Here is a 144,179-nt window from a genome sequence, read left to right on the forward strand (position 1 = left end):
ACATGTTGGTTGGGTTTAGGAGTTCCTCAAAGTGTTCTTTCCACCGCCCGACAATGTCCCCCATCCGGGTCAACAGTTCCCCCCCCCTGCTGAGAACAGCCTGGGGTAGGCCCTGCTTTCCCTTCCTGAGCCGTCGGATGGTTTGCCAGAACCTCTTTGAGGCCAACCGAAAGTCCTTCTCCATGGCCTCCCCGAACTCCTCCCATGCCCGAGTTTTAGCACCCGCGACCACCGCAGCTGCAGTCCTTCTGGCCTGCCGGTACCTCTCAGCTGCTTCAGGAGACCCCTGGGCCAAACAGGCCCTGAAGGCCTCCTTCTTCAGCTTGACGGCTTCCCTCACCTCCGGTGTCCACCACCGGGTTCTCGGGTTGCCGCCACGACAGGCACCGATGACCTTCCGGCCACAGCTCCTAGCGGCCGCGTCCACAATAGAGGCTTTGAACATGGTCCATTCGGATTCCATGTTCCCAGCCTCCCTCGGGATGTGTGAGAAGTTCTTCCGGAGGTGGGAGTTAAAGACCTCCCGGACAGGGTCCTCCGCCAGACGTTCCCAGTTCACCCTCACTATACGTTTGGGCTTGCCGGGTCTTTCCAACCGGTTCCCCTGCCATCTGATCCAACTCACCACCAGGTGGTGATCAGTTGACAGCTCTGCTCCTCTCTTCACCCGAGTGTCCAAGACATACGGCCGCAGATCAGATGATACGATTACAAAGTCGATCATTGATCTCCGGCCTAAGGTGTTCTGGTACCAGGTACACTTATGAACCACCTTATGTTCGAACATGGTGTTCGTTATGGCCAAACCGTGGCTAGCACAGAAGTCCAATAACAAGACACCACTCGGGTTCAGATCGGGCAAGCCGTTCCTCCCAATCACCCCCCGCCAGGTTTCTCCGTCATTGCCCACGTGAGCGTTGAAGTCCCCCAGGAGAACTATGGAGTCGGCAGGCGGCGCCCTTTCCAGGACCCCTCCCACTGACTCCAAGAAGGCCGGATACTCTGAACTGCTGTTTGGTGCATAAGCACAAACCACAGTCAGAGCCTTGCTCCCCGCAACCCGTAGGCGCATGGAGGCGACCCTCTCGTTCTCCGGGGAGAACTCCAACACAGCGGCGCTCAGCCGGGGGTTCGTGAGTATCCCCACTCCCGCCCGGCGCCTCTCACCTTGGGCAACTGCGGAAAAGGACAAAGTCCAACCCCTCTCCAGGAGCTTGGTTCCAGAGCCAGTACTGTGTGTGGAGGTGAGTCCAACTATATCTAGCTGGTATCGCTCCACCTCCTGCACCAGCTCTGGCTCTTTCCCCGCTAGCGAGGTGACGTTCCACGTCCCTAGAGCTAGTCTATGCTGCCGGCGATCGGCTCGCCCAGGCCTCCGGCCTGACCTGCCGCCCGGTCTGCATTGCACCCGACCCCGATGCTTGTCCCTGCGGGTGGTGGGTCCACAGGGTGGCTGCTCCATGTTGTTTCTTCGGGCTGAGCCCGACCGGGCCCCATGGGCGAAGGCCCGGCCACCAGACGCTCGCCGACGAGCTCCCCTCCTGGGTCTGGCTCCGGGAGGGTGCCCCGGTTTCCCTGGTCCGGGCGAGGTGGCTGAAGTCCGTGGGTGTATATTTGTTTATTTGTGCTATTCTTAATGATTTTGTATTACAAACTTCTAAATATAATCATTTGTACTGAATTCTCTCTCTGAGCTTATTGTTTAGTCACTACTTGTTCGCAAAAATCAGCACAAAACATCAGTTTTTGTATAGGAAGTTTTTAGAAGTTTGTCTTGTGTTCATAAAATTGTTCATAGGCTCTTTACAGGTAGGGCGGAGCATATCTGAGGCCGCCTGGTACTGCTCCACTGCTTCTACCAACTCTATGGCCATTGTTAATTTCTGGTGGCTGATTACTTTTTTGGCCTCAATTTGTGCATTTGGGAACGGGGAGTTACCCCATTTTGGAAGGTCCAGTTACGGAAGCGTTGAGCCATGCTAAATTTAGTAAGCCCATGGCGGCTTAGTATCTCTCCATTTAACTGGTCATAGTCTTGATCAATACTGACCTCTACATCTTGATATGCTTTAAGTGACTCACCCGATAGAAAAGGAGCCAGGAGTCCAACCCACTGCGTCTTTGGCCACTCCTCCCGAGTGACTGTTGCTTCAAACGCATGAAGGTAAGCTTCCACATTGTTGGTCTCTCCCAGTTTTGGGATGAAGTCAGCTGCTTTGGGTTTTGACCTGGTTACCTGTTACTGTTGTCTTTCAGTTGGTTAGCCTTTATTTGCTGTTGCAACAAGGCTGCCCCGATTTCTTGCTGTGCCCTCTGGCTCTCCAACAGTATCTTCACCAGTTGCTCCATTGGTGTTGGGTGGTCGTTCGTGTGAAGTTCTGGAAAAAACGGAGTCAAAGCTTCAATATCCTCCCTTTCAACCATCAACACTTAATCCCCACTGCCTCTGCACCATCTGTAATGTCATGAGAAGTCAATATGGCAGGCTAGGGTGGGGCAAGGTAATTAATAAAAACAGGCAAAAATCAAAGGTTATCAGGGCTTTCAGTAGAAAGCTCTGCTATTCTCTTCACCCAGGTGTCCAAGACATTCGGTCAAAATTCTGATGATCCGACCCCAAAGTTGATCATTGATCTTTGGCCTTGGCTATTCTGGTACAAAGTGCACTTATGAATAGCCCTGTACCTGAACATGGTGTTTGTTGTGACCAATGACACACACATTAGTCCAACAACAAAGCACCATTTGGGATCAGATCAGGCAGGCCGCTGATCCTAACCACCCCCTTTCGGATTTCTACATCATAGGCTACTTGAGCAGTGAAATCCCCCCTAGCGAAGACAGACCAACAATGTCCAGAGCCTTCAGCATCTCAGGGCAAATCACTACCTCTCAATATATTGGCATCATAGACCTTCTAATCAGAACACTAACAGACACCTCCACAATAGAGATTTTGGACATGACCCACTCTGCTTCCATGTCCCTAGCCTCCACCGAGGTGCAAAAAGAAAATTCCGAAGGAGGAAGTTTAAGATATCGCAGACAGGGGCCACAGCTGGACGATCCCAGTTCACCCTCAATTAACAATTGGGTTTACAAAGTTTGTCCAGCTTTCTCCCCAGCGATCTGATCCATATCACTACTAGGTAGTGACTATCAGTAGACAGCTCTGCTATTCTCTTCACCCAGGTGTCCAAGACATTCGGCCAAAGTTCTGATGATCCGACCCCAAAGTTGATCATTGATCTTTGGCCTTGGCTATTCTGGTACAAAGTGCACTTATGAATAGCCCTGTACCTGAACATGGTGTTTGTCGTGACCAATGACAAGCACATTAGTCCAACAACAAAGCACCATTTGGGATCAGACCAGGCAGGCCGCTGATCCTAATCACCTCCTTTCGGATTTCTACATCATTGGCTACGAGAGAGGTGAAATTCGACCTCGAAGAACTACTAGCCAAGACAGACCAACAATGTCCAGAGCCTACAGCGCCTCAGTGCAAACCTCATCCACCTCTGGCGCCGTGCTGCTGAGCTTTTTGACTACCTCAACAACCTTGTCCACCCCTGGCAACGTGCCGCTGAGCTTTTTGACTACTTCAACAACCTCTTCCAGGGATAATGATGGTCTTCCCACCAGTCCTCAATTTTTGTCTCCTCAACGGAGGACGTAATGGTCAGGTTCAGGAGTTTCTCAAATTGCTTTTTAAACCGCCTTCAAACTCTGCCTCCTCCACGGAAGACGTGGACCGTTTCCAGCACCCTGGAATAAACTTCCCTGGGAGGATGAGCAGTGTGATACCTCAATCAGATTAAGCAGGCCATTTCTCCGAATCACCGTTTCAGAGTTCTTCCATCATAGGTCATGTAAGAATTGAATCCTCCCCCCTCGCAAAATATTCACAGCAGATTTTTTTCACAATGTACAAAAGGTATGTTGCATTGGCCGGGAATCGAACCCGGGCCTCCCGCGTGGCAGGCGAGAATTCTACCACTGAACCACCAATGCTCACATACACACACATACGTTCCCACGTTATTCGGTGTTCCACGGACCACAGAGGATACTCGACGTGAAAAATGATTACAGTCAAAAATTCTGAAAATGAACCACCAATGCTCACATACCTACCTTTCTGAATGGTCCACAAAGCACATAGGATAATTATTACAGATTACAGTCGAAAATTCTGCCACTGAACCACCAATTTTCACATACAAACGTTCCTACCTCTCTGAATGGTCCACAGGGCACAGAAGATAATGGAAAGGAAAAGATATTGCGCCCAACGTGGGGCTCGAACCCACGACCCTGAGATTAAGAGTCTCATGCTCTACCGACTGAGCTAGCCGGGCTTGAATTACAGTAAAAACATCTGTAATTTTATTAATAACGGTAGCAGCAGTAGTATAGTTGTAGTGATAGACATGGTACAGCAGGAGCAGTGGTAGCAGAAGTAATATTACTAGTATTAGCTGTGGCAGTAATCGTAATAGTAGCAGTTTTGTTGTCAGTGGCAAGAAAGGTAACAGTGGTAGCAGCACCAGCAATCAATGTAGAAATATGTTGTCTCTATAATGATGTGCAGACTGTAATCAAACACATTTAAGATATTTGAATGATATAGTGAAATACAATACAGTGGAAGTTCAAACAAACATTCAAGCATTAGCAGTTGCAGAATCAGCAGTTGCAGTAGCAGCACTAGTAGCAGTAGTAGTAACAGTAACAGTTTTGATAGCAGTGGCAAGAGTAGTAACAGTAGCAGCAGCAATCAATGTACATATGTTATTAATACACTGAGTGGTTAATATTATAAGGCAGTGCAACATATTAACATGAAATGTGTGAATAGGTTTTCATAAATAAGATCTGGTTAACTAACCAGGAAAACACGTGCACATGTGAGACTCAAACTCGCAAAAGTGATGCCCCGTGTGAGGCTCGAACTCACGACCTTCAGATTATGAGACTGACGCGCTGCCTACTGCGCCAACGAGGCTACATTTACAGTAAAACCGGAAGTCTTTAAATAGGAGCTGCAACTATAGTGTCGCATATTACAAACTATGGACACTGCTTGACAATGTATCAGAAGACATCCTCAAATAAATGCGAAACATATCACCCCAAATGTCCACATATAAAAAACTCAACATATTTTGTTTCTGTTGTAGTTCCTCTCGTTGTCCACAAGAGGGAGGCAAAGCTATTTTCGCAACCACTGTAGAGCCTGCAGTCCAATGCGCTTGCGTCAATTAACGGTGGACACAACACTCAAATAAATGCGAAACATATCACCCCAAATGTCCACATATAAAAAACTCAACATATTTTGTTTCTGTTGTAGTTCCTCTCGTTGTCCACAAGAGGGAGGCAAAGCTATTTTCGCAACCACTGTAGAGCCTGCAGTCCAATGCGCTTGCGTCAATTAACGGTGGACACAACACTCAAATAAATGCGAAACAAATCACCCTAAATGTCCACATATCAAAAACTCAACACAATTGGAAGCATTATTTCCAGCCACTACAGCACAGGCTTTGGTTACAAAGCTAAACTGAAGCTATTGGTTGTATAGTGTACAAGTACAAGTATAATGTAAAATAATATTAACTATGAATACTGTTTGATAATATATGGGGATATATCATCAGACATCCTTTTATAAATGCAAAACAAATCCCCACATTTCAAAAACACAATTTGAAGCATTTCTGTAATTCCTCTCGTTGTCCACACGATGGAGCCAAAGCTATTCTCGCTACCACTGTGGACTCTGCCGTCCACTGCGCTTGCGTCAATTACTGCTGTAATGTCCACAAAATGGATATCATTTCTGTCAACCCAAACATCTATGCCGACAACGGACACAACACCCGATGTGTGAGGTTAATTAATGCTGCTCAGATGGATGAAAATATAGCCAACGAAAAAAAGTAAATGCATCTTCACTTTCCATTCTCATAAATGCACTGACATGAAGTTCACGAGTATAACTTCATAGTTTAAATTCAAAACGGCACAATCTTTATAAAAAGTCAAAGTAAACCTACAAAGGGAGCGGTGACACGTGACTGCATATATTTTCACATTAGTTTGTGAAGCACGTGGCATCGCCATTAAAACACATGGAACAATAGGACCGATGTTAATATAAATATTTAGGTAGTTAATACTATATAATAATAAGTTACCTCACCAGTTAATTTCAGTCGCGGCACTCTACGTCACTCGTTAACCCGAGCCGCTAGCGCATAGCCAACGCCCAAAACGACCGCGTGCGTAAAGTTAGCTTTTAGCTTTTAGCCCAAAGCCAACGCTCAAAAGAATATATCTTGCACACGTTTACATGAACACTTTAACGATGTCACAAAAACAATACGGTCCATAAGAGTTGCGGTATCATTGTTAGTAACTCACCCACCGGCCGCAGAAAAACCTTCTGATTTAAACACCTTTTCGTCGAGTTTTCCTCCAAAAGTCCGGTCGACACGTGCAGCGTGAAATATGTCCGTCTGTTCCTCCCGGTCCGCTTTCTTCCCCAGAAGTTTTGCAGCTAATCCCGACAACGTCTACAACAAAGATAAACTCCTCGCTCGATATATCAGACTACACGGTAATAACGACGAAGTGACCGAGCAGTGCGTCTGGACATGTCCGTCGACCTCAACACCTTCAATTACGCCGCAGCCAATGGGAGAAGGCCAAACACGAGCCTCCCTCGCCTCAAGTGTGCACACGACACTGTGATGGAAAGTTACCTGGAGGTTTCAAAAACAGCTCCAGACACTTGACTGCACTGTCAAAAAACGTGTTGAGATGACGTCATATACGAGTTTCATAGCTGCGCATGTAATTTCGAATGGGATGTAATTACACTTTGTGCAAAACATTTGGCTCTCAGAATATTACGCATTGTTGCACAGTCCCAAAACAATGTAGTTCAGTTAACTTATTGTGCAAACAAAGTTAACTAAAACAGCTGACTTGGCCACTTTACATCAGTAAATGCCGAGTACAGTTAGTGAGTATTGATTGTTTACGCTCATGTGTGTGCATATAAACCAGAAATCAGACATGCAGCAACTGAGAGTCGTATTTAATAATTTAATTTCATCATGCAGAAACCAGATAGAAAATACTTTACAGCAATGACAGTAAATAATAATTTCATAATGCCAAAAAACAAACACTGAAGGCTCGCATGTTGTCATCGGTTTAGGCTGATGGTAGTTAGTGACAGAAACAGTCACAATAAAGATCACATGAAAAACCCAAACTCTGGATCTGTTAGAATAAAGACTAATGTTACACCCAGCAATTGATTTTAAAAAAACCTTGAATGAAGCGCACTGGAGCAGGTAATCAGTGCCGCCCCCGACAGAAATGGGGGTAGAAATGAATGAAAAGGGGTTTAGTGTGTTAGCTGGGGGTGGTGGTGGGGGGGTGGGGTAACATGCAGAACACCCCCCCCCCCACACACACACACACCCTTTTCAAATGGCACTAGTTCAAAAATAAAAGCTCACTCCTTCATGTTACAGATGATTAGCGACATCTTCCCACATTTAATACTGCTTTCATCACTTCAAGCAAAACATTACAGCAAACCTTTTGCAACGTTTAACCCGTTAGCTCACCTCCAAACATCTGTACGGCATTTGGTTACAAAACCCTTGTATTTAGGTACAATCTCGTTTAGTCGTCAGCGTCTGTAAGAAATAAAATGATCCAAACTGGCCTTTACTCATGCGTATGCAATATTATTTCTCACTATTTCACAGTTGTATCATCCTTCAAACACGGATGCAGAGTAATTAACATTATGAGTTTTGGTTTTATTGAGTTTCTTTGCTTTAACGCTTCGGGACAATCAAATTTCAAATAATCTCAAAACCCACTCAGGCCAATAAAGTCGGCAACAAAAAACATTTCAATCAGTTTGAATTGGAACCAGGAGAGCAATCAAGAATTTTAATTAGTATTTCAAAATCAGCTTAATGACAATACTGCTTTATACAAAAGACAAACCACAGCAAAGCCAAAACAACATAAAGCACTGTTTCACATATTTCTGTTTCAAGTCAAGTTCTGATTTAGTGATTGAATTCAAAGCCCTGATGGAGAAGAAGAAAAGGCTGCAGACTGTAAATGTACCAAAGCTTCCCTTTAAATGGGCCGCATGACACACAATGTAAGTGTAATATTAATGTACAGCCCCATCAGTTGTCAAGTAATTATACAGCAACAAGTCTCAAACAAACAGCTTATAATATGACACAGAAAAGGTGTTCTTATTAATATGTTAGCAACTACAAACTGCTTTGTGTTAGAGGACTGTATGATGACACGTTCAGTCAGAGGAACAGAAGAGGGAGCTGTTAACTAAAGAGTTTAAAAAGACAAATAGGTCCAACGTCACTTTAGTTCCATTCAGAGGAATGAGGGCGAGTTGTTCCCTTTTTCCACTCATCCATCCAGCTGTCGTCTTCTTCTTCTTCTTCTTCTTCTCTTAAGGAGGGTTCAATGGATAACTTGACACTATGGAAAAGAAACTAATCTCTTCCCACAACAGTTTGAGGAAAAACATGATTAACAAGGAGCATTTCTTTCCTGAAGCCATCGGTGACCACGAGGTGACGAATGCTAACGATGCTAACGCAGGGTTCTTAAAAGGTAGCGCACCTAAAATCAGTGTGGCGAAGAAAGTAAAAGACTGTCAAGGCATCCATTTAAGAAAGATATCAACACAAAGATGTTTCCCCGACATAGACAAGTTGAATTTGTTTCTCCTAATGACGGAGAACATATTATGTTTCTGTCCTTTCTCCCAGCTCATCAAGAGAGATCGTGTTTGTTTATTTCTATCGAGTAAGGCTCCTTAATTGAACTTCAGATGATGTGGGGAAACACTGCATGCTTCCATCTACTTCTTCTCCCTATTTTAAAATCATTTCCTTCATTGAAAATAGTCACTTCCTTCATTGTTCCCTCCTTCCACGCCACACAAAAACTCTTGTCGTCCTCTCTAACAAGACACAAGCTCCCTCCAGGTATGTTACGCGTTTCTTTTTCTTTTTCCTTGTCAAAAAAAGTCACCTTTTTTCTTCCATCTTTTCACAGGAGTACTTCCCAATGTGTCTGTCCTTCCTCTCCTCCCTGGAAGAATCCCTCCCCTCCTCCTCCTCTCAGAACAACACATCTTCGTTGGTAATGAGCGATTCCACCACGAGTCTCTGGTATCGGATGTCGTTGAGCGCCGTCATGGCGTCCAGCCCGGGGGCCCTCATCAGCGTCGGGCCGAAGACGATACCCAGGTTCTCGCTGGACATGAGGTTCTCCTTCTCGTACTCGGTCACTCTGGAATGAGAGAGGAAGGGAAATATGTGGAACAGAACGGAAAAGCTGGGAAATAAATCTGGATCGGGTGATTAAACCCCCGTCATTAAGCGAGGTCTTAAACGACTAAAAGCATGTGATTAAGTGAGAACCACGACTCGTGTGCTCGGACCTCTTGAGGTGAGCCATGAGGCATCGCAGCGTCTCGCAGTGAGCCGGCGGCAGCAGCTTTAAGGCCTCGTGGAGAGACTCCAGGCGTTTCTCTGCGTCTGCGATCTCTGCAACACACAAACACCAAAATATAATACGCACCATAATAGACACCTAAACTGCCTTTCCATTCATCCTTGCTTCTTATGTAATAAGGCACACGAAGCGTGAAGACCTACTTCCTGTTTCTATGAAGCGTGGGTAGGCGTCATACGTGATGAGCGGAATAGGCAGCTCTCTGAAGTAGAGCTTGAGGGCTCCGGTGATGATGTTGAGGTCCTCGTAAGCGTTTGAGGAAATGTCCGCCTTCTCTCCATCTGCGGACACGTCGTCCAAACGAATGATCCAAAAACAGCGAGTTAAGGTTGTGGTCAGCGGATGGAATATCTGACTTCAGAGCAGTAAGAGGAAGCCGGACACTCACCTCTGTCAAAGGCCAGCTTGACGTCTTCGATCAGCTCACTGAAGCCAGATATTCTGTACAAACCCTCCGACTGCAGACCTGGGACGGACAACGAGAGTTGAAGGGATGCCATCAAAAATAAACATCTAAAGACACCCGACAAGCCTTTCTCACTATTTTATTACATGTTCAAACTAAAGGATTATTCGATTAATGTAGGAAACAATAAGCTAAATAGTTACAAATGAAAATAACGTGCCAACAGAACAGCTTAGACTGAAGGAGACACAGAAATAGGAGTTAAACACAAGAGAGAGGACTGATGAGAGACTAACACAGACGGTGGGGGAGGAGAAGTAAATTGCTCTCGTGCTCCTGTCAAGTTCAATCACTTCAACTCAGGTGTCGTCATTGATTTCACGTATTAGTTTCACTCAGGTCTTGAATCGTAGTCAATAAAATCCTGGCGGCTCCTCTCAGATCCCACGAGGAGGAGGAGGAGGAGGAGGAGGAGGAGGAGGAGGAGGAGGAGGAGGAGGTGGAGGAGGAGGAGACTGTAGCACTGTTATTCTGCTCGTGCACATCTTAATACCACCGACACACACATCTTGCGTACACACGCCGGCCTCGCAGCAAACGACAGAATCCTCTCACCTCTGGCCTCGATCTCCTGTATGCACATGTCGACCACCATGGGCCTCTTGGTGTTGTGGGCTTTCACCAGCGTGGTCAGGTCGCAGCTGTACACCTTCTTGACGTGCCGCAGGTCCGGCTGGCAGTCGTTCGGCACCACTTTGGAGCACTGCTTATGGACGTTCAACCCGCAGTCTGCCAGAGAAAGACAGAACACGAGAAGGGAATCGGCTCTCTATCTTTACAGAAAGGACTGCCTCGTAAACGTCATGTTTCTTCGATTGTAATAACTGGAAAGTTGCATTGAAGCGTAGGCGTTGCAGAGGCACAGTTCGTCACACGGACGGTGTGTTCTTTGGCACCAAAAATAATCTTTTAACATTTAAAAGCCACGCTGCACAGCCGATGAGTCAACAGCAACGGTGACTAACTTTAAGCCTGCTGTCCCGTTTCTGAGTCACGGTTTAAGAGAGAGGAGGCGCAACACGTCGAACACAGTGGAGGAGGCCAAAAGGAGCAGATATTAAATCTTGTTTGGGGTGTGCGTGTGCGTGTGTGTGTGTGTGTGTGTGTTACCTGCACACTTGACTCCCTGAGCGATGAGACCCCACATGAAGTTGGCGCAGTACTCACACCAGTGAGGGCCTCTGAATGTATGAACCTGGTTAGAGAGACAGAGATAAAGCAAAATGATATTAGTTCAAATGTAAATGAATGTATTCAAGTGAAAACAGATATGTTCAGACAACATAATCAAATGTCAAAATGGAGGTTTATATTGAGAACATGGTGAAACAAATATTAATGCGACCCAGATTGGATCAAGTAATACCTGAATACCAGCAATAATCTGAGAATGTAATATTATAGACACATGGTAGAATCATGGAGACACAATAGGAGGGCTGAACGAGCGTTTCTAGAAAAATACAGTGAAAGCAGAGTTTTAATCTTCTTCTTTTTTGCATAAATTAGCTCTATATAATGAAATGCTAATAACCTCCATCACATCACAGTGCTGCCTCATGTGTGTGTGTGTGTTCATCATCCATATTTCCCTTGAGCTCAGGGCGTTGTGGCTCTGACCTTTGTGCTCCTCACCATTGGCTACTGGTAATGTGGACACCTGGGAATCTGAAGCGCTAAACAAAAGCTTCAAACCTGAAATGTAAATGCAGAACTCTGTGTGTGTGTGTGCGTGTGTGTGTGTGTGTGAGAGAGTGTATCCTAATGCGTTCTTTGCTCTCTGAGGTGAATTTGAATAAGACCCCATGAGCTGAATCAGCAATTCCGGCAGCATTCGACACACACACACACACACACACACACACACACACACACACACACACACACACACACACACACACACACACACACACACACTAACAGGACTGGGTGGAGGAGGAGAGGCTCACCTTGAAGTTGTGGACCTTCTCGTACTTGGGCGCCAAGTCGCTCTCCCTCAGGGTGGCCCGCCGCACCAGTGATGTGAGCTGCGAAAGGGCAAAAGATCTGATTGGTTGCCAGAAGGTGGAAGCAGGAGAGGTGGGCTTGGAGGGGGCCGGCGGCCGGCTGAAACGAGCCCCTGAGCCGGCGCTGGGGTCCGGCAGGGAGGGAATCGAACCGGCGCTGACATTCAAACCGAGCGCTGCGGTAAACAAAGAGCCCTTCTGACCCGTCTGCTTCTCGGCTCGCCTGCGCGACTGCTTTTTACCTCTTTTAGCGACATACGACTCTCTGCTCGGCATTGTGGGATTTGTAATTTTGGTGCAAATTTAACTGGAGGTTTAAATCAAACGCCGGCTCTGAGACTAAAATCCAGTTAAGAAATATAGTAAGAATCACACTGCCAAGGAATATGAAACCAAATAAAGACTATAAAAGATGAACAAAAATAATGACCAAAAACAGAAATAAGTAGAAAATCACACAGCGAGAGACTCAAATTATTTCCAAAGCTCCATCCGACAACAACATCCCAAACCGAGGAGCCAACACAAGACCAGCCAATCAGATTAGCTCTGCATACTGAAGCGGCTCCACGGTGCAATTCCAGTTCATAACAAAAAGAAAAACAAAAGGCCAGCCAGCTAATAAAAAAAAATCACCAAAATGAAATAGTGTGAAAGAAAGTTCTCTTAATATGATTCAACGAGTCTCCAAATGCGTTCCCAAAATCCTTCAAACAGGACCGATGCTGCAGAATGTGCATTCCCGTCTCTCAGTCTCCTGTAGGTGAGCGCTTCAGCCCACATGGCTCAGTGTGTGTGTGTGTGTGTGTGTGTGTGTGTGTTAATCCTCTTTCCCTCCACACACTCACCAGGCAGCACTAGTGGAGGAGGGAGGTGTTAAAGGCGGAGACAGAAAGGAGAGGAGGGGGGAGGGCCGAGCCGCGGCGCAGTAATGGATGAATTTAACAGGTCACACTGAGAGGAGGATAAGCCAATCAGAATGCAGAGATTGTTGTTGTTTGTCACCAATTTCTGCCACCAGAGAAAGAGACGGAGAGGGAGATCAAGAATTAGCTTATGAACACTCGTTCATACCTTCTTTTGTCATTCGACCTAGAGGCCCTGGTTCTACGTCATCTTAGATCTTACAAGTTACATTATGTCAGAACAGTTAAAGGCTACATGTTTACTTCGGAAGGGGACTTTGGAGGTTTCTCAGTAAGTGGCGCCTCTGGTGGATGTTTGGAGATCTTTGACATTTCTCTGGGCTGAGCACACGGTCAACAAACAAGCGGTGGGCCTGAATGAATCCTGCTACTGTTATCTACAAACGTCAAGCTCTGTGTTTGGATCTTCTGTTAGATGTTTTACATATCATGCCAGATACTACAAATCATATTTCGTGGCAAAGTAGTGACAATTATGCTATAATAAATTTTAAAAAAAAAGGATTAAGTTGAATTTTTAACACCAGTTTCCTTTGTCACCAGCAAGCACACATATTCAAATCACTAATCCTCATCTTCTATACACACCACAGTGAATATGTATGACTGGTCATGGATATTTAATGATGGGATGGCGGGTAGGAGGGTGGATAACAAAGAGCACCCCGATTTCAGACAGAAAGACAAAAAAAAAAAACAACAACGGGGAAAGGAAAGTGGAATAAAAGCTATTTATGCTGAGCAAGCTCAAATATGTATCAGAGGTCATTTAAGCTCCTAACATGCAACGTTTGTGCATCATTTCTGTATTCACATTTTGGTTACCGGCTCTTCCCTCTCACCAAAATACTACCTACTCAAAATTAAAATGTTAAAAGCCCCCCCCCCCCCCCCCCCCCCCCCCCACACACACACACAGGGACCATCAAAGCAGCATTTAATAAGCATTTAATAAGCTGTGTGAAATAAGCGTTTCTCCTGTTTGTCTTCCCTACAGAGAGCCACCTCCGGTCTCAATGTCACAGCCGTACTGCTTTGTCTGCAAATCCAACCAATTATGAAAGCACACACGTACACACACACACACACACACACACACACACACACACACAGACAGTGATGTATGAGGTGCAGTGTAGGTGGTCATGCACTGCAGGTCACAAAAGGCCTCCGGAGGTTCAGTACTGGTGTAGCAGATAAACACACTGCACACACACACACACTACTTTGGTTTTTTTTTTTTACAACTGGACTGCGTTGCTGCCTGGTTTTTTCATGCACCCACCTGCACAAACACACAGCTGCAGAGCTGAACATTTACATAAAAAGGTTGCCCGGCGATTAGCATCTGAGCTAGCATCTCCCGCGTTCACACGGTAAAGCTCACATCTCCAAACGTCTGCTTTCAAACTCTAAGAAAAGCTCCATCTGCTGAGACAAGATCCCCGTCTGTCCTCCGGGTTAAACAACAAATCACAGAAAACAATTATCCCACAGCTGAATGTAAACTAATGAGCCAACAACAAAGTCCATTCATAAATACTTTTGGTTTCTGCAGGCTAACTGCAGTTATGTAATTATACTGCAGAGCCTTTGGCTGGAGGCCATCTCTCCTCCTCCTCCTCCTACCTCCTCCTCCTCTTCTTCCCTTCACCATGTTCCTCAGCTCTAATCCTTCCATCTTAGCACCGTACATGCAGCAACATTCATCTGAACTCTGCAGAGTTTAACATGGATCTACTTTCCTAACCATATTTACGTAAGCTTTATCTATGAGGGTAAGATCTAGAGACTTCAACAGATTGATTGTTCCAGGTTATTTTGCTTACTGCCCACTCAAACTACTACGGACTGGTTCCTCTGCTGAACCGAAAACAGAAATTCTGAACATTTCGTGTTGAAGTCTTTTGGGTTCAGCGTCATTTAAACGTCTGTGTTCCGCACATTTTGAATTCTTAATGTCTCTACTGTAGAAGACTATAAAACGGGGAGTCATTAATCAACTACACAGCCAAAGACTTGATGAATCTGAGATTACTTTTAAGGCCGAATTTCAGACTGTACTAGAGGATGCTCTTGGCCTGAGTTCCTACACAGTTTCCATTTCCATATTTCTTGCAGAGAGTGATGAGTTTTGAAGATATTAATAGATTTTATGCTGTGATTAATGGTTTATTATCACGCAGCCTCTAACAGCTCTGCTGTATCCCCCCCTTAGCTGGAGATACGTCCTCAGAATGACAGCATTCATGCGTGCGTGTGTGTCCTCACCCTCTCCTCGGCGTTATGGTCGTCTTTGGCCGGAGCGGGTCCATCCGGGGCCTCGGGGCTTTGTGGCAGATGTTTCTTCAGGGTGGGCTCCTGGTTCAGGGTGGTGTAGCCGACGTGTTCGTAGATGGGGTTTATGGTCATCTTAGCGATGTACTCCGCCGCCTGATAGAAGAGACGGTTACAGTCGAAGGTCGATATGATTTCAGTATCAATTAGTTGTAGAGCGTGTTAGTGTGTGTGAGCAGAGTGCTGTTCAGAAGGACAGAGGATGAGGGACACGTGGAGACACACACACCTTCGTCTCGATGTAGAGTGTGATGAGGCCGTCTGTGACCAAGTCGTGGATGGACTCGAACCTCTTCTCTCCAACAAAGTGCTTCCCGTCGTGGTAGAGACGGAAGTTTCTCGTCTGGTTCCCAAACCTGGATGGAACGAAAGAGGATTAATTAAGGAGGTCAATTAGGCATCTGGGTTGTAACATTGATGCTTTAAATCTTAAGTACACTTATTTTTAATATCAGATTTGATCAAAATGACAACACTGGCTGGTTTTAGTTCACATTTTTAGTTAAAAATAGGCCAGTTGATGGACAGACTCGACTCATGTTTCCCCCCTTTATGCACAAAATACTGCAGCAGTTTACTGAGATAATACAGAGTCCAAAAATGGCACAAACTCTCTGACAGACAGCCACTGAACTGGGCCAACCCATTATCTGCTCCTCAGCGGATCACAGCGAAACCACCGCGAGATAAAACTGCACCGTTACATCATTAACCCAAAATCCAACCTTTCCATTTGTGCCGACCCAGAGCGGGGCGCTAGTTTATGAAAGGGGTATTTATGGAAGGTAATTATAACCACGGGGAGAACCGAGTGCAGGTGGAAGAATGACGCGGCTATGAATAGAGCAAACTGACCCAAAACCCAAATTCAAATCATGCCATGCGCCCATTTCAAAGTGTGACACCTACTCGGAGAACGCGACAGCTGACATTCAAGCCAAACTGACTGTTGATATGCCTCCAAGCTATCGAGGCACTTTAAAACTTCTACAAACATTAAACCGCACGACTGGAGTGCCTCTGAGCAAGACCCGCTCGCTCCCTGACACTTTGACCTCTCCTCTCGAGGAGCGGTGTGAGGAGCCATGTGAGTTTAGAGCTAAGGCCTCTGAGCAGCTTACAGCTTACACTGCTGCCGTGTAAACCCTCACACCGGACGCACGCTCAGATATGCTCGACGTTCGTGATCTGACTAAATCAGCTCGCGTTACCTCAGAGCCAGCGTGTACGTGCCCGGCTGCCTCTGGCTCTCTCGGATGAGGTAGCTGCCTTCGGCCTGACTCAGCAACTGGTCGGCCTCTTCTCGTGAGATCATCCCGTGGTACCTGGACGTGAAGAGAAGCAAATTAGAAGTCAGGATCTCCTCCACAAAACACGCTTTTACGTATGTGGCAATGGAGATGAATTGAGGGAATGTGCCTCATATCGTTTACTGATAAAGAGAAGGCCAACTCACTCTCTTCCATAGTATTTAGGTCGGTTGTCTCCCTGCAAGGAAAAGGAAAATATGTAGTCTGTAAAACACTAAAAAGGGAACGGTGAGAAGGTACAACTACGGCTAAAATGTTTACATGGCGCTATCACAATGTCATATTGCTCTGTAGGACAGCACAACATTCCTCACAACAACAACAATGTATATATAGTGTGTGAAATGCCACCACACACACACACACTGTGCTCTTCGTGAGTGTGTGGGCGCAGACAATATTGCACGAGTCGGATAAAAAGCAGAACATTGTGTTGTTCTCAAACTGCTGTGGAGCCAATAAATCAACAATGATCCAACAAGCAGCGCTGAATATTAATGTGGATGCTCTCTATGCATGTGTGTGTGTGTGTGTGTGTGTGTGAGTGAAAGACACAATACAATATAGAGGCACACGCACAATTTTGGCCTTGTACGTGCATAATAAAAACAACCTCCTCTTGTGAGAGGATTTGACATGAGGTGCACATAGACTGTATGTGTCCTTGTTTTTAGCTAGTGCTTTGGTAAAGCTGTATAATAATAATAATAATAATGTAATCAGAGGTCCTCCGGCTAAAGGACAGTCTCCTCTTCATTTAAGTCATTTAAGACCTGCCACATATTAAAAAGTACCAGTCTTAGATAAGTGCTTATTGGTGCATCATTAAATCACATATGGCTGAGCTCCCAGCAGCCCGGGGGGGGGGGGGGGGGGGGGGGGGTGGGGCTTTTAAGTGGGTCAGCACCGACTACCTGACCGGGCCAGGGCACCAAAGCCAACAGCTGTTCATTTAGCATCTACACACACACACACACACACACACACACACACACACACACACACACACACACACCACCATTCATCCAGCATGCCCTAAAAAGGACTGTCTTTTACAGATTAACACAAACACCAGACGCACAATGGGGGATTGGATTCCCCTAGAACCTTGCTGTCCACCCCCCCCCCCCCCCCCCCCCCCCCCCCACACACACACACATCTGGTGGCACACACATCCCCCCCGTGGTTGAGGTGCTGGTGCATGGTTTTAGGTGGGTGCCTTCGGCTAGGACGGAGCCTGTACTTATCATGAACTGAATATTACTAATAGCGCTCTCTCCTTTTCAGAAAAAGAGGAACAACAGGAGTGCAGAGCCGCTATGCTTTGGTTTCGAGTCACTGCTACAGAAGCAAGTCTTCTAGGACCTGACTGGGCCTGAATACCACGTTGGTTGTCCTTTAACAACACTAAAGGTGCTTTTACCAACATGAATAAAAAGACAATGGATTGGTGAACTACAGCGAAAACAATCAGCTCGGCTACAAGCCGAGTCAGCGGATAGTTGTCTCTGAGGAGACGAAACACACACACACACACACACACAAGGACACACTATGAAATGTTCAGCTTGCTTGAGGCTTAAACCACAGCATTATTGTTTCAGTTGGTAATTGAACGTGATGTTGGAGGATAGACAACATGCCTAAGTGAAGATACAAGCTAATGGCACAGCAAACTGAGCTCCTCGGGGTGCTTTGCTTTCATTTCAAATCAAACATCTGTGCAGGGATATACCCAGTTAACGTACTGCACCTGTGCTCAAACCTCCTGCTTCTCATTTAAAATGTTCATGTGTTAACTCCCCCCCCCCGCCCCCCAAAAAAAGTACAAGGGGTTGTTGCTATTGCATGCAAAGTGGCAGCACATCCACAATGGCCATTTTAAGCCTCCATCCTCTATAATCTGGTTCCAAGAAAAGTGATATTATTGAAGCGTATACCATGAAGTCTTACCACTAAATAATGCGTTTAAGCGAGACATGGCGGACTAATTAAACACTGGCTGGCTGGAGGAGGAAGCGTGTTCTCACCTCACAGGTGCAGGTGAGTCTGCGTGGGTGAGGCGCCTCCTGCTGGAGCTGGTACACTGTGGCAGGAAACACAGCACATCATCAGCAAAAGCACAAAGAAACACAAACACAAAAGCCAAACATTCGGAGGATAACACACAAGATGTTCCATCACTACTTACAGTAAGACTTCCACACCGGTGGCCTGTATTCATCGTGATCTGAGGACAGAAAAAGCACAAAGTCTGAAACAGCTACTCTTCATTTCTGTTGCTCCAGCGCCCCCAAGTGGACAGAACACGCTGCTGCGATAATTTGATCTGCCTGTTCTACGTCTCAATTTTGATATGAACCATCAACCAGATAAGATCATGACTCTGTCAATAGATTTAAGGAGCTCAATATAAAAAAAAGAAGCAAAAACAGACATTTTCCACTCAGTCAAACATACTCAAACGTTGGTTTCACGCATGAGAAGTGGTTGCTGGGTCAGAGCACAGGCATTTTGAAGCAATCCCAGGATTTCGTACAGCTTATAACTGACACTGATAAAGGAAATTTAGCAGCTTTTTTTTAATGCTATTGCGTAATAAACAAGCTAAATAAACAATTTGACGGCATGACATGTGAAGAGAAGGCTTTAAACTACTTTATTTAATCTAGTTTGTGTGCAACTACCTCGGGGTAAAAAACCTCACCGAGCATAAACTGTGACTAAGTGACTTTGTGAATAAATGTACTGTGTGAAGCATAAAAAGCTGTGAAAGATTCATTTAAATTGCAGAAAGGATGGCTTGTAAATGAGCTCTCACTGCGATGTTTATCCGTCCTATTGTCAGATGCCCTTTCAGGCCGACTAGAATGAATTGTAGATGGATATCAACGCTGCAGCAGTGCGTCCTCGCCGCTTGTTTAGCTGTTGTGGACCATAAACAACAGCAACAGTGTGGAGTGTGGCTGAACTCTGCAGTAGCTACTGAACATGCATTCAGTGACTTATGTCTCATATGTGAAGTGTAAATACTCACTCACAAACATATAAAATGTAACATTCGTGACAGGGTTTTTCCATTGTAAAAATATGTGTTTATTGCCTTAAAAACTTGATTTTGATGATGCGAGTGTGCATCTGTCGTTTGGCCAGCATCTTTTCATGTTCAGTCTTCCATGTTCTCTGCGTGGGTGAAACTAACGGCCTGTTTCCTGTCTCTGTGTTCACTCTGTGTTCACTCTGCAGGCCTTATCTATTCAACACTTGTCGTCCCGGTATCCTGTCTTCAAAATAACTCAGAATCCTCCCTGGGCAAGCGTCTCACCCTCTTTCTCAAGGCAACACAACCTCACAGTCAGACACGCCAAAGACTAAACATCTCGCCTGCTGACAACTCACAGTGTCTGCAAAATAGTGTTTTTACACGAGTGCTGCAAGGACTATTGTAATGCATTAGAGTATCCATTTGTACAGTATGAGACGACATTTAAATGACACATATTACACTTTTTCCAACAGCTGCAATGTCTTAACAACAGATTAAGATTTAACATGAAAGCTAACCAAAAAGCGTTAAATATAAAGCAATACTTTAGAACCATTTAACAGGAAATAAAGACTCCTTTTAGACCGTGCACCACGTAAAATACACTTTAAATACCTACTTTAGTAATTACTACTACTTGATTTCACTGCTACCCCTGTTAGAATGTTATATTATATGTTGGCTAATTCATTATTATTGCAGATGCATTACAGTGTAAGCAGCACTTTCATGTCGTAATAGGTCATAGTAAAGCTGATTTAACTATTCACTGCATCATATTTTCTAAAATGACCATATGGTTTGTTTGTTTGTAAAACCTTAGTCTGTAAAGCAACCAGTAAATATAATTATGACATAAATGTAGCAGAGGAAGAATCTATTTATTTGCCTCAGAAATTTTGTGGAAAATAAGTTTTAAGTTCCACATAATTGAAGAACTAATGTATACAAGTGCTTCAAAATGGTACTTTAGTACAGTACTTGAAAATATTGACTTATAGTGGGGTATCCCAATTTGACCTAAGGCTAAATACATTACAAACAAGGTACAAAAACACATAAATACATGCACAAATAGAAACATGTGAGGTGTGATGCTGCTTACCAAAGACATTTAGGGCCATCCTGATTCTGTGATTTGATTATTATGACGATCAATTAACCAGCAGATCCAAAATTTCCAGCAAAACGGACCCACTCAGTTTAAATCCTGAAAAAGAAAATATATAAAAAAAGAATGAGCTGAAAGTGAAAACAGCTGAGTAACGATGAACAATAAACGATGAGGTAACGTGGCTGAACCGATGATAAAACGGACCTAACGGATGTATTTTTACACTAACCCGCAAAGGCGAACACGTGCGCTGTAATACAATGACAGTGCACAGACGACGGTTTGCAATAATATGAATTTAAACACCGGCTTATTTACGAACCGTTAGCTAATAATACGGCGTACTCACATTCAAATCCATTCTGCATTGTGGTCGCCATTTTACTGGGTCACGTGAGCAGGCTCACCCTCTCTCAAGAAACGAACGTAGAGAACGTATAAAAAGGTAACGTCTTCTACGCTGTGGTCGTGGCCGGTTAGCTCAGTTGGTTAGAGCGTGGTGCTAATAACGCCAAGGTCGCGGGTTCGATCCCCGTACTGGCCACTTGAGCTTTTCCACAAGATTACCTGATAAGATAAATATTACAAATGAAGATTGAGAAAGTATTTTATATTTTCTGTTGCCTATAAAACATCACTTTCAAGATAAGGACTCTTTACAAGTAAAGGTCCTGCATTTATGTAGACTAAGTATTTCTTGAAAAATATTCTTTAAAATGAAAAGTGAAAACACTAAAATCAAATCAAATACAATATTTTCATATATTCATTTATTTGATTATTATTGCTGATGTGTTGCTGTGTAAGCAACATCAGTTAGTATAGCTGGATTATACAGTAAATCTACAACAATGCTTCATATTCTATAAAGTCATTGTTTTGCACGTAAAATCTTAATCTATTTAATAACTGGTGGTTGTCAAATAAATGTAGCAGAGTAAAAAGTAAAATGTTTCCCTCTGGAATGGAGTAGTGCAGAAGTGTAAAGCAGGACAAGCAAATACTAAAGTACCTCAAATTAGTACTTAAGTGGGTGACGACAGTACTTTAGTAATTGTATATAGTTGCATTCCCTGTGTACCTGAATGTAGCTGCTGTATGTAAAGAGGATGTTTTCAATAATAAAAAGGCCATGTGCACATACTAGGCCAAATTGAACAAAAAAAAACATGAAAAGTTTTTTTTGTGCCCTCTTATTTTCTTAAATTCATTGAGTCAGTCCATTTCTTGGATGTAAAAACAATGAAAGAACAGATGGCAAACCTTTTTTTCCAACAGAAATCATTTCCATTCCAAACCTTTTCAATACATGGTTTACTGACTTCATATTGTGCAAAATCCCCAAAGAAACCCTCTCTTACCAAAACAATATGTATTTCAAATGAACCTTTACACCAGTTTATTGTCCATTAAGAGAAAAGACAGTTTTTTGATAGTCTAACCAATAGACAGGAAAGAGGGGGAGAGAGAAGGGAGGACAGCAAAGGACTACGACTCGGATTCGAACACGGCCCGCTGTGACAAGGACCCAGTTTTTTGGGCGCCCACTCTATTCAAATTCATCATGCCTGATATATGTGAAAGTCTAGATGTATTTTGGTATTTTAAGTGCAGCACAAACCCCAAACCCTTCGCCTCCACGCTGCCATTCCCCCCAAACGACCGTGCGGCGGCGCTGTTTAGCTTCCCTGGTTGCACTTTCTCCCTTCCTGCCCGACTCTGTAGCGCCGGGGCGCTGGTGCTGGAGGCGGTGTGGAGCTCTTTATTGTTCCAGTAGAAAGCTCAGTGCGCCGGGTTTCCCACATTTGTTTCAATGGCTACCACACCGAAACCACGTCCCACCTGAGAGGGAGCGGTTCGGATTCACTGCTCAGAACTTAACGGCACCGTGCGGGGATTTACCGTCTGCGTCGGAAATAAAAGCTCCTGCTGACGGACGATCGGTGGATCCTGAAGAAAGAGGGGGTAAGGAAACCATGCTATCCGGATTACGGAGCGAGGTTACACGTAGCTGCTCTTGTACTCCTTGTATGGAGCACACTTGTGGTTAGATTTTGCCACATTTGTTGCAAAACAACCACTTTGTTTCCCGCTGTTCGGCTTCGTTAGGCAGCAGTGCGTGATGTTTGATGAGCCCGATATGTTAAGTATAAGCTCGCTTCGGTTGCAGCCTGTTCGTTTGTCTAATCGGCTGAGCTTTAGGAGGTCCAGCAGCTTCTTCTTCTTTTTTTTTTTTTTTTTTACTCTAAGCTTAATTATAGACAAGGATCTCCAATAAGTGCTTCAAACATGTACACGCATTGCCACATTCTTCTGATAGTATATATTTTGTGATTTATTTTGTATTTCTTTTAGCTGGCATGTACTTTGGGTGATGTTTTATATATATTATTTATATATTTATTTCTCTCCTCAGTCGCTCCCTGCTGACCTTTCTATTCACCGAACCTTGCAGCAGGCTTGTCATTGTCATCACACGTACATTAATATTGAGCACACATTAGCAGTCTCAGGCTGCTTTCGCTCACTGGCTTCTGTACTCTGGCCTAAAGGATTACTCTGCTAACCTACATCCTGGAGATTGCACTCTGTGCCAACTGTACTCTGAGGTGTGTGAGGTGTTTTTTTTTTATACATCAGGGTGTGTTTGTTTCATTTCACTTGACAAAGCTTCTGCAGAATCGTTCTGGAGAATGTCTGACTCTTTTCTTTTTTTTTTTTGCCTTCCCCCATTTGGAGAGAGGTCAGAGCACAGGGTCAGCGGGGAGGCGGCACCCGGGGTCAGCTTTGTCCTAATGTTGCTCTGCCTTATCACTACGCTGCCCTGTTGCCAATTCACTCTTACAATCAATGTCACACCCGTAACGCCAGGAGAATCGGTGTTACAATCCCTGTCTCACACACACGGCCACAACAGCTCTCCAGTAGAGCAACAATGGCTCCACGGGGGCAGCGGGTCACCTTGATAAAAACGCGGTATCGAGCGCGCGGCCTACTGAGCGCTGTGGCCTTGGTCTCCCCCTCACCTGTGCTTAGTCAGGTTGTAGTTTATGCTTCAGGGTGTTGTTTTTCAGTCGGCGGCTGTTTATACAATGGGATCGTCCTGTTGGAAAGATGGCAACAAGTACAACCAGGTATTGTTATTGTATTGCACGGAGCTCCACACTCAGAGCTGCATTTTCAGCTCTTCATATTATTGGTCGGACAAAACGGGACATTTTCTACATCTATTTCTATAAATGTATTCGTTAGCAGCAGCCCCACACAACATATAGGTATATATATGTAGGACTAATATACAAAATATTAAGTGAGAAGTGTTAAATCTTCAATAGAAACACTGCTACACATGTATTATATCCAACATGATCAACGCTGTAGTTTTATCTCATGTTGCTTTGAAAAATGCACTTCATCAAAGTGTTGATTGTCCGACCTGTTTCAGAGCTGGCACATGTTGCCTATTACGCAACCTCCATGAGAATATTCTGACCCACATTACGTAACGGGTCATTTTCACTTTTAACATGCCGTGTTCAGTTATCAAAAAAACGAAGAGTCGGCAGAATTAACAGCAGATTTGCGTGTTCTTGCCTGTGAAAGATAAACGCCTTCTCTGTGTTTTTATAGACACACACACACACACACACACACACACACACACACACTCTGCATCCGATTCCCAGAGCCTGGCTTCCCTCTCACTAACTCTTGGGAAACTTTCGGCTAACACCAGTTCAAAGGCTGCTTGAGGGGCCTCGGTCCCTCCGAGTGTTTAAAGCCCCGCTGCTGGAAGCTCCCACAGTGGCTTCCTTTGTGCCTGTGTGACCGGCTCGCTCTGTATTCCTCCCAACTAAACCTCATGTATAATCCCCAGCCCCGACTGAGGAGACGAGGAAAACTTCTGCTTCCACTCTTGAGCTGTGAAATTGATCCAAAATAGGAGATCAATGAACAGTTTGCAACCCTCAAGGTCTTGAATCGATCCAGTCAACTCTTATGGTTTTGTTCACCAGGGGAAACTCTTTTTGCTGTGTTTGGGTGCCGTTGCACGCCCCGAGGTGAGCTCTTTATTGACACTGTACTTTGCTTTAGTTGCTGTTTTGTGTTCCCTTTCGTTGAATTAACCCTGTTGAGCCCCACAGGCTCCTCGTTGATGAGTTGGTGCTGAGAGACCGAAGACCAACTGTATACGTCCTGATGTCTGTCAGGGTAATTGGCACCTGCTTGTTAGAGAATGATTGGGTCGAGCTATAAAGCCGGCTTGAATGGCGACACGGCGTTGAGTGAAGGGTTCCTTTGAGGCTAAACTTCTTCTTCTTGTGGAGCAGGACTCTCTCCGATACTGAACGGCTAGTAAACAACGAGCCGGGCAGAGCGTCGGTGGGGAAGTAGCACACAAGAACAAAGGAGTTTTCCCACAGGTGTAATGAGTAACTTGAACGTCGGGTCCCTTTTTTATTGTCGGGTCACTTCCTTGGCCGGTTTCCAGTTTCAGCTTTTGTCAGCGAGGTGAAGAGAGGCGCTCGTTTGTATTTCACAGGTGGAGGGATTAGTGGAAGATTGGGTTTTGAGTTCTGGAGAGATTCTGTTCCCACGTTTGGAATAAAAGGCTGGATGAGGCGTGAAGGAACAAAAGGGGTTTGCAAATACAGATTATTGCGTATGTTTTGTGTTCATTTTGCACACAGTAAATCTCTGTGGTAATGGATTCAGGTGGAAGGAGAAGTCCACTGAGGTCAGAGGTCAGCTACAGAGCAGCTCCCCTGGAGCTTGTAGGCATTTGCTGGCTGTGGGCCGTTTCCGGGGCCTCTTCCTCTGGACTACGACTATCGGGCCTGAAGAAGACTGAAGGCTCTGCTGTAGGGCTAAAACTCCCAATTATCAATTAATCTGCTGCTTACTTTCTTAATTAATCGATAAGATAATGGGCTATAAATGCACAATTCCAGTGACTATTTCCTAATGCCCCAAATTACGTCTTGAAGCTTGCTTTTTATTTGTCTAAAATCCAAAAAGATTATCGTAATAGTTGCAGATTATTGTCTTTATTTGATTAATTGAATAATCCCCAATTGCGGAGGGGCTTCAGCGTAGCGTCACGGTGCTTCCCGTCTTCGCCTCACAGAGAAACGTGGGCCGCGAACTATCCACCGGCTTTATCCTCCAGATTTGGGCGAAAGAAAGCTGTGTTTCTCAGGAACGTTTGGAGGAGGCGTTGACATTCCTGTGGACCTATAAATGTCGTGAACTCAAAGAAAGATCTAACCTGTTAATCATCAGGATGCCCAATAGGTCCCTAATGACATATTGATTTAAGGGTTTATTGACAAGTATTGATGTCCAAACTGAGGACAAATTCACCTCGGAGAAAGCAAAGAAAACAAGGGATGTGAGAGATTTCATGTACCATCCTTCATCCCTGCTTTGCCCCCCCGACTGTCTCCTCAAACATTCCTCAGCTGTGATGTCACCAACCGTCTGAGGGCATATTTATTGTCTGAGGTTGAGGTTCATCAAGTGTGGGATGGAGGTAGGGGGGGGGGGGGCACTGCAAAGTTTGTGTGTGAAAGAAGAGTGTGTGTGTGTGTGTGGGGGGGGTTTGAGCGTCTTTGTGTGCTCTCAGACCGTATCTCATCTGCCCTACTTGGGGAGCTTTGATTCATGTCTGAACTGGTCTCACAGAGAGCCCTGTGTTCGGTTAGGAGGAGATCCCACCTGCGTGTGCTGCAGCTGGGAGAAGTGTGTGTCTAGCAAGGTGTGAGGCATGTCTGCCTGCGTCTCTGTGCATCGGCCAAACTCTTAAGTTCAGCTGTATTCCTGTGTGGGGCTGTGGTTTATACGCTCATTTCATCACCCCGACTGAAAAAGAAGTCCCTACTGACTAAATGTCTGGTGGTTTTACATTGTGCAAGGCCAATTTAATCTCGACTGAATAAACGTGGCAAGATTTATTTTTTTTGCACATTTCTTGGACTGATTCAGCACAAAGTTTCCCTCCCACGTTTTCTACATGAGAACCTCTTACTCCCTTTTAAATAAGAGGTGAATGTTTCATTTCTTTCCACATTCAAGGAACTTTTCGAAGCAACTTTTTACCTTCATTTTCTCAGGTTCTGTTCATGGAGCATCATGTATTCTTTCGTCGGTCAAATACCCACAAAAGGAATTTGACAAATCCTATAAAAGCACAGGAATACCTTACATGGAACATGTCTTACCAGCTATTTAAGATGAGGGCCTTATGTAGAAGCTTGGATGTTGGAGGAACTGGCTGATTCTTTTGGCTCAAAACTGCCTGCTATGTATTTTAGGAGCCCAAAATCACAGAGTGAGCAGATTATTGGCTTTTCTGGCTTGAGGCACACAAAAAGACAGAAACTGCACCCCCAGATTTTGAGTGAAACTCTTCTTTCCTGTCTCCTCCAGACGTGAACAGAGGTGCCTGCAGCTCGAGAGCCCCTCACCGCAGCGTCTGCCGCCATGGTGGAACCAGCCGACAAGCCGTCTGCCGCCGGACAGAGGCTGGGCGCCCCGGACAGCTTTGGGGTGTCCACTCTGGAGCCGGGCCTGCGTCCTCCCTCCCAGCCTCCAGGGCGACTAGTGTCCATCAGGGTTCAGATGCTCGATGACACGCAGGAAGTCTTCCAGATATCGGTGAGTAATGTGTGAGGTTTTGTTATCTGTTTGTCAAACTCCCGCATCACACACACACACATTGAGCAAATCTCCAAAAAGAAGTGTAAGAAAACTCAAGAGAATGTGGCAAAGCTTCAGGGATATTCTTACCCTTGGTGGTTGCAAGAGGATGGCTCGATATGCTCCATTTACCTTGAGCCTTATCTTCCTGGAGGTACACAGGAAGTAGGAGTAGAAACCGGCTTCCTGTCTGAGCACACCACACCTACGGACCGCGAAGCTGCCTCGTAGCCAGAAACGGCTGCAGCCTTTGCTCTATTTCTGTCTTTTTCTCTCCCGCTGTATCCCAGCCTGGGCTTTTCGGAGCGCTGATTTGATGCCCACCAAGGCTGCTGATGCTAAAAATGTATGCTCTCATGTTATGTTTTATTATAGGAAGTCCTCTATCTGTAGCTTCCCATTCCCTCATTTAAGTGAGTCGGAGGCATGCGCTTGTCTACGGCGGCTCCCTGGCTCCCTAATGCTGTTTAGAGAAAGAGGTCCTCTGAGAGGCTGCCCAGGCAGCAGCTTTAATGACATCGGTGCTGCGGTGCTCCTGGTATGTCATCTCCGGGTGAGAGTCGTCTTGAGTTTCTGAATTAATGTCTGCCGCAGGCTGACGGAGAGTTTGGTTTTTGAGCCCTCCTCGGCGAACTGCATGCCGGTCAGAAAAACCCAGCCGCCGAATTATCAGCTTAGAATTTGGGGAGTTTTTTCGTGATGGTAATTAAGAAAGATTGAGTCACTGTCTCAGCCGGCTTGTAGAACATCCAGAGCTGCAAGTTCGGGGGCGTCGTAATTGGCTCTTGTGGAAATGCCAAGAATGCATGTGGTTGTTAGTGTGTCAGTGCCTCAGGATGTGTCTGTGGATGGTTTGACAGAGGGCTGGGATCTGGTGTCTGTGTGAGGGGTGTGTGTGTGTGTGTGTGTGTGTGTGTGTGTGTTTTTTATTTGGCATTTTTCAAAATCCTAAGTTGATGTCTTCTCAAATTGATGTAAGAGCACCGAGCTTGTTGTTCTCCACACACACACACACACACACATGAAGTGTCCTATCTCTGTGGAACGTCGTCAGACGTCACGCCTCAGGCCGCAGGAGAGCAGGACGCATCAGCTGACTGCAGCAGCATGACCACAACATACTAATACTGCACCCTGAGATGGTTTGGTTGCTGCTACAAGAGTGAACTGGACTGGGAATAATAATGAAGAGAGAGGAGTGGAGACGGATGGAGGGATACGGGGTTAGAAGGAAAATGAAGCTGAGGATTGAAAGCGACCAAATTAATGACGTATAATGTTTTCGCTGCTTAATGCGGTGAAATAAGGGAGGCATTGTCTCTTTGAGCTTGACTCACGTACTCTGTCTCTTTCCTGGTACAAAGCCTGCTATTGTGTTTGTGCGGCAGGTGTAGCCTAACGTGTGAATCCAGAGATAAGCCCGCAGCTCACCCTAAAGTAGGCACTCGATTGGGAGGTAAGAGTGGAAGGCTAGCTCATTAGCTGAGCCGGTTATCTCAAAACCTCAGCCAGGGGGCTGCAGCACAGGAGCAATGCATCTTAAAGAGCCTAAACACGGGGCTCTGTATCATCAACAGGCACATTTCTTTACACTAACACTGATGGCATGCCGTGGTGCTGCTGTACTGTTGACTTGCGCTTCACATGGTCGATGTTTGAATTTGAGTCTACTTTATTCAATTTTATTGAAGACTGTAGCAGCAAAGGGATGATGCACGTTTGATTTTAGGGCTCTGAAAAGCACAACATGGTGGTATCGGCTGAAAACGATTACAGATCAAAACATTCTGGTGCCACACGTGTCTTCAATAAAGTGTCTTGGATCCAGGTGGTTTGACATTGAGGGCTCAGATGTTCATCCTCACAATGTCTGCGTCCTTCTGATATTTCTGGTGTTTTTAAAATCAGCTGTATGTGTCCTCTGGCTTTCAGTCGGGAATGTGGACGGACTCTATCAGCCAGGTTCCCATGACGGGATCCATCAGATCAAAAGCAGATCCTGTTATCTGGACTCCTCTGTTATTTGAGGCACAGAGGCTGAATACCGTTTAAATCTATCGCAGCTTTTCCCTCTCATGGAGTGAAACAACCACAGCTTCTAGCGTGTAGCACGCCCTGAAGCGTTCGATACTAGATGGTTAATATTCTTTACTAGTTATTGTCATTGAGCGAACGTTGAGAAAATGTACATTGTTTGAGTACTCATAAGATAAATAAAACATGACACAACATTGGCACACACACACACACACACACACACACACACACACACACACACACACACACACACACACACACACACACACACACACACACACACACACACACACATACATACATTTGGGGGCTTTATTATTTATGTGCAATGGCAGCGTGGTAGAGGAGTGTGTGTGTGAGTGCAGAACATCTTCGCTCACTCTCACCTGGTGAATAATTGAAGTGTGTGTGTGTGTGTGTGTGTGTGTGTGTGTGTGTGTGTGTGTGTGTGTGTGTGTGTGTGTGTGTGTGTGTGTGTGTGTGTGTGTGTGTGTGTGTGTGTGTGTGTGTGTGTGTGTGCATGCTGTGTGAATAATGGAGGAAGCATGTTACTCATTTGCTTTCAGTTGGCTTCGTGTGTGTTGGTGTAGTTCAGTATCAGTGAAACCATTCACTGAGCCTTTTTTGTGGATTCTTCTCCTGCACATTTGAATGTGACCGCTTTGACTGTCGCCGTGCGCCGGCCACAGATCCACTCTGGAGTTCTTTTGAGATTTGATGTGACGATGGAGTTTTAATCTGCTTAAGCTGCCGTGTTTACCTGTGTGTCAGAGAGACATGTCGCACGTGAAGCGTCCTCCAGTGTATCGCGAGGCCGCAGCGTCCAGCGATTTGAGGGGAATTTTCCAGAGGAAACCATTTTGGTTTGTGTGGTGGAGAAGATAAATAAAACTCAGTGAAGAGGAACAAGTGACTGCACTTTACTGTAACTTGCACCTGTTTCTCAAAGGGAATAATGAACTCCTCTTTTTACACACTGTCTTTGTAACAAAACCCTAATATAAGGTATTCATCTGTGCCATAGAGCGCCGTAGTAAAGCACATTCATTAATGAACGGTGAACGTGGCCACTGAAGCGTGTTGTCAGTTAATACTGCTGCTGTAAATACTCACTAGAGGAACATGTATTCATCCGTGGGAGAAAATAGTCCACAACAAAAAAATGTACTTCTTTAATAAATGAATGGGTCAGGGGGTTAGTACCACAGACATGATACGTTCTCTAGTGGTCCTCTGTGATGGCAGCTGTAGTTCACTAAGTCTCACACTGAGGGAGCGGGGGGGTCCTATCTATCAATCAGTAGTGAGTGATTGCTTAACGTTCTCCTTGTCCAGCATGCTTACTTGACCTTAATCCCTGCAAGACCATCCAACACATCCAACCACACGACGACCGCTTTTCTCAGAGGACCTCGGAAGCTTTGACACCCGGCCGTCTGAGAGCAGGAGAGGCTGGACGGAGGTTCTGTGTGTGTGTGTGTGTGTGTGTGCATGCGTTTGGGAGATGTGCCCGTTCACATGCAATGAGATCACGGTGTGGTTTTTGTTGCATGATTGGATTGCTGCTTTATTATCTGCGTGGCTCTTGACCTCGCATGCATCTGTGACTAAAAGAGAGACGGGGACCGATACGGGACCACAGGGGGGAGGGTTATGAGGATTAGGATGATGGAGTCGCTTTATAGGCGACATCATTTGATGGACTAGCAGACCCCCGAGGCCTCGGATAAATGAGCTACAAGTCCCCGGCCACATTATGCACACACACACACACACGGTCCTTAGCGCCGATGTGGAGCGGTTGACATTTGAAATGGATGGGCCTTTGTGCTGCCGGCTACATTGGGAAATGAGACGGGATTGAGACGGGAAGATGGCGAGTCAATTGCACCTTTTTTTAAGAAGTGTTTTAAAAGACGAAACGAGCATCAACGTTAAAAAGAGACAACGGCAGGCTGTTTAAACATGACATTTCTGTTTATTTCTTTCATTTAATGTTCCTTTCTCTTGATCGGACTGTGTGTGTGTGTGTGTGTGTGTGTGTGTGTGTGTGTGTGTCATTGTAAGGGCAGAGTCTATCCATCATGTTGTCCAAATGCTTTAAGAAAGAGCTTTCTGCACATTTGTGGGTTAACTGTGTCTCATCCCTCCTCCACAGCAGAGGTATCACTGATATTATTGATCTGCTTCCACAGCTGAGACTTTGGTTATTTGGCTCCGAACGAGAGCAGCGGAAGTTATTTTCAAGCTCCGGTTCGAGCAACAAACTAGTTTTTTTGTGGGCTAGAATCAATCCTCAAATTGAATGTGGAGATGTTTGTGTGTCCTCTACTGCAGTCTTGTGCCCTGAAGCATGTTAAAACCTGCAGAGATCCAGTTGTTTTCACCTTTTTCTTTAGATTTGCATTTGCCCATGATATTTCCACTGGAGAGAGAAGAGAGAGACGGACCACTACAAGGCGATAAGAGATGAAACTTGAAGCTAAACTATAATGATTGTGTTTCTTTATGACTACCAGCGTTGGCAGGAGTCCCGGTAGATAAGTTGAAGTGGTTAGGGTGTGTGGGTAGAGCCAAGGTGATGTTTTAGGATAATAAAATGAAGTTATTTCAGGGTGAGGCTCAAACACTGGCTTTGTGATCTCTGAGAGTCACTTCTTTTCTTCTCTTCTCTCTCTCTCTCACTCTATCCGTCCATCCCATCTCCAAACCTTTTGCTTCTTCTCTACCAAATAATCCTCTCTCGCTCTGCTCTCTTTGAGCGCTCAGAGAACTAACAGTAGCTTTGGCAGGCCTCGTTCATCACCGTCCGCAGAGACCTGCCCCCCCCCCCCCCCCCCCCCCCCCCCCCCCCCCCCCCCCCCGCCTCATACTCAATCCAGTACCGTGTCATACTAAACCTAATATTGATGCTGTTTATGTGGGCTCACAAGGGCCACATTAAACCGCGTTGCATGGATATGTGAGTTTATAGGCCGGTGTGTGTGTGTGTGTGACCATGTATACAGTGAGTGCATGTGAGCGTGCTACGACCTGCCCTGCAAATCCACCGACTCTTAAGGCCAGTTAATTCCCCTCCAATTATAATAAATATTTGATGAGATTTGCTGATGTAATATCCTCCCCTTCATGGATGCCTCATTGATGGGAAAGAGGAATGAACATGACTGAATAATGTAGTGTGTTTTGAATCATTCAATGTATGATTCATGCAGCCATTAAATATAGATATTTTGCATATTTCTGACATTTTCTGGGTCCCTACGTGACGTCCCAGCCCCACGTTTGAGAGACATTCGGATGCACACGGAGGATCCGAGCTGTATTATGTAATGGTTGGCCTTCACCGTCTCATTCCTGTGGTCCGAGACCTCAGAGAGGGACTTCTGACTGTGGACTTTTCTCTCAGCTACTTCCAATCATTATTTTTCCATCTGTAGCTGACCCCAAAGTTTGACCTGGAAAGTTTCCCCATGAGGTATCGAAAAACATGTTGAAAGAGGTGATAATAGTGCATTTTCGGTGAGTCAACTCACCGCTCTCTTGGCGTCAGACATGGACATGTAGGTGCCGTACTACTGTTGCACTGTTCCAGCAGAAGCGTGCATTTTCCTTGTTACGGTGTGTGTGTGTGCGCACGTGGAGCCACGTGGAAACATTTAGACGTGCTGAGTTCAAAGACAGGGCCACAGACGGAGCTGCCTCCGAGCTACCGAGGAACGAGGCGGAGGCATTGGTACTTAGCGAGTGGAAGACCACCGCTGATGGAGAAACAATTACTGAGAGATTGTCCCTGAAAAGAGAGCAGGATGGGGGTGGGAAACAAATGAAGAGGGGCCCCGCTGAGGGATAGGAGACGTGCTGTTCCGCTCGCTGTGTCGGAGAAAGAGGGGAGACTGCAGCAGTGGGAGAGAAAGACATACAGCCACACATCCGTCTCCCACAGAAGCCCTTTTGCTGTACGCCGGCAGCCAGTGAGTGAGCAAACACTGTCCGCTCTGCTTGGCAGCAGATGGGATCCTTATTTTTCCTTTTTTTTGTTTTGTAATTGCAGTGAATGAGGTCCCCAGTGAGGAGGCTAGTCAAGCCAACAGTGGAAGAGCTGGGCCCCATTTGGGGTAATCGCCTCTGTTTCACTGTGCTACACACAAAAAAACAACAACACAGCACCAAATACGTGTTTTTTGTGGATTACATGTGGGTTTAGAGCAGTAGCTGTCGAGATCACTGATAGCTCTCACAGGTGGGATACTCATCATTTCCTTTACTTTGATTCCTAACATGCTTCCTTGTCATCAAAACCGTTAATCCGGTTTGGCGTGGCAATACCTCGAGGTTGACACCCTGGATGGTAGCCAGCAGTCACTTGGAGCTCCTATTTGAAGAAATGAACCTGGCGGAGTTTGGAAAGAGTAGCTGCACGTGGGGATACGCGTTGGACAAGTAGCTTAGCTTCAGGCAGCGCTCCTGTTTTTCCTAATCAGATAATTCCCAGCGCACTAAGAGGCTCTCTTAAAACTAAAAACTAGAACTTAATTTAATGGAGCGAGGCAGTGAGCTGGACAGGTCTGTATGTGTCGTTTTTTTTTGGCTCCTCTTTCCAGCTGTACGTGTGGCACTAAATCTGCACCTGATGATATATTATTATTATGTATTTCATATTTACGGTTTGCTTTTGGCTTGCATTGCAGTCCAACTGCAGTTTGGACGGCAGAGTACGATGGGCGATGGGAACCAGTCCTTTTTGATGAGGAAAGACACGCATAAGTGGGCATGCTAACAGTTTATAAAGCAGCTTAAGCCCCAAGTGTCAGCTTCAGTATCCTAAATGAGATTTCTCCCCCTTGATGCGTGTTAACCATGGCTCCTTATTAAACCTTTCCAAGGCCTCCCTCCATCTCTGTCACAAATCACCCCGAAGTCTCTGGTTGTTGTTGTTGAGTGTGTGTGCGTGTGTGCGTGTGTTGCGAGCATGCTGCACTGGCTTCTCTTTCAATAGGTGAAGTGTTTCTTCAGCTCCTTCCTCGCTCCCTCCTCGTCTGCGTTTTTGGATGTTTTCCAGAAGCCTCAGTGGAATTGAATGGCGTCTCCCCTGCTGTGTCCCCGAGCCTCCAGCCGTTTGTTTCTCTGAAACTAGCAGAGGAATGTAGCCGGCAATGTGATGTTTGGGAGGAAAAGAAGTTTAGTTTTTTTCCCCTCTTACTCTCATTAACCCTCTTTCTCTCCGACTCCATGCCTCTCTCTGTAAAGCCATTCGGTCTTGCTCAGGTCTCATCATTCCCATCATAAATCACTGCAGACCTTTGAGCGGACTGTCCCTTTACTGCCCTAAACGGGGATGATTTATGTGATCGTTGTTTTTTATCTTCCCCTCAAATGGATTGCGTGAGCTGTTGGGAACATTTCATTTGAAGTGGAGATGCTGCAGAGATTGTGAAATTGGTGTTTATGGTAATATGTTTGATTGACACGCTTTGATGTCGCTGAGATAGCCAGTTTTAATTACACTAAAGATATTTGTCTCTGGCGTTATTAAAGCGCTATTCCTTCCTTGTAAATCATCCGGGTATCTCCATAACCACACACACACACACGCATGTGTTTACCGCAGGCCTAGTTGATTATTCAATTGTGTTTCCACACCCTTTTCTTGGCTCGTAAATAATCCGTTTCTGCAACACGTGCACAAACAAAAACACATGCCTGAAGCGGCTGTGACTTCCTGTTAATGGCTGGTTCTCTGCTGAGAGGTTAAACGGGGTGAGGAACCCAAAGCTCTCAGGACGACACATCCACGACTTCTATTTGGGGAATGATCAGGCTCAAACTACAAATCCCATGATGCATTGGGGGGACAATAACAGCAAATATAATGCCGTTTTGGATTCAGTCATACTGTGGGCTACAACCTGAGCCTATATCTGTTCACCTAAAACCGTGATGATTCTCAGGCAAGTTCTGGAGTTATGAGTAGCGTCTTTTTTCTATGATCTCAAAGCCGATTTATGGAGGTATATTAATGAAGGACGTCAGATATAATAATAACCCTGGAAAGTGAAGGTCGCACTGAATCTAAAGATGTGTATACCATGTCTGTGTCTTCACATTATTGCCATAATTGCTGCTATTGGTAGTGTTTTAAAGTGTCACATCCCACCTCACGCAGTACCTCTGCCTCCCTTCTCTCTTGTTTGAAAACCTCTGCTCAAGTGTTCTCATTGTAAAGATAATCTCAGAATGTCCGGTGTGTATAACATGCATGCACCACAGGGGGTGGGCTTCCATCACTAATGTTAATAGATCTTTGGCACGTTGGCACTCAAAGCTGAACCAGTCGGAGGGGTTGTGTTCAGCGACAAGTGTGCTCCTACTGTAGAGTAAAATCATCCCGTGTCTCGATGGAGCTCCAGTGGCTTTTAGGAAACAAAGCAGCGCTGTTCCGAGATTTGCAGAACTCATTATAGCGCGAGGCGTAGTACAGACGCACCCACCACCATCCTACACCAGACACCAATTGCTTTTTTTAATGGTACAACATCGCGCATGAGTTCCCATCTGCCGCTCGGTTTAATTGTCTGCCTCAAGTGGGCTGTGAACACACACACACACACACTCACACACACTGTTGTCTTCATTGCAGCCTGTAGGCATCCTCATCTTCCCCCATCAGGGGTGCTGCCAGTTTGATTTCCCACAGTGCCTTGCTGTCGCTGCTGACAATGCTAGGAGGTATTTTGCCAACATGCTGTTTATTCAACAGTCCAGTTAGGCAGATGTGTGTGTCCATCTGTGTGTGTGTGTGTGTGAGGGAACCCATAGCATCTCCCTTCTGGTAGTGTGGAGGAGCTGGCTCTGACGTCTTGCCAGTGGGTTAAGCCGTTTAACCTAATCTGAGCGAGAGGATGTGATTGGTGGACAGTCGAGGAGGGAGGAAGCCTCTCCCAGCTGTCCTGCTGTTCACTGGTATGTTTGACTCTTTTTTTCCTTGAGGGGAAGTTGAACTATTCTTTCTCCTCATACCAATGGTGACTGTCGACCGCAAGTGTTTTGCATAAAAAGCACACTAAATGTTGGCCATAAAGACCTGTTCCTTTACTAAATACCTCAGAATTCACCCCGATGCCAACAGGCTTTAAGGAAAACTCCAACACAGTGGGGATGGTGATCACCAGCGGGGGGTCTTTGTGATTTGTCTTCTCCGCATCAAATAAAGCCGCACCATCAATTCTAAAGCTGAAGAACTAGCAGTCTGACAAGGACTTTAACACGACACTACTAAACCAGATTTTATAGACTACTTTGGTCCTTTTAGAAGATTGCCCATGCGTCTAGACTATTAAACGTTGCAGAGACTCATTATTTTCAGCCTTGGGGAACCACTCCTCAAGGAAACTGTCTTTGAAAAGGAGAAAATCGTACCATGCATACTAACGGATGAACTAGAAAGACACAATAAGAGCCTTTTGAAAAGGATTTCAACTTCCTAAGAATGGCATCTGTCGGTCGTACTGCATGTTGCTGTAACTCCAGCCGTGTCGTCTCTGTTGATTTTTCGGCCCGTCGACCTGCGGTTTAGCAGCAGGACGCGGCCTGCGCTCTGGTGAGAAAACCTTCAGAGATTCACGATGAGGTTGACCATGAGAATAAAGAGAAACTGTAGAGATTTACGGCTCAAATTACTGCTTAGTACGCACAGTCACAGCCAGACGCAGTGGAGTTAAGGTTCAGGTGATTCCCTGGCTCAGCAGGGTGTAACTATCTCTTTCATTTTGCAGTCTTCCCATGTCTCTCTCTTCTCTCTCCTCGTCTCTTTGTCACACAACCTTGACGTTATGAAAGCTATTTTGAAGCTAGAAAGTTACATTTTTGGGCCATTGCTGCTAAATTGCGAGTCAATAAAAGCAACCAGTAATGGTACAATTTGAAAGTAATATCTCAAAGCAATAACAGCGTATTCTTCTTTCATCTGCCTGACAAAGATCCCTGCTGGAATGCATAGCAGGGGACTGAAGCAAGAAACTGAACAGCCTTGAGGTGTTTTTTTTCTCCTCTTCCCCTGTGGAGAGTTCTTATCATCAGTCCCAGCCATCTGGTTTCTATCCATGTTGACATAAGTCTGGGAGCAGGACTTCAGAGAACTACCTTTCAAACATCCCCTCACTTCACGCCAGTTTGCCTCAAGTCACGTTCTTTTATTTCATGCACGCCTTGTTGTGAAAATCACAAATCTGCAGGGGCAGTAAGACAACGTGATTTTAATTTCCGGAAAGCTAGATAAGCCTGGACACGCAAGACATTTCCTTTTTTTAAAGTTTGTAAGTCTTGCAGTGGACCACGTCGACCAAATCTATCATAAGCCAAAGTACGAACGCTACGACTGCCATGTGTGCTCATCTTCTTGGGGGGGGGGGGCGATTTCATCGGTCATTTGCACCAGTGACGCCGCGGGGCTCTCTGTAAACCCCTCAGCACACCGCGGCAGATGGTGAGAATATTTGACTTGGCCGTAGTTTTTAGGGCAAGACTGGATCTGAAGAACGGGAGTGTGAAGGAAAATAGTGGAAGACAAACGCAACAATGAATCGGTAAAGTATGTCGACTTTTAAATGGGAAACGGATGCGTTTGGAGAGAATAGCAGATCCAGATTGTGCTTTAGGTTGAGGACACACAGACTGCTGGTGTGACTGTTTTACTAACTACTAACCTGCTTTGGAGAAAGCTAGATAGAGGCCTCTTACTGTAATTGATGCGTTTTCATTAGCTATTCATCTGTAACACAAAGGCCACAGAGAAACGGTGAGAATAGGAGCGAATAAAGACTAAATGGAGAAAGTGAAGTGAAATATATGAAGGTTTTCTTCGCTATAGGCCTCGAGGGGCTAAAGGCGACTGGGTAGGAGAATGGGGAGAACAATTACTTTGATATACAACATCCCAGTTTAGCCAGGCAGCAAGGAGAGAGGTCCTGGATTAGAAAGTAAGATGAGAGGGAGGGTGTGTGCTGAATCTGCTGGGTGTTTTTGCAGGCGGATGATTTCTTCAGGGTGGGTTTGGCAGAGAGACAGTCTGATGAGTCGACGGGCATGTTGACATCTTACTGGCAAGTGTCCCCCGATAGGCAAAGAGCCCCGGGTTAAGTGGAGTCTGGACACCAGACAAGGCAGCGAGTGAGTCCATCAGAAAGATCAAACCGACACGCTCACCATTGATTTGGGCTTCTTTTCCAACCTTGTTTATTGTCAGTAACACAATCCAGGAACACTGGCTGCGTGGGTGCTACCACAGTCAAGGTGCCAGCTGACTGTAATGGGTATTTTCATACTCGTTTGTGGCACACAGCCCCCCTAACATACATTTTGTTTCAGGGGCATCTCTATAATTTGAGTCTAGAAAAAGGGCCTGAGTCACTTTATGGAAGGTAAACAGAGAGAGGAAGTAGTCGCCGCAGCTGCAGAGAGCCTCTGTGACTCTCACTTGCCCCATCAGTCAAAATGTGTTGTGTGTTCCTCATTAGCTGTGTCACAAACGTGAACTGAAGTCGCTGAATTGAAGACGCTCTGAAAATATGCACCGCAAACAGACGTGCTGGTGTGTTTTCTCATGTCTGGATCTATTTTCCCAGCTTGGATGACGGCTGCCAGAATCCACCGATGGCCCGTTGGTTGTTAAGGCTCACTTCTAGACCTGCGAGCCCTCTAATTATCTTTAAAGACAAGAGCCATGTTGGTGTGAGGCCCAACAGGACAGCTGTGTGAAACCGGACCCTGCCTTTTTAAGGACACGGCCTTGGCCTTTGCAGGCGGCTTTTACAGTCCCGAGTTGCAGCAGGAAAATCTGACTTCAACAGCTTTTTCAGACTCTTTAATTGTGCGTCTGCATGCGAGCACACATGCCAGTGAATGTGTCACTGTGTGCTCCGGAGCAAGTGCTCAATATGTCTGGGTTTGCAGAGGGTCATTCCTCTTCGGCTATGAGACAAATATCAGGCTCCAGGATGTGATGGAAACGTGTTTGTGTGCTGAGAAAGGCTCGCTGATGAGTTACTGAATGGAGCGATTGTGACTCCAACTGAAAGGCCCTCAGTTCGACACGGCAGTTATTTTTAGACCGTAAAACTCTCAAACTATGAAATTCTCTCTCTCCTTATTTGTTCCCCAGTAAGTGCAACGCCGAGCCTATTCTTATTCTGCTGTTTTATTATGAACAAAACCTATATATATATATATATATATATATATATATATATATATATATATATATATATATATATATCGCGTTTGACCTCGGCCATGTGTCCATTTCCTCTGCTGAAGCTGTTGCCAAAATCATGAGACAGGCTGTTCCATTCAAAGTGCCACTTTAATTTGGTAAGCAGCATTGGCTCACTTTCATATTTCTGAAAGGTTTACAGCCTGAACAAACAAACAAACCCAAACGACCTATCGCAATCACGCACTGTCAGGGATTTAGTTTGAGACTTTGGATTGTATGCTAAGCAAGGAGAAGTGCTTTAGTGCAGCTCCAGTTTCATGAATAAAGATGGCTTCCCCCTAAAGTCAGGAGAGCGCATCTGAGCAGCTTTTTAAACATTTAGACGTTAATTGCGTGTGACATTTTAATACTTCATACTGTTCTTTCAATGTGAGATTCTAGAAACGTCATAAATAAAGCAGAGAGGAGCTCTGACTCGTCCAACATGACTTTCCCACAGAAGAGAGAAATGACATCCACCTCCGTGACCTTTTAGATCCGGAGCAGCGGTCACGTTTAAGAGCGGGCTCTTAGTCTGGATTAGGAACTGAGCGGTCTGGGCGGAAGCTTGCAGGTATTATCTCACATAACAGGAAGCTCTACCTGTAAGTGAAAGGTGACCGTTGTTTCACATCATCCCACTTCTCTCCTTAAATGTGGCTTGTGTTTTATAAAGTTTCATTTTCTCCACTGAAGCCTTCGTCTCTCATCACTCGGCTGACCAGATTCAGGGAACTTGGCCGGCTACCATGTTGTTTTTAGAGCTGAATCTGAGCACGCCTATTGGGTTGAAGACAGTTTGGGATCCAGCTTTCCTCACTTTCCAGCACTTCTGCTCTCACCTTTTCATTACAGCGCCTGAGGTTCCGTTGAGGTCTTTCTCCTGCCAGCTTGTTGTTATGACAGAAATACATGAATAACAGGGTTTAGCGTCAGGTCTGCTTCGGACTCCATGCTGTCAGGTTTTAGACACATGGTGTGTTCGTGACGCCTGTGTTATTCTAACTGGTATTGATATCTCAGGATTTCACCACCATTCCCCTCAATGACATTCCCCTCTGCATTCCACCGCCTTGCATTACTGGAACGTGATATGGGATAGCTCCCCGATGCGTGCACACACACCGGCCTTACTCTAGTTATCGGAGGAGGGTTTGCTGAATTTGAAGGAAATTGCTTTCGCCCGGAACAAACTGATGAAGTTCATCTTGTTTGACGTGACCTGCTGCACCCAGGTTTCCAAACGCTTTCCCTTTCTGGCTCTGGCTTCTCTGTCGCTAGTCTTCTTCTGTGCAGGATCCTGCTTTGTATACAAAAAAGTGCAAAGTTTAGTTTGTCCTAAATTCCGTCTCCTCCTCAGTCTCTAAAGTCTAAATCTCTTCCTCCTCTTGGGTCACATGACGAAGCCGACGTTGTTTTGCTGAAAACTAAACTCTGTGTTGTTGAAGTTCATACAGGAGTTTCCATTCAAGCTAATTTTAAAGTGTGCATAGTTAACTGAAAGTATGGTTTAATCCAAAAAAGAAGTTGTTTTTTACACAATAAATGCAGAGAATCAAGCTCTGGGATTCTCGTCCAACCTGTTCTCCCACTTCCTCTCCTCTCTCCTCTTAACCTCCTTTAAACCAAGATTACCACTCCATCTGGATGCAGTCCAAACTCCAGGGATCCCTGAGCTTTGCTCGTGACCGTGGCATCTGTCTCTCCGTCGTGACATGCACACCTGATTTCAGTCATTTTGTATCTCCGCTATCTGACAGCAGAATAACTTGACGTGTTGTGATCAGCTAGCAGTGTTGCTTCTCGAGGCCCGTGTAGCGTGTGTGTGTGTGTGTGTGTGTGTGTGTGTGTGTGTGTGTGTGTGTGGGTGTGTCTCTACAGAAAGGCTAACCACACAGAAACAGATGGACGGACACACACACACACACACACACACACACGGTAGCCAGATGGTGACAGACTTGGCTAACACCCCGGCCTTCACTGTTCTGATTCCTCTGCTCCTCATTCTTCTTCTCTGCCTCCTTTCCAGCGCATTTGAATTGTAATGTTTTCCGCATTTTAAATCACGTAGTCTGTCCTGCTATTTGTCTTCACAGTTTCCTCAAATACAAGGTTCTGTTTTCAGGACATTGAAAGAGGAAAGATGGGCCAATCTGTAGAAATGTAAAATTTGAATAAAGAGTATCTAATTCAATCTTGAATGTTTGCAGTCTTATAATACACCTTCTCTTGACTGGAGCCTCCTCAGACTGACTGCATGTATAATAGTACGCTGTAACTCTTCAGGGTGGTAACTCAAGCTGCCTCAGAGAAAATTATCCTGGGCTAATTTAGGGTTTAGTTCCACGTCTGTTTCTATTTTGGAAAATCCCAAATCTTGAAGAAGAGTTTTATTTGCTGCTTGTAATGAGCGAGTCCAGACAAAACCACGGTACATACACGCTAACGAATCACTGCTTTGCCAGCGTCAGGTGTAGCTGCATCATTAGACGGGGAACACTGAACACTCCCAGCTGAGCCTCAGCCTCCAGCTATTCATTAGACACAGACCTGAAGCCTGGACCTCACATCGAGGTCAAAGGTCAGGGGCTCGTGAAGAGGGGAGAGGCTTGTTAGGGAAAATGGTGTCCAGGGTTTGTTCCAGCGTCTCTCACCTTCCCCGCCAGCTTCTTTTTTAGAATAAGTCCTATTTGAAAGTGACACACGTGGAGACTTAAATCAGTTACAGATGACCTTTTGGAAAAGACTCCTGATCTCAATTCCATTATCACCGCTCCCCTGATGAGATGCTGTGTGACATTTTGGCATTTGCATTACTTTCCTTTCCTCTTCTCACCTCTCACCTCTCCCGTCCTCCAGTGTCCCCCTTTTATCTTTTTATTCTAATCCCACCTCCTCTGTGCCTCCTCTTGCAGCAACGTTCCCCCGGCAAAGTGCTGTTTGACCTGGTTTGTGTCCATCTCAATCTGGCAGAGGGAGACTATTTTGGACTGGAGTACCAGGACCATCGCAAGATGACGGTGAGAGACTGTTTTTGAGTTATTTTTGACATGTGGTACAAGATATTTTCTGAGCATAAAAGCACAATAAACATTTAATCCATTTTGAATCCTTTTAGTGCAGTATTTCGCTGCTAGAAAGCCTACTTTTACTATAAAATTCACACAATAAATAATTTCTGTGTTACATTTCCCTGCATCTACGACCTAAAGGGGAACTTTCAACAGAAGCTTTCTCGTGTTTGCCGTGTGGTTTAAAAACCACACGGCTCACGCAGATCTACATTTAGCATCCTTAATGTTTTTGCAGCATATTCAGGATGCTGGAAGCAAGGTTGCTCTCAAGTTAACTTTAACTCTAATCACACAGGCACGCATGGAGACTCCTGACACTTCCTGTTTTGCATATCTTCCTTTCATCTCCATCTATGTGGTTTTAACCTGGACTCATGGAGGAGCAGCTGGTTTTAATAATGTGCACACAGGAGTGTTTGCAGATGCTATCGTCTGCTGCTAGAGTCTGCAGTGGTGCGTGAAAAAGTTCCTGATAGAGGGAAAGTTAGCTGGAGGAGAACAGTCGGGCCTGTTTATTTCTCAATATGCACACACAAACACCCCAGTGTACTCAAACACTGGAGTCTCGCTGTGCATTTTAGTGCCTCAGGCACGAAAAACAGTCGCTCTGACGTGGATCGATGGAAGAAATGATGTAATGCTGAGGAAATATAGGGACAACATTGTCAGCACACAAACACAGGATTTACAGGCCCACATGCAAATACATGAAGCTAAAGATCAAGTAGATAACTCCAGCGTTTGTTATCTTGTGCACGTTAGCTAGTGTGAATTTTATAGACGTAATAAGTAACCCACATCCAAACATACTCCACCACATATCAAATGCCATTACAAGCAGCATTTCAACAGTTTGCAACAACAATAGACTGCTGGCTTTATATTATGTCGTATTTAGATGGAACAAGTCCTGTAGTCCCTATAATTACAACCAAATTATATAATCATTAAGAAATGCCTGAATTTGTTCTGTTGGGAGGATTTGACACGTTTATATCATAGTTATTTTTATACCATGGTTTTAGTATCAAAACTCATTGGCGTTTACAGTCACAGCTACTTATTTCTAGATGCTGTGGTTCGATGTATTGTGATTAAAGTCAAGTTCTGTCCTCCATAGGTGTGGCTGGACCTGCTGAAGCCGACACTGAAACAGATCAGACGTGAGTAAGATAAGCAAATGTCAATAATGATTTTTCACGATCATATCAGAATATGTAACCCGCTCCCTTCTGTCCTCTCCTTCAGGCCCTAAAAACACCATCCTTCGTTTTGTGGTGAAGTTCTTCCCTCCTGACCACACACAGCTCTTGGAGGAGCTGACTCGGTAGGTCTTCTGGAGCACAGAAACCACACCTACCTGAGGACGAACCTCTCAGATTTAAAGGAGGAGTTTCACAGCTGTGTCTGAACATAAAGCAGAGGCCTTGTTACACTATGTTTGCATCTTGTTTTGTACTTTCTATAGCCAGCCCCTTACCCTTTATAACGCGTCCATATTCACATGCCATGACATCAAACGAGGTCTTTTTCTTCCTTTGTGGGAACCAGGCTCAAGAACACATTTGTTGTTCCAAACCAGTTAAAAGGAGATGAATACTCTGACCACTTTTGATCCATAGCTTCAGAAAACCAGCTGTTTTACTGTAAAAAGTCAGCGTACGTTAGCGTACAAAGATTTGATTATATAGAACAAATGTTCCACATATTTCCTCCTTTTCAAGTTCTTGTTCAAAAGGAGTAACTTATCAGCCCCCATCTTGTCTGCCTCTCTGTTTTGTTTAGTCTGACAGAGTCCGTCTGCTCATTCTGTGCTCGTCTGAGCGCATTCAGGACTTCAGTACAAAACCATTTGACCGGACACATTTTCCCATGATGCTCTGGTTCGCTCTAAGCTCCCAGCTGGGTTTACTTGAGACCAGAGCCAAGCAGGAAGCAAGCACAGTGCCTCTTGAGATTTAATAGAGCTTTAATCAACCCCTCTTTTTAATACTATTCAGTCTTTCTTTAGCGATAGCTTTTCAGTGTGTTTACAGTCTGTAATTACCTCTCTATATAGATTAAAATTGCCTTCTGCAGGTTTCACCAAGTTAAATCTAACACTCCTTTTAGACCTTTTAATACCATTTAGAATGCCTAGAATTATTTATTTCTATATTGCTTCAATATATTGGTCAACCAAGACTGAAAGGTTGAGGATAATTACGTTCATTTCACAAGAGAACATCATCACCAGTACAGAATGCTTTACATATTCTCCATTGCCGTTGTTCGGCCTCTCCGCTGGCCGGTTTATTCCACTGATCTCATGACTCCAGCGTTAAACAGGAAGTGGGCACACAGCCTTTTTTTTCTTCCTTTGTTTGGCTCTCGCAGCATTTAGCTGTTGTCAGCGTTTCCTTTGATGGTTAATGTGGGCACAGACGGACCAGATATGTAAACCCGCAGATGGAAGAACGATTTCTTTGAAGACATATCAGGCTGATATTGATAAATGGCACTCTTGGCCAATCAGAGGTGTCAATCATTGTATTTTTTCTGCTGCGTTGTGTTTCGTTGCTTACACATCAAGTTAAACAGCACACTGTGAATTGACACGATGCATTTCACTCTAAATTGCAGCGGCGTTCTTCAAGAGTAAAATGACTCCAGACTCAAATAAAAAAGATATCAAAACTCGCCAAAGCCTCATTAACTTTATTAGAGAGATAATCAGGCTGTGATAAAAAGGTTGACTTGGATATCGCATAAAAGGCTGCCGTGGAGCATTAATCACACGCTCGTATACACACATGGATGCACACGTGCACCTCTTGCAGACAGTCCACTATGTGTCCTTGGACAGTAAGCAGAGAGCTGGAGAATCAAACAAACTCTGCGTTCAAAAAGTAAAGAATTTTGTCCTTTTTTACTGAAATACTCTATGTAACAAATCCATTAGAAAATATAAGGTCTTAGTACAAAATGATGGCAGATGGCGTGTGTGTTGTCTTTCAGCTGATTGTAGGTTTTGAGGTCAGCTGTCTTACTTCCCTACAGTCTTCTTTATATTGCTGTCTCTGCTGTTTCTTGATGGAAATGCAGCGTCATGGCCTGACAACGTGTGTGTGTGTGTGTGAATGAGGTCCAGATCATGTTTCAAGTAGCCGACTGTATAATGATTAACAGAAAGGGTCATAAACTCAATTAGGGATTGGTTTGAAGTTGTATAAATAGATATGTAAATGCCAGTAGTCTGATGGTAATGAAATTGCTTTGAACAGTTGAGTTTATAAAGTGTGCATTAACCTAATAACCTTCTTTTTACCTCCTTGCCTTCTGTCGTTCTCCCTCCGTCTGTGTTGTATCTTTTATTCTCTGTCTCTGTCTGCAGGTATCTGTTCGCCCTGCAGATCAAACGCGACCTGGCCTGCGGTCATCTCATCTGCAACGACACCAGCGCTGCTCTCATGGTCTCCCACATCATTCAGTGTAAGTGCAACACACGCATGTAACACTAAAAACCTTTATCACTGAAACGCCTGTGCCAGCAATTCATTTTTCCACTTCTGACAAAGGAATTTAGTGTCATTGTGGGAACCCAGTGTAACGAGAAAGCATGTGGAAGACCGACTATAAATCACCAAATACTCAAGCTCGTGACAGATATTCCCTTTGGGGGGATTTCAGCAGCAGGTATTCCTTTGTGTGTTGCCAGTTTATGTTTAAGATATTTGAATTTGATGAACACTTTGTTTTCCTCGCCCCCGCTGCTCTCTTGTCTTCACCGTTGTTGTTTATTCAGCACCATATGTGAAGGATGTAGAATTTATGGATTCAGTTCGGTCTGGCAGACAGCGGCTGGGCGGCTGCTCAGCATGCTAAAGAATATCACTCGGTTGCTGTGGTAACCGCCAGGGCTGGTGTGTGCGCGTGTGCGTGTGTGTGTGTGTGGCACCGTACACGGTGAGGGTTTATCGTCGCTGGTGTTGGGGCAGATGGAGGACGCACGCATCAGCACACTTCATGTGATCTCCTGTAGAATAGATTAGGACGGATAACAAACGAACAGGAGAAATAACAGTGTGTGTATTTTCTTTTCTTGTATTTGCTTAGATTGTCGATGTCTTTATCTTGGCAATTTCCTCTTCTCCTCAACACTCTTTATTAAATGTACTCGGCCCATTTCTCTCCTCGTTTTCACTCCAAATAAAAATCGAATCTCTTTCTTTCCTCCTCGTCCATCAGCTGAAATAGGAGATTTTGATGAGACCCAGAGCTGGCAGCATCTCCTCCACAATAAGTACCTGCCCGACCAGGACGCCATCAGAGACAAGATCACCGACTGCCACCGCAAGCATGTGTGAGTTATCACACGCGTGTCCACACATGCATTTACTGTATGTGCAGCCTCACACGGGCAGTTTATAGAAGATAAAAGGAGGGCAACTGGATCTCTATATAAAATATTCAAAGTTTACTGTGTAAAGTATGTAGAATGTCAGAAGATGCTGTAAATAATTTAGCTCAAGGAGACTCTTCTTTAAATCACTTGTTTTGTCTGCAAAAATTCCAAAAGTTAATTTTGCAATGATCTACTCCAACAAATACTTCCGAGAAGCTGGAATTAGCTTATATTTTGGCATTTTTTCATGATTTGATTATTGCTTCAGCTCTAAAAGAAATATACAATTATACTTTCTTGGGATTGCTTTTTATGTGTTACTTCTAAATATAAAAACCCCTCCAGACAAAATACACTGCTTTGATTATTCGCTTGTGTCTGAAATGGGTTTTACATGAAAAACTAAAATGAACTATTTAAAAAGTTGCTTCAGCAGCACTGTTTATCTATAATAGATTATCCTATCTTCAACAATTCCAAGTCGAGCTACAGTCTGACTTGGGATCAGTTTGTGTCCTGGGCTTTAAGGTGTCACCAAAACACACACACACACACACACATACTTTCACACACAGAGATGTTTATCTGTTTATTCAAATGTGGACTCACAAACACACCCATTACACAATTACACCCAGCCCAGTCTCTCTCCCTCCTGCAGAGATGTTTATCTGTTTAGCCACAGCACACACACACACACACACACACACACACACACACACACACACACACACACACACACACACACACACACACACACACACCCTTTTAATCCCTCCCCCGCAGAGGTGACTATCTACAAACATATCCCACATTGCGCTCTCTCTGTGCCCCCCACACATTCACCCAACACACCTTCTCATTTACATTACAGCCGTGCTTTGGAACGCTGTTTGCAAATATATGACAAATGCATTTCCTTGTTTTCTGGAGATGCAAATTCCCCTAAAACTGTTGCTTAACCACAGAAATGGAAACGAAACCACTGATGTGTTGATTACGGTCACGCTGTGGGCTACTGATCCCACCTCCCCCTCCCTCCCTCCCTCCCTCCCTCCCTCCCTCAGCCACCCTAGCCGACGCAGGAAGGAAGTGGCTAATTCAGCAGCTCATACAGGAAACAGGAAGCTATTTTCAGATTTGCGAGGAAACAAACTTCTCATGTGGCAGAGGGTCTTACCATCTGATCCTGTGGTGTTTGTTGTTTTTACACTCACAATAAATCTGCGATAGAAATCTGGTGAGGGTCATCAGTGGAGAAACGTTATCTGCAAGCAAAACAGAACAAGAAGAAACAAACTTCTTCCATGAGCCTGAGAAAGATGAGCTGCTGATTGATGGGTGTTGTGATTAATGGTTTGATCGATCACTCTCCTCCACAGCGGGCAGACTCCTGCAGAGTCGGACTACCAGCTGCTGGAAATCGCTCGGCGGTTGGAGATGTACGGTGTTCGTCTGCACCCGGCTAAGGACCGAGAGGGTACTAAACTCAGTCTGGCCGTGGCGCACATTGGCGTGCTGGTTTTTCAGGTGAATCCATGAATATCAAACCTAACATTCTCCCTCTAACCTGTAATTGCTTCGCTGAAGGGTGAGTTGTTCTCGAGTCGGGAACGAGGCTGCATAGGGAGGGGGAAGCTGTAAATTCCTTAAATGTTTTCTGGAAAATGGGCATGCATAATATTTTGTAGAGCTCTTTTTTTGTGGTGTGCTACCTTTTTATCACTACTGCTGTTTAAGTCGGGATGTGGAGAATAAATGATTGTACCTTTTTTAGAAGAAGTTCGTTCTCATCATCTCCTCATCATGTCTTCTTTATTCAGGGATACACAAAAATTAACGCCTTCAACTGGTCCAAGGTTCGCAAGCTCAGCTTCAAACGCAAAAGGTTCCTAATCAAGCTGAGAGCGGACCCCGCTGTAAGTCCATAACACACCTCCTTTATCCTTTCCTCTCTTATTTTCCCTGCTCGTCCTGCATCTTTTCTTCCCTCCATCCATACTCACGTCTGCATCTTCCAGCAGACTGCCCACCACGACACGCTGGAGTTTGCCATGGCCAGCAGGGATTGCTGTAAGGTCTTCTGGAAGATCTGTGTCGAGTATCACGCCTTCTTCAGGCTCTTCGAGGAGCCCAAGGCCAAACCCAAACCCATCCTCTTCACCAGAGGATCCTCATTCCGGTTCAGGTAAGGAGAGGACCAGAAAGGGACAGGATCATAACGCTACTACGTGCGCATTTGTGCTTACTTTGTGTTCATCACCTGCAGTGGTCGAACCCAGAAGCAGATCATCGACTATGTCAAAGACTCGGAGCTCAAGAAACTTCCATTTGAAAGGTGAAGCTCCCTCCTTTGTTTGGGTTACTCCCAACAACAGAAACAGCGATCGTACATCTGTTTTCCTGATTAGTTGCACGTGGTTTGACCTCATCTGCAACCTCCTCTCTTTTCAGGAAGCACAGTAAGATCCTGTCCAATAGCAGCATGTCGCCCGAGTCTTCGTCCTTCAGATCTCAAGTGCCAAAAGAGGTGATACACGCAACAGACACTGACCTTTATCCACCCATACTCTGTTTTTGGTCTTTACTAGTTAATATATCTTTAAATTGCCTTGTGACTTTACTTGTTGTACACATTTACAGACTCTTTGTGTCTTCTTTTTATTACTTCTCTCTATCGCTTTAATCTGGAGCTGCTCTGTGGCCAACAGTACAAAGCTGCTTTTGTCCCGAGCAGCTCTGGGGAGTGAGTGTGCTCTCTCTTTGCACTCCTTTTTCAAAGTCAGGAATTCAGTTTAATGCGCCCAAAGTTTAAAAAGCTCTTTTTTTTTTTGTCTTCCTCGACCCTTCTTCTTCGCAGAGTGCCATGTCTCTGCAGTTAGCAGACCTGCCAGACTCAACCAGACTGGGCCATCGAGCTGAATGTAACGGTTCAGAGGAGCCGCCGGCGGCCACATCAACCGCCAACGGCTTCCACGGTATAGTGGCAGCGCCCGGCTCAGACCCGATTCAGTCCCGACAGAACCACCACGGCACCGGATCAGCGCCGGACCCGCAGTTCCTCAACCCAGGTCCATCCTGCAGGGCAAACAAAGGCAGCAGCTCTTCCATTCCTTACATAGACTGCAGCGACATAGACAGTGAATGTGATGTGACAAAGAACAACAGGGGTCCCAGGGGCCACAGCGGTGCAAATGACAGCAATGCGGATGAGCCTTGTGTTTATAATAATAAGCAAGGGGGTAGCAGTCTCAATGGGGGGCAAGTTGGGAGTCTGTTTGGGGCTGTAAATGGGTTCTACCACACCAATCACCAGGGGCTGATGCAGCAGCATCAACAGCAGGGTATGATGGGGCTGCAGCAGCAGCAGCAGCAGCAGCAGCAGCAAGGTATGCTGGGTAACAGAAGCGCTGTAGATCCGGTGTCCAACAAGTTAAACGCGAGTCACGAGCTAACAGATGACGAGATTTTGCCCAACGGAGGTTCATTTCACGGCCGCCTCCCGCTCCACAGCACTCTGCTGGATGAAATCTTTCAGGGTCGAGAAAAGCAAGGTGGAACGGTAGTGCGACCGCTAGGAACCGGGACTCGTAGTCAGTGCGCCAGCCCGGTGATCAGCAGCTTCCACCACCGCACAAACTCTCTCAGTCACGCTGAGATGACAAACGGTCAGCCGCGCCCACCACGTTGGGATGACGGAGGGTATTATTTCAGTAAACATCCCGGAGGAGGCCCAGCGGAAACTCCCTCTGTCCCGCCGCCATCCCTCCCACTAAACCACTACGGTAGCTATTCACCGATCACCTCAAACCGCACACCGCCACAGTTCACCAAACCATACCACAACAACAACATGCGAAATCGCTCAGACACGGATCCATTCATTCTCAGCCAGCTGACGTCCACCCCGGTGCACCAACTCGACCCCCATCGCTCCGGGTTGCACGTCCAAGCCCCGTGTTCCGCCCCGATGGAGCGGCGAATGATTATAACCAATGGCAATCACGCGGGGAGCCTCCTGGTTCCAGGTCAGCCGCGGTCCAACACGGTGCAGCGGTTGTTCGGTCGTCAGGGGAAGCCCGGTAGCAACCCAACTCGTAACAACCACAACAATCTGAACCAGCCGGTCCAAATGATCGACGGGTCTACCAGCAGCGGCAGCGGCTCCGACACCAGCGACACAGAGTCGGACACTGGTAGTAGCGCGTACAGCCAGCCGTTAATGTACGGCAACCCCGCCGCTGTCAGCTCCGTGAATTCGGTGAACTTGAACGGCGTGACCTCGTCCCCGCTGCCTCGCAGCAAGTTCTCCTTTGGGAGTCTCCAACTGGAGGAGGGGCCAGGAGAGGAGGGGGAGGGGGAGGGGGAGGGGGAAGGGTGTTACCGCTTTAACGAGGAAGACACAGGAGGGCGGGTTTTCAGCTGTTGAAGGGTGGAGATATGCGAGTAGTTTGGCCTCACATTAGGCATTACAATGCATAATAAATATAATCCTGTTATGTAAGAATTACATGTATTTAGTGTACTACAGATACAGCTACATTAATAGAAGAAGTCCACCAGTTTATACTAGGTTAGCTTTGATACACCTTATAGAAACAAACACATTTTGTGTAAAGGTTTTAACATATTTTTGAAGTTTAGAAATTGACATATTTTGTGGGTTTTTAACTGAATAGAAGCACCTGCCCCACTTTTAGACAAATCCATAATGCGTCCATTGTTTCTAAAACCCCACAATCCTCATTTTTTGTATTCCTTTTGTATGCAAACTGCTGACTGTTGTCCAACTTTACACATAGTAAACATTTTGGCTGGCTATTCGTCAAAGGGAGAAAGAACCCTCAAAGCCTGGAGGCAAGTTAAAGAATCCGTTTACTGTAGGTAACCTTCCTTACAATGTGCCATAACTTAAAAACTAAATATTTAGTGTAGATGTATGTGCAGATGAGAAATACAGATTACGTAGACAAGTTAGGAAACCTAAAGGAATAGCTTCATATGTAGAAATGTAGTTTTTATGGGGAAGTTAATTCTGCAATTCTTCCTTGTTTTTCTTCATAAATCATTTAATAGCATTGATGTTATTCAAATCTATTCCATTTAGGATGAATTAGGATTGTTCTGATTGTAGCTCACCTTTTGTATATCGGTGTTGTGTGAGATATTAAGATATTGAAGCAAGAGATAATAGATTTGAAGGTGGCGTTGATTCTGAAAGCTGTTGACCAGGATCTGCTGCCTTTCTTGGTCATTACCCCGGATAGAGCTCTTGTTTGTTGTCATAATGTTTAGTGTCCTAATGTAGCATTTTCTCTAAATCACACTTTTATAATTATTTCACTGTTGTCTTGTGCAATAGGAGGGCTTTAAGATGATAGCTGGAGTCCATTATTGAAAGGATTTTAATGGAGGTTTAAAGATGTCGTACACAGTTTGTGATTGTTGAACTGAGAGATAATCCCTTTTGAATTGTACAGTGTATTTGAATGTTCTTGGTAGACAATGGATTGTAGAGTACTACTCCTGACTCGGTAGTTCATTGTGTTAATGTGTAGGCTGTGGGGAGGCTGTAGCTAGCGGGCCGGTCTGCCTTTCTCATTCGGTTTTTGGCCCGAGCTGATTTCTTCAGAGCACTTTTTCTTGCGCTGTAACTTGGACGTTTGTGGTCGAGACTTTAATGTCGTAATTCTCTTTCGTATTTAGGACAAGTAGAGGACCAAGTATTTGAATAGAATAGCATCATTTAGGGAGAGAATGAAGACTCTAACCTTTTTATATTTGTATTTTTGATAATAACTGAAGCTCCAAATTTCTACTGAAGACGCCCCCTGATGGCTGGTCATGGGCTTTTTTAAGCCTTTCTTTCAATAGTGAAACCCGCCAACCATCGACCTTAAACCTGTGCCCACTCACAGCTGTCTGCTTTGCTTGGCTCGGCTCGGCGCCTGGCGTGCACTGCAACCACACACACACACACACACACACAAAAGAGAATGTAGCTTTCACTCTCTTTGGATGCGGTTCCAATGCTGTTTATTGAAGGTGTACCGGCACTCCATCCCAGTCACTGTCATTTGCTGGCTGTCTGCTCACTGCAACGCATGCTTTTATATGTTTTTCTGTACCTACCTGCCACGTAGCAGACAAATGATACTGGTAATTAGCATGCTTACATTTTGGAACTAAAGATGCTGACGAATGTTTGACTGGCGATGCATTAAAACCCCATTTGAACTAGAATTAATATCCAAAAACTCGGATTTCTAACTTCTCTATGACGACGATAGCTCCTCCCTAAAACAAGCATCTCATCATGTGTAGTCGCCTTCTAAAGCCAAGCAACCTGTTCTCTCCTCAGAGCTTCTACTTCTCCCTGGAACAAATGTTCATGCTTCATTCTTTGTAAATGCATTGCTTTTTTTTTTTTTTTTTGGTAAAGCATGTTAGTGGGAACTGTTTTCTCACCGTTTCCTTTTCTTTACTCTGAATGCATGTTGACCAGGCGAGCGATGTCCCTGCTCTCTCTGTCATTCTGCCCTGTTGTTGCTCAGTGTGTCTGTCACGGGGCTCACAGTGGTTTCAAATGTTTGAGGAGCATTCGGTGCAGCATATAAATGTACCGACTCTAGAAATGTGTAGCTTTCCTGTTTCTTTCTTCACTTCTCGTGGGATATTTACAACTTTCATGCCTTTTTTTTTTTTTTGTTACAACCCCGCCATGATTAATTAACTGCACCCTGTCCTTTTCAGATATTGAGAAACCATTTGTGTTTTGGCCCCTCACTGTGCACAAGGACAAAACAGGGCCGACTCAACTCCAGTGTTAGGTTTTTTTGAGTGAGAGGGCGAAGGTAGACAGACACAAGGAAAGTTAAACTTAATGCAAACGTAAGTGCAAAAACAAAGATATCTTTGAAAGGGCATGTTGTCATGTGTGAAAGTCTGAGTATTGTCAGAAGATGGAGACACACACACACACACACACACACACACACACGAACACTGGAGTTGAGATGTCCTCACTTTCACTGTCACCAGATAGCACTTGCGGTCCCTTCCATTAAAGCTGTCTGTGACTTTAATGTACTGTACATACAGTAGCAGACTGATAGATTGTGATGTTGTACTCGTATTGTAATTTGTATGTTAATGGAGTTAATCAGAGCCAAATTCTCTAGATTTACTTTAAAAGGAAAAGTGAACTCGTCGGTGTACACGCTGTGATGATGTGATCGTGTTTGATGATATCCGGCTGCTTAAAGCAAATAGTTCAACATTTTTGGGAAATGCACTTGTTTGATTTCTCGCCAAGAGTTCGAAACCGAGCGAGCACATTTCCCTAAATGTCAAACGGTTTTCTTTAATTTATAGTATTGAAATGGTTTAAGGTGGCGTTTTAGCATCACATCTGTGCTTCTCTTTCTGTTTACATAACACACTTTTTACTCACTGACTGACTTCTTTTGACGGGATAAACCGGCTTTCTGGCTTTTCTGATTTTCCGACTTGACGCTTGGTGGCAGTTTTTGCAACATCTCTAAAACGCTGAACATGCAAAGGTGCAAAACTGCTGCCAATCTCACTGAAGAGCTGCCAAAAAAGGTCTTTATCTTTACAAAAGAAAGGCATTGAAATGATAATTCCTCCCTTGACGCACTGACTCACTGGTTCTTTGTCTCTCTTGTAACACTTTGAATTCCTGCACACCTGTTCTTTTTATTTTCATTACGAAAACACCCGCTGGATTCAATTTCTTGTGACTTCTTTGAGGTTCGACTCTTTTATTTCCTTACCCTTCATCTCTCTTTTTAACACTGTAACTGTGTGCACTAGTGTCAATAAAAAACTACGTTGTATGTTCGAAGAAAAGGGACTCCAGAATTTTCTGTAGAGTGAACCGATGTCAACCAGCTCCACCCCCCCCCCCCCAAACCCCCAAACCCCCAACCTGCCTGAGTCCTGACCCCGACCCGTGTGTTGTGCTGTGGTAGTTATCCCGTAGAGTAGAGGCTGTTTGGTTGTCGTGCATGTGCACACGTGATTCCACCCGTCTCTGTCTTGTGTTTCATGTTGTCTAGCTCGTTGTTTCACATGTTGTTGTTTTTTGTGTAGTTTCTTTTTTTGTCTGTATGGTGGCAAGTTCTTTTATAGCGCCCGTCACAGATCTGCACTCAGTGGTTGCCATGGTTTTACCCATGATCCAGTTTGGTGTGTAACAGTGGACTCTTTGGAAACTTTGCACCCGGGCAAGTATACAGTCACAACCTAGTCCCATGTAGTGAACCTCTGTAGTGACTCTAGCTGTAGTGAAAAGTAGCTTTAACTTCTTGTTTCTCTGTCCGGTTGATGAAGAGGTAGATTTCAACCACAATCGTACCAGACTGCTGTTAAAAACCTGGTGTGTTAGACGTCCTCACAACAGCAAGACTGTCACATGTCTATAGATCATATCTGTAGTGCATTGTAAGGTTAAATACTATTCATAGGTTGTTATAATGTGTTTTCCACCAGGGCTGAAATGATTCACTGATAAGTCGTTACCCTTATAATGCACTGATATGTTTAATCCACAGCTCCTTACTAACATCTACTGTACATTTGTCCTTTTTTTTAATCCTTTTTTTCCTGTTTTTTTAACCATATTTCAGCAAAGAATCCAATCAGAGGAATAGAGTAGAAGTAGCCTCCTTCAGAGTTGAGTGATCGTAGTGTTTTTGTCATGTGGCGACCTGCCTGAGCATGACAGCTGGGTCCTGACCCACAGTTCACGCTGAATTGTCTAACCTAGAAATGTATCACCGTAGACTTTGCTGACATTTACAGAAGTCATTTGGGGAATGTGTTGTTTCTTTAGCTTCTAATGTAGACGCCGATTCCTCCACTGAGAATGAAATAATGATAGTGTCGATATTACATGATTAGGAAGATGGCAGTGAATTTCATGTAAGCAGAGTACATGTAGAATTTATTTTAACTCCCTCCTGTATCCTCTCCCACCATCTTCTCCCTTATCTCACTCTTTGTTCTATTCCTGTCCCCTCGTCTTCCATTTTCCTATTTCCCTCTCCTCCCCCAGAAAGTCCCGGTTCGGAGGACTCTCCGGCGGGAAGTCCCCGCGTGGTCCCCAACGGCTCGGTAAATGGCAGCACAGGCGTCCTGGGTCAGAGTCCCGAGGGACACCATCTACCGCCTCTCACCAGCCCGCTGCTCACGGATGCTGGATGTGTCCGCAACGATGACGAAGACGAGGCCAGGAGGAAGGTAGATGTAAAGACAGGGAGAGAGGGTGGACGGAGGGTGGATTTGTAAAACATCTAAGAAGTGATATGGAATCTGTCGGCGGCATCGGTCAGTGAATGGGTCTTTCTGTTTGTGTCCAGAAGTTTCCCACAGACAAGGCTTACTTCATAGCCAAGGAACTGTTGACCACAGAGCGGACCTACCTCAAAGACCTGCAGGTCATCACAGAGGTAAAGATTTCTACACATGCTTCCTTTAGAGAGAGAGAGAGAGAGAGAGAGGGATCTTTAAAAAGCCACGAGATAGTCTGGCAACCCAGAGGGACAGTGACGGTTGGTCTCTTTAAAGCCTTGTTCCTGGAACAGTGAGTCAAACTGGTTACATTTTGAGCTCAAGTTGGCCTTTTAAAAGCTTATATGTTTGGGACAGTGAGTCAGAGCTGGTTTGTGCTGGAATCAGGATGTGCATTTGATGTTTTTTATAGCCCGAAGGTTGGGAACCAAAATCACAAGCTGCCGGTCTTATCTGTCATGTGACATTAATATTAATATCGGTTACTTTGGGTGTTTCGGCTCTCTGTTCCAGTGTTTTTAATTCCCATCCCAGAAGTGGGCTTTTACGTGCATTTAGTTTGGCCCACGGCTGAAGAGTGAGGTTCCACATCTGAGGCTTTATGGGCTTTTTTCTTGTCCAGGACGGATCACAGCGTCCCAGTGAGCGTATTTAACTTCCTTGTGTTTTCTAAATGACATTCTCTCTGTTTTCCACAAGAAGGCAACGCATGTGTTGTCATTCCCCTCCTACTTGTATGTTGTTTGTTCTTTAAGACGACGCAGACTATTAGCTCCGAGCTCTGTAGTTTACAAGTAAAGCCACTAAAGTCAACACGGAGGAAAAAGCCGCTCCGTCTGCATAAACACAGCGTCTGCGTCTTACATCCTGGGATGAAAGTGCAGCTTAATGTGGGTCAGATTTGGTCTTTTGCTGTTTATGTGATTCAACTTTTACTGTCTGCATGTTTTTACTGTCTCTACTAACAAACGAGGGGGAATTAGCAGCAGGACTAGAGAAAACACAGATTCAAGCACCTGCAGCATTACTATTATGAAGCTGACCTCTGACCTTGTTCAAATAAAGAAATCGTCTCTTTCACCCTCTCAGCTGTTTTTCTTCCCAACAGTAGTTTCCACCCCTCTTTGATGTGGGGAACCAGCGTGCGCTGGCTCTTTTTTAAATTTTTTTAAAGCTCTTAAATATTTTCTTTGGCTGGCTTGGGATCCCACACCCTCGTCTCCCTCCCTCCCTCCCTCCCTCCTCTCTTTTTCTCGCTGTCACCCTTCCTCTCTCCCACCGAGTCCTTCTGTGAAGCAGCTGGACGGACTCCTGTCTGCCCTAGCTGTCGCAATCGTTTTACTCTGAGGGGGAATATAACACCTCGGTGTCAGGGTCACGGTGTGTGTCTGTGTGTGTGTGTGTGTGTGTGAGCTAGCTGATGGTTTTTTTTCCTCGGTGCAAACAAACGTTATTGTGCTTTCAAGTCAAATTCTGACCCACCGACCTCCTATTCTGGGCTCTGCTGGGATCATACCTGTATGTGTGTTTCTGTGCATGTGTGTGCGGTTCCTCATATATGTCACTTGTAATCAAAATAAGTGTCTGCTTTTGGGTGGATTATAATTATTAGTGATTTTAATTACATTCACTTCATTTTGTTTCAAAGCATCATTTTATTATAAACATCTGGTGTGTAAAAGCAACTGCTGAATATTTTCACGATTTGATTATTCTGACATTTATTTTTTCAGTTTATTTATCATTGGGTCTATAGCTTTTGGTCCGAAATGGAAAATATGAACATCAGATAGTACTTATTTATCTAAATTTCGCAAGCTATGCATGTTTTTCAGTTTTTTTCCCCACATGCCCACGTTTGTAATCGGTGTTGTCTGTTGTAGTCCTTCCATGGAGCTGCGGGGAAAGATGAGGCCTTCCCAGACTCCGTAAAGAACCTGATCTCTGCCAGCTACGAGCCGGTCCACAACTTTCACCAGGGATTCCTCAAAGAGGTGGAGCAGCGGCTGGCACAGTGGTCAGTATCTGTTTCCCCTTCAGATAACCGAGAGGTTTGCTACAGAAAAACTAGCTGATTTTATGGGACTTTGCATGGGAACTAAATGTGCACATGCATCTCCTCCTGTGGGAATGGTGTCTGTTATTTCTGTAATGACATACTGGAGGACACACACACACACACACACACACACACACACACACACACACACACACACACACACACACACACACCCCCCCCAAGGACTTGCTGGTAAAATGAATGGGATTGTGGGAATTGAGTGAAGATTTTCCAGTCATGGTGGTACACGCTTAGCTGTATGCTGACATCTACTGGTGAATAAGTGTAACTGCATGTGAAAGAAGCTCGATGTGTTTTCTCTTCCTTAGGGAGGGTCGCTCTAATGCCCACATTAAAGGAGACTACCAGCGAATTGGTGACATCCTCCTGAAGAACATTCAGGGTCTGAGGGTAACTACGGCTCCCCTTTTGCAGCACAACTCTGTTTGGATTACACATGTAGAAATGATAGTTTGTCTCTCTATTTCTCGTCTTTTTTTTTTTTAAATCAATTATTTGTCTGTCTTTTGCATCTGCAGCAGTTGACGGTTCATCTTCAGAAGCATTCCGAGTGCCTGGTCGAACTGGAACGGGTCTGCAGGTTAGCTTTTTAATATCTGAAAGAAAAGTGTAAAGGCTTCGTTCTGAAATGCATCACTAACCTCATTATCCTCCCTGCTGCTCAGGTCCAGTCGCAAAGCGGAGGTTGTGTGCCGAGACTTTGAGCAGCAGAGAGTTTGCTACCTGCCCCTCAACATCTTCCTCCTCCGACCTCTCCACCGCCTGCTGCACTACAAACTCATCCTGGAGAGGCTCTGCAAGCACTACCCGCCCACCCACGAGGACTTCAGGGACTGTAGAGGTACTTATATCTGACTTTTATGTATTCACTTTTGCACATGTGAAACGACATTGTGTTATTTATGACCATCTTTTCATCCTTCCTTTAGCGGCGCTGGCGGACATCTCCGAGATGGTGCTGCAGCTCCAAGGCACCATGATGAAGATGGAGAACTTCCAGAAGCTTCTAGAGCTGAAGAAAGATCTGACGGGCATCGACAACCTCGCCATCCCCGGGAGGGTTAGACTCTTTACATTTATTTATTGATCCGACACCTGGGTGTTCTCAGTAGAAGTGACTGAAAGTCAATGTTTGAGGAGGAAATTATTCCGTGACCTGCAAATGTATGCGTCTTGGCTTCCCCTCTGTTGGCCCCATATTTATTATCGTATGTTTGTGTTCAGGAATTCATCCGGCTCGGTTGCCTCAGCAAGCTCTCAGGGAAGGGCCTTCAGCAGAGGATGTTCTTCCTGGTATGAAACTTCAGCTACTTTTCAAAGTGAGTCTAATATCGTCGACTGCAAAAAAAAAAAAAAAACCTCAACTTGTTCTTCTTTTCTTCCTCACTCTCCAGTTCAGCGATTCCTTGGTGTACACCAGTCGAGGAATGACCCCGTCCAACCAGTTTAAAGTTCACGGCCAGCTGCCGTTGTACGGCATGACGGTACGTAACCGTAATCCTTTGACAACGTGCTTTAAACGATTTCAGTCACTGCAGGATTAACTCGTACCGCATTAAAACCTGCAAAGTTGTCATTCTTTCAGAAAGTTGTGTTTCCTTCGGATGCTCGGGCTCAGCACATGTTGTGGTCATGGACTTTATTTACATGTGTCCACCATATTTAGGATTTCTGAGCTCTATCACTGAGGAGTGTGTGTTTTTGCAGATCAGAGAAAGTGAGGAGGAGTGGGGGGTCCCTCATTCATTCACCTTGTTTGGACAGCGCCAGTCTGTGGTGGTGGCAGCCAGGTATACACAAACACACACAGTAATATATATATATATTCTTTTTACATAACAGTGAATACTATGAAGGTGTAATATGACAAGCATCTGCTGTGAATGAAAGAAATGAAGGGTTAGCAAGTTCATATTTCCACAGACATGCAGATACATAAAGAGCCACTTTTACATCCTGTCTCTTTCTGTCTGCGTCCAGCTGTGCGTCAGAGATGGAGCGGTGGGTGGAGGACATCAGGATGGCCATCGACCTGGCGGAGCAGAGCAGCAGCCCGAGCACTGACCTGCTGTCCACCAGCCTCTCTGACAACAGTGAGTTTAGTATACGTGTACAGTCTATGTGAGGAATGTGTGTGAGACTCACCGTCCATTTTTATATTCTTTTATTGATAAACTCTCAATGTCCACTTGATTAGGTACATCTGCGCATTATAGGCGTCCTAAAAGTAGACTTCATGGCTTGTATTTAGTTGCATTAACTTGAACAGGTGTACCTAATAAAGTGGCCACCGAGTCTTGTTCGAATTGAATGTAAGATGTCTTTTCTTGATAATGAGGCCGTGTGTTCGGGGTTCAAGTTGATGATTTGTAACACCTGTACTAGTTAGTGTAAATGGTAACTGTGGTTTCCCCGAAACATTTATCTTTATCAGTTGACTCGATGCTGTCTGTGGACCAGCACCTCTCTAGAATAGATGTCCCAAATAACCACTTCCTGTCCAATCATCAGTTAATCATCAGTGTTGCAGGGCGGTATGAGACCCTGTGGGAACCACATCACAAAAAGCCCCGCCAGAGAGTTATTTCTGGAAATGTTTCCACATGGGATTTGTCACCCTTGATGGCTTTTCTTGCCAAATACTCCCAGCTGAAGTCAATGTGACAGCTGGGACCTGATATAATAATAATAAGGTCTTTCTTTAAGGGGACTGGATCATCTCTTTGTCTATAGTCCACATACACACCTCCTTCCCTGCCTCTCAGCACCTCATGAATACTCCCTCTGAATTGCTCCAGGTGGTCTTTCATCATATTTTTTTAATGTCACCTGATATAATGTAGGCCCAGGCACCAGCTGTTGCCTCCGTTTCTCGTCTTCTCTTTTCTCATTCTGTATCATAAGCGCCTGTCACGGTGTTCAATGAGGCCTCGACCTGGTGACCTTTCGCTTTGACGTCTCCATTGTCCCCCAGCCAAATCACCTGCTATGTACATTTTTAACTCAAACTGTTGAAGAGTATTGGCTTACACGTAACAACAAAGGCCTCGTTCCTCTTTTATTTTGTCCAGACTCTATTGAAGTTGCTTTGATCACTGTTTTTGCTCAGAAACCTGCAGCCATTTTCCAACCATTAATGTGGTACTACTATTTAATGATACTTAATTCATGATATTGTAGTTTTTACACACATTTTTAGACTGCTGTGAACTGCATCTGGCTTCAATCTTATAATTAAAGCCAGACTGTTGTTACAAAGTTACATCCAAGTCTCAGCAGCCCCCCCCAAAAAAAAGAAAAAAGCCAAACAGAGCGAAGTATTTCTGGATCAAGTGTCCAGTGGTAATATCCAGCAGCGGCTGCAACCAGTTAAGATCCAGAACATTAGCCAGTAACTAAACCTCAGGATGTGGCAGAGCTGCTTTCTTTGGCATTCATGTAGTCAGCACTTTGGCGTTAAGTTCTGTGGCAAAATCTGTGAAGATGAAAGGAATTTGATACCAAAAACAGAATGTAAAAAATATAGATTTCCTCATATTTGAATCATGTAAATACGAACCCTTGAAGTGTTTTATCGTCATGCCAATAATCTTTTATCTCTTTTCTTTAGCCTTTTTATTGTCATCATGAGGAAATGTCATATTTGCTCTACAGATAATTTGACTTGTGTACACGTCAGCATTTTAAGTGGTGGATAGTTTGCGTGTCATAAATTCTACCCAGTGAGATCAGAGTTTCTTTCTTCTAACCGGCACATTTGACCTCTCCATCGTTCCCCAGAGCTGTCGGAGGACGGGGGAGCCGAGCTGGAGTCGGAGGATGAGCTCTGCGGCTCGCGCTCGTCTCTGGAGCGCCAGGGTCACCGCAGCAACACCACCGTGCACGTCTGCTGGCATCGCAACACCAGCGTGTCCATGGTGGACTTTAGTGTCGCCGTGGAGGTACCCGCCCCGCGTCTCTTTAATCGTCTTCTCTCCACACATCACACACCTGGTTTTCCTCCCCAGTCTTGTGTTTTTGTCCACTGTGTTGTCTGTCCTGGTCCTCTTCTCCTCCTCCTCTTGTCTTACTTTTCCTTTCATGTCTTTGTTTCTGTTTTTTTTCTCTTCTACACCTCCTTTATCTCCTCCACCTTGCCTCTCTCCTATCTCCATCTTTCCATTTCCACTCTGTCCGTCCACGCTGACATTACTAGAAACCAGTAGTAGTCCGGCCAGTGAGTTGCCGAGGCCCCTCAGCAGCCTTCAGGGGCCCCGTCTCTCTCTCTCTCTCTCCCCCTCTCTCTCTCCCTCTCTCTCGCTCTCTCTGGTTTGCTGGCACACAGCCTGTCGTTATGTGACTCCTGCTGGAGTAGAGAGGTACTGCAAACGCCACGGCTGCCGAGAATTGAATGATTCTCCAAATATTTCACTGCAAGACACGATGAAACTTGTGATTAATAGAGAGAACTACATTTTACTGGACAAACAGAACCAAACTGATTTTCCTTTGTGTCTCCCCCCCCCCCCCCCCCCCCCCCCCCCCCTCCCCGTTTCTAACACTATTATGGAATCGGTGTCACTGGACAAGTGTTGACTCACTTTCTGTTCTCTTCTCCTTTCCAGAACCAGCTGTCGGGGAACCTGCTGAGGAAGTTTAAGAACAGTAACGGCTGGCAGAAACTCTGGGTGGTCTTCACCAACTTCAGCCTCTTCTTCTACAAGTCACACCAGGTGAGATGTGTATAGATTCAGTGAAAATATAAAAGTGGTCCGGTCGTAACATGTTGATGCCTAAAGAGGACTTCTGGCCCGTCTCTTCACAGGATGACTACCCGCTGGCCAGCCTTCCTCTGCTGGGCTACTCCGTCACCGTCCCGTCCGAGTCCGAGAACATCCACAAAGACTACGTCTTCAAACTCCACTTCAAATCCCACGTCTACTACTTCAGATCAGAGAGCGAGTACACCTTTGAAAGGTTGCTGTTATATTATACATTCACAGTAACCGTTTCAAAATTCAGAATTTTCTTTTTTTCCATTTTGATTTAGCTATGTCAGGAAAAGAAGGTTTGTGTTCGTGGCGTTTTTTGCATCTTAATGGCACAGCATTGTACCTATACTTTGGATACCCACCTGTTGATATAATACAAACCTATTTGTACCTGTATTTTAGCACTCAAAATATCCATATCCTGTTGTATGCACTTCAGCAATAAATATATGTGCCTCGTCTCCAGGTGGATGGAGGTGATCCGCAGTGCCACCTGCTCTGCCAGCCGCTCCCTGCCGAGCACCAGGAAAGACCTTTACTGACGAACCTGCACAGAGAGACACTCGCCTGGGTCGAGACCTGGACTTCACACCGCACAAACGCCAGAAAAGACTCTCATTATAGACACAGAATCACTTCGAATGCCCCTGAAGAGCTGATTCACTCACACACACATCCTCCCACACCGTCCCTCTTATTACACTTTCTGCACCACTAGTGTCTGTGATGGCAGTCGCCCACGATGTCATTCAAAATGTATTTGTTCCTCCAAACTGGCAACACAAAGTCCTTCTGCTTTTCCTTTCCTTTTTGTGTTGGTGCCATTAAGTGTTGTTCACAAACCGATTTACATATTCATCCCCAAACACGTATCATGTTTACAAAAAGGGAGGCTTTTATCTTCATGATAACCTGGACTCTCCAGAAGTATTTGGGACACTGAAGTATGGGTTTTATATGTCTGCCTGGTAAATATTCCTGTGTGACGACACTTTGTGATGAGAGTAAAACATGTATAAAAAAATGCTTGAATAAGACCTAAACCCGGATTTTAAACTGTGTGCATGTGAACGCACTCGTGGCGATCTCTAAATCTCATTAGATTAATTCAATGTGATGCCAGTTTGGTCACAATTAGGAAACATCCACCTCTTTCTTTTTGTAAGGTGACTTTTTGTACAGTACTTTGATACACTGTGAAATGCTTTTTTTTTTCATGTTTCCAGTAGGTTTTGCTTTGTTTAAAAGGACAAATAGCTTCAAAACTGCTTCCAACGCCAACAGAGATTTCACTGGTCCGTTTGCCAAATACCTTCTCTTCTGTACTCTTTTACTATTCTAAATAAAGATGAGAAAAGATTGCGTTCATAGGAAATTTGGTCTCTAGTTTTCAGAAGGGACAGAACCGCAGATGGGACGAGGACACACAGGAAAACCACGAGCAATATTTCAGGAGAAATCTGCAATACAAAAGAAAAGCAGTTCTTCAGTGATGCCCAATATCACGGGAACAGGGATGAACACAAAATGAATGCTAGATGATAAGGTAAGAGTTAAAGTCAAGCAGGGAACAGAAAGGTTAACACAGACGTGTTTTAGGTGAATGAATTTTAATTTCAAAGTGCCTTTTAGCCTGCTGAGCATTGCAAATATGTGCAACTGGAGGGTAAAACAAACAAGAGTTTAAACAATTTACAATGAGACAAATCAATTAAAAAGTTGCATATTGACGCAGTACTAACTTTTATTACTATAAATAAAAAAGCTGATCTATAAGCCAACATGTGAATGTTAATTTATGTGTTTTCTTTAAAAAAAATATGAAAACATTGTTTTTCTTCTGCGCTACTGTAATTCATCAAATAACTTTATATATTATTTCTAACAATTAAGTAGTAAAACTTGACACGTCCAAACTAGATACAGGAGTGTATTAAAGTGTGATTATTATTTCCCCCCCCCCCCCACTATATGGAGGCTGATTTGTAAGGAGGTAGAAGTGCAACACGTTTCTTCTCAGCATCCTCTCGTCTCAGTCCCGGTCCTGTCTGGCCACGTACCGGAGCCCATGATCCCCACACGAGTCGTAGCGCTCGTAGCGGGGCAGCGTGGGCCAGTCTGGCTGGTAGGTAGTCGTGCTGTACAGAAACGCCTCGGTGAAGCTGCCTGCCGCCGGCCTCTCCTCCCCCTCTGTCTCCCCCACCCACTCCTTCACCTCCAGTCTGACCCGAGCCCGCTGGTACAGGGTGGGAACCTCCTCGAAGTCATCCAGGAATTCGAGCATCTTGTCGTCCACTTTATAGATCTCTCCCTGGATTCGGTGGCCCTGGCCGGGGATGTTGAGGAGGAAGGGGATGTTGTACTTGCTGGCGATCACCAGCGGGTATTTCTCGGTGGTGCAGGCCGAGGCAAGGAACTCCGCCTTCCCATTGGCGCTCTCACGCATACGGTGGTAGTTGGGCTGCCCCTTCTTCAGGGTGCCGTAGACGAAGACGCGAGCCATGTGGATGCAGGAGGGCATGGACCTGTACAATACATCAAGGGCATCGTTCAGCAACCTGACACCATGTTTTTAAAAAAATCTGATTTAGATAAATCACCCTGTGGTTTTTAGTCAAAACGTCAGTCTGATTGCTGAATAAATACCTTCCACAGTTTTCTCAAACCTGAGGCACCACTCGAGAAAAAGCGATGTAAATATCTCCCCGTGGGCTCTGATCGGATTATAAAGGTGTTTGAGATGCAAACGTGTCTCTGCGACCTGAGGGTCTGCTTTTATTGAACCTCTTTGGACTTTGTTATTGCAAAGTACACCGGCTCAATAATGAATTCACTGTTAGAGATAATGTGTGAAACACACTGGAGTCTTAAGATCATTAAAGATGTGAAAGGTCATTCCACTACACAGTATGTAAACACCAGTACTCACATATTACCAAAATAAAAGAAACAACTCCACAGTGTACATATAGGACTCTGTTACAAGTCTTGCATTCAAAATGTTACATGCTAAATGTCCCATTTAAGAATAATATATAACTGGATTATAATTATCGATGAATTTATGTGTAATCATCACAATGCTGCAGCTGGTAAAGGTGGAGAGCTACCTGCCTCACTTATATGAATGTTACGTCGTCATTATTTTGTTAATTATATTTTGTAATATGAATCTGCAAAGTAACAACAGCTGCTGTCTGTCAAATCAACTGAGCGGAGTAAAAAGAATAAAGCAGCAAATAGTCAAGTTAAGCCTGCAATATGTGTACATGTTGCAGCCTGTGAAAGGGTCCATTGTTACGTATGCCAACAGACGTCCAACACCCGGAAATGACACGTTTAAAACGCGCACGTGAGCTGCTATACAATTATACTGTATAACTAACAGTAAAGGAGCAGAATCTCACCAGAGTGTGATGAAGATGATGGATCGTAGATGCATTAAACTAAAAGACTAGAAAGTTTCTCCCACCGGCTCAAGCTCATCAGAGTTAACAGCGCATGCGCAGTAACAACTCAGATTAGCTCGTGGAAAACAGCAGATGGCGCTAAAGTCACGAGAGAAAAAAAGACTGAATAAAACAAAGTACATTTACTCGACTATTTATTAAATGATGATGGTGGAAGTGGTGGTTATAATTGCTGTTGTTGCTTTACTGGTATTATCATATTATCATACAATATCATTTGTTTTATCTATATCTCTTACTCTTAACTATGTGCTCTTTTTGTCTCATTCAATTTAGTCATTTCTCTTTATGTCATCTTTTTGTAGAAAATGGATCTTGGGGCATTTTATCTGTTGAGGACTACATCACTACTATTAACTATTATAGAGAGATAATAGACAGATAGATAATACAGACGATACATTCTTCAAATTTCAATAATTGCCATTTGGTGGTAAATCCACCACTTGTCCACAGGAGCCGCTCTTTCAACAAACCCTCACGGCTTCCGTCGACGGTGATTTTGTCGATTACGGAGGATGACGTAAGCACGTCCGCAGCCTAGCAGCAGAAAAATACGGCGTAAACAAAGCAGACAGCTTCCAAGCTCAGCTAACGCTAATTACCGTTAGCTTGTGCTTCGTGAGTACAGTACTTACTGTAGCTGCATTCAGTTGTACATGAAACCTTGTTTTATTTTAATAGTGAGCGCCACGTTCATTCGTATGGTAACAGACTAACTATAATGTGCTGAGACTGAACTCAGACCAGTTAATAATGTACCGTTATCGCTAGCTACGTTAGCTTTAGCTTGGATAGCGGTGTGACGCTTCTGGAGCGATGACCACTTGATCGCAGTCATCTGGACTCGGACTGCGATGTTTAGCCTGATGGCGAATTGCTGCAACTGGCTGAAACGCTGGCGAGAACCCGCAAGGTAAGTTAGCTTTTCACTACGATCCCTAAATTACATGTTTTCTCTTTCCAGTCCTAATCATACAGCTCAAATCAGATTGGTTTAGTAGTTTCCATGAATGAGTTGTCATTTGATGTTGCGGTTCAGTTTGTAGTCACTATCATACGACTGATTTGGATCAAAGTTGCTCTGTATAATCCACTTTTTTTACACTGCATATTAAAACAGTTGCAACCACTGTCAGATCAGACTGATCTGAGTTCAGTGGATTTTTGACTAAAGAAAGAAAAGGGATGTAATGCTTTTCCATTATTTTAGCTGTCTGGTACCATCATTTCTTAGAGGAATCAGTCTACTTTACTTCAACTATTCCTCTTTGATTTGAAGTGATACAGTGTTGCTGCTCTGCTCTGTACCTCCTTATGAACTTGCCTCATTCCTGCAAACTTCCCTCTCAGGATTTCTTTGGCTGAATACAAAGCATGCAAAACATTCTGAGTGTGAAGCAGCCGGACCTCAAAAAAAGTAATTGCGAGTGCTTGACCCACGTGGTGCCGCATCTGATCCTTTGGACTTAGTCAGAAATCCTCACCTAATCCAACAGCCGGGTCTGTCCAGCGGGTCTCTTCCTCTCGGCCTGTTGCTGTGAGGGGTTATCAGCAGCGAGGACAGAGCAGAGGTTTACGAGGTTAGTGGACACGGGGCAGACGGTGTCCGGGTGAAGGCCAGTTCGCTGGAGAGGACAGTTAGATGGATAGTGCGGCTGATGTCTTTTCGGCGCAAGTGTCAAAGTTAAGTATTCAGCTCGGAGACGAGGGACTGGGGTGTGTTTATGTGTACAGTTTAGCTCTAGGTTCATCTCCTCTCAGGTCTTTGCTGCTGCTTTTCACTGTGTGTGTTTACAAATGCATGCATGCGTACCTGCTGGGGTGCTTGCAATGCAATACGTGCTGTGAAATGATTCGAGGTAAACAGATGACAGAAAAGTCATTCAGCCACTTCCACAATCTGCCAAATATTATTTGAATAACCATCAGTAGTACTAATGTTGCCCTGAGCCAGTATGCTGTATCGCTGTCTTGTTTTATTTGGGTTAGCTGCCCACGGGACTGTCGCTGACTCACTCGGTCTACTGTGCAGATCTCTGATTGTCATTCAGATGATTAATTGGCTTATATGTGCCCTCCGATGCACCGTGGGATCTTATGCCAGCTAATGTGGCTTCAGATGCTGCACATTTAGACGCGGGACATCAGACTCTTCTAACCTGGTCACAAGTCTGTGTTCATGTGCATTCATTTATTCCCCCTAACAGGAAGGTGACTCTGGTTATGGTTGGACTGGACAATGCAGGGAAGACGGCCACAGTTCGAGGTATCCAAGGAGGTGAGGGCTATTTATTAATGTTAATGTTTATTTAGCGTTTGGCACATTTTTGTTGTTTTCAAAATGTTATAAATAATATAAAAGTTGAGTTTGTAAACCATGTTCCCCATCTTGTTACGCCTTTGCAGATAATCCCCAGGATGTGGCTCCTACTGTGGGTTTCTCCAAAGTTGACCTGAAGCAGGGCAAGTTCGAGGTGACCATCTTTGACCTGGGTGGTGGGAAGAGGATCCGGGGCATCTGGAAGAACTACTACTCAGAGTCACACGGTGTGGTGTTTGTGGTGGACTCCAGCGATGTCCAGAGGATCCAGGAGACCCGGGAGACCATGGCGGAGGTCCTCCAGCACCCGCGTATCGCAGGGAAACCTGTGCTAGTGTGAGTGTTGTACCATCCAAAGCATTTACACAAAAAGCTTTATGATAATAGAGAAATTGACCGGCCTAAAAGTCCTGAGTCAATGGTTCAATTTGTTGCTGAAAATGTGCACTGCAGCTTAATTCAGTAATCAGGACACAAAGCACAGTCAGAGTTTAAAGTATTTCTCCAGGTATGCAGACAGTATTGTAATCAACAATCAGGGCAGAGTCATATTTCTATAAGACTTCCAGCCACAGATAGCTATGCAACAATGCAAAAGATTGATTTTGATAACTGTCCTGCAGCTACTTTATCCTCCTTTTCAAATATTGAGTTGGTTGTACTTGTCTAGTCACAGGCAGGGGGTTTACAACGTTTGTATGTATTTATCTTTTTCTTCCCAACATCAATCCCCAATATCTCTTTGTCCCTCTCTGCTTCCAGGCTCGCCAACAAACAAGACCAAGAGGGAGCGCTGGTTGAAGCAGACATCATTGAGAACCTGTCGCTAGAGAAGCTCGTTAACGAGAACAAGTGTCTGTGTCAGATCGTAAGTGTTTGTGCACCTGTTGTGGAACGGCAGCTGAATGACATCAAGGGCATTTGGTGTCACTGTGGTTTCTCCCATATAGAGACAAAGAGCCAGGCTGAGAACAGTTCATTCTCTAGCTTTAGAAAACATGTATTCATCCAAAGTATCTTGCAAAACAACACGTGCATCAAAATCAAGTTTGTATTTTTCTGAGAGATGCTAGTGAGGTCTTATCTCTGTGTATGCCCCCCCCCCCCCCCCCCCCCCCCAGGAGCCGTGTTCTGCCGTTCTAGGCTATGGCAAAAAGGTCGACAAGTCCATCAAGAAGGGCCTGAAGTGGCTCCTCAACAACATTGCCAAAGACTACGAGGCCATTACTGAGCGCGTGCAGAAGGACACCGCCGAGCAGCGCGCTCAGGAGGACCAGGACAAGAAGGAGAGGGCGGCGAGAGTGCGGCAGATACGAGAGGAGAGGTGAGGACGCAAGTGATGGAGGACAATGAAAAATATTCAGTGTCATCAAATTAAGAAATTGGATCGAGTTTAAGCAAATCTTTGTACCCACTGTCCTAACAGGAAGACTAGATGATGTGTTTAGTGGAATAGAGGAAAGTCAGTCAGATAAGGGAAGAAATGCACGCTGGTAAAGATAAAGGAGAGAAGATGGTCAGACTGGAACGGCAAATGAAACAAGACTTGTGCAAATCTCCCCATCTGCTCAATACATAAAAATGATTTCATCACGCCCTCTTGCTCTGAAGTAACAATAAAAGAAGACATAAGATATTCGACAAAGAGAAAACCCCACTGAATGGTCGACGTAACTCTAATTACATCTGACCTCGGATCAAAGTAAGGGCTGCATCATTATGCGGAAAAGTTAACTTCTCCTTCTGTCCACAGAGATCGGCAGGAGCGGGAAGAGGCGGAACGCGAGGGCAGGCAGATCCAGGAAGAGGAGCCCGATGATGAGAACATACCCAGCCCCTTCCAACCAATCAGCAACGTGGTCTCTGAGGTGTGTGACCTCTGTGTACAGATGTCTCAGGACGGTGAACTGCTGCTTTAGATTGTTAAAGACTTCTAGTTGGAGCTGAAGTTATAGTTTCTTCCAAAGAGCTCGGGGAAAAGATTGCTTTCATGTTCCTTTCCAGAACGACGATAAAGAGAAGGAGCGGAGGGGGCAAAGAGAGCCGCAGGAGGCCCGGACCGACAGCCAGAGGACGGATGCTGATCAGGAGGAAGAGGAGGACGAGGACGAGCCAGGCGACCCAAGACAAACGCCGGAAAACACCAGTTCAGGTGAGCGTGGGACCCCCTCAAACCTTTTTCATGGCTCATCATTTCTAAATTTTGTAATTATACAGCTTTACGGCTGGAAATAGCTGGAGAACACCGTTTCATGAATGTGCTTTCTGCCAAGATATTCATTTAGAAGTTGAGTAAAAAAGACCGAAGAGTTATCTCGTCAAATGAAGCACCTGTCTGATATCTTTCCTCTTTCTCTTCAGTGAGCTCGGAGTGCTGAATGTCTGATAGATGAACATAATCGCACATTAATGAGATAATAACACGAAAAGGCACTCTGAGAGCCCGCTTCCATCAGTGAAACTTCCATTTGAACATTTGGGTTCTTCATGCCTTTTTAAAAATAAAATGTCTCTGTACTTTCAGCCAAAACAGGCGAGCAAGACAAGAAGAAGACGACGAGGAAGCTGCAGCTGAAGAGGAAGCACCGGGTGGACCCGCTGAGGACGGAGGACGGGCCGGCGGAGAGCACCACCCCTCCCCCCCCTCCTGGTCAGTCTGCCCTATGAAGTGAAGTGAATCTCTGTGTGGTCTCACTCCTCAGCTGGATTAAACTGTTCACTGGTAACAGAGCGAATATTTCCTGCTGCTGCCGCTTCACATTCCGAATGTTCCACTCGTGAACCAGCTGGAGGAAATGCAGTGTAGTAATCTCAGTTTGCAGAACTTGCGATTCTCCAATAACACAAGCAGATATAAGCACACTTGGCACTATCTGGTGAGTAGATCAGCTTTACATGTTGCGGGAGGAATACAGCTACAGGCTGTTTAAACCTCAGTCCTGTCAGAAACATCAGCGGCGCACTAAAGGGCTCAACGATTTTCAACAAAGTATCTAATTGCGATTCCACATTTAGCCTTTTAGAAGGACGGTGTGTCTTTTGTTGCTGAACTGCTTGACTTTGACGTCTGATGCTTCTCTCCTATTCAGCTTTCTATCCAGCAAGTAGCCAGTGACGCTGTCTGGCTTTATTTCATGGTAGTGTTGTCATTGTGGCTAATCCCTCCAGTCTGTAGAGGATTCAGACGAAGCAGATTGTACTTCTGGTGTGAAGAGGAAGGCTGAGCATCACTTCCATTATTCTGTGTCCTGATCACTGTTTTTTCATTCTGTTTTTTCAGTGGGATGGGCCACGCCCAAAGTTTCTAGGCTGCCAAAACTAGAACCACTCGGGGGCTCGAGACATTCTGGTAAAGATGCCCGTGAAGTCCGGTCACTCCCCCCATCGTTAACCACTGTTTGATTTCATGCATTGCTTCCTTTCTGTCACTCTCTCACTAACCTGGTCTTTGTGCGGGTGAACTCATCGACTAACTGTCGCTGCACTGAATCAGCGTTTCCTCTATATGCAGTAATGTGTATATGCAGTAGTGCTCTAGCACAGTATTTTCTTTCGTGGCTTTAATTTAAATACAATATTTATTGTAAATAGTGGCACTACATTAGTTTTCCATGATTATTTCACAGCGTTGTGGTCAATGTGGCGTTGCAGATGAAACACTGATCTCTGTCTGGCTTAAGATGTGTGTCGACTGTTGATTAGTATCCCACACATCACTGTCTCTCTCTTCTCCTGCATCTCATCATGTTTGAATGGGTGTGGATCCATCATGGTGGCAGACATCTTTATCAACTCAAAGGCTTCTTTGTGTACCCCCCCCCCCCCCCCCCCCCCCCATGTCTAGTGTCCATGGCTGATCCTCTCTGTGCTGACCTTGCTATAGATAGAGCTCTCATTGACTGTGTTTTTATTTCAGGACTCGTGGATGTAGTTGACTAACGTAGCCGAACCTTTTTTCCGTCCCCCTCCACAGAACTTTTCAAGCCCCTCCCGCCTCTCGCGAACAGGCCGCGGCCTAACGGCGACGCTCATGACGTCATTTTTTAACTCCTCCAATCATGGCTCTCCCTCTTTTTTTTTTGCTTTCTGTCTCAAGCGAGCGGTGTGTAGACAAACCAAACACAACAGAGACACTGCGGACTCCTTGACGTGGCGAGCCGGCGAGCGCCGCAGCGTGACGGACAGGAAACACAGGAGCACCATGGGAAGTGGAGTCCGGCTCAGACGCCGTTGAATGGTTTTCACAAACTGACACGATTCAGTGTGAAGCGTGGAACCTGCCTGAACTCATTTGATGTCCGGTTCTGTCTCCACGCGACAAAAGCAACTTTATTTTGTATTTTAAATATCAGTGTTAGACGGAATAGTCCGACTGAAATGCTTTTAATTGACAAAGAATGTAAATATATCCGCTTTAACCTTTAACCTTATTATGTCTGTGACTGAATAATGGATTTGTATACACGCCGCCATTAAAGATGACCGTATTTTATTCATTTCTTTTTGCACCGTGGGTTTTGTAGTGATATCTTGGAGGTCTTAAGTGGCTTTTCACAGATGAGTGCTTTACATTTGATCTTCTCTAAGTCAAACATTTCCCTTTTCACAACACTGAAACGAGGTGCATCGCGGGAGCAAGTTGCTACACTACGCTGATGTTACACTACATCCTTGTTGTTCATTTGGTCATTTTTAGTAATGAATGTCTTGACATTTCACTTAAATACTGTACATTCTCTACAGCCAGGAAAAGATGTGTTGAATCTGTAAAAGAGGACATCTTCTGTCTCTTGCCAGCAGCCTCATAAAGGAGCTTGTCTTTTTATTTATTGTTAAAAATGTATATTTGTCTACAGGGCTACAGATTTTCTACGCATTCTGCTGTTTACACTGTGTGTCTGTTTTTAAAGTGATATTTCTCTGGAGGCTGCAATCAGCCTCAGACTTGCTGCCTCTCAGGTGGCCCTGAGGTGTGAGCCGGCGCTGCTGCTGCTGCTGCTCCAGCTTTTCTCTCCATGTCTTCTGCACCCATTTTCACTTTTGAAAAAGCTAAAATTACATATCAAAAAGCACAAACCACCAATGTGGAGAAAAACAACTTGGAACACAACATTGCCCCAGTTAAGTTTGCGCGTGTTGGAAGAGTTTGCGGTGGGAGGATCGCTACACCGACACCTGGAACCGCCGATAGTGGGTCAGAACACATGAGAGCAACTTCTTGAAATATCACTTCAGAACTCCAATATTGTTTTTCAAAACTATAGTACAGCACTCACTCTCTTGTTAATGCGCTAGATGTTTGAAAAAAAATATTTTTTCTACCCAGTTTGAATTTTATAACCGCACAATAAAAGATGTTTTAAGTATAATTCTTGACTGATGAGTGTTTCTGTGTTTATGGTGTTCCAGCTGCCGCACGAACAGCAGTTGGTTCGTCACGCTGCACACGTGTGTCTGTGTCACTACTGTGTGTTTATTAGCCTTTCTGGTACTTCAGTTACTTCTAACAAGAGGCCTGAGATCATAGTTCTCACTAACACTGTGTGATAAAGCTGGTATGGTGAGACAATAAGTGCATCAGTGAATCCATAAGCAGGCCTCAAACTATTATATTATCCAGATGTCTATCAAAAATTGGAAAAAACAAAAATGTATAAAATGATTTAAGAGGCGCAGGATGTTTCCACGAGACCACCTGTGTATTATCAACATGATATCAATATTTTATTCCTAAATACCGCCAATATCGGTAGATCGTGACTGTTTATCCTTGTTTTTCCATTAATTACACAGCTAATGACACAAATGAATCAAAGCAGGAGATGCAATTACTGAAGTATTTAATGAACTTGTGTGTTTGACAAATCAAGTTAGATTTGGGAGAGTGGTTTTGTATTAGAATCATATTTTTGCGCACTGAAAGACGTCTTTATGGGCCTAGAAAACACACCAGCCACGTCGTCTGACTCACGGTGTGCGAGCACAAGGAGCTGAATGAACTCATTACAGTAATAAAACACACAGGGCCCGGACACGCCATCTCTTTTGTTCCTGGTCACACGGGTGCAGCAGTGATTTGTCACTAATACAAATTAAACTGCCCTTGGGCAAAACATTTTTCAACGTGGGATCGTTCTGTATAATAAAACAAGCAAAGCGTCGTTGCTGGAATGAAAAAAAGTGTGACACCTGCTCCAAAATGATGCATAACGCAATATGCAATAGTGAAACAATTCTTAAAAGGATGGTAGGTGATTTAAATCCCTTATTGACAAAGTAATTACACATTTACAGAGGGCTGATGAGACGGGCTTCTGCATTACTTCTTTATCCGCAGACAGCATGGAGAGATGGATCTGTCTGGACCGTATTAGCACTAAAAAGAGGAGGGAGACGGTGATTTGTCATAGTTGTAGTGCAGGACAATTTGGAAACGAGCTTCAACAATCAGCTTCCCTCTCAAGATAGTTGCCTCGTTTAGACTTTATGAAACATCTGTCTGCAGCTTCCGCAGGCCGTGTCACTTGCAGCCAGAACACTGCAATAATGTGCTGTCTCATTACTGTTCTCCCTGTTGTCGATATGCAGGCGGGCTCCATTTAAGTGAGGGATGTCATGAACGCCGGAGCTGATACTCGCGCGCCGATGCCGAGTCCTGCAGGACGGGCAGCGGCAGATGCACCGGTGCCTTTAAGCAGCTGGTTCCAAACATCAATCCCCCGCTCATTATGCGCGCACTCTCCTTGATATCAATCTGTTACGTCCAGTCCATTCCAGGAGCGATTTTGTGATGAAGTGTTGTAATTTCCCCCCCCAAAAAACCTGCTAACCTGCTTGTCTGCATCTGTTTTATATGCTACCCAGAATGCCTTTCAGCAAACCCCTTAAAGTCTGTGGAGAACAAGTTTAAGTAAGGAGAGAGGAAGTTTTTACGTCAAGGAGAAGTGAGCGCCATTATGCGGCCGATACAATTGTTAAAATCACAAAAAAAATGCCTCAAGCAGCCAAAGCTGCAGGATTATAAAATGAGGCTGCGTTGCTTTTTAGTCTATTGAGGATTCTGTCAGTGGTGGAATTGGTATCTCTTCCTCTTCTACAATGGACGTCTCTTTGTATTGTTGTGCAAATGTAGGTGCAGAGTTTGATAGCATACAAATGTTCTGCTATCAAACTCCATTGTTGCTGCGTCGGAAGCATTTCAACTTGACATCAAGGTGGGCCACAGGAAACACCGAGGAGCTGTTGCTCTGTGCTTTTGACTTTTTAAAGGGACATTCTCTCTCTGCACACAAGGCAGCATATATGGATGGGGGGGCATATTTATTAATGAATGGAGATGAACAGAAAGTTGTTTCTATAGTATTTAATACATTGAAGGCTTAGCTCTGTGGCTAACTGGAGCTAAAGATGTTTCTCCTTAGAGGATACAGTATGTACATCTATTCTAACTTTAATCGTAGCACATTGTTACTGCAGTTTTATCATCATTTGTTGTGTTGAGCATTTTGACAACACATCAAAATGTGTCCGGCACCATTTTTGTCATTCTTCTGTTTATTCCAAATAAAACAGCCACTTTTGGGAAACATAAAACGCACCACTTCCTGTGCGCCAGAGCATTTTCCCATGCAGGAATGACCTACAGCAGCATTGAGTGTTTTAAAACAGCAAACATAAAAGCTTCCATGAGCAGGGAATAGGTTGAATCGTTATTGTGTTAAATCACTTGGCAACAGCGAGCAGCGATAGGGCCATGGGCTGAGATGAAGTGTTTTTGGGCAGTTGTGCTCGTTGCCAGTAGAGCTGCCTTTCTTTCATCTGAACATGTTGCACGTAGCATTTTTAATTTACCCTCTGATGCTTTATAAGATCAGGTAATACTTCTTGAACATGGTGGTACTGTACACATGGTGGCAGGAGAATGAAGTACTGCAGGTGAATTAATCACACTTCTTGTTTTACGTTGGCAACTCACTGCTAACATTTCCTTTGATTGAAATGCTGTTATCACATTAGTAGTCTGCTATACTTAACAAGTGTCATTACATTAGAAGCCAGGGAAAATCACAAGATGTGTGTAATTGAATACTTCAAACAAGCGATATTATGTGAAGATTTAATTATAATTGTGGATGTGTATTTACACAGGGAAGTGATAGAAATGATTTCCTTCCATCTGAGAGACTAAGCAAGCAAAAAACAAATCCCACGACTAGTAAAACCCACAATAACTTAATCCTACCAACAAGCATTAATTGTGTAGACCTAAATCATTACTGAAAACGCTTCTTTCACTGCAATGAACATGAACAACTGTTCTCACCGTCCTGCAGCTGGAAATACTCACTAGAGCACCACATGTGTATCAATCCGCAGCTTAAAAGTAGTCCCTGACAAATGCACTATTCACTCCTTTATGAGTGTTTGCTAAAAAAATAGAAAAGACAGATTTGTGTAGCAGAGCTTTTTTTGCTGGTTTCCTGCCCCCTTAATCATCTCATGACCCCTCAGATGTTATCCACCTCGACCAGTAAAATGCTGCTTATGCAATGATGCGTCAGTATTAACCATCTAATTATGTCATAGATTAATTCAGCGCTAGAACTAGAGACTGTCGACAGTAAGTTTTACTGGTAATATGTGCTTTGACTTTGAGGAAAAACTGTTTTGAATTCAAGGATGGGAGTGAAAATATCAGCAGCCTTTAAGCACATGCAGCTCTCTATATGCTCCCCGCTACACCTTGAATGAAGTAAAGCTCCTATATGTGAAGAGGCTTATAAGGGATGAGCAGAAAGGCATGCAGTGTCTCACCCAAGGACACGTGTGGGCTGATGGATACTGAGTGCATGCAAAGATCAAATATGTGGCCACTGAATCCCCTCAGTATGTGGATATTCCTCCCAATAATCAGTCAAATCTGGACCCAATCATCTCTCCGGCTTCTGTTCCTAAAATGTTCCCAAAGCTGATTTGATACTAGTTTCATATCGACATCATGCCATTTATCATACACCATGCTGGATGTCTTTAAATGCAGCAGCAATGCTCGCTGCATGCAGCTGGTCACTGCAGGAAGCTCCTAAAAGACAAATAATCCATATCTGAAGGATGTGTGTGTGTGTGTGTGTGTGTGTGTGTGTGTGTGTGTTATCTAGAATAATCAGATCTCTATTAACAAGTTTAAAAAAGTGCCGGCGGTGAGCTGTGTGTCAACAGAACTCAACCTGTCATGACACCCCGAGGGCTAAAGAGAGAGCTAATAATGAATGAATGAAGTTGTGTTCTGGCTCTCAGTGTGTGCATCTGTCTTTAAGATGAGATAGTAAAAGGTAATTGGGCGTGCTTGTGTGCTGGAGGGGGTTACGCAGCAGTAGGTTGAGCCCACAGGGAGCATGCAGAGAATCTCTGCTGCTCTGTGTCTCCTGAGTTTAACCCCGTGCAGCCGTGTCTTCCTGCCTGCAGAGGGCAATGCAGCTCTAGTAATCCCTGCTCCACATTCAACAACACAGAGTTTTGGGGGGTATTTGGGGGCTACGACAACTGAGTCTCCTCCATTCATCTGGACTGAATTTAAGGATGTTTCCAGTGTCTCAGCTAAGCCTGCTAGTAAATAAACAAAGGAAGAAAATGTAGCTCAGGAGACTCTAAATCTACTGTGTCCAGCCAGGAGCCGGAGGCTGGTTTTTAACTAAAGAACACGGAGCCTTCTTCCTTTAATGAACGCTGTGTAGTGTCTCATTATGTAAGTAAGCAGGGTAGAAAAGGAGGAAGTCAAAGCATCCGATGAGCAGACCTTGTCTGAGTCTACGGAGCAGCTGCTAAATGTTCACAACAGCTGGTTAAATGTACATTTAATGCCGTTACATACAGAGATGCAGCCAGAAAAGCACAGAACATTGTGAAAAATGTGGTGTCTTTACAGTACTCAAAGATTTTCAGTTCACTGTCATATGGACAGGAAAAGAATTAAGAACAGTTTTGTCTTTTTGACAAAGAAAATCCTTTGACATAGTCCACTTACTGAGTTTTCTGCAGCTTTCAGCCACATTTTGTCAGCTTCAGCAACTCATAGTTTGCTCAGTTGTTGTGGTTGGATGCTTTATTTGTTATCACATGACCAAAGTATGAAATGTTGTCAATGCAAGTGCTCATGGATGGTCTTCCCCAGGCTCAGAGCCACTCGCTTAAAGCCTCACATTGCAGCTGGTGACAGCTGTTCCTCTTTGGGACAGTTAGCAGAGGTCGCGCCGAGTTACTTTTCCTTGAACGTGATTTATCTGCAGATGAGGAACTCTCTTTGTTGACTCACATATCAGAGTGCTAATGCCTCGACCTTCTTTTATCGTTGACAGATCCTGCTAATTGAAATCCAATGTGACTCACCTTTATGTAGTGTTGCAATGCAGATTTAGTGACTTGAAAGTCCTTTTTATGTGGCGTTTCCATTTGACTGTGTAGAGACGTTATCAGCTTTACTGTTTGATTGCACATTGGTCTGCTTCTCTGTTGCTTCCTATCACTGTACATTCTATACCTTTGAGTTCATACAAAATAAGCAGTTTATATACATCATATTGGGCTCTTTATTAACAGAACAATTCATTAATAATTAAGATAATCATTATTTGCAGCCCCAAGGCACAAAATCCCAGTTACAGTGATATAACAATATTGTTTTCGAGCTGCAGTGCTGGTGTGTCCCCTATTGTATCCACTAAAAAGATTAGAACTGCTGGCTCATGAGATTTAGAAAGCATTTGCACCTATTGGTGAAGATGAATACAGTTCATGTAAATGAAGAAACCACCCTGCAGAGCACTTGAGCCAAAGCCCTCGCTATCTAGTGCCCTTATCTACAAATGCACTCTGCTGTGCTAATGGTGGACCTATTTCAGTGCCACATCAGATCACATTTCTGATCCAAATAGCCTCATGCATGCGAGTACTCATCTAAAAACAATGGGCTAATGTGCCACATGCACTCTGCTGTTAGTCAATCAACATCTTGGTATCAGCACACCTGATAGAGGCACAATGCACTGTTTGATTAAGGTCGGTGGAATAAAAAAGTGGAGGTTAGCACAGATGCAGGGAGGCAGTAAAAAGAGGGAGATTGGGGGGGGGGGGGGGGGGGGGGCAATGAGAGATGGGAGAGAGAATAAGAAAAGCAGATAAGGGATAATGAGGTGCTCGCAGGAAGATTGAGAGAGAAAAGAAGGGAAAAGCGCAAATAATGGGCGAGTTGAATTTGGGGAGGAGACAGGAGATAAAGGTGAAAAAGGAGCAGAGGAAGGTTGCGTTATATCTTGGCCAGGCTCAGCAAAACTGGGGCTAAAAGTGTGAGTGGGGATAGAGAGGAGCCACGCTGAGAGCGTAACAGGATTGTGAGGGAGCCTTTGAGTGACAAGGGCGGTGGGGGGGTGGGGGGGGGGGGGGCTCGAGGGAACACCAGGGCAATGAGGCAATATGGGAACAAGAGCACAGAGAATAGCTGTGTTTGCTTTTAGCAGTTGAAGAAGGCCTGAAATGCTAGTGTTCTGATAGAGTTGGACGATTAACCTACAGATGTAGCTCTCTTATTGTGGATTGTCAAAGAAGCATGCATTGCCTTGGGTTGGGTCAAAGAGTGCAGACTAATATCAGGCTAAATCTGAGTGGCAGGTGATTGACAAGTGCTCCTCTGTGCTAAAACGCCCAAAGAGTGCACCCGGGGGATTATGGCGCACAAGGAGCCCCTATTTATCAAACTGCTGAAAGTGAAAACTGGGAATTTAAAGTACAAATGCTTTACTTTCATTCCACCTCGCAGACCTGATTTAAGTTATTTAGCATATTTCTTTTGACTTGAGAGCAGATGTAATAAAAATCCTTGAGTCTTTTTCTGCTCTGAGTATACACGCAATTAATTATCACATGAGAGCTGCTCTTAAAGGTTACTCCAACACTTCAGTGAGTGAGCGTAAGTTGCTTGATAAATGTGTCTTATTCTTTCCTTTTAGCAAAGGACTTTTTAAGTAGGGTCATAAATGTGAGCGCAGCCTTTCAGAACTATCCACTGGAAACACTTTTGGACAACATTTGAGGTCCTAGATATGCCAAGGCATGCTTTATTTAGACAAACAAATACAATGAAAGTATTTTTAAAAAATGTTTAAGAGTCCAGACCAGAGCAGTTTGTCAATTCCTCTGGCTAGGAAGCAATGAGGAAGCTAAAGGCGGAGGGGCTCTGGGAAGCTTATAAAGCAGTCTGGGGGTTGAGAGCTGCAGGACCCCTTGACTTCTCCACCCGCCTCTTGATGCCAAAATGCACCATGAAGAGAGACCCCATGGTTTGAGTCATGCTTGTGGGTGGAAGACAACACGCATGACGTATGTCGAGATGCTTTTAATATGGACTCCAACCAGGTACGCCGCGGTTCACGGTCGGTACCTTCAACCCTCGACCACCAGGCCACTGTTTAATGTATTCTCATGCATCATCACACTACACGGTATTTGCCTCTTCGTATATAGATCATCTCCTGCCGTTTCATGTGGCAGATTTGAAACGTTATGTAGCCGGAAATTAAACAGTGAGTGAACAGTGGAAAGGGGTTTGTGCAGGTTTACTCTTACTCTTCACTGGATATCTGCATTCAATATCTAGAATCAACAGGTCATCAATGCCAGGCCGGTTTAATTAAAGCTTAGCTGCATCAATCAATATGTACTGGACTCATCCCGGGAGGAAATGAAGCATTGGCTAATATGTCACAGGGTGGTCAAATTGTGTACGTGTCTGACGGTCAAACAGTAGCTTTTGTGTGTTTCATGTGTTGACGAGTCAGCGTAATCGAATGTCTGAGGTGCAAATCGTGTGATGGGGATAAATGCTGAGCAAAGTAAAGGAGGTATATTCAGGTCTAAGGAAAGGCTGAGCGGAGCTCCCATCATTGGGCTAAAATTGACGGCACAAAACTAAAGAGTTTTTTGGGTATTCATTATTTTTCATTGAGTGTCTCTTGCTGTCAGAAAAAGAAAATCACAAACATGGATCTTCAGCCAAAATTCAAACAACAATTTACTCAGTGTTATCCTTATTTGGCTTCTCGCGTCGGTTCGCTTTGGTTGGTGTGTGTTTTTCCATTTAATGTGCAAGCATGCACATAACTTGGATTAATGTGAAGTGTGATTTTGACACACACCTACACACAAAAACATACGATTCTGCAGTGAAAGCCTGATCCGTGCTGAGTTGGGCCATAATTACTTGCTAGCAGACAGGCGAGGATAGGAAAGCCAAAGGAAATCATTAGGGAGCTGTCAGGTACCTAAAACACTCTGATGTCAGTCCTCCATGGGCGCAGCGAGGCAACGGCGTTGTTGTTTTTAAGTATTTCTTCTTTGCTGAAGAGCACACAGGAGAGACAAGAGGAGAGATGAGAGCGGGAGGAGGTAAAAACCGACAAAGACGATGCGAGATCTGGACCCTTGATGATGCAACAACGAGAGAGGACGCTTAAAGCACGCGGAGTCGTCACGAGTTGGTGTAAATGAATTGTTTGAAGAAATGACATAACCGCTCAGCCTGCAGCTGCTTCATTGGGCTTTTAGGTTGATTGTTATCTCTCTAGTCCTAACTGCGCTTATTCCTTTTACACCTCAACGAATGATTCTTTCTTCTGTTTAATTTAGTTGTGTCTTTTGATTACTTTTAAAACCCCTCATGGTTTGACTCTGTTATATATGTTTCTGATCTTTTCTGCAGCAGAACTCTTCAGAAGTGCTGCTAAATGTTTCACACATCATGCTTTTACTGGTTTAGATCCAACACTGTAAAATAAGGACGGTTAAGGTAGTGCCACAGTCATGAATATATATGTATTTATTTATTTATTTATCAAAATGAGGGTTGATGAGAGAGGTGAGACTGAACCAAATCAGTCAAATTGCAGACCTTAAAACCAAAAATAAAAAGAGCTAAAGATGCTAAAACTCTCTCTGGAGAAGAGGAAATGCAGAGATGGGTTATCTCGCTGTGGGTTTGTCAATGAGCGACCCCTTTTACAAAAGTTAACACAACAATATTGAGTAGAGCTTGAAATGACACTTATCGGCCCACAGAAAAACAAAAATATGTATATTCAATACGGGGTTACACATTTTCAGCACGGCCAGATACTCTCCTTTGGCAGTAAATTCAAGCTGAAATAGGAAATCATTATTTTGCATTCTGAATGCATGTGGGCGGTGGACACCTCTCTGATACTCAGAGCAGACGAAGGCAGAGAATTGATGTCAAATCAAAGCAACAGGACAAATCAAAACTAAAGGAAATCATGAGAGATGTAGTGTCTGGCATTGATAGGGGAGAGAAAAACGACTGTCTAGAAAAGTATTGAAGGTACTGAAGAGTGATTGCTCCCCGAGGAGGGAATCAGACACGGAGGGGACAGTGATTCTGCCCAAAGGAGATGTATGTTTTATAGAGTTGGACTGTACACTTCCAGTGACCCCGTCTGTGTGGCGTTTACCTGCCACTCAACGGCATCACACAGCTCAGGTTCAGGTGGTGCAGAAGCAATCACGTCATCATTGTTCCATGTATGACCCGACATGTTTAATCATCATCTGCAACGGTTATTTACACCACAAGTGTAGCAATTACAGCCCCTACATTTTTGGCTGTTCTAAAAGCTACTTCAGCAACAACTACAGGCCGCTCCCCAAAGTGCAAAATGTAGTCCAGATCTTCTTTGTAGCCACCTGCTCACATAATTCCTGTGGAGGAACTAGAAAGAGTAATGAACAGAGGAACGTAGCAAATTCCCCATTGGGGGGATTAATGCACATAACTCCATGTAAATTAACCAAGCTTCGTTAAAATTAATGACAGGCGGTAAGAAGACATAAAATCAGGAAGATCATAAATGTTTGAGTACAAAAAGCTTCCTGTAATGGAGAGTTGCAGGTAGACGCGTCTCGCAAACGGAGGGCCGCACTCATCTTGATCAACCAAGCACCTGCATTCTTACTGTGAAGATGTGAAATAAGCAAATCGAAAGTAATTACAGAGTGGACAGTGTGGGCGTAAGAAGATCTGTGCAAAAAGAAAACCCACGGTCAGAGAGTCACCCCGGAGTGTGATGGTCGTTCCACTTGTGTTGTTACAGGAAAGAGTTGGTGAGGAGAGCGCTCACAAGAGGCTGAAATCACCGCCCGAGAGGAAGCACAGCAGGTATGTGGTGGTTGTTGTTGTGTGTGGACTTCAGGAAGTGGAGGAACCTGGAGCTGCGTGGGTGGAGAGCTCATCCCTTTAAACGCCCTGCAGATCCAGGTTTTCTGACAGCAAGGTGCTCCGTGCAGTTTACACGAGCAGTTACTCATGAACTCAGTGCGTGAGCAGCTTCTGTTGAAGGTTGGGTGTCGGTATCCTCACCAGTTGACGAAATGAAAAAAACAAATCCATTGTTCTTGCATTTAAATTTAGATCTAGTTCGTCCTAGTATATGATAATGTGACGACCTCTCCCTTCCATTAGGGGTCTGTGTCTTTAAGGCTGTTCATCGTCAGCTAATGAGACACACCTGAGCCTGCTGGAAGTGCCAGATATAACGACTCCACACCTGAACGGGGAGCTGGCTGCTCCTCTTCTTCGGCTGGTACGGCAGCTTATTTCCTTTGTTAGTTTAGTTTGTGTTCTTTAAATAAATGTTTGTATTTGAACTAGCTTGTTGCTAACATTGGCATCATTTGTATATGTTATGTAACCTGTAACCCTATCGAAAAATGTAGTGAGAAATGACCTCGGGAGTAACACCGGGTTATAAGGCAGGCTAACATTTGCAGCTTACATTAGTGCAGTTTAGTCTCTTAGTGTTGCTCTCAGTACCAAACGCACCGCTTCATCAGCTCGACAGGCTTTATTATAACCGGACTATCACTGTTCAGGGTCAGGGTTTAGGGATTTTTATGATTGAAGGTCAGACGTGGTCATGTTTCTGGTGGCGCAGGGCTTATTGTGCGTGATTGCACAGGACACACTCTGTGACAGAAGCTGTTAAAAGTCTATTCTCTAATGGTAAACATAATGGCACATTCAGTCAATGTATCAAAGTGCGATATGGCTCGTATGCAAATGAGATCATAATGTTGATGAGCACTGCAAACACAAGCGGTGTGAAGTGGACTATGAGAGGACCTTTTGCTCTTTTGCATCACTTCACTTCAAGCGTGTTGTAGATTTTCTGCTTTTTTTGGAGCGGGGAGTGAATTGCTGACAGTAGAAACTCCTCTGCAATCTGTGCTCTTTGGTTGTTTGTGTCTGAGGTCCCTTCTGTTGTGCATCTCTGTGTGTGTGTGTGTGTGTGTGTGTGTGAGAGCATGCTTACAATAGATGTGTGGAAAATATCACCTTAAATCAGGCACAGTCCAAATCAGAGAGTTGCACATCCAACCTTTTATCAGCCACTGGACCTCGGGGACGACATTTGCTGTTATTTAGTTTGAGCAGAGACGAAGTCTTTTTATCTGCCGTTGTCATTTTAGAAGGTCATCTTTCTCCACAAAGACTAAGCTTATTAAATTCATCTTGCAGACACAAGCGGTTGCAGACGTGTGCAACAGGCCACAATTCCAATTGTCTGGCTGAAATAAGCAATCGAGATCTTGAGACAAAAAAGATGTATTCGGACTAAAAGAAAAATGACATTCACATCCTTGATGTGCCGAACTCTGAATGTTGGAAATGCGTGTTAGTTATTTTTATAAAGTCTTTTTCCAGTCTTTGTCCCTGGAGTTGCCCAGTTTTCTTATCGACGAGGTTTGGAGGATCTATCATGTTTTATAAAAGCACTTTCCCCTAATTGTAAGAAGTTGGACAGGTTTCAAAGTTTGCTTTGCTTTTGTTGCTGCTCGAACACAAACATAGAATTTCATCTTAATAAAAAATTAAGATGGAAACTAATGGAAATCCTTACTGCAGTCCACACTGTAGAACAAAGCCATTATACTGTATGCATACGCCCGGTATGAACTCTAACAAAGATAAATGGAAGGAAGACTTTTTATTTCATCAACTGGCTTTTAAAGGAAAAGTTGGGAAATACTGGTCTTGGCTTTCTTGCTGCGAGTTAGATGAGAACCACTCTGTCTGTCGGTAAATATGAAGAGACAACCAGCAGCCTCTAAAGCTCACTAATACACATGTATGTTATTTGTTCATGTGATATTTTTAATCCGTGAGATTTAGAGCTGCTGGAAGGTAGATAATGTTATCTTTGAGTAGAGCCAGGCTGGCTGTTTCCGTCAAGTTCCAGTTTTTATGCTAAGCTAACAGTCTCCTGGCTCTCGCTTCCTCTTTACCATAGAAACCTGAGAGTGGTATAAGTCTCCTCATCTAAGTCTCCACAAAAAGGCAATCAGCAAATCTGCCAAAATGTTTTTTTTTAACTATTCCTTTATCTGGACAGGTAAAAGTCTGTCTGGAAATATCTCCAAAATGTGGTATTTCATCTTTTTTTGACCACCTCCTCTGATGCGTCAACTCCTATAAATATCCAACGGTCACCAAGATGCTCCAACAAACAAGCACTCCACTTTGCTAGCTTGCCTGTAAATGTATACGCATTGATCAGAAACTCCCACTCATTACTTCCAAAGCAACACAGGGCCTTGTGCCTCAGTGTGCAGTCGCTCTGATTTATTTACTAGCTGCAGGCCCACCCATACTTTCCGCTCACAGGATGCCTTGTCATCCCCCTCATTTGAAATTAAACAGCTAGGAGCACAGCCTTGGCTCATTCGCTATCTCCCTTTTAACGTCCCCGCAGTCCATCATCTGCTCGCTTCTGGCCGCGCAGCTTTGAAGTTCATAAACTGTGAAGCAAAGGATGGCTGATCTGATGGTCATTGTAGCTGAGGCAGAGAGGACCCGGTCAATAAACCCAGAGAGTGAGATGCCTTTTGCAGAATCGCACGCAGACATTAAAGCTGGCACCGTCATATCATGCATCCAAGCACATCTTACCTTTTGCTCTCTTTCTGTCACTCTGTCTGAGTGTTTGGGTGTGGTGTGAGGGCTCTTCAAGGTGAGATGAACGCTGAAGAAAAACGCTTAGAATTTGAGCAATTATTGGGTTTTTGATTTATTTTTGAAAGCTGGACGATTGCTTCCCTCTGAGAGCGTATCAAGGTCTCGACTGATGAGCATTTGAAACGGATTTGATTTGGTTTTCTACTCCTGTTTTTTCACAATTACATGTGACATTGTTGACATTGAAGGTCAGATTTAGTCAATTTAGCTCAAAAGCACAGACGGGCAGAGCATCATGAATCTTTACAGCTATTTTTTTCACTAAGGGCTTTTATTTTGACATCACCCCTGAGACTGCCCCACTGCTAACACATGTAACATAACTATTGCACGAAGACGTCATGGGAGCTCAAGGAATCAGTATTCAGGACTTTGGCATGAGCTGTTATGGGGCTGCTATTCCGACATAATGAATGTGTTCGAGACCAGACTTCATGTAAAGAGAATGTGGGGAGAATGAAGTTCACTTGACCTCAATATATTCCTCTCAGCTCCTGAAAATTGCTTTTGCTTTGGTCCTTCTACTTGATATCTTTTTGCCAATCACAAAGATCCACCGAGTGCCCTCTGTGTCTGTGCACCGTCAGCGCTGCTGTCATAGCTAAGATTGTGCTTAACAGCATGATGCACATGTGCCAACTCAGCAGCTGTCACCGGAAAGTGAGGAAGACCAGAGAGTATAAAGAAATCTCTTCTTCCTTGACATTTTTCAAGTTGCAAGAATGTCAAAACATTGTGGAGTGGCAGAGTGGCCCAGTGGGCGAGCAGACTCTTGTTTCTAAACCAGTCTTGAGTTGCTGTTTTGGGAAAGTGTCCACTCTGCTGAAGTGTCCTTGAGCAAGACACTGACTACCCAGCGGCTGCAAGGATGCTAGGAGACTGCTAGCACACACAGATTAATGCAGATGACTGGTAAAGGGTGCTTGAAACGCCACACCGTATCAGTATCTATGGTGTGAAACGTGAATTTCACTATGTATTACATTTAATTCAAAAAGTTATTAAGATGTTAAAAAAGGTACTTTTTGGTAAACAGTACTGAAATTCAGGTATTTCATAAGTTCTTCTAATATGAGTCCTTTTTCAGTTTTGAGGAGTTTCTCTTCTATTAGAGATACATTATCGCTCTTAAAATGAGTTTCAGTTGATTACATGTTATTTGTTTCATTGACAGGTGATTCAGCCTTTCAAGCTCAACTGTGGTGGCTGCTCTTCCTCACCGTCCTCCTTCACCCAGAATCCATCTGGCTCCAGTAACACAAAGATGGCGGTAAGCAGTACACCGTCTGTATCTCTGTAGACGGAGCCTAAATAAGTGGAACTTTCTCCCTCTTTTGATTCTGTTTATCTTGTATTTTCTATGGTCTATAAAACTTTAGTGCATTATGCATATCAAAATGATCTGTTTTGCTCTCAATCAACCACCTCTTATGTGAAATATCTGGCCCTTTAGCTGCTAAATGAGCTGACAGACTGTAGAGTTGAGGGGATCTGCAGTGTTGGGTGATGATCATCTTTCACATAAGACACTCATTTCATCCATTGTTAACATAATAATAATTACAGCTGCTTTTAAGAGAAATCACAAATCCAGCAGTCACAACTGTTCCTGTGATTTCAATTCCAGTGGCGTGTTTCGTGGGCAGCAGAGAAGTGAGAATATCCTTGAACACTGACTCTGCTGTGCTGGTGGCTTTCCAGAGAATAGCTGAATTCATCTCTAAATAGTTAATAGCTATTCAGCTAAATCAGGCTTGTCAAAACAGCATTTACATAAAATACATGGTGGGAAAAAAGAGAACTTTATCATTCTCTTCCCTGTTTGGTAGCATAGTCACTGGCTGCATTAACAAAATAATCTTGTAAATAGTGAAAGCAGCAATAAAATACATGATATGCTGAATAGCTGCAGTCAATGTAATGCTGAATGATAAGAGCTTATTGAAATGTCACTTATGTGATTGTATAACAGCCACTATATTCACGATACACACTGCCCCTCTGGATACATCAATACAACAAGAGGAAGACCTTGAAATGCATGAATAGAAACGATTTGACCGCAGAGAATGGAAAATCCTCAAGTGCCCAAGTGTTGTACCTGAGTTTGAATCCCAGCACACTTGTGACACAAGTGTTGTTTACCAGCTGAGCCACAGCATCTGCTCCTTTTTCTAGGGCTGGCTGAAGCAGCAACCAACAACCCTTCCATGGATTGACCAAGTTGCAATGATCTGGTTTTAGACTTGCAGAGTGCCTACAAGGGTTGAACACAATGTTCCACAGGAAGAAACAGCAAAAGAGCGAGCCCAGATTAAGATCTTATGTCATTTCATGCCTTCTTGTGTCATTTAATTCCCGATATTACATCATGCTCACGATCATCATATTCTCCTCTTCCCTTCACTCCTCCTCCTCCTCCTCCTGCCTCATGTTGCCTAATCACAGAGTGACATCATCGTGCACCGACAGCGCATTTCCTCTGTAATTGGCTGCAGTGGGCAGGGTGCTCATGCTGCATGCTTGATAACCCAGAGGACTTGCAGCAGCGTTTCAAACGAGCTGTTCGGAAGTCGTGGGCGGATGTGACCCGATGAGCAGCTCGTCCTTCTCATGCAACACATAACGGAGGGGGGAAGGATTGTAAATGATGTCAAAGTTTATGAAAACTCACACTACACTGTTGGGTGAATCCACAGAAGGATTGCGTGGGAAATTCACCCAAATAATCTCTCGGTTCTCCTGTGCTATTTGCACATATTTAAATGAGGTAATATTCATATATTCCCAACTCACAACGATTAGCGCTATTAGCAGCTACAGTGAAATTATGAGTGTCTTCGGAGAGTTGGTGTTAACTGAAGCACAAAAGGAGTGTTTGCTCAAAACCATTTATTTTAGATGCCGTCAGGATGCAATGACATGCAATTAGCTTTGAGCTCCCCTACATGTCGTTTTTGTGCCTTGTGTGTAAATGTGCACAGCGTCTCTCTTGATGGGAAGACGCACAGGTTTAAATAAACCCCCAAACATTCTACAAATAAGAGGATGTAAGACAATTTATGCACAACTTACATTTTCTGCAAAAAAGCAACTTTGGCCTGAATCGACTCAGCATGTCGGGGACCAACGCGTCACCACAGGCTTCTGGCTCAAGCTCTCTTCCCCCCTCACTACTGGCGCATCGGCCTCAAGTGCATTTCTACTTATATACCTTGAGACGGGGCAGATCGCGGTTGCAGATGATGCACAATACGTGGTGCCATCGATCCATTCTTTGTGAATTCGCCGCTGTGGCTGAAAGCGTATTTTATTGCGACAACCGGCTATGGCCTTAAGAGGAAGCATGTCATTGTTGCTCTTTGAAAAGCAGACATGGAGGGGGAGGAGACTGTATTGACATATTATAATGCTTCGTGACTGTGAAGTGAACCTTCAAGTAGCCCATACTTCTGTGCAGATGGTTTTAGAGGTCTGCAGAGATATGAACCTGAGCTCCAAACCCTAGCCTGTCCCCATGTCTTCAACCCCTCTCATATCACTCATTACAAACTCATCCTGTTCAGCCAAGCATTGTTCGAACCCACAGAGCTTTATTCAAAATGATTGGCGAGATCCCAACGTTTTGAAAGACACCAAATATGTCAAACAAACTTTTGGGAAAATGTGTACAAAATGGTGCGCAAGGCATGCAGATTTCCTCTTTTTGTTGCGCTCTTATATCTAATATAATTATCCCTCCCTTTAAGCGATTTTTATTACACAGTTATTTTTATGTTTGCAACTTTTATGCCTGCTATAATTTCTCGCTCGTGTATCATCTTGAAAATGAGATTTTCTTTTTTCGTGCAACACAGTAGATAAATAAAACAAAATGACCAGCGCTGCTAGGAAAGGAGACGGTCCCATCCAGATACACACATCTACGTCTTAAAGAGGACTTTGACGTTTCCTTTTTCTCTTGTCTGAGTGCGAGTGCAAGACACTGATTTGGGAGTCGCAGCAAGGGCGGCTTTTGTGCCCCACAATCCAACAGCACTTGCTGTCTGGCTTCCTCAAGTGGAGTGAGGGGCGACAAAGGTGGTTAGCCATTGTTGCATAGACAGGTATAGTAATTACATTCTCCTCCATTCATTCCCTATCTCCATACAGCACCAGCATACCCCTCTCAAACTCCATTATACGCGTGCCAAATGGAACAAAAGCCCTACGTTCAATGGTTTTGGCCTTCAAAAAGAGACACTGACCCATGCTGGGGTTAGACATCAAATTGTGCCACGGTCTCCCAGGCTGCGGAATACAGTATGACTTTTAATTTATGGTTTCAGAGTGGGGTGTCGTATCAGCCGCTGGATTATCCTCATCGTGGCACCGAGTGCACTCCAAAGCCCTCGACCTCGCTGTGACTGGGCTCAGGTCACACTTTGTGTTTTTATGGTCCCAATCACTGCAGTGTAGATATTCTCTCTGGTTGTTGCCTCAAAACAGCAATGCTTTACAAAGAAGACCGAGGAAAGCAAAAGCATGTATTTCAGCACTTAAAACTGTAACATTGTATACTTGTGAAATATTCAAATCAAAAAACAAACACACTGCATTGTATGAAAAGTTTTCAGCTAGAATTGAAGTTTCAGATTTGTCGTCACAAGGACAAGGAGGGGCTTTTGGGGTGTTTTTGCAGAAACAAGAGGATTCTCTGCTCCTGATTGTTTGCCACAGCCTGCTTTCCAGATACGCTCTAAATTACACTAAATTGAACTGTTAGGGCTCAGTAGACAATTCCTAATGAATACAAGGACGACACATATCTCATGCACAGTTGCTTGAGAGCGCACAGATGTTATAGTGGAGCCTGAAGTCGCACACAAAGCAAGGCACTTGTCTTGTCTGATGAGAGGGCTCATTTGGAGCTGCCATTAGTAGACATATGATTTATGGCTCTGTCTGCCGCTCTAACACAAACCCCCGCTTTCACTTCGGCGGCCCAGAATAGAGAGTCTCTCTCTGCTTCTGTTTTGTAGCTCAACTGCTGCACGGTGAGCGTTGGTGGTATGGATGGATAGTAAAGAGATGGTGTCACCTACCACTAAGTAAGACTTGCTATAAGAACAGATGGAATGATGAATGGAGAGGAAGACACGGTGGCTAATGTTGTTTTGGTTCATATCCATCAAGATGTTCGCTGCAGGCCGTTTCACTATATTCCACTTTATTTATTTAAAGACTGCTAATGGATGCGGAGCAGGTGTCAGTCAGTAAACCTTTAGAAAAAGCACAGCCCTTTTGAGATTACAAGTCTATTTTTTTCAGACGGCAGCAACAATGAGCCACTATGGCATGAGAGTACTACATCATTCATAAGATTTTACCTTTGGCATCCTCTGTGACAAGCACCAAAGCACCACAAATCAGTGGAGAGTGTATTGAAGATGCATTAAATCTATTTTATACTGTTAAAAAAAACAACTGTTAGATATCAAAAGTGATTACATGTTACGCGACCTACTTTTACATTTTACATGCTATCAATACAAAATATAGTTGATGCTTTTCTTCATAAGATTTGCCTTTAAGGTATTTCAGCTTTTATTTCAGCTGAGTGCGGCGATGAGTCAGCGCATTCAGGGGAGTTTAAAGAGCAACTTACTGCACCAGCCTTTACCAGGTCTTTCTCCACCTGCAATGTATTATAACCCTTTGCAGCTGTGAGCATTGCAGCATCACAACAAGCTTTTCGAACACCCTGCGTTCTGAAAAGCTGCTCAGGTTGTCGTCATGTAGAGATGTTGACTTGGGAGCACCAGTCAACCCATCTTGTCCACTAGAGGGACTCAGCATGTTGTCCTGCTCTTCCTGTCAGCTGACTTCTGTGTTCTTCACATGGACCTAACTTTCCTCAGTATCCTGGTTAGTTTGTTTACCTTCTCTCTTCTTCTGTTATTCTCTGGTCTGGTCAGTATGGCTGTCCGCCTACTCCTTGGTGGATTATTTCCCTGTTTTTAGCCGGCCTGCTTGATTTTCAAGACAGTCTCATCTCATCTGGCTCCTGAATCTATGCTTTAGCCCGAGCCCAGTGAAACCACTGTTACAAACCGGGGAAGGTGCACTTGTGAAGCAAACACTGAATCCGACTGAGCCACCGGTAAGCCCTGAGGCGAATCAAAACGCTTTATAGTGAGAAACATGGCCTCAGAGGGCACATAAACGTGGTCACCTGTCACTTTCGTTTCATGTTTTCTCAGTGAGGTTTCCATCAAATGTCAACAAGTCACTGTTTTGACCAGCTCATGGAAGAAAAAAACTAAATCTGAGCCATTAGAAATTGGAAAAATGACAAATCTATTTTCTTTTCTCTCCCCTCTCTCGCTCTCTCTGTACTCGTTAAGTAGGAAGTGGCTGCTGATGGCGCCGTAACCGAGGTGTCGCTCCCTGCCTGGGTGCTCTGCCATGCCACATCTGTCCATCTGTCAAGCACACAGGCCCATCAATCAACAGCTGAACGCAGGTGAGTGGGGGGGGACAATGAACAACCATTAATCACTCTGAGACATGGACACCAGTGGGGTGCGCTGGGTTGGGGGGATGTTTAAGTACTGTGATTGTATGTCAGCTTGTGTGTGTGTGTGTGAGAGAGACAGACGGTGAGGTAAGTCGTGATCCAAATCTCTAATGTGATGGTCAGACCTTTTCTCCATTGAGCTTGTTTAGCTGCGCTTGTTGTTGTTTTTCAGCTGGTTAAAGATGCAGTAACAGACGGCATGATGTGTGTTACTCTGTGTCTTCCATGTACAACTGCTCAAGCATCTGCATGCATTATAGCATCAAGTGTCATGTTGATCTGTGACTAATCGAGTGAGTGGAGCATTTTTTGAGAGTATACACTGAGAATGTCTCAAAACTCTTATCTTAGTAGCTAAAAAGCAGAGCAAACTGCAAGTTGAAGTATTAAAACTTTACAATAATTTGAGATAATCTGACTTTTAGTCCTTGGTATGGGTTCAGCTCTGAATGCACTGGCTCCTACACTTCCCATAATGCAACGGGCTGGCTACTCTCATGAAAACCCTTACTTGGCAAACACACCTGTCTCAAACTCCACACGTCCAGCTGGTAACGCAGGCTTTCTGTTATACATTTGCAGCCTGCGAGCCTAAACTGAGATGCTTATTATCATTATTATTTCAGACATTAGAAAGGATCCCTTCAGAGCCACAGAGGATGTTGTAGTTAGTATCAAGACACTTGGTCGTCGTGAACATGCCACGAACAGTGTTTCTGACACACTCGGCTTTCTCTCTGTCACCGAGCAAACCCAGTTGGAGTTTGGTCTCTCGGTATGATTCGGCTCACGGGGATGCTCCCTGCTGTGGGAATTCAGCATAACCGCACGGAATCCACAGCAACATGTTGACTAACACTCTGGAGCATTGTGATAATCCACCCAGTGTGAATTAACGGAGACAATACAGCCCTCCAGGGTGCATTCAAACTGAGCACAACCGACACAGGTGGAGAGGGTTTTGTTTGTGTGGAGAGACGCAGCTGAGAGCCGACGTCAGCGGTGATGTGAGAGTAGAGGCTTCGGTAGCGAGACGTGAGGGGTGTGGTGGGCTGCAGTTGACAGTAAAAAACAGGACTAATGAGCTGGAGTGTCAGACATGTGCCTCGTGTTCTGGATGATAAAGCTACTTCTTCAGGATTTTCTTCCATTGCAGTTTCTGTAACTGCTGCCTTTGTGAGGGGGTTTGATCCTTTTAGACATTTCAACCCCACATTTCATTTTTCCCAACATCTTCATGAATCTCCCCAGATGAGCAGTGTATACGACTCTAACCAGCAGTACTGTGGCCTCCTCTCTTGTACCGTACAGAACAAGTCTCTTGCTGCCAATAAAAAACAAAGGTTTAAAACAAGGAATAAGCAGAGCTTTGCTGCAAAGAAATGCAGCTACTCAGTCTCCACTCACTGGGCTGAGGAGAGAGAAGGGGAGCGAATAGAGATTGATAGTATTTGGCTTTCTTATTTCAGTTTTTCTTATTTCTACTTTTCCTGTTTTGTGATATTCAGGCATTGGAGCCAGAGAATGTCACACTTCATGACATTTTTCTTTCCTTACAAAGTTGTATTGCTGCAACAGCTGGTCGTTCATTGGTTGGAGTGGTATTTATCGAGACATTTTGCTCTGTTCAAAAATCCCGTAAATTATGTTAAAAAGCTTTTCGTTCAAAATTCTGGAGCCTGCCAAAACTATCCTTAAATTGGTAATTATTAAAGCGCGTTCAAAATCCATTATTTTCTGAGCAATTATATCTGCACTTTAACAGAGAGCTCAGACTTACCTGAAGGCCGCCATAGTTCTCTGACATGCTTGTGGAACAGCATATAAGGCGTATCAGAGCGTGCATGCATTAATTGATGTGGAGAAGACCCCGGTGCCAGAGAGAAGAGAACCTGATACAGCTGGTTGTAGAACAGAGGAAGAATGAAGAAGAGCCCCGAAAAAACAAAACCTCAGTATTGAGGAACAATTTATTTGACTGTTGTTGACGCCGTTTGAATTGTCAACCTTTCACCTTGAACATTGGGTTAGTTTTTAAAACGCAGAGCAATATAACACATTTCCCGTGGTGGTACACAAGGGCATATCGCTGCACTGACTCAAACAGTAAATTGCTTAATAGTGGTGCTGAGAGAGGGCATTACATGGTTTATTCATGATGGAACATTTCTACTGCTGCTCACCTCGAACCTCTGGATTTGGCCGAACGAGAGAGCTTGAGAGCAAAAACCGAGAGAGGGAGCGTAAATAATGATGATTTGCTATATGAATGAATAATTAAAAAACAAACAAGGAGCTAAGCTGTAGAATGAAACGCCCAAAGGCAATTAACTCCAGGAAAGAGAGAGGGCGATTAATTTTGTTTATTGGTGATGTATAACTTTTACATGGACCCATGAGGTTTAGAAAAGTCCCTGTTATCTGATTTTATGAAGCATGTTTTATTCAGGTGCACGTTTGTGACATTGTGGCCTCTGTGAATGTCCATCTGCTAAGAATGACGTGTTTGTGAAGAAAGTAACTACCCTGAGATCCTGGCTGGAGATGCATCAAATTTCTCTCCCCGACAGCCACCGTGTCCTGGATTCAGACGATCACTGTACACGTTTTAGCTCAGCCAGAAGCGAGTAGATTGAAAGACACAAATATTTGAACAACAAAAATCCAGGGAAGAAGGGGAGGCATGTGGGACTCGGGTACATCTTCGGGGAGATGCACATAAGCTTGAGTCAAAAACCTGCAAGTATACTGTTGACCGTTCCAAAACCAACCAGCAACTGCAGCCAACTTTACCTGAGGTAGTGTTACATTTGGCAAACAGTGCTCATCCTAAAAGCCTTCTTCTTGTTATGGTACTAAACTGCAAATGTGCCGTTTGAGGACAGAAATCTCAGGCGTAGCTGCAGTTACTCAAGGGTTTAGCAGATGGTCTAAATGTGTGCTACTCTGCTCGCACGAAGCTCGTGAAAGACCTCACGTAAGACTTAAAAATGTTGAGCCCGATCCCCTCGAGCAAGAACGTCTGTGTGCTTTACAGCCTTTGCTTTTAGGTTTGGGACTTTGCAGATTTGAGCCTTGTTGCAGCAGACGGTAAGAGAGAGGACAAACGAGTTGAGAGGGTACAGGAAGTTGAATGCGTCTGATCATTACTTTCATCTCTTCTTGTCCTGTAATTGAGAAATGGAATTAAAAGGTGTCAGTCTGTTCTGTATAATCGACCAAGCCGGTTTAGTGGATTTCTTTTGAAAGGTCGTATGAGTTTGCAGCATGTGAATACAGTGCTCATCTCTACGGGCTCTACTTAAATGTGCTGCACACATAAGACATCATCATAGTGAATGCAGTCTCAATTTACAGCCTCCCACAATCGAAGTGTGGAATGAAATTAGTAGGAAGTGTTGTGTATATTTCTGCCTGGACTATCCATGAAGTGCTGGTGATTGAATCTGAATGATCAATTTGACATCACGATGCGTTTGTCAGTTTAGCTCCAGCTCAGGAAGGGTAATTTTTTTTTTTTTATATAACACCACGATGTTTTAAAATACAAATACTGAGTTGTTATCACCATCAGAGAAATGATGAGAGATGAGCAGCAGTTGGAGATTATAAGAAAGTGAGAGTCGAGAAGTTCAGGGGATTTATGGGCGTTTACATTCAGATTTTGGTCCAGATTTTCATGGGTATTTATTAATCTATGTTCACGAGTGAAGATTGAATTTTGCTCAAGTCGATGAAAGTCAAATTTGGAAACAAATCAAGAGTCGATCAAGATTTGTTATATCTGATACAGCTGTGATTTTAATTTGCTTGTCACGAAAGACGCTGCTTATGCAATTTTTAATTAAAAGTAATTTGTGCTCTGACCTTTTCTAATTGATTAACTGAGGAAAAAGTCTCAAGCAAGAACCTTCAGTTGTCTTTTTATTAAATCAAGGTGAATTTTCCAATGAGTCAGGACAGCTTTTTGAGAGACATACTTTGTCCCCGGAGTATTGCATTTTCTTCTTAACTACTGGTTTAAAGACCTGAGTGGTTAACTTTTGGTACATCAAAAGACCATATCCCACTTCAAAGATTGTTTTGATCTAAAGAACTGGATTTTGGCCTGATGAAACCGGGATAATAGACATTGCCAAAGGAGCTGGACAGACGGTCTGCTCCACTCTTGATCTACTCAGAACTTCTTTACCTGTGAGACCAAGAATGCTGCTGGCAACAAAACAATTCAGAGCCTTTTCTGGCGGGAGTGTGCCATGGTACGTCAGCTAAGCGTGTGTGAGTCCTCCAATGATTTTGGGTGAGTGGTATTAATCAGAAAATTGGATCAATCAGTCTCTGAGGATAAGGGCGTCCTCAAGGGGATTTAAAAAAATGAAGACGTGGGATCTTAAGAACTAGAAATGCTGCTGATTCAATAAGGCAGCAGTGGTGCTTTCGGTCATCATCCTATAGAGACGTTCATGGTCCCCAGAGGATAAAGCCCGTGACTTTGGTGGTCCCCTGACTTTTCTTCTCGCCACCATGAGGTTGACATTTGCAGTTAGTAGTGAAACATCTTGACAACTGCCGTGAAAAAGATTTACCGTGCCTTGAGGACAAATTTGAATACATTTATGAAGTAAATCTTTTTTTAAAAGTCTGAACCTTTATTATTACAAAGCCTCTCTTCTTCGGTGGTGATTCAAGTGGTTTGAACATGGCCATAAACATATGTTCTCCCCACTTGAACAGACACGATTAAGATGAGTTTCCCAGTAGAAGTCAGTACTTATCGAGGTTTCTGTCCTTCAACTTTTTTTTTTTTTCATCACTGTACTCAAAGTCAGAAGAAGCAAGAGAAAATAAAATAACCACTCCTGAATATGAGAACTGCTGGAACACATTTAGTAAGCCTCTCCACTCCCAACCTACCTGCCCTCATTGATGTAGCAATTTCACACAAAAATACAATAATAGCAGATGACCCAGGTCATCCACTCCACTGTCACTTCACAAAAGTCCCCTCTGGCTACAGAAGCAGAAGGTTCAGCCACAAAAGAGCCCATTTCTGCAGATGCTTTGCTCGCCTGAGCCATAGAAATTCCTCAGAGTGCCTTTTCAATGGGAGATTTAATGTACAGTTTTCGCATTTTAGCAGCGCCACAGTGGACGGAGCGGAACTCCTTAACACACTCTAAGGTATCTCCAGTGAAACTGGGTGAGATGGTTTAACGCCAAAGTTGACTCATCTGAAAAAGGCATTCATCTAATTTCTGTGGCTACCTCAAGACCAGTGGCCATTTTTGATTATCTCGAGCTTCATCTTGAACGTTATACACATAAAAACATAAACACAAATACAAGTTACTGTCACTGCGCCTAATGATTATTTCCATCATTGATTGCTCAATAAATTATAGAGTTTTTCATGAATCAATTTTCTGTTGATCGTCAAATCTATTAATCCAACCAAAGGGAGAGGTGAGCGGCGATGTACTCAGTCGGTTGCAGTCTGCAACTTTTTAAGGTAATAGTTCAACATTTTGTGAAACATGCTTATTGGCTTTCTTGCTGAGAGTTGGATGACATCAGTCTCATATCTATATGAAGCTGGAGCCAGAAGACCTTTAGCGTAGCTTAGCATAAACATGCAAAAAGGAGAAATAATAGAGTGCTAAATACGACCTCCTCTACTTGACTTATTGTTCTGCTGTCTGGTCAGAACGACAGGCTGAGACTCTGTTTGTGAACACACACAAATAAGCTGTTCTGATGTCCGAAATGCCCTTCACTGCTCTGATAGCTGAATGGACTGTAGTGTGTTCCCCTTGGGCTCCCTAGAGGCAGATAGGAGCAAACAAACTTATCTCAACTCAACTCCCCCCCCACTGCCATGCAGTATTTTCCTGTTTGTGGACGGTGGAAGTAAAGTAGTATGCCACAGCTGGATACAGAGGACACTGATAAGAGTTGGGGAAGCTGGAGACATACAGCTCTGTATGAATACAATATTGGATGTTGGTGGAGAAATGAATCAGAGGAGCCTTTGTCTGGTGTAAACATATAATCAGAGCGCTAATGAAATAACTGCTGTACGTGTTCTGAGTGACATAATGACTATTATATGCATTATGGCCCGATTTTGTTTTGAAATGCAGTTCATTTCATTTTGTCACTTCTGTGCGGCCGTGTTTTTTTTTTTTTTAGTGTTCTTGAACGCAGCACCATTTCCTTGGCCCTTGTTTCTCATTTCCCCAGGGTTTGTAGTGACTTGAGTTGCCAAAAATCCGTTATGAGCCTCAGCAGGAGAGCATGTAGGTGTGGGTTTGGATGCAGGAAAGCGTTGCTTAGCATTTTGTTTTCATCACTCATTCGGAAAAAGGAAATTCATCTGGCAGCACCCCACGGTGTCAAGTTATTTGCATGATATCCAGCACTGACACAACTTCAGTCGGGTAGGGAATGCTCACAAGCGGCTTATATATAAAGAACTATTTAGTGATGAGTCTCACATACATCACATCATATTTATTTGAAACGCATGGCAGTTCTCATACAACGTTCGTAGCTAATTTAGTAATTTTAACCCATATCACAATGTCTCCCTAACCCTTTATCATAGTACTTATTCTAACCCAAACCATGCTCTCAATAAGAGACTAAAATAAAGATCAAAAGAAAAACAATTGGGCCTTAATAATATGTAAATGTCCAGATAAAGACTATGCTGAAAATGTAAATGGTACTCAAGCAAACTACGATTGTGAGGAAGTCAGCGAGAACAAACACTCTCTCAATAAGCCGAGATGCAAGAAAATACAAAACCTCTGCTGCTGTCCTGAGGTTGAACTTTCAAAGTCTGTTCCAGATCACTTTAGTCTAATTTCACACTGTCATTCTAAGTTGGAAGAAGGAGCCATCAAAGACAGCACGGCTAATATGTTGTTTCTTCTCTAATGGCTGACTGCTTGGCTCAGATCTGAGCGCCTTTTGAAGTTATGCTACCCTTGAGTTGATAAGTGTGACTAACAACCAACAGCGGGTTGCCACTGTGGAGCAGCAATATTGTTAAAAATAATAGAGGTGTTATCTCACTAATGCACTTCATACTTTACAACTGTTAGAAGGGAAGGGGAGGGGAGGGGGGGGGGGGGGGGGGGGGGTGAAGGACAACAACTGATGCCTGTTTGCTGCATTTTTCACAGCCACTACTCAAGAAGATGCGTGTGGTATTTTATGAAGCTGCAGCTTGGTCTCGCAGTCGCTGTTTATTGCGGAGAAAAATTGGACAACAGCGGCGCCTTGCCTAATGAAAATATGTCGTAAATGATGACATGGAAGCCAAACCGAATTATATATAGAGCGGCATCAATCACAAGTGTTTGTGGGGTTGCAGGTTCTCCAACCCAGATCTTGTAGATTAAAAGTAGCCAATAAGTTTCTGGTTTCGATAGCGAATTATGATGTAAATCAGAAAGGACTGAGGAGGAAGTGGGCCTGGTGGAGTACTTGTCGCACAAAGATGTAAATGAATGCAGAGCAGAGTATTTTGGATGACACTATGTAATCCTCATCTGGAGAAAATCCTTTCTCTCTTCTCTCTAGACCTTCCAATACTCACAGACACGAACAAGAACAAAGTCATTAATATTACAAATGCTGCCTCAAACATCGTGAGCCTTTTAATACCACGCTGATAATCCATAGCCGAAAATCCTAAATATACATAATTACAGAAGCACCAATGTGTCTCTCCAATTATACAAACTAAACATTATGTTTGGACTGTTTTGGACTTTCTGGATGTGGCAGAAATTTGCTGCTGCTCTGACAGTAATGGCTATGTATTTATAATACATTCACAATGCCTGAAGATCATCTTTGTACCACAGCTCATTGAATTTCAGACTTTTAGAACACAATGAGTTACTGGAGGAGGTGTAACGGACATAAGAAACAGACGAGAGTGACACTGGTTGGCCTGTAAATACAATTTAGTAAAAAAAAAGCACGATAAGTAAGTCAATATTATACAAATGAGCAAACATGTACTTAAAAGTAGCCACGGATGCCTTTCGGGCGCAATTAAAGATAAAACTCACAAATCAAAGGCTGTGTAACGAGAAAACAACAGCTCTGTGTGACACCACGTGGGCCGCACTCTCTGTAGATTACAGAACGACAGGTGTAAGTCCAGCCTCTGGCAGGGCTCTGCGCTTCAGACACATTTAAATTAACACTTACTGACTTTTTTAAAATCACTACTTATTCAAATAAATGGTCTTTATCCAGGTCTCCAGCTTTTCCATCGTTTCCCTGATTAGCTGCCCGTATCGGACCTCCCGGGCGTCAGCTCCTGTGGAGTGGTCGAGGCTGGAGGATCACATCACCTGCCCGAGTGTGTTGACTTTGATTAATGAGCGAGAGGGAGGCTAAAACAGTGATTACACACCAGCTGGTGTCCCTCCACTTTTAACATCAGACCCTCTTCACCTGTGTCTGGGGGGAAATATATCCCTCATACTGTTGTAATCTGCAGAAAGAGAGGAAAGAAGAGAGAGAGACATTGAGAAACAATTAATCCTGTATTTCTATAAAGACTGACAGCATGTCCGGCTAACGAGCTTACCGCCTTGCATTAACCAATCCGAGGCCGAGGAACTAATTGCATTAGTTTGTGGGGTTTCATATATTAAAATATCCTGTCTAGCACATCCACTGCGTAGTATTTCCCTTCAGGGGAAGCCGCTCCTCGAGGCTATTAATGTTGAGGCGAATGTTAGCATCTCAGTCCTGCTCTTTATTGGATTCAGGGACGTTTACAATGCAGCCAACAGTACCTGAGATGGAGTTATGTTTGCCAAAGACATCAGTTAGTCCTCATCGTAAAAGCCTTTTCCTCTTGTCCCGTTGAAAGTGAAACAAGTATATGAGCTAAGCAGCCAAACAGGGTTATGTTGGAACATAATAACAGTCTGATCTTACAGTTTTTCATCATCATGCGACTAACAAGCTCTGCCCTGCAATACAAGAACAGTGCTGTTTTTTGTTTTAGTGTTTCATGTCTTGTGTCAACAACTGCTGCTGGCTTTTGGCAGACCTGGGAGCTTTGGCCTCAGTGTTTTAGCACGATATCATGTATCTAGTCTGTACGTGTTGAGTAATAATAAGTGCATATTCAAGACCCCTTTTACAAGATTCCTCTTCTAAAAAGAAAGTCAGCTGGGGGCAGCTTCAGTCGCCAGCTGCAGCTCAATCCGACAGTCACGGTTGATGTTTGCTGGCTAGAAATAAGAAGTTTGCATCTGTCTGACCTCTGTCTTGTTTCGAGAGGTTATTCTCCCCACGTTATCGTCGAAGGCGTAGCAACAGTAACTAGTGGACATCAGCGAACAGAGAGAGAGAGAGAGAGAGAGAGAGAGAGAGAGAGAGAGAGAGAGAGAGAGAGAGAGAGAGAGAGAGAGAGAGAGAGAGAGAGAGAGAGAGAGAGAGAGAGAGAGAGAGAGAGAGAGAGAGAGAGAGAGAGAGAGAGAGAGAGAGAGAGAGAGAGAGAGAGAGAGAGAGAGAGAGACCGCAAATGTTTTTAGCTTCAGTTAAGACAAGTACATCTTGGTTATGTCCAATAGATAGTTTATTCATCCCGCATGGGGAAATTTGTTCGCCACAGCAGCAACAAATCTACTTAAGCAATCAAAGTAACAGAGTAAAATATGAAGTACAAAAATATCACACATTTGTAAAAGGGGGTGCTTTATAATAAAGTATACGACACCCTCTGTCCTTTTTGAGCCTCACTTCAGAAAACGAACCTCAGGATGAGCAGCTGAGGATGGATTCTTCTCCCAGGATGGACAGACAGGAAATGGATGTATAGACCAACATATTAACATAATTCCAATATAGTGAACATGGATACATTTGAAATACTCTGTTCACTGTATTATTTGTGATGTCTCAACATAAAGCAGTAGTTCTGTGAGTATTGAGACGAGCTTTCTCATACTTAGTCTTCTTCAGCTAAACGTAATCAATGTGATTGATAATTCCCCACATCAGAGCAGTCTTCTGGCTGCTGTTCCCATGGCAACTATATTTCTGGCCAGCCATTTATGTCTGATCTCATTCAAATCTTCTAAATTATCTGGCCATTCACAGAACATGTGTGGAACCCCGGAGTCGGTGGAGAAGCATACTTTTGAAGGCGCCTGTTGCAGATAGACTGAATTTTTATTTTTGTGCTGCTCTGTATTGTGTTGACAGTGGAGCTTCCTGCTGGCTCAGTGATCCATGTCGGTGTAGCCATTTTGGGTTTTGTCATCCTTCTCTCTGGCAGCCTTTTCTATGTCTCTGTTCCTCAAACATGCCCAGAATATCTTTATGCGGAGCATTATGTGTTTTTTATTTTTATTTCCATGGAAGTAATGCTATCTGACAGTATTCATTTCAAGTGAGAAGTAGGGTCATTTTCCCATAGACTTCTATACAATCCGACTTCTTTTTGCAACCCTGTTGATAGTGACTCTCAGATTTGAATGTGTCAACGATGCAGGATGTGTATCTAGCAACATCTCTGCAGATGTTGGTAAAGTTATTGTGTAAACTATACTTTAGTGGTGTCTTTTTTTTGTCTTCAACAATACTGCATGTTGAAAAAGTCAGGTAGTGTTGACATCCGTGTCGACTCGTCTAAGTCCTGGAAGAAAAGGTTGTTGACGAACATATTTCGTCTTTGTCAACAGTGCGGAGCATTGATTGGCTAGTAAAGGATGAATAAATAAAATGTGTGTCATCTAAACTAGATCAAAAATACATTTAAAAAGTATTTATGGAGAGGTGAAAGAGAGCAGAGAATGAATTCAAATCGCGTCCCTCCTCTGCTCCTCGATCTCTGTCAGTGTTTTACACATGCAGAGGCTGAGGAGGAGCAGGAGCCGGGAACCACAGCACAACCGGAGTTTGACAGACTCTCCCTCCTCCTCTGCTCCCATCCCAAACCCCTCCACCCCCCTGGTCATTCTCTGAGGAGTTGTTCCCTGCCCAGTGGCATGTGGATGTGTATAATGGAGATGGATGGAGGCTGGCTCTGCCACGCCGTGGAACAGACGGACTCCTCCCTAAACGCCTGTCTGCCAGCCTCCATCAGTCTCCCTCCGACAGGCCCCCCGGAATGGAGCCCAGGCTCAATATTGGCTCGCTCAGGTGTGTGCTGGTGTGTGTGCTCTTTTTAAAAGACCGAATCACTGTTACACATCGGTAACATTTTGCCTTGACTCTAAAACAACGGCTCCTTTTTTTGAGAGCGTGGTCAAGAGTGTGTTTGGCTGGGCTTGTTCCAGTGCTGACTTCTTGTAAATTCTTGGGAGTAAATAAAGCAGCAACATCAACATGCACAACAAGAAGTAACGGCAGAGCAGCCAAGGGGTGAAAAACTGCAGCAAGCTCCCTCAGAGCCTATTTTGCAAAGACATACCCCACAATCCTTTGGGTGCTTGCACAGCTATTGTTGTCGTGCTCCTTCTAGCTTCTCCCTCTTCATCTTCTTCCCTGAGCCTATAGCTCTGGAGAGACTTGAACCGTGTGTGTATATATGATGGTGTGTGTGTGTGTTTGTTTGTACCGGTTATCTCCTGGCTCGTCGTGTTCTCGCTGTCTGGTCGGGTTCATACCAGATGCTGTGAAGTTCAGTCACTATGCAGTCCAAGCACTGACACTCCGCCTTGTTTAATTAAGCTGCTGGATCAATAAACTCTTTGATTTCTCCCCCTTTTTTTCCTGCCTGCAATGCCATCTGTTCACCGTGACTCAAGCAAGACCAGTACAGCCTAACTTGGATCCTCTGAAATACCCAGTACAAATCCATTTAGACAGCACCGGAAGAAATGGGAGGGAAACTGTTTTAGTTTAGTGGGTACAATAGAATTTCTGCACATGTGGTGACTTCATGAATATATTTGTATTGTGTTAAATAGTCAGACAGCTATACAAAGGCTCTGAATTGGGTCTCCTGAGGAAAAAAAAGATCCGGATCTCGAGCTTCTAAAACAGTGCTACTAAGACAAAACATGTCAGCGGTGTGGAACTTTTAAAGTGTGCGTGTCAGAGCAGCTAACATTAGCGGCTAGCAGCTAACATTAGCGGCTAGCAGCTAGCAGCTAGCAGCTAGTGGGCAGCACAGTCCTGCGAGGTTTCATTGAGATAAATTATGTTTTAAGGCTCCTTTCAGTAAAAATGAAGGCGAAAGTAAATTATAATGTTGTCATATATGAAACTCAAATAAAAACAAAACAAACAAAAAAGTTATTCTGGAGCTGCTATGACAAAACGGAACAAAAAAAACAATTGGTATCAGTCGTGTATCGTATCTCGATATGGCTCGTCTACTATCAGAAATCGTATCTGCGGGAAACGCATCATCAGAGCATGTGTAGTTTTTAGAGCTTTGTGGTTGCATAGCCACGCTGATGACGCTATGAACCAATCAAAGCAGCGGGAACTGCATCGGCTTTTGTTTTTTTATGTTAATTATTGCTGTCAGGCACTTTCTCTCCATTTACAATCCAATTCTGCTCATGAAACGGAATTTGAAGTGGGTGGTGGAGATCACTGGTATTCCAGGGACTTGCTGCATGCGCTTTAGCTACTGACTGACTGACTCGCTAATGAGTCGACATCAGCTTAGAATGAAAGTACCAGCTGTTAAACATTAAAAAGTCCAATTTGTAGCTGATTTGAAAACGAGGCATGTTTGTACATTTTGCACGTAGAAAAGTGTTTCAGACTTGGCTAATTGTAAAGTACAAGAGCAAGCAAACCTCATTTAGCTGGACCACAGATGCTGAATGAATGCTGTCATATAATCAAATACGTGAATAATCACATCAAACACTTACTTAACACAGCCTTTACCATTATAATGTTATTGTGCTCTATACTGAAATATAACATTGTGTATGAGCTGATATATTTTCATATCTTAATGTGGGCTTGTTTTAATTGGCTCTTTCCTGCATCCTCTCACTGACGATGTACCTACAGAAAAAATAAACACAACAAACTAAGACAAATAAGCTTCATTAAAAAAAAATCACACTAACTCATTTCCAGCAGATGAAAAAGGCCAAGAGAACCTTTGGTTTGGAGTTGCATGGCAGTAAAATGCATTCTTGGAAAATGCAGGTTGTTACCAACTCATGCGCTTCAAAATAATGTGTGTTGAGGACAATCTGAGCATGAAAGAGTCAATTATAACCCCTGTAATGAAACTGACGGCACAGATTGATGACATCGAGTTTTGATCCTGATTTAATAAAAAAACAGTAAGAATATTATGCACCATTTCTGCAAACGTACATCCCTACTTGTGAGGATGTCTCGATTAATACAAGAGACAATGAGACACAGAGAAACTAACATCTTTATGGACGAAGAGACTTCTGTTCGTAAATAGCTCTTCTGTCCAGAGGTTGACAGATTCATCCGCCCGATTAATGCCATTTTAGGGTGATCGACGTCGGCTGATGCCTGCGCTAACGAGGCTGATTACAAAACAACGTGATATCAGCCGCCCAGCTCTCTGAATATTGGCGTCGGCCATTGGGAAACCCATATCGGTACACCACCATTTATATCTACCAGAGGCCAGAAAAGATTTTTTTCTTTTTAAAAAGAAGAAAAAATGGGAGCTGTAAATGAAAAAAGGCTTCAAATAGAGAGGAAAGGAGGAGAGAGAGACAGAGGCATCACTGACTTATTAGACTGGTGGTCTTGGCGCTGGAGCGAGACACAAGCCAATAAAAATGCCGTCTCTGGGATTATCCCGACGTTGATGGAACTGACAGGCCGCCTCTCGCTCTGGGAGTCCCATTTGGGAGAGAAAACAACGGGTTTCCGTGGCTCTATTCAACCGCCCTGGCTCATCACTCTCGGACACTCTGTGCACAAATCGGCCCGGTGGGTTCACCTGAGGACGAGCTGCCGCCCCCCTAAAACACAGAGCTGGTGCAAAGCAGCTGAAGGAGCAGTGACAGTTATACAAATATTAGAGCCAAGACCTGCCGGCAAGTTCAGTAAAAACTGTTTGCGGTTGTGTCCTCTTCCTGGTAAGAAGTCGGCTTTTATAGAACTCAACAACTTTCCATATATCTTCTATAGCTTCTGTGCTGAAAGGCTCATCGGTTTTTATAGTTTTTATTTTTGGCCACTTGGGGGCAGCACAACAAGCTGTAAACACAACGTTGACATATTACCACTTTAATTTACACATCCGACAGACATGGAGCAACATAAGTATGAATTTGGGCTTGTGTTTCTTGCCACCTGCTGAAAATATACTCTTTTGGTCTCAAGCGTCATCTCTTTCTGTCTTCTGTTTGGTGCTGGATAGGTAGTGTACTATCAGAGCGGGAAACAGCTGCCTGTTTTTAAAGATCATTTTAATGATATGAAATAACCCTTGAGAGAATATTCAACTGGTGTTTCCAAGTTAAAGAAACCGCTTTGAACCTAAAAAATCTAACTACTGAGTAAAGTACAACTGTTGATGGGATTCAGTAAAGTAGACAGAACTACAGAAGTCAGTAGCTGCCGGTTAGTCCAACGGATTTATTATAGAATAATTGCAACGTCCAAACTGACTTATCATACATCAACCTTTCCCTCAATGTTTCCTACTAAATTAAACATTAATAGCTGTGGGCTGCTGTGTAGCACCCGGTAAGTAACTTGGGGTTCAGTCTCTTTGGCATGCGGAGGCGGGGGTTCGAACCGCTAACCTGGTTACAAAAGGACGACCCGCTCTAACACCTGAGCCGCAGCTGCCCCGAAAATACAAATTTGACTGCATCTATTTGGTGAATTAATCACATTTATTGTGAGTTTGTGTAGCTGCCTTTTCTTTTCCTTCATGTCCCACCACAGAATAAGAGAGGCTCATCCTCTCTCAGTCACAGAATGAATACATTTTCCAGTCTGTGAATCCATTTGAACCTGTTCTGGGCCTAATGCACTAAAGTCTGTTAATGCAAACATTACTCCGCAATTCTTCCTCACCAATTTAGCTCACTTGCGCCGAGTGGAGCGTATCAGCTGCCAGAGGCCATGCAGGGCCTTCACCAACCATGGCATTTTAAGTTGTACCTCTCTATCACAGGGTCCCTGGGTTCTATTGGAGTTCACGTAGTGACATCAATGTCGAAGCTCTTGTGGAAAATTGGCTTCACGGAGTAATGGTCCTTAACTGGTGTTTTCTGTATCATCCATCAAGAGCTCAGAAGCTGTCCTCAAAATGCATCATCATCTCTGCAGGGTTGCTCTCTTCATCCTTGTTGTAAATAGGTAGCGTCCATATTTCTCTTCACAAAATAAATGTGTTGACATACTTGAACACTGTTAAACCAGGTGCAGAGCCTGGGAGTCAGCGGTCCCGTCAGGAAACTGTTAAGCTGCCGGGTTATTTCGTCCTCGGTAGGGAGGAAGAACAGCTCTCACATTTCAGCATTATTTTGCATCTGAGAAAAGTTTCAGCCTGCGTCGGTAACAAATCCTCTTCTCAGTCAAATCTGCCACTTTGGAGATCTGGGATCACGTCGCAGCTTTTTACTGGAAGTGTCACTTCCTCGTCTCTCATGATGAGTTTAAACACTACAAGCAGAATCATGTTGTGTCAGGACATTGTACTCTTGTGCCTGTAGTCGTGTGTGACACCACTCGATTTAGACTGCCGTTGTGACGTATTCCTACATTATTCAGATCTGCGACCGACATGTACAATTGTATCATGTTTAAGTAACAAGGTGAATGTCTGCAAGGGAATAGTATACTTTAAATAGTTTATCAGGTGGAAAATGTTTCATGAATCAAAATAATTCATTGTCATTAATAAATAGTGAGATTACATAGTCAAGAAGCGAGTTAAATTTGAGAATAAACAGCACAGCATTCTGTGTGCAATGACCTGAAAGCTTCTGGTTTGTGTTTTGTTTACTCCTAAACTGTCACACAATAAGGTCTCCTTTTTATCTTGTGGTTTGTACAGCAGTGAGAAACAAATGTGGTTAAAATGTCAGTGTAATTGTTACAAATGGCAAAAAAACCGAATAATCTCTATTACAACCACTCTCAGCTCTCTCTGAATCATGCATAATAAAACCCAAAATGTAGGCCCGATCACACTTTATTGTCGCACTTCCAGACACATTTGATTCAACAATGTGACATCGTGTTTGCACTGAATAAATGATTATTTTGTCGCGTTTGTCCATGTCTGAATTAACTTGCTATCTATAACTACAGAGAGAGAAGACTCCTCATTGTGTGAATAAATGCTGCTCACAGATGCTCTGCTCTTATAAGTGCCATAAAACATGCTAACACGCAATACTTGTTAATTAACTGTTAACAGAGTTATTTCGAAATTATGAGTTTGGGAAATGACTATGAGGCATAACAGGGATGCGTTAAAGTTCAAATTGGTAAGAAACAGTCGGCGATTTAGGACCGTATGCAAAGCGGAGACAAAATAAAAGTTGATTAAACAGATATTTCAGTTTCAGAGCAGTTGCCTGTAGATAATGTTTCAGATGATATGTTTTACTGCATTGGAAAGGAAGCAGTATAATGATTACAAAGTTCAAAAAACAACCTGAACTGCTCTGAAACCTGCGACATTACATGTCTGAGAGTGTCTGGGGTCGCTCTAGTGCATAATGACTCGTGCAAAGAGAGCTTTCACTGAAACAACGCTGCCATGAGAACATCCAGCAGGAGCGAGCGAGACAGAGACGAGGCATGACAAACGGGACTTGTAAGTAAGTAGGGGAGATTACACTGGTTGCTAAACTCTCCATGGGGAAAATGTTAAGCAGATCCAATGGATGAAGTAATTCAATTTGAGCCCCTGAATAATAGCATCATTTGCCATGGAATTAGCATCCGCCACTATCAATCAGCAGGGCGTAGGACTAACACGAGCTGCGCCCACCAAGGACACAGGCTTTCTGTGAATCTCAACTCATTTATCAGGTTAACTTGACTGCAGCCACCAGTCACAGCAGGAACGCCGTGCACGTATTGATGCTGATTATTAATAATGAATGCATCTTCTAGGTCATGTGCAGAAACACAGATGTGCAATTTCGAGTGTGGTTTCATCTTTGCCATATGTTGTAAACATTAGAACAAATTCATTCATTTGTGATTTAATGGCGTGCTGCTGGGATGACGTATTTTTGTAGGCCAACCCTCGGGAGTTAGCATCGCACTGGTTCCCTCCAAAATGATAATGGGAAAAATCCCATTTGGATTTTCTATTTAGTATTATTGCAGAAAATAAGCCATGATACTTAGATGTTTTGTTCAGCAAGATGATCTTCACACATGAACACCACTTTTATGATTTTTGAAGCGTGGATGCAATCGTAAGAAGTAAAAAGCTAATGTTCAGCAGTTCCGTGTTTTAGGACGCATTCCTGCAACTGTCTGCTGAGAAAGAACAGACGTGGTTTAAAGCTCTTGAAAACATAGCAATCGGACCAATTTAAATTAAGCATTGTGTTAGTTTTTTGTCTTTTCACAATCACGACGATCTCCAAATGATGTGTGAAGGTCCTCTGCTCCCACAGAGCCTCCATGATCCCTATCACATGCCCCTATGGCGTCTCTGTCATGTGTTCAGTGACTTGGGTTTTGGGTTTGATGTCGCAGAGGCATTGATGTTAAATTGAAAATTCTCTCCCGCCTCCACAAATTGGTACCCTTTCAGCGGTGAGAATTTAAAAAAATTAGATGGTGCGGGCTGCATTCAGAAAGCAGGAGACGTGTTCCTTTTTGTCAAATGATGTATTTCATTGCGGAGAATGCTGCATTGACAGACGTCTCCACACAAGGCCATTATTAGTGTCACTTTCTCACAGAACGTACTGCTGAGCTTTGAAAGGCTCTGTTTTTCCTGCTCGCCTTTTGAATTAAATCAAATCTAAGAGCATAAAGGAACATGCTCTTTGATTTTTGATCGAAGACCTCTCTGCCCCCCCCCCCACACACTATAATTCTCAGAATAAATGCCTTTGGAAACTGCACCAATTTACTGGCCAATTGGTTACAACATCTTGTTGTAGGGAAACACTCTTGAGCAAGGCTGGCAATTTGTTATTCTTGTGACACCTCACAGCTATATTGAGGTTGCGGAACGTTCTGAATGAATAAATGCGGATGAAAGTGGAAAGGACACGAGTGGGCTCTCGTTATGCTGCAGCTCATGTTGGCTTTCTTTGCTCAAATGTTGTTTGTCTTGGAGTTTTGCAATATTCTTTTCTAAGGCTTAACTTCTGCTGTCATCTATTATCAGCAGCTTTTATAGCGGCTCCACAGAAAAGCCACACAGCTCTTTTTTCACTTTTAAATTGCTACACTTGTCAACAACTGAACAAGCATGAGAAACTCAAAAACAGCTTTTAAAAAATTGTTTCGTAGTCGTCTTCTAGTGCAGTTGCTGTCAATGGACGCCATCCTTTTCCGTGCAAGGGCATCCACTAAGGACAGAGTGCGTTGTCTTATTCTCCAAAGAAAAGACAGCACTGCGTAGAAGCTTGCTGTGAGATGACCGGGTCATCCTTATCACTGACCGAGGCTGGCAACACGTCAAAACATTCCCCCAATCCGCTTAGGAGGAGGAGGATCAGCACTTGTAAAATGACCGGCACTGCCCTAAGCATGTTTTTTTTCAGGACTCAGCAAAAGGCAGCTTACCAAAAACAACTGATGTTCAGAGGAGTTACTCGTGACCAGTGTAGGTTTGGGGAATCCTGGATTCACTAACTTTTAATCATCTTCAGTAGTTTACCGCAAGAATAAGTGTAGTTTCGGCTTCTTGGAGCTAATTGGAGGATGTGTGGATGCTTTGCTTCAGGGATCTAAAGGTGACCCCGACTCGACTGGTGGTTTGTGTCAAAAGAGAGATTCTCCAACACTGTCTAAATGATGCTTGTCCCAGTTTGCTCGGGGTAAAATGATGTTTTTTTATTATTCCATCTGCCAATCAGAAATCATCCTGGCTGACAATTTATCAGCCTTTTGTCACGGCGAGAATCGGATCATCCATGACGAGAGGCATGGCTCAATGAAAAAAAGAAAAGCGCAGCCTTTGGGTGAAACTGTTGCCAAGTTACTGTTGGAGAGCGATCTGACAATGAGCCTTCCACATCCAGAGAGCTGCTATCTTTGCAGCAGACAAGTGGAGACTATGTAAACAGTACATGGCTTTCTATCTATATTTGTGGTGACAGAGATTTGACAGTCAACATGTGAAACGCCCATTAAAAGGAAACTAACCGGTTCATTTTGAAGAGAAAGAAACCCAAAATGATGTGACACCTTTTCGTCAGGTGCTCCATTGATTCAATGAGCTTTGGTGCTGCATTTTGAAGCGCTATGTACATTTTATTTTCATGTTTTGTGTTGTAAATGTCTTTTGTGCCTTTTTATTTTATTTTCAGTTGGCTTTGCTGGAGTTAAATCCGTCGTTTTGATCAGACGGGTGCTCCGATCGATCATTTATCTGCTTTCATTTAATTCGCACTGACAGCGACACAACTGAGTCGGACACTCGCACGTGTCTGTTTTGCAACATACAGACCCTAAAATAGCCTATAAGCCAATATAAACCAATCATAAATGCTCTGTGCTTAGCCGATTAACGGTTAATCGTTAACATCCCTAATTTTCACCGTTATGTTTTAGAACTTAATCTTAAAAGCATACCATGAGCAACCTTTCCTAATGCATATTTGATCAGATACTCGAGATTGTTTAAGACGTTTAGTACAGCGAGGGCACATAACTTTCAATAAATTGCCGCATTTATTGACGTTGAGGCAACAAACTCCTCTAAACTGTCAGAAGTTTTCAAATTCTTTCAAATCAGCGGCACTGTGCAGCGACACTCGGAGGACACCAAAGAGCACATGTCGTGGCCGTGTGGACCCCTAACCTGCCACTGGTACAGGTTAGGGGTTACGCCCTTTTGGCGCTTGGAGATAGTTTTGTCTTCCTCCTCATAATGAAAAGTTGAATTTAGGAGCAATGTTTCAAGAAGAAAAAGTTCCATAATCTGTGAGTAACGCTGTGTTTGCGAGGGAGTTACTTCTTGCCTCCGTAATCATGATATGAAATGACTTGCTGAGAGAAATGCTGTTTATGCATGAGTATGTAATGGACTGTGTGTCGTCTGTGCAGGCTGGTGACATCATGTAGAGCTCCAAGGCTCCTTTATAATTAACTATAATTAGCATTTTGTGAACGTTGCTTTACAGATGACAATGCTGCTGTGGGTCAGTTGGTCCAACATTTTGGTTCCAGACTGAACTATTTGATGGATTAAAGTTGGTAGAGAAATTCATCTGCTAGCGTGCTAAACAAAATAAACAAATAGCTGCTAAACATCAGAATGTTAGCATTATGGTTTCTATGCTACTGTTGGCGTGTATCTCAAGGCACCACTGTCTTGTTCACCTGTAAAACTCAATACAATCAGAGGTGATCATTGTTAAATAAATCGATGAAGTCTGATTTCAATCAGGCAAAACATTTGGTAATTGTGGGGGCAGCTGTTCTTGTTGCCCACAGTTCTTCATTCATCTCTCTTCTGTTTGGATCAAATCTTCTACGGTGACCTCTGAAAGAACCACAGTGCTGAGATACTCGCACGAGGCTTATTTTTGTGCAATGCGCTGTGTAATCACAGGTGTCGCTGTGACCTGGGGCACAAATGACACTCTAATTATAAATAATTGGAGCTATTCACATTGGATAACGTGGCACAAACAAAAGTGCAGTTGTTTACACTAACAATAGGAGAGTCAAGAGTCCATTTCATCACCAGAGACCAGAGACAGACCAGATTTTCTCTACCAGTTTTGATCTTTGTGGGCAGGTAGGAGGGAGGATTTGGAGCACGAAAACTTGAACAAGATTGGGTCATTTAAATCTGTGAGCACCTTCAGACTGACATCTCTACATTTTTTTAAATATAGAATGATAAATGGATTGAGATGAGCCGTTTTTTTATTCAAAATGTAACTTTGGCTACAAGATAAACATTCAGTTAGGTGAGACTTAAATGTAGCAGACTAATATTTGCCCAAAGATTAATCAGCTGTAGCACATTTGACATTGGACTCGTAATAAATGCCCTGATGCATGTATCGCAGAACCGATGGGAGTGAAAGGGAATCCATCTATGGCAGAGTGAATGTGTTATTTTTGTAATCTTAGCCTAGATTTGCAAACACGAGCGTCGGAGCCAAGAAATCATCAAAAGGGAAAAAACTGGAGCTGCTCTTCTGTGCTGTCAGAGGAAGGCACACCAACTTTTGTGGATACAGTGAATCTGCCTGCGGAGGTTTTACAGGGATGTGAGCACAACTTCTGGTGAAAGTATACTTTCTTTTAATAAATTAATTTAATTGCTATAAAAATAGTAGCAAAGATATACTTATTTTTAGCCTCCCACCTTAGTTTGTGTTTTCCAGGATGAGGTGAGTTGTGGTTCTCAAAGCTCCTGAAAGCCAAGTATTTTTCCTTTCTTATGAAATATTCATGAAGCTGCAAAATAGGCTTTTAAAACAATAACAAGCTCTGATTTTATTACAGCTGTTTTTGATTTTTACGGGTGTATTTGTTGGGATTTTACTTCAGCTGGGGATCTTTGTGTTATCGTGGCATCGTTTGGATGTAATCAGTCTAATAATTCAGTTTCTTGAGGGTTTAATGTCCACAAATCGAGTGAAAAATGGCAGAAGATGCAGTTTGCCGCGTGACACGGTTGGCACCTTTTGCGCTCCATTTGTCAGGAGAAGTGTTTGCCGGTCAAACATCGTGTTGATGCTGCCAGGAGACCTTGACACATCTTGACTTTTGCTGAATGGACACCTTTGCCCACACACCTCCATCTTTTGTTGTGACGACCGCTCACATTTAAAGAGTGAAGTGGTGTGCAACAATGTAAAAAAAAAAAAGATTGCTTCTGTTTTTATGTAATTTATATATTTGATATAACTGACATGTTGCCATTGGATATTCAACCCTGTGTAACAGCTACTAGGGTTAACCCTTCACGTGTATTATAGCACAGACACACTCCTCCACACTCCATCCCTCACTCCTGTGTCTACATCTCAGAATAGCACTGCTCCACGGGGCAATCCTGCCACTCTCTTTCTTTTTGGTGACATTTATAAAAGTTTCATCGCAGCAATATAAAACATTACATGTCTCGCTCTCATGAATCATTTGTGTCATGGATCATTGCTTCAGAGCCAGACCAGAGCGCGAACGGGCGACGTTAATAGGAGGCAAAGTCCCTGTTTCCATTTGTGACAGACACACCAAGTGGTTAAGCTGATAAAACGCACAATATGTCATGCAGAATTAGTTTTTTTTAGAATTAATGATTATGATTTGTGTGGGTGTGCTTCTGACACTGACATTTATTTTATAACTGAATTATGGGGTCTAAATGAGAACAGCAGCAAAAAAACAACACAAATGTGGTCTCCTGTGTGGATGTTTTGATAGATTTATGTTTTCCACAGGAACGTGAAAGGTTAAGCATGTACATTAGAGGGGGTTAAAGTGCAGAAAATGAATGACGGTCCTCTCAGTTCGAACATCAGAAGGACAAATCTGTGTGTAACCATACAAAGTCAAAGCTGCCTTGCATTCATTTCCACACTTCAAGAACGGATTGAAATGTTAATACTCACATTCAAGCACTTTATTATTTATACTTATGTTGTTTATTCAGAGCAAATGCCGTGAATGCAATGCAATTAAATGATATCAATACATATCTTCTACTTGTAACTCTGACAAAGGCACAGGATTGAAAGTTTCTGTGTCTTTTTGTGATCGTTTTTTTGTCTTTGTGGTGGTTTTGAATCTCTTTCTGGTTGTTTGATTGACTTTCCAGCAATAAATGTTAAATCACTCTACTTCATTCTGAGACTCTAGTCCCTGGGAGGCTTGTTACGTCATCCATGAATGATACTAACAAGCCAGCTTCTTACATCATCACCTTCTGACTCTGGAGGAGCAGGGGGACCCCTGGCCAAGCCTCTGGCCTCTGGCCTGTTCAAGAAGCCTTCTGCCTTTAGCTTTCCTCTCTTTATCATCCAGAAGCACATTCTGTATCTCAACAGATGTGACAACGGATGATACTCGGATCCGTCAAAGTGAGTGATGAATAAAATCATAGTCTCTACCTCTACATGCAGCTGAAGCTTTTCATTTGGACGCCTGCCTGTGTGATGAATGAAAGGAAATGACCTCAACCTGTCATTAGTCTTGAAAGGGAATATTGTTTGCAAGTCTCACACTAAAGATACAACTATACCAGCTTCCCCACCTGTGAAAAGGATAGACATTAGTGGCAATATGGCTCTGTAAATGGCAGCTAACCGTCTATGAGAGAATTGCTGTGAACTGGAAAAAAAAGACTCGCTCATTGCCGAACTTCATCCTCTCCAATTCTGTCTGATCTGTATCAACTGCTCCGTGGAGAGTAAGCCCTGCGAGGAAAACGTTTAAGGGGAAACTACGAGATTCGATTTAGATTGTCAGCCTCCAAACTGCATCCCCAATGCCTTTATTACATGAATGGCATGGAGCGTACTTTACACACAATTATTTCTCGATTTGAGTGTTTGATGAGCAAAAGGTTTTGAAACTGTACCGGTGTTTAGTTTTGATCAAGGTACACAGTATGATTGTTGTAAAGGAAGGGAGACTTCGTTGATACTGATTTCAGTGAGGGTAACAACAATCGCACCTTTTGAAAAGTTTCGAAATTTCAGTGGAAAATGATGGGTTGTAGTAATGCTCTCAATCCCAAAAGGAAATCATGGGAAGTTTTTTGTTTAAGCTACAGAACATGATGGAATAGAAACAAATGCAAACAAATAATGAATACTAAGAGATACAAACTGTATGCTCTGCTAATTTGCTTCTGGTCAGCACCTTTGTCTTATTAAGCTGTAAACTGAGCAATTTCACAAGAATGTTTCGAATTTCTGCATCTGTGAAGTCTGTAGGATTCATCCACTGAGGACCATGAATATCTCTACCAAATGTCATGGCAATCCATCCAATAGTAGCTGATATATTTCAGTCTGACTCACTGAAAATTTGAATAAAACCAGAAAGCCTGCGAATGATAAGGGAGCTTTGGATGCGACGGTAATTCACCCAGTGAGCCCATCAGCTCTTTCAGACACCGTCAGTACTCTGTGTTGAGATCAATTACATGGAGTTTTGACAGTAGGCTGTACGAAAACGGGAGACTGACCTTCAACCATATCTTCAGGCTTTCTACATGAACTCCTATCTGCTCTGCTGCAGTGGCCTTGAGCAAAACCATGAGTGCCTACAAGCAGACTATGACCTCTGACCTTTCCGTGGAGGCAACCATGAGAAGAATTCGTCTACTGGTGTCAAGGGAAGAGGAAAAAAGCACAGTATTACTTTATTATTGAGTAGTTGGTTACATTTCGATTACTAGCGATTACTTCATGAGATGCTGAGATCTCTGACTGAAATGCAACATTTAAGCTTGTGAAATTTTGATGAGCGTATCTATCAATACAAATAATATTCATCCTGAGTGTGTTCAGAAAATCACTCAAAATCCTTTGTAGATGTGGTGAAGTGGCATGTTTAATAATATAGTACTGTAGGGTTGAAAATGCATCGTGATACGTGAGCGGTCTTGGATGTAAATCTCTGGTGAAGCATCACCTTGTACGCCTGCTGTTATTAGACGATGACCTGAGGGAAATTTAAAGTTCTTCTCTCTTGTTTGTCTGTTTTTATTGTTCAAAACTGAACCTGAACTCCAGCAAAGTATTATTATTATTTTTATAATTGGATGCTGGAACATTTTGTCTCACCTTGGGCTTCCATTTGTACATCTTTTATTGACAAAATGTCTTTTGAATATTAACAGTTTAAACAAATATCCACTCAAATTTTCAACTGAAAGTCGCAGGATTAAAAAAATCTCGTTGAGGCCTTTCATTAGAATTTTCCAATACCTTTTGAAAGCGTGCTTATGTACAAGTGTGTGAGTACTGAGTGATAAGCCAAATAAGATGGTCATGACTCACAAGTCCCATTAAAAATGAATGAGGTTTTGACAAGCCTCTGGGAAAAGACTGGGGAAGAAACCGACTTTTGGGTTTGAGGTAATTGGGCAAAAAAAAGGACGACTTCCCCTCCGAGACTCGTGTTGCAAAACAAGCCAAGCGATTACATGGTCTTGTTTTGAACATTCACACCTCACCCACAGCGATGGAAAAGCATGTTCTGGAGCTTAATGCTGATTCTTCACAACTCCTGCAGGCTTGAGTTGTGCGCACGACTAAGGTTTCAAGCTCTCACGTTTGAGCCAAATGAGGCTTTTGGTCGCATAAGATTTGGATTACATACGTCATTTTGAGATTACTTCGATTATTTCACAGCGGGTGCCACTATGAATGAATAATCAAAAGCTGCTTCTACTGTACAGACAAAATAACAAGTTCAGTAAGAAATGAATCCCATTAATACTATTTACCAGGTTTTATGTACTAGTTGTTCCTCTTTGTTTGGCTGTGTTGGCCGTAGTCATCAGATGTGTGTTTTTCTAGCGTGTAGCAGCGGAAAAGAAAGCCGTTTGGCTGAGAAAGTTTTGGGCAACTCTCATGCACCAGCTGGCCGCTTATAAGACTTGGCCGGCGTCGCTGATAAGCAGAGTCGACTTCACAGATCACAACACGGGAGAGATGTCAAAGTTTGGATCTTACATCTCGGATTTTTGTTCGTGGCCCAACAAATTTCACAAATTGCGTTCAGAATATCTTATCGGCAGTGATTAACCTCGGTAAATATAGAAAATCAGATGTTTGCTTAATAAATCTCTTTGTAGGGACCAAATAAAGGGCAGCACGAAAGGGGAAGAGCATATCAAGTATTTCATTTTGCTTAAGGAAGCACATGGCTGCGCTTTTGGTTGGTTTGTTTGGTCGACGTTACTTTTTACAGCTGCTCCTGTGCAGTAGTTAAATACATCATACTCAAACTAATTAAATTGGGTATCATTTAATGCATCATAAGATAAATACTCAAATATTTTGTAAGAAGAGGGTTTAAGGGCTGGATTTGAATGGATCAGAGATTATTTCTACCGTCATTCAGTGTTGCTAAATAAAGGTCACTCACCTCAAGTCAGATACATTCAAATCTATTTCCATGTACTTTCCTGTGTTATTATTGACTTTAAACATTGTAAATTCATATTTAACTATACGTTCATGTCTGACTGGACGACTTGTTGCAGGTAATGTTTGCCCTTTAGGGATGTTTCACAGCCTGGAATACACAAGAACATAATAATACAGCCGCTTCCAATGCTATCAATACGATGGAGGAAATAGTTAGTGGTGGTGTTGTGCTAAAGGGTTTCTAATGTGCCCTTCTCAAGTGTCACAAACTAGAAACGCCTCTTAATATAATTAAATCACTACCTTTAAGTATGACCTCAACACATTTCTGACTATATCAGCAAAATCTGAACATTATAAAGGTCGAACTTACAGGTGAGCTGCTGCATTGAATTGCAGCAGATTGTACCGGTGTACCCAAAGTGACCACGGTACAAACATGTAGCGCTTCCTTTACTCATCAGCTGTGAACACAATCCAGGCAGCCATTGCATTTCTCATCACAACGTACTTGGGAAAACAAATGACTGGTATATAAAGGTAATTACCAGGAGACATGGTTGGTGTTTAACTGGATTAATGACGGGCTTTGTGCAGCGCTTTGTTCTGTTTAAGTAGAGAAGTGCAGTAGACGTGCAGCCCATTTACCAAACATCCAAAGACATGTCCTGTAGTGACAAATGACATCATGTTTTGATCCCAAAGCAGAACATCACAGCACAACCAGTGGCCTTATTAATAAGCAGCATGCAGGAATAACAGCAGAACCTGGGTTCAGTCCTGGTGAACATTTGAAATCCCCCCTTGTTGTGTTCCTTTCACTTATTTACTTTTCATCAGGCGAACAGTGCAGCGGGCTACATATTTGCTTTTATACGCTCAGGGTGAGTTACATAATCCGTAGGGAGAACTGTAGCCTCTTTGTGTGAGTTTGAATCAAAGCCATTTATTATGCATACCGCCTTTTGAGTCAGACGGCACCCTAAGATGCAAAATCATTTTTTGATTTCAGTTGCTTCCCCAGAACACGTTTGAAAGGCGTATTGATCATCACCTGATTTTCATGCAGTCAAAGGCGGGTAGTTTATCCATCCCTCCCTCTCAGTGCTCTCCCCTCTTTGTTCCAGCTCAGTCTCACTGTGACTCACAAACATATCAACTCATTTTAGTCTCATAATAACTGACGTGTATTAAGGTTTATCTTTCTGATGAAGTACGCATTAAGCATTTAATCTACTTAAAGGTAAAATATGTTACTTTTTGTTGTGTACTTACATAATTACAAATGTTTCCATAGTGTAATTACTATTTTCCAACGCACAGATATCTTAGTAAAGGTAGCGCTGTGTTACAGACGCTGTCATATGTTGATTTTTATAATCCAGTTTAAGACACATTTTCTTGATACACTTTTGAGATTTTGGTTGTTTTTAAGGATTTTAGCCATCGAACGTCTGGATCTGAAGTTAGCAGAGCCGAGCCAACGCCGGGACGTCCTGTCAGAGAAACACAGAATCTAAAATGTTGGTTAACATAAAACTCATCCAGTTACAGCTCCAAATATAAAAAAATCTAAACAAACAAAAAACTACAGTAGGGTATAGTGTCTGTATAACCAGTGCTCTCCTGACTTAAAAAGTAATACTGCTATATTTCTCAGAGACAATGTTGAGCGCTCAAATCTATCATTGCATCATATGATGTCACGTTTTTGCGTTCATCAATGTTTTCAAGCAGTTCCTTCATTAACATAACATCAAGCTGAGTTTTCCTCCAAAGCTGGCAGATCTACAATTTTGCAAATCGTGCCAGTTTTATGTTAATACAACTCGTTACTTTGCATTGATTGGTTGAATAGTTCCAAAACTGCAAAGTGGTTTATTAGGGGCATTTTATCCTGGTTTTACAATCTGCCAGTTGATGATTTCACACACTAATCTGGAACATTAGTTGCCAACAGTGCGTCGCGTTTTCACTAAATCATGCGTGCCATTATTCATGAATGAAAATGTACAGTAAATGGGATGAACAGATGGAAACTAAGGTGAAGTAATCCAGTCATATAAAGCAAAGAAGACATGAAGCAGCCTCTCATATAAATCAGATATGTTTTAAAAGTCAATTATGATTTAAAAAATTTTTTTTTGATCTAAACAGATGTTCCACTTCATGCAATTTGAAGAACAATAGAAGGCTCCTTGATTCAGTGTGGAAATGAAACGCATATCTGCCTGAAAAGACAGAATAAGAATATACATACTTTAAACAGGTGGCTTCTGTATTTTATATTTAATTTCTGCTTTTCAGAAATGATTTTTCCAGCATAATGGGAGAGTAGAAGCAGGGATGTACTGTGACTTTTGGCTGTAATCTTCACACTATTATGAAGATTATTCTTCATGATCATTACCACTAACTCATTTCATCATTGAGAAGGAACACAGACGTCTCAATCAGCAGGCCATTCAGAGAAAAGCAACCGTGGAAAGGCTGCTAGTCTCTGTGTGACTGAACTTGGAACAGGAACTTTTCACGCCATCCAAACTTTAGTTGTCGCTTTTTTTTTTTTTTAACACAAAGACAAAAATAAATTAGAAACAGACAACAAAAAATATCTAAATATATGATTTGTTTCAGGTTATCAGAATAAATGCATTACCTAGAACTAGTAGCCAGCCCTCTTACACCTGCTTGAGTCCCTGCTGCTGGTCCTGCCTCATCAGTGGCGAATCCTTCCCAGGTTGGGCAACAAAAATAAAGTTTGGAGCAACTGACGGGGAACGCCGTGCAGTCTGGATATACTGCTCATTATATCTCGCTGCAGTAACACCCTGATGCATTTGCAACATACTGTACTGAGGATTTAGACGTCAATCATACAATGAGAAATATATGTTGAAGTAGCCTAGCAGTTGTGTTTACGTCTGTATGTAGTCAACAACAGACTGTCAAATCAAATAAAGAAAGCAATAAAAATAAATGTTCTTTTCTTGTTTCAAGTGAAAAAAGGGATGCATTTAAGAATACATGACATAACTTTCTTTCTACGTGGCTACTAGAAGAACCAATGCAACCGAAACACACAACCTGGTGTCTTCCGACCGGAGTAGTTGGAAGACCAGTTATTTCTGCTTTTAGGAGCAACTTCCAAAGAGGAAGAGGAAAAAGGCAAAAAAAACCACGCGAAGAGCATGAGGTGTGGTGACGAGAGAATGCTTGGGATGTTTGGGATGTTGGAGACTGCCGGCTCAATCCTTATGAAAGGAAGAACTGAATTTTGAGATGGAACGGTTAAAGTCAGTGTCAAAGATACGAAGAGAAAAGGTGTCCGTGCAGCAGTGCGCCGATAAGGGGAGGGTGTCACTTAAGTGGCCAATTTGTGTGACATCATGCTGTGACCTTTAGTCCCCCCTAATCAAGCAGGGGGGGGGGGGGGACTAAAGGTCCGTGATCCGTGACACTGGTCTTTGCACATGTGTGCACCTGTGGTTCATGTGTTTAATTAACATATTTTGATTTAAGTTGTCAAGTTCCTTTGCTTTTGTGGATGTTAGACTTTCTGTGATTCATGCTTCCGGGTTGCATTGCTGTGTTCTTCACATGCATCTCTTGTTGATTTATTGATCAGCCAGACTGCAGCTGCCTCTCAAAGACCCGTCAGTTTGTCAGTTTTGAATGTGAACGTGAACGACGCGGATCAAACCTGGTGCAGATCCTGTGAAAGTGGCCTCACAAGGAAACGAGGAAAGGTCGCCACACTTGCGTGACCGCTGCACGCTGGACAGATTAGTCACGACGTTTGCTGGACGGCTACATATTTAGCTCGGCAGATGAAAATGGAAACAAGAATGATGGATGCCAATAGATTCTACCAATCACCGGGCCGTAGATCATTTCCTCTGAAAGAGAAAACGGGGGACTTTGGCACCCTCACTGGGGTTGCCGTGGCAACGTGGCCATTCGGTCAAACTGAAGCTGCTAACTTTTCTTTTGGTCAAAGCTGAGAAAATATCACAGCGTAATCAAGTGTTTGAGTTGCTTCTGACACACACGGTTCAACGTTTGCCTCATAAATATGGAGAGCAGCTCCCGGAGCGAGCTGGAGTTTGCAGTCGTGTTTGGATGAATAATCTTTATTATTTGCTGCATTTTCGGAGCCTATAGGTTCTGCTAAACGGCACGTGGTGCAGTCAGTCAGAACATGCATGACCGCTGATAGCATGTCTTCTTCTGTGGCTTTGTAAAGATAATATTAAGAGACTTGAAATGGACACACGAAAGACCAGAAAACCAGTGCTGCACATTTGCTGGTGTGCTACAGTATATTACATGCTCCATGTGAGTGCAGTCCTTTATGATGTAGTGGGAAATGACGCGTGTCATGCTGCAGCAGCGTGTTGGCAATGAATTTTGGACTCTTGTGTTCTCTTGAGATGAATCATCAGAAGGTAATTTATTACAACTAATGCAAGAATCTGCCAGCTGGGGGCTGGGGCTCAGGAATCCATGCACAGTATGAGGAGTTGAACGGTTGAAGGGCAACATTTTGACATCAACCAAAACTGCTAGTTTTTGCTACTGACGGTAGAAAGTATTTATTTATTATCAATTGACATTATGGGGTAAAACCTACAGAGAAATAATGTTTTCTTGCCTTTAGTTTGATCTGGTCTCCTTATTATTTAGTTCTGAACACCAACATGACCTTTAATTGGCCCTGTGACTGATATATCATTGACATTGTTGTTAACATTTTAGGAAACATGTCCCTCCAACTTAAAGTGATTTTCAACTTTAATGCAACTCAAATTAAAATGCGTCTGCTGTTCTCTAGTTCTCTGTAATGAGCGGAAGAAGTGACAAAGGTGACACAACAGCAAAAGAAGAAAGAAATGAGTGCTGAGTGTTCCTTTCACAGCCCTTTATTGGGTTTTCAACACTATGCTCTTCCTCCAGACATAATGGATTCCCCCCCCCTACGATTCTTAGCTGTTAGTATGAAGACAATTTCATCTCTCATTTGTGTCCCTCTTTACGCCATTAGAGAGATCTGTGACATTTTGAATTGATGCTTGCTTGTTAATTACTTGTCTTTTCCGAGACACTTTGGCAGCGGTTTCCTGTAACTCCCAGTTCAAGTTAAAACATTAACACAATCATTTTTTAACAATTTTAAAAAGGACAAAACAAAATGTTCTTTCCAGAAAATGCCACGATGATTATCGGGAGTGAGGCTTGTTGTAATGGTCCAGTTTTTCACTTCACAAAACACCAGCGTACCAAACGCACGCCTTATCGCAGGAAGAAAAACAGGGTGTATATATTCAAATGTGAATATCAAAAATTACAAAAATACCAGCTTCTAAGCTGAGAAAACATAAATCTTTATCCATTACTAAGTTTCATGTGTCCAATAAAAGGCACGACGCCAATTCAAAGAGAGGCTCTCTGTTTGTGTGGCGATGGGTAGTTGAGAGGCCAACATTACGCTCTGATTGGTTTGATTAAATGTGCCGGAGTGACAGCACATTCAGGGATGGTCATTTTGAAAACGATCACTGTAATCACACACTTGTTGTAATTGGCAATCTGATGCGACAGCAATTTCAATCAAATCACAGGATAGGCAACAATGCATGTGAATGGAAATAATTTGTGTTGATTTTTGTTGAGGGCGGTCCTGATTGTAACTGGTGTTTAAAAGCAATTTCCGTTGCACTTTTGCTTCACATTTGCGTAATTCAGAAATTGATCACAGGCCAAGATATGTTTATTTCTCTTCCTCTCAGTAACGAAGAAAACACACAAAACACATTGGAAATAAAAAGGATTTCTTCAAGTCTGTCTTAAATGTACATTGAAGGAGTTGCCGGTTGCTTTAGTTGCTCCTCCCCTCTAACACAACCCCGCTGGAAGTGATGGAGGCCAAAATAACCACACCTGTTCTGTGTTAAAACGCATTCTACAGTTCAGAGGATGTTAAAAAGAGGCCTCGGCTGTCTGAATATAATCACGTAGAAGCTAAATAACAGAAGTAGAAGCTTACATATTCGTAGATGCACAGCTACTTGCTTTGGGGTGTAAGAAAAAATGTAGTATGGAGTAACAGCTGAGCATCGTTTTAGAATGTTTTTGATTCTGTATTGGGCACGTTAAAGATGAATTCACAAAGAGCGAGCTTGTCCCTTTTAGAGGTTAAAGTTTTATTCCAATAAATAAGATTCACATTTCTCAATGCAAGAATCTGCACCGTGATGCATGTCGTATTGTCAGATTTCCTGCCAATACCCAGCCCTGTACCTGCACAGCGGACGCAGATGCTCTTTGCCACATTGCCTATTATTTGTTGACGTTTGCCGCACTTCAGCGGTGTCATAAAAATGAATGTTGCCGTAGTAACGGCTCGTAAGGAGCCTGTTATATCGAGATCAAAAGATCTCGCAAGGAAAGGCTCGAAAATATATGACAGTTGCTCTCTCTTTATTAGTCTCTCTCCCTCTCACTTGCACATCTAAGCAGTTATTCAGTTTCCCAGCCTTGCTTCAGGGCGCTGCGTTGTGTGTTGGCATGTGGAGGCTGCCTCTCTGTAAGTGAGAACATTGCTATTGATTCCTGCTCAGCTAAATGTAACCGTTCCTAAAGGGGAGCTGATGGGTTGACTCGACAGTCGAGTCAGTCAGCGCTCATGTGACGGCAGCCCCTTCCACCCAATAAAAGAAATTATTTCTCTTTGCACGTTTCTGTAGTAATTTAGCTGTCTAATGATGTTGTAGTGAATTAGTTCTGCTTTTAAACTCGCTAATGTTATCCACAGTTTTCCTGCCACTGAATAGCAGGAACGCGAGTCACTCTGCCGTCAAGAGTTTCTAACTCATCAATCACAATTTAATTAGTTTGGGTCTCAGTAGACTCCTCCATCCTGCCAAGAACAGATCATTTGAAGAGAAACAGTCAAACTTTTGCTGTGAAATTGGAGGAAAATACACAAAATAAGGGCTACTGGCAGCTGAATACATATTTCTGACATAAAGTACGTTTCTAACAGGACTAGGGTTACAAGCAATGATTTGGCTGTGACTGCAAGAGGACACAGTGAACTAATGAATACATTCAGAGTCCTTATTTTCAGTATGTGCTCTCCTTAAATCTCTGTGCGACCTCCCAATGGCTTCAACTTCAACCGTCTGCGACTCATTTGAATATTGAGCAACAGTGTATTAATAATGACCCTACTTGATATTTTCTCAAATGAGATGAAATCAAGTATTAATTGAACTCATTTGGATTAAATTGAATTTGCTCATCCATTTCCAATAGGAAGTGCTTTGCAGTTGTCTTGGTTTGAGATCGCTGATTTGATTGACAGACGCTCGACTGATGGGCTGCTGGCCAGTGTGACGGAGGTTTAAGTGCAGAGACCTTCAGGTGCACTGTGGATGCTTTAAAACAAAGGAGAGACTTTTAGAGCACCGTGATTAAATTCAGCCCCGAGTTTGTACAAAAAAACCCTCAAATAGACTTCCAAACAGAAACGGTGCTTAAGGAGGGGTAGCACATTAAACACCTAATGGATGATACACTAAACATGGTGTAAGTGACACAAGTGGAGTCCTCAAATGTAATGCAAAATGTGTCACATTTAATTAGTTTATGCCACTTATATTACATTTAATGGAGACTTTCATCAAGAATGGATTACCAACCGGGCAGAGTGGGTCAGTGTGTTTTTTTGGTAATTTGATTAGTGGCAAATTTGTGAATATGTACTATTAAATCCTTATATCAACATACAGTAGACAAGGGGCATGTCTTACATTGTTATCTGATCATGAGGCCCTGCATTGCATGCATTTTGACATTTTCAGTATTTAAGTTTATATTGTTGTCATGTGGCGCATGAACCGAAGTTAATCAGTTGTTTTTCATGCAGACGAGCTTAAAACTGAGTATGATGATAAAAGCTGGAAACCACGCAGCTGAACACGTGGTCATCATTTTAGTAATTCTAATTCTATGTCAGTTAAAAAATGAAAATGTGAAAGGTTCATCCGGTTCCTTGTCCTTGTCCCCCCCCCCACTCAAGTAAAACGCACCAACGTACGTGCAGCGTTGTCCGTCCGGCTTTTACTTTAATAGCGATATCAAATTGCTGTCCCTATTTTCAATATCTTAATAAGTGGTTGCCACTGATGGCAAAATGGTTGCCAACACTTACTGCTAAAGGACCCCCTGTGAAGTCTCCTAAAAACGCCGCCACCTTGCCACGACCCCTTATTCTGATTGGTTACGCCTCCCTCCCTGCAGATAATTACAGCTATTTGTATATTTCCATATGTATGTAGTTGTTGATTTACTAATTTGTGATGCGGAAGTCATTGTCAGAAGGCCAACTTGAGGATCCGTTATGATAAATGATGGTATCTATCGGAGGCAGCGGCGTGAGTCCGGGTTATGACTAAGGTCACTCCAGATGGAGTTTGCGGGACTGTAGGTGCTTGCAAGTCAGTGTCATCAACATAGATCACGGAGCCACCCGAATGACCGAGCCGCTCCGACGCCTTTTAATGCTGCTACAAAGACGGAGAGGAAGATGGAAGAAGAGGGTTGTGTTCTTGCGCGTTTTGCAGGTAAATGAAGGTTGAGAGATAAAGGCAGCCCTGACGGACTGCGTGTGGTGTTTAAGAGCACAAGTAGTGGACTGGCTTGGCCTCCCTTCAGCGGCTCCTTGATTTATCATAAGTGGAACACGTTAACACGCCGCGTTTAGTGTAGCCAGATAGAGTACCCATCTTCCCCTCCGCTCCTGCACCACCTCGTGATCGTTATGTCATTTGTTTATGATCCACGGCTCTCTCATAATGGCCCGTGTGTCGTAATGCCATCCATCAGTCTTCCCAATGGCCTACTTTCACATAGACACCTTTCCCCCTCCTCTGTGATGCATTAACACAGAAATGTGTTAAACCAACGATTGACTTTGAAATAGTGATATGAGGACGTAGGTGTGTTTTCAGAAAGGCACAGCCATTTCCGCTGAAGAGGACCGTAATGAGTTCTACGACTATTTGGCAAGTGCATCCGGCTTTATGTTTTTGCAAGATCTTAACGCGAGTGAGAGGCGAAGCTGAATGCTTTAGGTAATCGACACAGTGAGCTAAAAAGTGTCTATGTATCTATTTCAGATTCAGCACGTATACCAGCGCTGTACCGCGCTAGTTGAGGTGTGTAAATGCCTCTCACTGCACTACAAAAGTCCCACTTGTGTGTGTATTATCAGCCAAATAACAAATCTACTTTAATCCCTTATCTGCTGCACGTTCCACTTGGCATTTTGCGTTTTAGTTGTTTATTTGTTTTTGCCGGACTAACTCAGGAAGCTACATGCTCCTGTCCTTCACTTTCACAAAAGTAGCTTTGTAACCTTGTTAAAATCCCTCATTTTATCTGAGGGTCACGGCTTGGAAATGTCAAGGTATCACATGAATCACGCCGCTGTCTCACAGAGCGGCTTAAACGATGAGCATTGTCCATGGGCAGAAATAACTCCACATGAGCACAATATCTACTGACATTTGGTGTCTGTGCCAAATAGATGAGTGTCCGTTTCTCTAATAATGACCCGCAGAATTATTTGAGCCTTTTGAGAAAGTTATTGTATGTGGCAGAGGGCGTAATATAAGGGATTGACTGTTTCATTTGCTGCGACATGGCCTGACCTCTGTTGCAGGCCCACAGCCACTCTGGTTAGTGGAAATGTCATAACGCTCTTGTGCCGATCACCCGTGCTCAGGTCGCCGAGCGTGGTGGGACTGATGGAGGCCATACATAATAAAGCCAACCTTTACGGTGCTGATGCAGGTGTGTGGGAGGGAGACTTGTGACTTGTGATGCTCCAATGACAAGTTGGAAGCATATTCTTTGCCCTTAAAAGCAGGTGATTAAGTCAAATATGTTTAAATGTTGAGGAAAAGGACACATTTGCAGCTATAGGCACTAAATAATCAAATCTTTTTTTCTCTCACAGCAAGACTCTTAAACTTGTATTCATGATGTATTTTCCATGAAGTGGCTCAGGATTAGGTAACACCATGCATGTCACACAGGGGGAGCAGTCAGATTTGGAGCGTGACAGCGCTGTGTGACGCTGCCTTGAAACCTGCATCACTGAGAGAATAGGAGTGACGTGTCTCTTTGTTTTTTATACTTCAAATAGTCCACAAGATTTATGTCCAGCCTTAAACCAACTAGCCTGTAAGCGGACTCTGCTGTGTGTCTGTTCTGGCACCTTCTCTCCTTTTCTTCCCTCTTTTAGCATTTGCAATGTGGCAGAGCTGCCACGAGGATTTGCAGTGACACCTCCAAGAGTATGTTTTCATGTGGAGCTCTGAGGGGCTTTTTGGTTCACTTTTGGCCAAGATGTAGCGGACCATGTAAGATTTTCATGGGCTCCCATTGGGCATTCTTATAAACTGCAGCACAGATGGTCCTTCATAGAGGTGTATACAAATGTATTCCGATGTTAGAATAGAATTACAGACCCCGTGCTTCATATTTGGGCAGAAAGACTTCCTCTCTGTTGATTCATGAGCCGAAAAAAGGAACCGGACTTAACGTGGCAGCCAGATCACCAGTCCATCAAAGCTTAACTAACACATCCTGCCAACACAACACTTTTGGCGGTGCCCCCTCTGCGTTCGACTTACCCACGAAACAGCACTGGGAGCATCAACACACTTGGTGGGCCAGGCACATCACTGCAACTCTGAAATCCTTTGACTTAGCCCAGGCCATGTGGGCTGCAGAGAGATGTGGCAGGAGTCCTGGCGGCGGTGAAGCTCTTCACTGGCAGTGGGAGACAAACACGTGAGCTCGCCGGCAGCAGCTCGCTGTAAGAGGGGGGAGGATGTCAGCAGATGGGTCGCAGGCGCGCACCTTCATTATAACATGCTGCACACTGTATCACGACACCCTGTGGGCTATGTCACACAAGCACACACGCACAGTGAAGATACACTGGTAACAGACTCCAAAGTGTTCACAGCTGGATCTGTAATGTGGAAGTGGTAACAGTTGTCACAAAGGAGGTAACCTATCAGCTCCTTTGACTCCAGAAAAAAAGTAATCTCCTGCAGCTGTCGCTAATTTAAAGTATCCTGTCTGGAGACAAGTGCTGTGTCTCAATACTTCAGCGACTACACTTCCATGTAGTACACTACACAGTGTACACTATACACTTACTAGTGTGGTGTGTGAATTTAAACAGGGTAGCGTTTTAACACCGGTCGGAGCATCACCGCTAACAAAAAATATCAGATTTGACTTTCACTTGCTTGTGTGTTTCGGCTGTTTCACGCGAGGAGGAAAATATGGCGCCATCTCCGCCATTTCCACACGTTTGGTGGTCCCTCCCCTTCTGCTGCGTAGCCAACATGGCGACTCAAATGCTCCGTAGAGTAGCCTTTCATGTGCAGAGGGTACCACCCGCTGTTAGCTATTCCATTTAACGTGGAATATGAGATTTTGGAAGATTCACTTGGACCACTTCCTACCAAAGAAATAGTCCCCCCAATTAGAACATACAGCATGTTCTCTGGTAATATTTGTGTGAACTGACAGTCTGTCTTTGAAGCTACATGAGTAAACAGAAAATAAGTTGGACGTGCACATCAAATCAGACTGTTGAGCTGTAATTTGTTTGTGCTGCTGACGTACAGTGACGGGCAGGTGCTGCTGTGTGATTTTAGGCCGACCGACGAGTGCTTAGCAGAGGCCCAGGCAGCTTTAGCATGTGTTCATTAGCGAATGCTGGGGAAGCTTATCATTCTGAATGGCCTCATTAGTGATAGGGATTAATATGCGGCAGGTTCATTAGAGAGACAGGCAGAGGAGTGTGTTGCCAGAATTGCAACAAGGCTGCCGGTCTGGACCGGCCCTCGCCTCTCGTGTTGTTTCAGCCGCTAACAACAAAGCCTCGGACAGGTTTGATCATTTTATCGCAGCAGATGACTCAGTGTGTATTAAGGTTGAAGACGAATAATAATAATGAACACTTGTTGGAGTTTGACAGCATTAAAGGGGGAAAAAACAGCACCGTTTCCTCTTCTATTAATTCTGCTGCGCTGTGTAACAAATCATTCTCGCTATTATGTCGCTATTAAGGTGAAGCCTTACATAGACAAAACGTCTTGGGGTGTTTTAATTGCTATAGCTGCCCTGACAGTGCTGGGTAATTGTAATGAATCATAAACACCACGCAGGGAATAGACTTCAAAGGGTGGCATATGGTTTAATAACTGACTTTTATCATGCTATCAAAAATCTACAGTACTTGCTCAGAGTATGCTCTTCCTTTTAAAGGCGTTTTCTTTCTAAAAGTGTCAATTCGCAAAATAAATGAAAAAGTTTGAGCATAAACTTTATTTTATTCCACACATTGACTGTCAGATTGAGCGATCCATACAGCAAAGTCTTTTCTCTTTGCATGTGAATGACTCTGAGCGGCTGGTGGCCCTCTGCATACTTGTCCTGTGCCAATAGCATGCTGAGAAAAGGGACTTGTGCTCCACACGTCTGTGCAGCACATTAAATATTAATTGCAGCGCTATTGTGTGTTCTTTTATTTATTAAATATTTCACCGACCAAGTTTGAATGCCTGGCTTGAGTTAAAAAGTTCAGTGGAGCGTGTTGTGTCTTCATGAAGGGCTTTAAAATGCCCGTGGGTCAGGAAAGCCTCCGCAGATACTCTTTGTTCCTTCCGTCTTCGCACTAAACCCAGAAGAAACTGCCTTTGTACCGATGCGCTAATCCAGTATGTTGACTCTTGTTGTGCTTAGTGCGACTCCTCTATCCTGTTGTTCATTTTAATTTAGAGTGCATACATTACAATACTTAATAATCTTCACCCAACCTCAGAGAGAAATAGGTTCTAGGAACAGAGCCTAAGAGTGTTGAATTTAATTTGAAAAATCTAATTAATTCTCCGATATTTAAAGTTGCGTCTTTTATTACAATCAGCAGTAACCATCACTCAAACGTCAGCACATACATGGAAGTAAGCCAGCATGTATAAATAAAACACAAACTGGGTACTGGGATTAATAGTTCTATTAAACATGCTTCCACTTATCATTATGAATTAAATATTTATTGTAAAATGGTGGTTCCTTATAAACCTTGCTTTCATGTTGTAATTCTGTCTTCCACCGGGTACAACCTCCCGGGAAAATGAAGGCGCATATCAATAGATATCCCCAACGCGGGTTCTTTACAGTTATTATCCCCAGTAGCAGAACATGGTGGACGGTGAAATGACCGAGGAAACGGTGTCCTGTGTTGCCAACTCTCTTCCAACCAAAATATGTATTTGCATATTATCTGTACCTTTCTAATTATTCAACATTATTATTTCTACTTTTCACACAGAATGGGCCCCCCTTTAATTCGCTTTGTCCCCCCCCCCCTTTACCCATTAATTATTTCATACCGAGTTTGCTAAATGTTGTTATTAAATTGACTTTTACATGAAATTACAAGTGTTGACAGATGAATTGTTTTTCCAATTGTAGATTAATTTAATAAACCCATTTCTTATCATTAGGACTGTATAAACATTGGCAAAAGGCTGCTACTTAACCTTTCCTTCTTTTTTCTTCTACATCAAAACTACTAACTCCTATTTGTTATCTCTGTTGCTCCCTCAAAATGTGCAGCCGCCCACCACTGGCAGGGCATTAGTATGCAACAGATGCTGCGTGGCATCAATGTTTCTCTCTCGTAAAGTCGGCAACAGAGCGTCACAAACAAACTCAAACACAGATGTACTTGACAGCAGAAGAGAGAGCAGACAAGGCTGGAGCAAGCCAGCGCTACCGGGCTCTGCTTGTCTGATCCCCGTCTCTTTCCCGGACTTACAGTAAATTCAGCTGCCAGAGGTTATACACCTGTTGTGGAGATAACAAAGCAACTGAAGGAGAGTGGTTTCACATATCGGCCTTTCATAAATAATCAATCAATTCTGCAGAGGGCCAGCACTTCCTTTTGCAGCTGGGAGGATTTTGGAAGAATGTGTTTGCGAGCAGTGCGTCCTCTTATTGTTTCATCTGTTATCTCCCCGTGATCGCGCCGATGCGTTTCTTGTGGCCACTGGTAAAGTGGGAGTCATTTCGGACAGCAAATGATGTTCTAAATATGCCACGGCCTTCTGGATAATCCGACGTGATCCAAATTTAATATGCCCTGAGCGTCTTTGAGAGACGGATGAGCAGTATTTGATGCATAATTCTCTGCTGTCATCACGGAGATGGAAAGCCAAAATGACCACTCAAAGGCATAATGTTAGCTGTGATTAGTGCTGACCTTTCCTTCTTGGGGATGGCAATACACAAGCCAAAGAAGTCGACTCACACCAGTGAAGAGCTCTTTATTCTGGTGATGAGGTTATTTTGGTCACGGCCTGTATTTGGATGGGATTTCAGCAGCAAAACAATTCCGGGATCAAATGTGATGGGCTTCATGAATACGGCTCTATACTGTGGCTTACTTACACCGAGTGCATCTGTCACGGTCATCGACTCTGTGCCTGAACATAGTTATGAGTCACACTGTTATTGTTTCAACATTTTTGGGGAGCAGCATCCAACTGGAAAAAGAAACATGCCAAACATGAATTAAATATAGCAAAAATAACAAGCAGGTACACACACACACACACACACACAAATAATGGGGGGATACTGCAGATAAACCTGCCTCAAGATTAAATTCCCACCCCAATTTAAATGGATTTGCTTTATTTATATGGAAATAAACAGCATGATGGCAAAAGTTGGCAAATGAGCGAGTGATGAAAGCGCAGCAGTGCCTTGCTTTTCCAGCGTCTTGCTGCTCCGCACACATAATAGCTCCGCCGAAAACCTTTGACCTGAATAACAACAACGTGCATCCCTGCCATTGTAACGTGAGCGTAATGGATTTTCCCCTCATAACTGTTTTAATGGAGTCATTTGCATAAGGAAATGAGTAAATACAGTGTATGTGCTATCTAGAAATAGCAGTAGATGAGGAATTTCATTGGCGGTATAAACTTTTATTCTGGAGACGACGAGTGAAGCTGACACCCGTGTCAGTTTTATTTATTTTTTTTACCTCCAGCCAACATGGAGCATGTCTGAGTCACAGGGATGACAGATAACTTTTTTTAATTCATTTTTTTTAGATATTTACTTTTCCATCACAACGTTAAACTTGCTGAGACATTTAACTGCCCCCCCCCCCCCCCCCCCAGAATCTGTGACCTGATGAAGTCTGTTACTAGTCACGCCAGAGTTTTATAAGTTTGTGGCGATGAGACTCGGGACAGTCGCATTATTTGTTCTAAATTACACCTTCTACTTTGTTTCCCGAACCTATTCATTATGGGGGAAATAAAACCTTTATTAATGTTGTGGCATTTGGTGTGATAAATGGGGTCTGTTGCATCCATATGGTTTCATTACATTATAAGTTCTGCAGACTCTTGAATAATATAGTATCTAAAGGTCAGGTTTCGTAAATGACTCGCTAACCCCGTCCCTGAACTGTCTCTCCAATTGTAGTTTAGGAACACAGCGATTGCGTAATTGTAGCTTAGCAACCATGTATAGCCTTTTGTCCTTCAGATTTCTACACATGCATAACTAATATGAGTGTTATTCGTTTTATAAAGATCTAAGGGTGTCTGTCAAAAAAAACACGAGCAAAAATGTAAGAATTGTTTGAAATGTTTGTGTATCTGCTCTAACGAAAGCTGCATTCATTAGCATGTCTGGCTAACTAGCCTTCGTTTGTAGCTTTCATTAGCTAACCTAGTATAGTTTTGGAAGTACCGTTACGAAAACACCTCTTCTGGTCAGAAACATTAAATGTGTGGGTGAGTTTATCTTCTGAATTAAAGTGAATCAATAAACGTGCAACTTTAGCCTTAAACGTTCTGTATTATATCACATATATCATGTATAACACATATATCAGTTATAACACATATATCATGTATAACACATATATCAGTTATAACACATATATCATGTATAACACGTATATCAGGTATATTGCGTATAACACGTATATCGGGTATAACACGTATATCGTGTCTATCACGTATAACACGTATATCAGGTATATCACGTATATCAGGTATATCAGGTATATCAGGTATATCAGGTATATCAGGTATATCACGTATATCAGGTATATCAGGTATATCAGGTATATCAGGTATATCACGTATATCAGGTATATCAGGTATATCAGGTATATCACGTATATCATGTATAACACGTATATCAGGTATATCAGGTATATCACGTATATCAGGTATATCACGTATATCGTGTATGCGTATGACGCGTATATCACGTATATCATGTATATCAGGTATAATACGTATATCGCGTATATCACCTATGTCAAGTATATCACGTATGTCACGTATGTCACGTATATCACGTATGTCACGTATATCAGGTATAATACGTATATCGCGTATATCACCTATGTCACGTATATCACGTATGTCAAGTATATCACGTATGTCACGTATGTCACGTATATCACGTATGTCACGTATATCACGTATGTCACGTATATCAGGTATAACACGTATATCGCGTATATCACGTATGTCACGTATATCACGTATGTCACGTATATCATATAACGGTGACAAGAAGAGGAAGGCATTCTGATTCATTCATAATACAGACTCTTTCTAGATGTGTGTTTTTTTTATTTGACTACAGCTCTTTGAATTCATTCACCACTGATGAAAAATGAATAAAGTCAACATGCTTAAGCTCTTTCGGAGGAAAGCTCTGTTTGCTTATCTGTGTGTACACGTTTGTTATGGCAAACACAACATGAATTATAGAAACAAACACTTTGCATGTTTAACTTTGGAGAGGGTAAAATGGATTTCCAGCTGTTCAAGTGAAGTCAGAAAGATCGCTGCCAAACAAAAACCATTAAAAACACGCTCTGGACAAACAGACAATCTCGGCAGCAGCAGAATTGCTTGTCTTTTACTTGCGCAGTGTAATTTATTTCTATAACGTGGGAGATAAAGAACAGATCTATCCCTTTGGCATGACAAAGGAGGGCAGTGGCACAGATACGCAGTTCATTACTCGCAGGCTGATATAAGTTTGGAGGGATAAAGAAAGGACAGAACAAACACATGTTCAGCCACAGAAGGAGCTGCTGCGACTGCTTCAAGAAGTAGCATGAAACCTCCGTCATAGTTCTAGAAACTCCGTGAATGGCTTTGGAACTCACTCTTTGTACGTGTAAATACATTCTACGTCATTTATATTACATCTTCAATTTACACCAACATGCAAGTTCAGGTGTTTCATATAAAATGCATATTTTCACTCACTCTTTTCAATGTGTGTGTGACGATCTTACATTGTATGTAATCCGATGATTGTAAAGAAGATAGCACAGTGTTTACCATAGATAGACCTCAGGAATAGGCGGCCATGTTGCTGAAAACTCTTTCCTGAAAATGATGTTTATAAATTCCTATTAATTAATTAGGAGTAAACCTAATTCCTGCAGATTATAATGAGGAATGCTAATGACTTTAATTAACATTTCTGCCAAAGTTCACTGACAACATATTTCATTTGGTTTTATTTGTACAATAAACATGGTTTTGGCTAAATAATAAAAGCTATTGCAACATGAGTCATGATGTGTTTACGGTTCAAATATTCATTTTCAAAAGCATCTTTTCTTTCCCGAACATTTTAGTACCCTAAACAAGACCAGCTCAACGTTATTACAACCTCTAGTTTCTAATACATTAATTCACAGAATGAATGATATCTCTTGGTACATGTTAGCAAACATTATTAATAGTTATTCATGGCGCGATAGATGATATGTATGCCTATTAATCCCTGAAGAGTTAATCTGTGCTTCAACTCATCCAGATTCAAGCATTCAAGATCATTCGTGCAACAGTCAAAGACAATGCAACTCAAGAAGAATCCATTTCTCTTATGTAAACTACCATGTCATCACAGACATGCATTTTGTTTTTAGTACATATTCTATGATGAATTTAACTATAATCCTCCCTCTCAGTAATCCTTCAGAAATGATGGACTTAGACTGAATGGCGGTGGTATCACAGCGAGCACTTTGCATTTTGAGAACAGCTACTTGCTTTTGTACAAATGGAAAACGTCACGGTTCAAGGAACAGGAGCAGTTGTGTTTATCTCCGTTTGTAATTACACAGAAATGCTTTTGGTGCTTATGTTTAAAACATAAGCCTGAAAATAGAATGTGTTTTTAAAATGAGGAGAATTTAGAGATACACGCATGACAACTCTGACCATTTCATTACATGTTGTTTAAAGCTATAGGATTGTAGAACAAATAAACCTCAGCCTTTGTATGATAGGCATCAAACATAGAGAGAGAATGAATATGCAACACGTATAGCACATCAGATCTCTGGAGAATCAAACGGTTTTCACGTCTGTGTTTGCCAATTAAAAGCCATTAGATCACAATGAAAAAGCAATTTTCAAGTATTTGTGCCTAATTTAATTGTAAATCACGTTGGAGGTGCAGTTAATTTAGTTTCCTCTCAAGGATCCCGGTAATGTGCACCCAGTCTTCTCTCTGCCATCTCTACGCTCTCTTGCATACGATGCCATTTTGAAAAGTTCAATGCAACGGGCATGAGGAGGCGGAGAGGAGAGGGCTTTTGGGTTTTGTTAAGTGCCGCAAAGAGGAGCGTGGTGTTGTGTTTGAAATCTCCCTTCATGCAGAGGATGAAAGTGCTTGTGTAATGCATCCAAAGTTTGGTCTTTGGCCGACTGTTCTCGAGCCAGCCTGCATCTCCAGCTGGAAACCGCCGAGAGACTTTATTCAAAGTTACCTGGAAGGATTGTTTCTGATAGTTAAATCCATCCCCGCAAACCAGTCCTCCAAATGAAATACCAAAGATTAACAATCGACCGACAGCAGCATGTGTCTGTTCACTGACTCCTCCCAGAGCGGATGCCGACTGTCAAGCTTGTTGAAGTTGAAGATTCTAATCTGTTTCATGTTGCCACTTCCTGTGCCCACCGATCGTAAACTAATTGACATACCGATCCTCTCTCATCCAAAGCAGTCGTTTTTTGACTCCCTGAACACGACCGTCTGGCGTTCCCTCATCTCAACCTCACACGCCTCTCTCCCACAGAGGTCACCCTCTGCAGCGCCGCATTAAACGGTACAAATGATGGGTCAGACAGAAATGAACGACGACGGATATTATTACAAGCAGAGGCGCTCCTTGGCTGTGTTGTGTGCTAGTGTAAGAGACGTGGCGACGGTCACGGCTAAAGTTGAATTGATGGCAGTCGAGCTAATCTTTGTGTTTATGACTGACTTCCCTGCAGGGTCGCAATTGATTTCGAAAAGAAAAACCGAGATGATGTTGCGACAATTTTGATATCCTTTACCACCATTAGTTTAAATGTTCCATTTAGAAGTTGACACAGGAGTGCCTTTCATTTATTGTCTGTTGCGGGCAACACATTTCTTTCAAAGATTTTCCATTTATAAACCCTTTGGATATGTCTTCTAGTTCAGTATCATGTTTTTACGGAAAATTATAGAGATTCTAACAATTATTTTAAATCCGATCCCGATAAAACACCAAACTTTGATGTGTCATTTAATGGAGGCTTTTACTGATAACTGCAGATTAATTCATAAAACACACTTTTGAAGGATTATAAAGGACGGGATTGTGCTGGTGCATGATATGACCAGAGTGTTTCATTTAAATGTAAATTAAAGAATTGCCTCAGACAAGCATGTGACGGCCTAGCCTGCAGTGTTTCTTCAGCCTCACAAGACGTTTTTTAAGACTCTTATTCCTTGCTGCTACTTAATAATAATGTGTCACTGAAGGGCACATCCATGATATTAATGACACTGAAGGCAAGACCTGTCTTTGTGCAAGTATTTCTTCCCTTCCGCCTCGTAAAAAAGGCGGTTTAATGGTATTCATAGGTGATGTGCCTTTTGGCCATTCCGGATCAGAGATTTGTGTGGAGACATACTGTAAAATCACTGTTCCTCATCTCGGACTGTCAGAGGCTGGTGGTTTGGTGAGCGGAGGAGATTGACGTCAACCTGTTGGTTTTTTGAAATGTGTGTCAGGCTTCCGTCTGTTTCTGTAGCCAATAAAAATGCAGCACATTTGTCAGATGACGCTGGCTTTAAAAGCCAAGGAGGAAAAATCCAAACAAATCCCTCTTCCACATTGCAGAAGAAGAACGTGTGGTACGTTGTGTCTGATGAACAACACTTTCAGGCAACATTAACAACTAGATGACACAACCGTTGGCAGATGTCTCAGATGTGACAGTTCACTTGTTGAGCGGTTTGTTTTATCTGTTGCCAAGAAGCAGACGGTTACCAAAGTATTGGACATTTTTTGTCACAGCTGCTTTATTTTTATACTGATATTGCTCTGTGAAGAAGTTACAATAAATTACTTTACTGACAGTTTCCCAGAGCACCTTTAACGTTTAATAATTTATTTCTTACTTAGGAAAACAACAATAAGGATGGTGAAATCCACCTTTAAAAACCTCCTAATGGGAAAGAAGTTACTTTTTCGTCATTAAATGTACACTAATCTGTACATAAATACACTAGCTAGACCTCCCACGCTTAATATAGATGATCTGCAAGCTGCTTTTGGCAAAAGGTTGACTCGGTTCTTACCTCACTGTGCTATTGCAGGTTTTTTAAAGCCACTGCAGTAATGGCGGCTGCTTTGCCTTCACCTACAACCCGGATGTGTCTATACATTAGACAGCCTGCACTCTTTGGACTAAACAGGGACCATCACACTTTGGGTTTGATACAGAGTAATCAGAATAAGGCAACAGTTTGATTTAACTGAGTTTGACAAGATTTTTTTCCATGTGCTTGTTATTATCAATTTAGACAATGTAGTTGTGTTTCACGCTATCTCGACCTATGATTTCATCCTGATACAATGCCATTGAAAGATGATACATTATCATATTGAATAAACCTCAAGAAGAGCAGCCGTGTTGTATCTGCCTCTTTAAACACATACTGTGAGTAAGAATGGACTCATCAGCCATCTCTAAGCGCGAACAACTAACAGTCTGGTGCTAAAGGAAGGCCAGTTGGAGGGGTTTGTCTGTTTTTAGATTTACTCGCCACTATTGTCCCAAGAATCTGCTCTCCTATCGGGGATAAGGCCATCAATCTCTCTCTGTCCCTCTCACACTTTGTGTCTGCCCCTTTTTCTCCTTTTTCTTTCTGTTCACGGTCGATGCAAAGACCGGTTTGTTTTTCCAGCCCAGACTCTCCACCGGCATCTCCCAAAAACAGCGCCCGTCACATTTCAGACCTAATGGTTAAGTCCTTGTCAATGAGTCAGCCGCATGCTTACGAAACCTCATGGAAGTTATTCAACTTGCTGCTGCTGTACTCCCATAATAGTCACAGCCAGGTTATGAGAGCAGAACAAAGGGTTCATACAAGATAAAAGAGCCACATTGATTTCTTATATCCTTTCAGATGTCAAGGTGAGATATGTTCTCGCAACAATAGACAAGAAATGATATTCTACCGACAAATTATATGTGCCTGCTTCTCATGTGGCCTTTGCAGCCATCATAGTAATCATGTGTGTGTACAGTAGTTGTGTATTACAAGGGCAGATGTCAATGAGATTTGTTAGGAAGATAAATGTTGCCAGGATGCCTGTTAAAGAAAAGTAATTAACTCCACTACCTATGGCATTGTATTGCTGTTGCTTTTTATATATTAGATGGTGACTGGAACAAATGAATGCCTGAGTGCCGGCACCATTTCATTTATTCCATGAATACATTAGGGAAAAACAGGCGGTGTGGTCCGATTAGATTATCTGCCAAACATAAGAAAGGTGAAACCAAACGGTTTTTAAATGTAAACCGCTGCGGGAGAAGACCAACAGAGCCATGAGTTGCTCCTGCCACGGAAGTCTTTATCACTTTGTCTGTCTGTCAAGATATTTCAAAAGGTAATATGAGTGGATTATAATGCTTTAAATGAAGGTCCTTGTAAAAAGCGTTAATTAAAAGGTAGCAAGTCCTTATAAAATGCTTATCATCATGATTGTGTTAATAAGTCTATATAAGTGTTAGTACTTGCATTATAAACCTGTTCATTGTTCAACAAAGATTTTTTATAAGCACTTGTTAACAGTTTATAGAATGCTTAAGAACATCAATAAAAGCCTTACAAACACATTTAGAAATGTTTAACAATGATTAAACTCACTAAATGTGTTTGTAAGGCCGTTATTAACATTAATAAGAAACTCAAGGCAACATTTATTATTCCTCTGACTTTTCATCTTAACGCCATTATGAGGCCAAAATTCCTTTCATTTAGTTCCATGACTGAATACCTGCAGAACTAATGACATTCCCATGAGCCTCAGCTTTGTATTTAGTGCTAATGACCAAATATTAGCATGCTATAACATGCTATGTAAACTAAGGGTTTGTTCATACTTTGATGCTGAATCATCGTTTCTGATTCATATTCTATTATCTCGCAGTGGGTTCAAAAACACACGACCGGATTTGCCTCGTGTTCACTCAGCGTGAAATTCTAACAAGTGCAAGAATTATGGAGTTAAGCAGAACAAATGCAAGAAGCCGAGTTGAGGCCATTACAGTTTAATGTCTGCTGTCCTCATGAGTCAGGCACCCTGTGCTGGCAATGATGGGAAGGTGGAGGTGCTTACGACTTTTCCCAGAGGGCTTTTTCTCAGTTTGGCATCCCCAAGGTGAACATCCTATTAACCCCTCGATGTTTGTGCAGAGACAGATTGGTTCATTTGAGTGCCAATGGACCGGAAGGCTTTTTGGAAAGTTACACCAACACATGCATGGAGCTCTCTCTCTCTCTCACTCTTGCGCGCACACACACACACACACACACACTGAGCATTATGGTGGCTGCTGTTAGCAGTCTGTCCACTCTCCACAGCTCTAAGAAGGTTTGGTTCAGACAAAAAAGCCACATAACCCTTGGTTTGAATCTAAGATATGTGCATTCAAAGGAGGGGTGGCAGTATTAGCACTAGATAAGTCTGGTGATAATATATATTTCAACGAATGCCATGATAAGACCAAGACCAACAATAAATAGATCGTACTAACAAGTAGCCAACAGTCTGACAAAGCTTATTCACCTTCATTGTACCAAACAGCTTTTAAACACAGATCAATGGACTGTAGTTTTGTTAGAGTTGATATCACAGACACCGTCCTGCTGCTGTGAATACACACTGGCTCACCAAATTCCCATCTAAAAACAGTCGCCAACAAAATGCTCTATTTCCTATAAACTACAGTGTCCAGCTGCTTTAGGAAATAATTAAAAACGAGAGGTATATATTCAGTTTTTTAACATTTACACCCTCGGGAGGAACAAAGGTGCCTGGGATGAGAGCAGAGACGGGCTGGGGAAGTGTGAAAGTACTGAGACATGGACCGGGGCAGAGGTTCCTCAACCTTTACACCATGTAGCACGGTGTGCTGAACCACATTTCCCAAGTACCACTACACACTGCAGATACCAGCAGACTGTGTCTTTAAACAGGATTACATCCGTTATAAATAATGAAGGATCATTGCTGGTTTTGGCCTTTTTAATACATTTGTAGATATTAAGAGAACAATCCATAATTACGCCTGCTTTATGCTTTAAAACACACATATAATTCCTAACCGACGCTAGGCCCCTTTGTTTGCTTTTAAACTGGAGCTTTAACTTAAAAGGAAGAAGTACATTCATAACCACAAGTTGTGCTCCCCCTTAAAAGTTAGACAAGTAATTTGGCTGGAATAGGAAGGGAGCCATTTGCTGCCCAAATGTTCCTTTCTCTTGGTCTTCGCCCACACAGTAACAATGTGTCCACAACACTGAGCAACATATTTCAGGGAAATGAAAATATGACTGATTGGCAGAAATGTTGTATAGAATACAGCGGTTTTCCCACTCCGATTCCTATCTGTGATCATGGTGTGTGTGATAGTGTA

At 43.4% G+C, this 144,179-nt stretch overlaps 4 protein-coding genes across 5 annotated transcripts; 2 read left to right on the forward strand and 2 right to left on the reverse strand.

Annotated features, from left to right (window-relative positions):
* Positions 1–9,197: 9,197 nt before the first annotated feature.
* LOC306715223 (N-chimaerin-like) lies at positions 9,198–21,173 on the reverse strand (the record flags this gene model as incomplete). The annotated part of the gene is made up of 15 exons (XM_079185533.1): positions 21,150–21,173; positions 20,792–20,896; positions 18,832–18,870; positions 18,671–18,726; positions 16,786–16,817; positions 16,541–16,654; positions 15,559–15,685; positions 15,264–15,425; positions 12,010–12,087; positions 11,171–11,255; positions 10,616–10,789; positions 9,983–10,060; positions 9,738–9,875; positions 9,521–9,626; positions 9,198–9,369 (listed from the first exon to the last, which is right to left on the reverse strand). Exons 2-15 carry the CDS (start codon positions 20,808–20,810, stop codon positions 9,198–9,200), a joined length of 1,380 nt encoding a protein of 459 aa, XP_079041659.1. The 5' UTR covers positions 20,811–20,896; positions 21,150–21,173.
* Positions 21,174–22,696: 1,523 nt separating this feature from the next.
* On the forward strand, positions 22,697–64,705 carry LOC306715190 (FERM, ARHGEF and pleckstrin domain-containing protein 1-like). Its single transcript, XM_079185473.1, has 28 exons — positions 22,697–22,765; positions 27,230–27,457; positions 42,707–42,811; positions 43,986–44,028; positions 44,114–44,192; positions 46,239–46,336; positions 47,093–47,207; positions 48,632–48,779; positions 49,073–49,168; positions 49,271–49,437; positions 49,519–49,587; positions 49,704–49,779; positions 50,110–50,320; positions 56,329–56,513; positions 56,633–56,722; positions 58,448–58,581; positions 58,953–59,034; positions 59,163–59,224; positions 59,310–59,485; positions 59,574–59,704; positions 59,869–59,937; positions 60,039–60,128; positions 60,352–60,434; positions 60,625–60,737; positions 62,425–62,585; positions 63,249–63,356; positions 63,449–63,600; positions 63,862–64,705. Exons 2-28 carry the CDS (start codon positions 27,284–27,286, stop codon positions 63,935–63,937), a joined length of 3,093 nt encoding a protein of 1,030 aa, XP_079041599.1. The 5' UTR covers positions 22,697–22,765; positions 27,230–27,283; the 3' UTR covers positions 63,938–64,705.
* Positions 64,706–64,970: 265 nt separating this feature from the next.
* LOC306715413 (gamma-glutamylaminecyclotransferase C-like) lies at positions 64,971–66,909 on the reverse strand. Its single transcript, XM_079185777.1, has 2 exons — positions 66,803–66,909; positions 64,971–65,920 (listed from the first exon to the last, which is right to left on the reverse strand). The coding sequence occupies exons 1-2, from the start codon at positions 66,835–66,837 to the stop codon at positions 65,428–65,430; spliced, it is 528 nt and encodes a 175-aa protein (XP_079041903.1). The 5' UTR covers positions 66,838–66,909; the 3' UTR covers positions 64,971–65,427.
* A 745-nt stretch (positions 66,910–67,654) lies between these two features.
* Positions 67,655–74,527, forward strand: arl13b (ADP-ribosylation factor-like 13b). Of its 2 annotated transcripts, none has more exons than XM_079185329.1 (10): positions 67,655–67,781; positions 69,076–69,146; positions 69,275–69,524; positions 69,951–70,056; positions 70,310–70,512; positions 70,942–71,056; positions 71,193–71,340; positions 71,713–71,838; positions 72,469–72,537; positions 73,162–74,527. In XM_079185329.1, the coding sequence occupies exons 1-10, from the start codon at positions 67,723–67,725 to the stop codon at positions 73,233–73,235; spliced, it is 1,221 nt and encodes a 406-aa protein (XP_079041455.1). In that variant the 5' UTR covers positions 67,655–67,722; the 3' UTR covers positions 73,236–74,527. The 2 variants fall into 2 exon arrangements, with proteins under 2 accessions (XP_079041455.1, XP_079041456.1); XM_079185330.1 differs by having other exon boundaries at positions 73,285–74,527.
* The last annotated feature ends 69,652 nt before the right edge of the window (positions 74,528–144,179 follow it).

The sequence above is a fragment of the Pholis gunnellus genome (genome assembly GCF_910591455.1).
Source record: "Pholis gunnellus genome assembly, chromosome: 24".
NCBI classification, from domain to species: domain Eukaryota; kingdom Metazoa; phylum Chordata; class Actinopteri; order Perciformes; family Pholidae; genus Pholis; species Pholis gunnellus.

Bases quoted from the DNA above. Each gene is read 5' to 3' on its own strand.
- arl13b (XM_079185329.1), top strand. From the start codon at position 67,723: ATGTTTAGCCTGATGGCGAATTGCTGCAACTGGCTGAAACGCTGGCGA. The intron at 69,147-69,274 runs GTGAGGGCTATT...ACGCCTTTGCAG, and splicing joins AGTTCGAGGTATCCAAGGAG to ATAATCCCCAGGATGTGGCT. The intron at 70,057-70,309 runs GTAAGTGTTTGT...CCCCCCCCCCAG, and splicing joins ACAAGTGTCTGTGTCAGATC to GAGCCGTGTTCTGCCGTTCT.
- LOC306715190 (XM_079185473.1), top strand. From the start codon at position 27,284: ATGGTGGAACCAGCCGACAAGCCGTCTGCCGCCGGACAGAGGCTGGGC. The intron at 44,193-46,238 runs GTAGGTCTTCTG...CTCTGTCTGCAG, and splicing joins CTCTTGGAGGAGCTGACTCG to GTATCTGTTCGCCCTGCAGA. The intron at 46,337-47,092 runs GTAAGTGCAACA...CTCGTCCATCAG, and splicing joins GGTCTCCCACATCATTCAGT to CTGAAATAGGAGATTTTGAT.
- LOC306715413 (XM_079185777.1), bottom strand. From the start codon at position 66,837: ATGCATCTACGATCCATCATCTTCATCACACTCTG. The intron at 65,921-66,802 runs GTGAGATTCTGC...TGTATTGTACAG, and splicing joins ATCATCTTCATCACACTCTG to GTCCATGCCCTCCTGCATCC.